Source organism: Drosophila biarmipes, unplaced genomic scaffold (assembly GCF_025231255.1).
Source record: "Drosophila biarmipes strain raj3 unplaced genomic scaffold, RU_DBia_V1.1 ptg000019l, whole genome shotgun sequence".
Classification (NCBI taxonomy): domain Eukaryota; kingdom Metazoa; phylum Arthropoda; class Insecta; order Diptera; family Drosophilidae; genus Drosophila; species Drosophila biarmipes.
The window spans coordinates 3,378,509-3,522,687 of NW_026114537.1; the positions used below are offsets into that span (position 1 = coordinate 3,378,509).

General features: G+C 37.2%; 1 protein-coding gene, 1 long non-coding RNA gene and 1 pseudogene across 12 annotated transcripts; 2 read left to right on the plus strand and 1 right to left on the minus strand.

Annotated features, from left to right (window-relative positions):
• Nucleotides 1–5,272: 5,272 nt before the first annotated feature.
• Nucleotides 5,273–92,251, minus strand: LOC108031926 (probable chitinase 10). Of its 8 annotated transcripts, none has more exons than XM_050890307.1 (9): nucleotides 92,133–92,239; nucleotides 87,151–87,207; nucleotides 42,483–42,532; nucleotides 38,866–42,414; nucleotides 38,626–38,811; nucleotides 24,994–25,273; nucleotides 10,960–12,429; nucleotides 10,779–10,901; nucleotides 5,273–6,049 (listed from the first exon to the last, which is right to left on the minus strand). In XM_050890307.1, the coding sequence occupies exons 3-8, from the start codon at nucleotides 42,522–42,524 to the stop codon at nucleotides 10,825–10,827; spliced, it is 5,604 nt and encodes a 1,867-aa protein (XP_050746264.1). In that variant the 5' UTR covers nucleotides 42,525–42,532; nucleotides 87,151–87,207; nucleotides 92,133–92,239; the 3' UTR covers nucleotides 5,273–6,049; nucleotides 10,779–10,824. The 8 variants fall into 8 exon arrangements, with proteins under 8 accessions (XP_050746264.1, XP_043950558.1, XP_050746261.1 ...); XM_044094623.2 differs by having other exon boundaries at nucleotides 42,483–42,535; XM_050890304.1 differs by having other exon boundaries at nucleotides 5,273–6,052; nucleotides 42,483–42,535.
• On the plus strand, nucleotides 27,303–28,710 carry LOC108022047 (uncharacterized). Of its 4 annotated transcripts, none has more exons than XR_001768032.3 (3): nucleotides 27,303–27,544; nucleotides 27,807–27,939; nucleotides 28,059–28,710. It is a non-coding gene; the product is annotated as an uncharacterized LOC108022047 (long non-coding RNA). The 4 variants fall into 4 exon arrangements; XR_001768030.3 differs by having other exon boundaries at nucleotides 27,807–27,934; nucleotides 28,002–28,710; XR_001768031.3 differs by having other exon boundaries at nucleotides 27,807–27,934.
• On the plus strand, nucleotides 69,507–84,363 carry LOC108031919 (probable chitinase 10; annotated as a pseudogene).
• Nucleotides 92,252–144,179: the final 51,928 nt, after the last annotated feature.

Here is a 144,179-nt window from a genome sequence, read left to right on the forward strand (position 1 = left end):
TATTGCGAAGGTGTACTCTCTCACCGACTTCGAAGACTCTGTTTTGCCTAGAAGGGTTAACCCTGTCTAGGTTGGATTGTTGTGCTTTGTCAATCTTGGTTTTAATTGCCAGCCTCATCTCATCGCTGCTGGCGTGGATGACCTCTACCGGCTTAGACCCTGTGACCGAATGTATTCTATAGTAGCCCTCAATATTAGTTCCACAGTATCCTCAATTTTTTTATCAATTTTGAGGCATCTGGCAATTTCCGCCAGGGTACTGTGAAATCTCTCAACTTGGCCATTGGAGTTACTGTGTAGCGGTGGCGCATTGACAACGTCGATGCTGTATTGGTTTTTCAGCAATGATGTGATTGTCTCCGAATTAAAGGAGGCCTCATTGTCGCAGTATATGGTCTTGGTATTAGAATAAAAATTTACTAATTGAAGAATAGGTGCTCGTACATCTATTATTGCCCTAGAAATCAAGGGCTGTACGATAGCGAATTTGGAAAATTTATCAATGCAAGTTAAAAAAATTTTTTTGTCGGTCGAAAAAATGTCAATATGCAACATTTCCCCAACGTATGATGGGATGGGCGTAGTTCCCAATTCCTGTTTCTTGGGGTGGCGGTCGTATTTGGCTTTATTGCAGACCTTGCAATTTGCGACCACTTCGCTAGCTAATTTTGACATGTTCGGGAAGTAATAATCCCGGAGAATTTGTTTTGCGTTCTCCTGGGCAGCCCTATGGGCGCGATTGTGTTCAGTATTAGTGATTTCTAATTGTTCGTTAGCGTTGGTAATGTCACTGACAAAGGTTTTACAATGCCAGAATTTTGTCGCAGGGAATTCCTGCCTCAAGGTATGTTGGATGCGCGCCAGGGTGGGGAAATCGCAGTGAATCGCGTTCACCACGTTGGCGTTGATGATCTCTTTGACAGATTCAACGAGCCAGTCCTTGTTATTAAAATTGATGATATGGCGAGTTCTGTTTCCGAAGATTATGAAATCTCGCCGAAGCGGTTGGTCCGCTTCTTCCAAAATAATTTGGTTCCTAAAGCAGTTATGAGGTTTGTCTGTGGACTCTATGGTGTAAGAGAGCGAAAGCTCACTATGCACCGTGGCCGCGTCAGACTGGGCCACGTCTTCTAAGATATTCAGGGGTTGCCTCGATAGTGCGTCAGCTACCAGGTTTTGTTTTCCGGGTGTGTAAAACACCTTCCCGTTGTTCTCGTCAATGAACGCTTTCCATCGCTTGATTTTAGCGTTGGTATTTTTGTCGGACACCGCATACGTGAGAGGTTGGTGGTCTGTGAAGATCCGTACCTCATTGTTACCGTACAGGTAATTTTGGAGTTTGCCTATTGCCCAGACTATCGCCAACAATTCTCTTTCGTTGGTGGCGTAGTTCAGCTCGCAGTCTTTCAGCGTGCGTGAAATCATGGTAATAGGTCTTTTATTCTGCGATAGTACCGCGCCTATTCCACTCGCTGGGGCGTCAGTGGTTAAGTCAAACGGTGATTTATAATCAGGGTATGTCAATATGACATCTTCGGATGCCAAAATGTTACGCAGGTGGTCGAATGCATTTCGCTGGGTTTCGTTAAACCTGACAGCTACTTTTTTCGACATATTCTTGCTAACCGTCCCGTTTTCCCCCTTGAGGATGGCGGTCAGGGGTCTAGCAATAGATGCAAAGTTTTTTACAAAGCTTCTGTAATAGCTCGCCAGGCCTAGGAAGGTCCTGAGGCTAAACAGGTTTTTTGGTTCTGGGAATTCTTTTATTGCCCTAACCTTTTCTGGGTCTGTTTTTGTTCCTCCCCTGGTGACAATGAACCCTAGAAACTCAACGCTCTCTTTAAAAAATTTAGTTTTTTCTCGTGCCACCCTCATGTTGGCATCGAGTAGGCGCTTAAGCACCGTGTCAATATGCTTGACATGTTCCGTTTCATTTTCGGAGAAGATGATAACATCGTCAACGTAGACGTAGCATATTTTGCCGATTTCTTCCCGCAGCACATCGTCGATGGCTCTTTGGAAAATACTCCCCGCGTTTTTTAGGCCGAAGGGTAGTCGGCAGAATTCGTACTTCCCACCATTGACAGAGAACGAGGTCTTCTCTCGGTCCTTTTCAGCCAGGTATATTTGGTGGTACCCTGACTTCAGGTCCAGGGTGGTAAAGAATTTGGCTTTTCCCAAGTTCGCTAGAATCATGGGTATACTCGGCATGGGATAGCGATCGGCGACTGTTCGCTCGTTCAGTTTCCTGAAGTCGATTACTAATCGCTTCTTTTTACTGCCATTATCATCAGTCCCTTTTTTGTCAACCACCCAGGCAGGGCTGTTGTATGGGGATCTGGACGGCCTGATAATGCCATTTTGCAGTAGCTCTTTGATTTCGTTGTTTACAAAGTCTGCTGCCCCCATAGGATAGGGGTATAACTTGGAGTAGACAGGTTCGTCACTCGTAGTCCGAATAGTGGCTATGACCGATGTGTTGAAGGTGAGCGCCTCGTTAGGGGTCGAAAACACCTTAATTCTTTTCAGGATAGTTTTTTTGAATTCGGCTTTAGCCGAACTTGGAACCACTATGTCATCAATTTTTGTGAAGTTGACATTTTGACAGTCAAAAAATTTGAGGTTTTCGGTGGCGTTTGCGTATTTTATTACGCCGTTACTTAGGTCCAATGCTACTCCTGCTCGCGTTAGCGAATCGAAGCCTATTATAGCATCGAACGTGCTCAATGTATCCAAGAGGAAAAATGGAACGTCTAGTCCAAAAATGCGCATTATGCACTTGTTTTTGACATTACTGGAGCCGTGAATAGAGCTCACAGTAAAGGGGGTTTCGACCGGCATTACGTTTCTTAGCTCCTTTACGGGCTTCACGTAATTTTTTGCCGCCCCGGTGTCGATGAGAATTTTTATTGATTTGCCAGCCAACTGTCGCTCGACGAACGGCAGTCGGGAGCGTTCCCTAAAAAATAGAGGAGGTCATTAAGGTCGGCGGGGTCACTATCTTCCTCGATGGTGGCAACCTCAGCCTCAGCTGTGGCGGTATAATCTGTTACTTCCTGTTGGGGTTGGGCAATATTGTTAACGCGTTGGCGTCTTTGGCCCGATTGCCGCTGGGACGAGTTCTGCCTCTTATAATTATTGTTACTTTGAGGCTTCCCCCAGTTGGTTTCTTGTCTGAATCTAGCCGTTGAAGGGTCTACCTCCATGGGTTGAACTTTATTCTGGTCTAATGGTTCAGGATCCCTGTGCTTTGGCCAGGGATTGTCCCTATGAGACTTATTTTGGTTTTGTTTAGGGACGAAGTGCGGATTTTTGTCCTCACTTCGCCATTGCTTTCCCTGACCCTTATTATTGCGTCTGTTGCCCTCGTAAAAAGGGGCCTTGTCTTCTATGGCCTTCGCGTAGGATGCCGCGAACGCACTTCTTTCGATGCTGTTCTCGGCTTCTCGCGCTAAGGCTAGTGCGGACGGAAGGTCCTTAGGTTGTGCTGGCAGCACGAGTGATTTGAGAGGTCTTTTCAGCCCTGCAATGAAGGCATGTAGGGCGTCGTCCCTAACCTCCTTGTTCAAGATCGTTGCCGTGTCCATATTATGAGACATGACTATCTTGTTGGTGACGAGGGTGAGTTTCCTCTCAACCTCGTCATAATATGCCATAAGGTCGGACTCTCCTTGCCGAACCATTTCTAGATTTTGCCGTAGCACTCTCAAGGACGTTGCATCGAAGTTTAACACCGTATTATGGGACGTGAGTAATGACCGAGCAGGTCCGCAAATTTTGTTTTTATTTATGACAACGGCCTCGTAGTGTGCCTCGCTTCCGGCGTATTTCTTGAATATTTCATAGGCATCTGATGCCGCCTGTCTCCACGAAACGTATTCGTCGTGACTTCCACTGAACGTCGGCAGAGATTTTACTATGTCTAACTTGACATCGCATCTTACTGCAGGGTCTGGTACTACTCTTTCATAGACCTCCACTTGCGGCGCTTGCACTGACAGCGCGCTAACCTGTGTTCTAACCGCTTCCAATTCTGTGGCGAAAGCGTTTCTTAAACGCCCTTCCTGCTCGTTAAGAGCGGCGCTGACCGCGTTTGCGACAAGCGCTTGGATCATTTCTGCGTTCATTTCTGGTTGATCTGTGTCCCTAACTTCGGGGCGAAACCCTACTTCTTCGCTCTCTTCACTATCGTCGCTAACAATTTCCTGTTTTACTTCTCTATACTCCCAACTCATTGGCAGTTAAGGGGCGCGGGGAGCTGCGAGGCTTTGACGATTGGGCCCAAGACAAGAGGTTTCGACGGGCCACTTTGGTAATATAAAGCCGAAAAATGTAGCGAAAATAAATGTATCGTCACCTAAAACACAAAAATGTTGGATTAATTTGTCCCAAGAACAAAATTAAAATACAGAACGGTGACAACAAGTGTAGGTCAATTTGACGGGATGTATAATTAGCACAGACACACTGGACAACTTTAGTATAAAATTCAATATAAGCACAGTGGGTAGAATTGTAGCAAACACAAGGAGAAAAACGACTGGGCCTTCTTAACACATATAGAGACCAACGTTATAGAAGAAATAAAATATTCCTTTGCATAATTAATTCGTATAAATATTGGTTGCCTTGGCACAGTGTACGTTATTTGAGACGTATGGTTTCTTTTATTTACAATGTACTTAAAAAATCTAGGTCGAACAAAATTAAATCAACACGCATGCATGGAAGTATTTTGTAATTTAATATTTGAATAATTTATTATTTTTTCTTTACGCACTCTCTAAAAATTTGAATCAAAAATTGAAGATCGAGTCACTTTTGTATATATTTACGTAAAAAAAATCCTATTGCTGGGCATAGGAAATTGTATGCGCTGGTATTTGTGTGTTGTGTATTCGTAGATTTTGGCTATTGTCGGCGCTCAGCTACTTACATAACGTACAACTTCAGGGGTGGAATTCGAATATTAGTAATAATATTAATCCGTTGGGCGACAATTATTTATTTGTCTGCGTCGGCTGGCGGAGCCTCCGTGGCAGGGGTAGAGCCGGCTGGTTGAATATCCGTGGGGGACCGGCAGTAGGATTGCTGCCGCTGGTTGGGTATTGGTGACCACCAAGGTTGGCAGCCACTGGAGAGTCGGGTGGTCGCTTCGACTCCTTACTTCTTCCGAAGATATGGTGGGAGATACTTATCTCCGTTGTTACGGCCCTTAAGGCACGATAACCCAATTTAATTATCAATATAAAGATAACGGCTAAGGCCGGAGTTTAATTATTGAGCTAGTGCTCTTTATTTCAAATCCAAATTAAAACTAAACTTAAGACTGAACAAAAGCTCATGCACAGCCGGATGCCCGTGGCACAGACCGCTGACCTTGCACATTTTGCAGAAGTCATACGATCACTGTCAGCCAATGAAAAGGAATGGCACAATGTGCCGGCTCAGCTCTATGGCCAATAAGGTGGACCCAATTTAGGGTGGACCATGCATGAGGGACAAGTATAATATTAATAATAATAATAATGATAATAATAATAAAAAGTGATTAATACTAGAGAATTACAAACATGATAAATGATTAATGTAAATAAAGGCATAAGGATTGGCCTGCTCAGCCTAGGCTGGGAGTTGGTTGTTAACTGGCACACTCTCCTCGAGGTCGTCCAGGTAAACGCCTTCCCACTCCTTCCTTTGCTTCCTGGGCCATTTGGCACAAGTCACTCGACTGTCCTTGGGTATTTTTTTTCACAACTTTAAGCACTTCTCTGCTCGCACTTCCGATCCCGTTCGCCGCGTTTTTAAGAGTGCAGCTTTGCCCCCGCGATTTGTTCAAGTTTTCGGCTGCTCTGGGTTTTTTTCCACTTCTCGAAATTTCGGTACTCCTTTTCTCTCGCTCTTCTCTTGGCACGTTCCAATTTTCGGGGGTTGTTTTCCTGCTCGATTGCATGTCCTCCCTCGCTTGCCCGTATGCGGCGCTGCTCACGCGAGCACTTTTCGTGGTGAATATTTCGTCGCTCTCCTGGGGTGTGTGTGTGTGTGGCTACTGCTGATGCGAGAACATAGGGAGAAAGATAAACAGAAGGCTTAGCTAAGATAATTATTGTGTACCAATATAACTACAAATCTTACAATTATTGGCTAAGCTTACATATTAAATGAACTGTACAATGTTTTTTTTTTACAAATTTATTCGCGAGGGTTTTGTTTTGTTAGCTGTTAGCTGTTGTTATTGTTGCGGCTGGCGATGTTGTAGCTGCTGGCTGCTGTTATTGTTGGCAACGTCTTTGGGCGTTAGGCTGGCGATGTTGTAGGTGCTGCCTGCTGTTGTTGTTGGTGCACCTATTAATTGCTTATAATAAGGAGGGGTAAACATGATCAATATTGTCACGTGGGGATGTGTGGGCGATCAGTATACTCTTTATGGACATGATCGTCACATTTTTATGACCTCGAACCCCATTAAAATCACTTAATTTATGGATTATGGTAATTGTGCCAGAACCCGCATATGCTAATGAAAGGAGGGCGGAATCCACGTTTCCTATCTACTAGTACGAGTGCCTATATCAAACAACAACAAATGGGTCCTGCTATACAGACTGACACGGAACGGAAGCTAAGCCCGCAAAATAAAATGGTTGGAAATGAACCAAAACTAAATTGCCCTAATAAGGGCAGCGAACAACCAGGGCATCTAGTAACAACAGATTCTCGGGATGTTGAAAATAATCAATACGAAGCTGGGCAGGCTGTATAAAAGAAGCCAAAGCACCCACCAATTTAAATAAGGGAACAGAACTCAAATGCCCTAGTAAGGAAAATTGTTGCACTGGTCGGGCATGGCATCTTTTATGTTACTCCTCTTGTAAAATGGAATTTTCACGAAACAAAGCTTCAAGCTAAAACTGAAGATCGATTCAGAGCTGTAATCAAATATGTATATATATATCAAATATGACGCTAAGATACCCTACTACACTTACCAGCTCAAGATTTACTAGGGCGTGCAAGTAGTGCTAAAGGCCATAGAGCCCGACGTATTTACCTATGAGATACTAGAGGCACTGAAAGAAAAAGGATTCTTCGCTTTTATTATATTTTGCACAGAGCATTAAGCTTGTGGGATCCCCGTCTGATTGCCATGTCCTGATTTTAGGGAACTGGCGTAAAAGACTCCCCCATTTGGGCCCCTAAACACCAATGGGGGAGTCTCTTACGCCAGTTCCCTAAAATCAGGACATGGCAATCAGACGGGGATCCCACAAGCTTAATGCTCTGTGCAAAATATAATAAAAGCTCAGCAAGCAATAGGACAAATACCAAACGGCATCGAAACCATGATGCTGACTTTACAACAGGGTATGATAGAATTTATGTCCCTTATGGAAGATCAAAAAATTTAAATAAATTTGCTCACATCCCAACAATCTTAACAATCGATGACTTGTCTTCGAATATCTATGTGGAATTCCAATGGCTTTTCACGGCACAAACTTGAAATAACTAATATTCCTCAACATATATAATGATCAAATTCCAAACAGATATTGTGCCGCTGGCAGAAACGCATCTCACAAGTAAATACAACTTCCAAATAGGAGGTTACACTTCATATTGCATAAATCATCCGGACGGTAAGGCCCACGGAGGAACCGGAATCTTAATCAGGGGACGCATTAATCACCACTTTCATCAGACGTTTGCAACAAATTATTTGCAGGCTACGTCTATAAAACTACAAACAGGCAACGGCAGTATCACTATAGCCGCTGTCTATTGCCCACCGCGTTTAACAATAACTGAAGACGCGCTTGGCAATCCTGCAGATCGCCCCATTCGAAGCAACTCTTTAATAAAGCCACCCGCAGACTAACCAAGAAGAAGAGCTCGAGCAAGAAAATGATCTTGCGCATCTCGAGAAACTGTCGCCGACCAGTACAAAACATCCTTCATTGAGAGCTCACCCCAATCTAAGATTTCCGATAAAACCAGTCACTCTGATCAGAAACTCCAAGGGCACTTGGGCCCGCAGCGACGAAGACAGAGCCGAAACATTTGCTTTACACCCAAGAAATGTATTTCAGCCACACGTCGCCACACACTTTTTTCAACTACCGCCACTTAGCCCTGAAATTGCCATTAACCCGATCTTGTTTCAAGTACATGAAATTGCTAATGTCATTAGGAAGCAATTAGAACCGAAAAAAGCTCCAGGGGGGCGACCTAATAATGCCTAAAATGATAAAATGAACTTCCAAGCTGCACAGTGGATGCTATATGTAAACTATTTAACGGGATCACACAACTTGGCTACTATCCCAAAAAATTGAAAATGTCTGTGGTTATAATGATACCGAAGCCTGGGAAAGACCAAACAATTCCCACATCGTACAGGCTAATAAGCTTAGTATTGTGACTGTCAAAATTACTAGAAAAATGTCTGCTCACGCGCATAATACCATTTTTAAGAGAACAAAACATAATCCCGGCATATCAACTCGGGTTTCAAGAAAGTAGCGGAACCATCGAGCAGGTAAACCGGATAACATCAGAAATTCGTACAGCCTTCGAACATTGGGAATATTGTAGTGCGATATTTCTCGACGTCTCTCAGACTTTCGACTGAGTGTGGCTTGAAGGCCTCATGCATAAAATCTTAACATTACTGCCAGAAAACACTCATAAGTTACTTAAGTCGTACCTCTAGCACAGAGTCTTCGAGGTGAATTACAATCCAACGACATTCAACGAGCACTGGGCCCTACCCTCTTTGTCCCATACACAGCAGACATCTTTACGAACGAGAGGCTCATGACGTCCACCTTTGCTGACGACACTGCAATCCTGAGCCACTCGAGATGCCAAACTAGAGCAACAGCTCAACAAGCTGATAATTTTTTTGTAGCTAAGAAGTGGCAATCAGAATGACGAAACAAAATTAATGAACAAAAGTGTAAAAATATAACGTTTATCCTTAATAGACAATCGTGCCTCCGCTAACTTTGAATAGTACGCAGATCTCCCAAGCCAGCGATAACATATCTCGGCGTCCACCTCGACAGACGCCTAACCTGGCGAAGGCACATTGAATGCAAGAAAGAACATCTCAGACTTAAAGCTAGCAGCCTAAACTAGATTATATACCCTCGATCACCCCTGTGTCTGGGCTTTTCTACAACTCCACTCTTAAGCCCATTTGGATCAAATTTAGGAAATGCAAGCAACAGCAACGTTGACATCATACAGCGCACACAATCACAAATCCTGCGAACAACCACTGGGGCACCATGGTATGCTCGGAACATTCACAGGGACATTCACAGGGACTTGGGCATACCACTGGTTAAAGATAAAATAGCAAAGCAAAAAGCGGCCTACCATAACAAGCTTACACAGCACCCAAACAATCTGGCAAGGAACCTAACACGGGTTTCTAACAAAACTCGTCTATATCGAAACGATCTGCCAGCTAAGCAATAATTATACAGTCTACATGACTGTAAGTTAAGTTATATTTTTAAGATTTGACATACTTATTGTTAGTCTCATAAAAGAAAAGATACAATAAATAAAGCATATATATTAAAAAAAAAAAAACTGAAATGTTATTTTCTCGTAAATAGTTCTTAATTGACCAAAACAAAAGATTGCCACGCCCACTTTATGGCCCACAAACGACCAAAATTCTTAAGTCTGTTTGCCTCCAACATTACCACACCTGAGTAACGTTTATCTGATAGTCGAGTCACTCGATTATAGCTTTCTGTCTTCTTTTTCAAAGTATTCTCCAGCAAGATTTATACGCTTTTGCTTGCACTTAAAACAAATGTCGAAGCACTCTCTCGACTTCGATTGATAATTTTTTTAAACATAGTTTTTTTTTACTCTTTAACAGCATTTTCTGGCGACAAAAATCCATAATCACAAATTTTTCCATTGATGTTCAAAAATAAAAAGCAGTCATTTAGTGGCCAGAAATTAAATGGCATCCCTAAAATTAAATTAAATTAAATGGCATCTGAAGAGAACATAATACTTTTACATAAGGCTGACGACATTGTAAACAAGTTTCAAAGTATTCTTCAGCGAGATTTATTCGCTTTTGATTGCACTCAAAACAAATGTCGAAGCACTCTTTCCGATTGAGACTTCTTTAAAACATCGTTTTTTTACTCTTTAGCAGCGACAAAAATAAATAACCACAAATTTATCCATTGTTGTGCGGAAATAAAAAGCAGTCATTTAGTGGACAGAAATTAATGGCAGCAGTATGCGCCTTCTGAGGCCGTCCCACTGACGGCGTTGTACACATCGCAACCCTTAGCTAAGTTTACTCTGAGATATATATTTGGCGTACATTCAATTAAAGATTACTTAAACTACAACATTTATGACATTAATTTTTTCCGATTTTAATAAAATAACTTCTATCTTGTTAGTGAACTGTCCATCTTAAGCCATTTTTATTACCACAATTAAATTTGGCGAATTTAATTTATATCCAGGAAAAAATTCGTGATTTTTTTTTGTAATATATTTTTTGGTTCTTAAATTTTAAGGGACTTACTTATTCAACTAGAAGAATAAATAATAAAGTAAAAAAGGCAGGCTTATCTTTCTTTTTATTGGCATTTCTGCGTGGGAGTTTTTTTTTTAAAAACACATTTATTTAGCAGTCAGTGTCTTCCTTAATAAATATTTTTATAAATTAGATTTATAATTATTATTTGAAGCATAACTAAACATTTCTCTAGATGTGTTTTTATACTTGCTTGGTACTCGTTGCCATCACCTCTGTAGGGCAGCTTAGTTTTCCTGTCACATTTTCTGACCAGAACCGTCTGAGTGATGAGTATCTATTTTAGATTTGATGAAAAAGGGATTGCCATTTGAAACTGCGGGGATGGAAGGGATTTAGTATACAAAGGCTTGCATTTACTAGAGATTACTTACTCGTTGTGTTCTCTCGTTGTTCGAGCACGCACTTTGGTTGGGGAACTCTAAAGCCTCTGAGCACTCGATTAATGGTTTTGAGTAAAGGATAAGATTCACATCCGCAATAATTTTTGAAGTCGTCCAGATCGAGTGCCCAGATCATAGCACCTCCAAGGCCCATTGCCTTGATGTATTCGCTTTTATGCCGAACCATGGGGGTATCGTCAAATGAGACCCACTGATCTGCCAGATAGGCGTAGGGTCCCATCCGACCTTTTGCATCCCTTACAACATTCCACCTATGCTGGCGGATATTCAAACAGATCTCATAGTATGCCAAAAACCCTCTGGCCAATGTGTCTTCGCCTGCTTTACCGCCACCGTAGGTGGGCGCATTTAGCTGGTGCTTACTTATATCAACTAGAGAGAATGACTGCCCGTACATGGGAATTCCCATTATCAGCTTGCGCCTATCGATTCCTCTGGATATCCAATGATTTATTGAAAAATTTGCGTTAAAGTTTATTGTTCCATCGGGGTGGTCGTACATTGGCGATACGTGACCAGTCCGCTTGTCCCACTGGCCGTGGTAATCATACGCCATAACAGAGATCCAGTCAAAATATCGAGATAGCTCGGGAATATCGTAGGCGGCGTTAATGACTTTTTTATTGGGGGACACGGCAGCGGAAAGGATTAACCCCTTTGGGCGGAAGGCTTGCGAAAGCTCCCTTACCAAGGCAGTGAATCCAGTCTTTTCGTCTGCAGTACCTTTTTTACAGTCAACTTGCCAGCACACAGGGTACTCCCAGTCCAGGTCTAGGCCATCAAAACTATATTGCTCGATAAAGGCAACAGCATGGCGGATAAATTTCTCTCGTGCATCTGCTTTTCTTACAAGTCGAGCATACTTATCGTCAGCAGAGTCATTCCAGCCACCTATCGCTAAGGTGACTTTCACGCCCTTTTTACGGTATTCCACAACTCGCTCATAAAATTTGTTGTCTAGGTCCGCCCATGAGTCATGAGGCTGAATTGTCAGACTATCCCGACTTAGGACAGCGAAGCCATATACTATATGGGTGCATAGATCGGAGTTAATGTCTTCTGGCATGAACTTGCCGCCTCCATGGCGGTACCATGCCCAGTTTGTAAAGTAGCAGACAACCTTAAAGTCATAAGACATCCCAGAACCATAATTAATTTCTATGTTTCCCGTATGAACGTCAGCATTAGGATCTCCTTTATTTTCTTGTGAAGTCCCTGGGGATCCTCCCTCGTTGGTGGGCTCTTTTACATGCTCTAGAACTGCTATGACATCTTCTGCTCCAGATTGCGCTACAGGTTTTTCGCCGTCATCTACGTCTTCGCTTGCAATACTATCAGTTTCTGCAACTTCATTTGTTTCCTCCAACTCTCCACCAATTTCGCCATCAACCGAAGCAATTAAAACGGATACCTCCTCCACAAGCATTAGATCGGCTTGAGCTATGTGGAAAGATAAAAAATATTATAAAAACTTAAAATTTTCTCATAATTCAATCTCTTTTCCTAGCTCTCTAATACCTATCAATACCAATTTAAATAATCTGATTCCGATTAGGGTAATGTTAGCGGTCCATTCACAGAGGAATGAAAGTGAAAGAAGACCGTCTACGCAGTTAGACTACAGCGTTCTCTCTTGTTTTTTTTTTCATAAGTCCAAAATATTTTTAATGTATTTTTTTTTTTTTTTTTAAATATTTTTTATAATTTTTTTAATATTCTTTTTTAAGTAAACAGATTCAAAAATAACTTTAAGTAGCGCCAAGCCGACAAATTTGAATATGAATATATAAATTGTTCCTTTACTCAAAAAATTATTTTTACATTTTGATTTATCTGGAGCGTTTTAAATGTGTATTATTCGGTAAAAAGTAAACACGTTTATCAGGATATGTCCAAAATACATTTATTGGTTTAATTAGAGTTTTTAATGTTTTTAAAAGCACGCAAATTTTGAGTAAGTACTTTTTGCAAATCAACAGTAAAGGCTAAACCAAAAGCACTATTGTGAAGACCATTTTTTATTTTTATACAAAATGGTAATTTTTAACATTTTTCTTTCTGTTTGTCCTAGTAGGTTATATTGGGGAGCAGGTGGCTTGATCGCTGAATATATAAAGAAGCCCTGTAAAAAATGGTACGGAAAACACGGGTGTACTTTTGGGGTTGCTGCGGGACGTGAATGTGTGTTTTTTCGTACACTTGCAAATGTGAATGACTTAAGCCTAGCTTAACTTAGCCGCTTCAGAGACGAGCGGAGACTTAAGGGAAAGATGGAGAGGAAGAGCAGAGTGCAGTGTGAGCGAGATAACTGCTGCTCCCAAAGTTAAACTCAGTTTTGGCGTGAACAGGTACGGTTAAATATTCAGAAACTAAAATAAATGGCATTACGCCTACATTGCGGTCAAGTTTCTTAACAATTAACATAAGAAAAAAAAAACTGTGCGTTAACAAAAATATCACCATGAAAAGAAAATTCGTCAGAAAGTATGTAAAAGGTAAAAGTCTTGATCAGGATCACTAGCCGAGTCGATCTAGCCTTGTCCGTCCGTCCGTATGAACGCTAAGATCTCGAAAACTATTAGAGCTAGAACAGGCATACTTGGCATGCAGATTTATGCCTTGCCCAATCTAACGCCCACAATCCGCGAACATCTGAAGCGCCTACAGTTTTTATAATAGAACCAAAAATTTAACTTAAATGTATTTGTCTCATCAATACCTATCGACTCACCAAAAAAAAGTGCCATGTCCACAAATGGCCAAAACGATTAAATGTGTCTACCGCCCATATAATATCTACTGAAATAGCCGGAAGGTGGCACCCTAAAAAAAATGCTTTGCTGCTTAGAAAAATATGCCATGACCACTCTCTAACACCCACAAACGGTTTAAACGCTTAAATCTGTCTGTCGCCCACATAACATCTACTGAAATAGCCGGTAGGTGGCGCATTAAAATATCGCTTTTCTGCTTATATATCTTCATTAGTCTTAATTTCGTCGAGGCACTCAACTATAGCGCTCTTCCTTGTTTTGATATAAAATCGTGGTAAAGTTTCCAAGAAATGTGACACTTCTTGAAGTTACTTTGGCAACACTTCCAGGAGTGAAATAATAATTTCATTTATGTCCAGATCCGCTGACATGATAAATTTAATAATAGCCATTTCTAGATTAACCGGAAACAACATTTTTTTGTTAGTTAAAAAGAATTTAAATTACAAGGAATTACCTTTTATAATTATGTGGAGAATCTTTGAATGCTTATTTCACTGCAATCACGCCAGGTAATGTGTAAATACCTTAAAGTAATCGTACAACTTTACGTAATGTCGCTCTCTTTGTTGAGTTACACATTTAAATGTGTTATAAAAAGGTTCTAAACAACAAAGCAACACACAAATTTGAAGTGACTCCGAGAAGTGTCGACGAAGTGGCATATTTCTTCCCGACGGGAGTAACTTCCGCGATCCAAATGCGATATCGCGGACGATAGTTTTCATCGGACAACTATATTTTATATCCCCCAAAGGAACTAACGGGGGAAAAATTAAAAAAATATCTTATCTTTATATTTTTATTATATCTTCGCTGTTTTTTAACATATAACCTTCTAAGCTTAAAAATATCATTTTCTTATAAGTTTTGAATTTCGAATTAAACTATATATATTATAGTCGGACGACTATATTATATAGCTGCCATAGGAACGATCGGAAAATTAGTGGTAAAATAATATGAAAAATGTATACCTTCTGTGTTTTTTAACATATACCCTCGACGCTTGAAAATAACAAATTTTAATTGGTTTTGAATTTCGAAAAATCAAAATCAGACGACTATATCATATAGCTGCCATAGAAACGTTCGGAAAATTAGTTGAAAAATATGAAAAAAATATTATTTGGAAACTTGGAAAAAACATTTTTAAATCAGTTCTGAAGTTCGAATTAAATTTGATCAAAATCGGACGACTATATCATATAGCTGTCATAGGAACTATAAGAAAATTGGTGGGAAAATAATATGAAACAAATTATAGCTTTTATATTTTTAAGAATTTCGAATTCAATTTAATAAAAATCAGACTACTTTGACATATAGATGTCAATTTTATAAAAATTGGACGACATTTAGCTGTCTTAGGAACAATCAGAAAATTTGAGGTAAAATAATACCTTGTAAGCTTGCAAATAACAATTTATATATTTTTTTGGAATTTCGAGTTCAATTTAATAAAAATTGCACTGTTCTAACATATAGATGTCAAAAAATGTTCTAAAAATAAAAAATGAAATCATTTAATATCATAAATATCATTTTAATATCACTGAAGTCAGCAACAATCTTTAAAAATTTCACATGGTGTTACTAAAGTTGCTTATCTCTTATAACTGCAAGGGTATACAAACTTCGGTTTGTCGAAGTTAACTTCCTTTGTTGTTTGTGTATCATCTATCTATCGCCCAGAAGTGTCTCAGAAGATACTTCTTCGCGATCGAAACCCTTTTTGTTTTTGTAATATGTGTGCTATCGCCTTTCTATTGTCCAGAAGTGACTTCTGGATGATAGGTGATAGAATTATCGCCCTTTTGCTTGCACGGAGAAGGCAATAAAAAGGTATTTATGTATGTGTGTGTAAAGTTGCAGAATGAGCTTCTCGGCAAAGTGAAAAGCGCTCCCGGCGCTAATAGAGGATTTTTTCTGTAAGGGGGATTCCCGTGCCTTGCATTTCCCCTCTCTCTACATTCTGACCTGCAGTCCATTCACATAAAAAGGAAAGAGAAAGACGATCGATTACGCAATGTTGAAAATTTCTAGAAGACAGTAAAAGGACCGAAAAGATGTGCACTTTATACTGACGGGCAATTTTTTTTTTTAGTATATGATTAATTCTCATATGGCGAGAACGGTGTGCCTTATGCCATTTTTGCGAATTTTTTTTTTGGTCCAATTTTAAAGTAGTCTTAACATTTTACTTATCGCTAATTAATTTTTTTAAAAGCTGACTAACTGGTATCTTGTAGTCGAGACACTTAACTATAACGTTCTCATTTTTTCCAATTCATCTTTTTATTCGGAAATTTACATTTATCAACCCACTGATATGACAGTGTAACAAGATATATATATTACTTTACTAGACCGGGTTATTTGAAATCCAACCCAAGCCTACACTACCCATATTTTTGACATGAAAACCTTAAAAGAATGTAACTGGCGTTTCCACCCCATAAATTAATGATATATATCTTTATAAAAAATCATTTTCACAAATTTAAATCAATTTCACAAATAGTTGGATATAAATCCAACTTCGGTACGCGATTGGTAGACTTACATTACTTTTAATAATAACATACATCTTAATTTAATTTATAATTTCATTTTATAATTGAGGTGTTAGAACCTGGTAATATATATTTCTAGTTACTAACTATTTTTCTAGCTCTGTTCTCTTTGTACACTATTTGTGAGCAAAGCTGTTTGAGAGCTGTAAAACTGTCTAACTGACCTGGAGTTGGTATAAGTAGTTTTATTATATAATAAGCAATTTAGATTGATGTTATCAGGTTTTAAAATATCACGTAAATTTCTTTCACTAAAACAGCTGTATTGTTAACCATAAAAAAGTAGCCATTAATTTATTCTCATTCTTTCATCTTATTATCAGTTATTACCTAAAATACAATGTGTAAAAAGAAACGAAAAGGATTTTTAACTTTGATAAGGTACACAGAGAGAATTGTTATTTTCACAGTATTCTAAAAAATAGAATGATATCTTGGAAACTGAAAATATTTTTATTTCGCTTAAGTCAACTTGAACTGGCGATATTGGTTATCTCAAAAATTAAACTGTTAGTGTATAATTATCAAAAAGTTGTTGAAAAATAACTTTTATTTTTTTAACGTTTTTAACGTTTTTTTAATAATGGATGTTTTTAGTTCTATATATAGATATATTTCTCTATCGTTGAAATTCCTTTTGTGTCAGTCCGTAAAAAAAGCAAATAATCTCATGGGGAAAGTATTTTTGATTCGCAAACCATACACCCAAAGTCAGGACAGAAACAACAACAAAAGTTTCTAAATTGCCCACAGCGCAGGTGCAAAAGTAAATATAAACGACAAAAATCCATCCAGGTGTAAGGCTTTACCCTATTACATTTTGGAATATTTTAAAAATTGACTTATACTCTAATTATTTTTCAGGTAATAAAGAAATAAAAAAAACTTATACAGATCACTATTCCATAATATTTATAAAAATGCTAGCACAGAGTGCTAGGAAGATACCTATTTTTAATAATGATGGTTGGCAAGACCGCCTCCTCCACAGCAAACCAAACAGATATCTTTTACATACTGGCCCCCTAGCTAAAGCTACTGTAGCATAACCGTTTTTTTAAATGACTGTTCCAGCTAATTGAAATGTCCATTCGATACGAATTTATCTTTTTTGTTTTAAGCAAGGAACACAATATTTAAACCTCTTTTGACCTCCCTGTTAATGGCTTCCTCTTATTTATTTTTGATATACTTCCGATATATTTTTACTGTACTTTTCTTTGTTTTTAAATTATTAATTATTGAGACATTTATCTGAAATATTAATTTGATTTAAAACAATCAGATTGGTAAAACTAATCAAGTTAATTAAACTGTTATCATTTAATGGTATTATTGATTCCGCAGACTGAGTTGAAAATATTGATTTCGGACATCTTTAGGCTTTCGAGTCGAATTTTTTGTTGTTTTTGGTTTTTATAAACTCATTAACAGGGAAAGCATGTAAAATAATTCCAAAATTAAAAAATCAGAAAGAGAAAATACGATTATTACATTATTAGGAGTTCGCGTTATTTGTTAGTGAGTTATTTTTGACTAAAAGGTGGATCAAAGATTAAAAAACCGACTTAAATTTTTTTTTGCTTCTTTAAGGTACTTTGATTTAATTGTTTTGTTATGAATTTAACGTATGAATTTTTTGCATTCATATTTATTGTGGTGGTTTGCAGGTTATCGTGATAAACCCTCTATAGGGTATGAAGATTTAATAATTTCGTTATATGTAGACATTATATTGTAAGCCAATAATTTTTGTGAATATTTGTGAGCTAAAAAATAAATAGCTTCATTTATTTAACTTAATCACAAAACTGACGTATACTTTTCTTTACGCTTACTTTTAATTTACATTTTTATTCTTGTATTGTACACTTTCAACCTTTCTTCAAGAACAAAATTAATCATTTTCTCAACTAAATACAGTCTTAATGTATATTTCCCAGTTTTGTGGTGTCACTCTAAAACTTTAAAAAGTCAAAATATTGCTTTAAACCAAGAGCGATATCAAAGAATATCAATGGTTTACTGTTTATGTTCGTTTTGAAGATTATATTCTTAGTAAATGCTCTTAGAATTTTATAATTGATCAAAATGTGTATTGTTCAAATTCACGATCTGGCCCCAAGGTGCCCATTACCTGCAGAGAATTATATCAACGGGAGCTTTCGCTACTACTGAAGAGGGAGGAAAAAAGCAAATAGAGGAATTGCAGAGTGCGGTTTTGGTCTCTTACGAGCAGGAATCGGCGTATGTTACCAAAAAATCATTCGGAATTTAAGGAGCGGTACATGGACTCCTATTGTCTTTTCGCCGAGGATCAAGAGAAGCCAGCGGAGTATAAGTCCGCGACTGTGGCCGCAGCGGTTGGACCGACTGCTGAGGTTCGCCTGACGATGTCACAAATGACTGTTCTGAAATTCTCAGATGCGGCCGTGGACTGGCCTGGTTATTTTGATGTACTTTACAGCCTTGTATTCAGCAATCCGTCGCTTACCGGGATGCAAAAGCTGCGTTAAGAAATCGCTCCCTGTTGGACGCGATAACGACGTGCGCCAAATGCAGCTCACCGACGCAAACTTTCTGGTGGCTTGGTCCCTGACGCTAATACGCGACAAGAACCCGCGCCTGGTCTTCGCTCATCAGATGAGCGCTATTTATTTTCCTGCCAAAATCGTAGAGCGTTAATGTGTGTCTCGCTCGTCAAGGCCTTCAAGCGCGTCAAGGCCTTAGAAGGGAAGGTACATCAATGACTGGCTTATCACGCGGCTTCCAGGCTCCCAAAGAAAACCCTCAACGCATGCGAACATCATCCTCAGTCCTGGGCCCGGGTCTTCATGATTAGAGTGCACAACTTACGCGACAAGTCAGAACGCCTCGGCTTAAGGTGTCATCATTGCAACGACAGTCACATTCTGCGCCATTTTCTGACTTTTCTAGCGTGGAAGCGCAAGGAGATTGTGGGTAGGGCGAAGCTGTGCCTCAAGGCAAGTAAGGCTCGTGCGCTTCCCCGCTGCACCAGCAACAAAGGGTGTCAGGTTTGCGGTCAGCGTCATCATACGCAGTTGCAGTTGCCTAGTGCAGCTCAGCCCGCCATCGCTCCGCAGGTCTCGATATTCGATATTCGGTAATAATGGTGATCAGTCTCAACGGGTAGCCGGCTCCGAATATCGATTCCATACTTTCTCATCGCCCTCTAGTAGAGTGGGCAATATACTTTTGGCTACAGCACGCATCATGGTTCAAAATCTAGTCAACGGGCTTCAAGCTGTCATCACGGCGCTCAACGGTCAGGGCTCCGAGGCGACCAGAGTATCCGAGTGGTGCAATCCCTTCATCTCAGTCGGACATTGGCGAGGTCGTCCATTGTCGTAGTAGGCCAAGGGTCTAGAAGCAAGTACATGGTTAACTTCAAGATTCTAAGCACTAATAATTGTTTCTCGTTAGACGTACGTATTGGACACGTCACTTCGCTGCTGCCCTGCACAAGCTTCTCGCCGCAACGCTAAACCCACATTCATGGGCTTTCGCTAGCAGATCCGAAGTATTACAGTTCGAAGAAGATTCACCTTATCTAGGGAGTGGACCTTATCGGGCAGATCATGCTGTCCGGTACGCGATTCGGAAGTCCTACTAGCCAATTGCTCAACAGACTCAACTGGGATGGATTCTTTCAGGTCAAGCCGCCGACTCGACCAGCTCCACCCAGATCCGTTGCCATCATGTAGTCTTCGACGCGGAGTCGGAGGACTTTTTTCGAGATCGAGACCGTACCAGAGCGGACGGCGCGCACGGAGAATCGGTGTACGAATGTGCGCTACGTGGTGCGCCTCCCTTTTAAGAGGTAACTGGATCACAACATCGTGATGAGACGGTCTCACCAAGGCGCCCGTTTTTTTCCGGCTCAATCGGCGGCTTGTGGCACACCCAATGGAAGGAAGTCGGTACACTGAGGAGATTGAGGAGTATTTCACCTTGGGGCAAATCGCTGACGCGAAAGGATGCGAAAGCAGCTTATGTGTATGCACTCCGGCCGGAATGCATTATTCATCTTGTGTGCTACACCACCATGCCGTCTACAAGGCAGAAGGTTCTGTCACGAAGCAGAGAACGTCTCGACGGCTCAGCGCAGACGAGCAACCGAAGATTCCTAAATGGTGTTCTATTCACCGGACCCCCTCTCCAAAACTACATGTTGACTACATTACTACATTAAGACATATGCGTTGTCGACTCTGACGTTCGGAACGTACATCCGTACCATACACAGTCATTAGAGTCATACCCCAGCTGGCGTTGGATGAGAAGAATTCTTTCCCAAGGGCAGCCGAGGTCTTAAAGGAGGAGATATGTGTGGATGACATATTATCCGGAGCTCACACTATGGAGGATGCAGAAGTGTGTAGGTCGTGGGAGCTATAAAATCCGCACGGATGGAATTGCGTAAATGGTAAAGTAACGATGCTGCAAAATTGGGACACAATGGACCCGGTAAAAGCGTTCGGTATCGCGCGACTTTTCGATCCGTTAGGTCTGATAGCTCCGGACATCATAATTGAAAAGCTTTTTTTTAAAGAAGTTGACTTTGGTCAAGGTGGCGAACAGCGAGAGTGTGCAGCGCTGCGCTCCGACCTCCCAGGAATCGAGGACATCGCTGACAGTGAGCCGTTGTGCAGCTGCTTGCGTTCTGCAACGGGTCGTCGTCGTCGAGCACGTCTACGTCAGTTTTTCCACGTATGGTCGAGCAGTTCGAGTGGTCGCCTACTTAAGGCGCTTTGTTTTGAACGCTTCGCACAAACCAAGCCGACGCGCAGGATTTTTGAGCATACCCGAGCTCGACGACGCTATGTTTCGCATCGTACGTATGGTTCAGAAGAAGTCGTTCAGGGCGGACCTTCGATCCGTGAGACACTCAAAGCCGCTCCCTTCCCATAGCAAACTGTTGCGGCTGTCCTCCATTCTGGTGAAGGATATTTTACGGGTAAGAGGCCGTCTTAGGTTCTCTGTGTTGCCTCCGGACTCCCACTACCTATAATTTTACCGATCTGGCTAAAACCCACCTAGCTACTCTTCACGGAGATTTGGAGCTGATCTTGGCTCATACGCACCAGCGATTTTGGAAAACGCGCCAGCCAAACCATCTCGTAGCAGCTCATGGGAGACCTACCTCTTCACAAACAAAGGCTACATTGCAGTGTTCATCTTTCTCGCAACGAAAGCAGTTTATTTGGAGCTGGTAACCGGGCTCACCACGAAGCAATTCCTTCTGGCATTGGATCGGCTTACTGGGCGTCGAGGTATGGTCCAGCATCTTTATAGCGATAACAGCACCAACTTTGTGTTAGCTGAAGGCTTTGGTGAAACAATTCCGCGATGACTATGAGACCCTCATCGCTCCGAAGTGGTCCCAGCTACGAGTCACTTGGCATTTTAGTCCGCCTCAGTCGCCTTATTTTGGTGAGTTTTGGGAGGCCAACGTCAAGTCGGTCAAGAACCATCCGTGATCGCGGATAAAAGGCTTACCTACAAGGAGATGACCACGGTGTTAGTCAGCATAGAAGCGTGCCTTAACTCAAGGCCGTTGCGCCCGCTCACATCGGACGCTGACTTAGATGTTCTCACTCCGGCCCACTTCTTAATCTGTGATTGAACCAAGTTGAGTTTGTACTTAAAATTTTGGTTAAATTGAAACTGTTCTTAAAAATTAAATTCTTATTCTTATTCTTAAATTAAATCAAATTTTTCTCAGAAATACAATAATATAAAAATAAACGGTCTAAAAATGGAACAAAAAGCGAGCTACATTTCCACATTTTCCACAAGTGGTGTTAAGGTGTCTGTCTCTGATTCTAAAGGTCCCGAATTCAAGTACGCATCGAAGCAGAGTACGCCTTAAGTATTTATTAATAATATCTAAAATTTCCTTATTATAATAACAAAACTTCATTACTTAAATAATTTCCAACTTCAAAAAAAAAAAAACACAAAGGATATAATTTGTATTTCATGTTTTCCTACTAATTTTCCAATCGTTCCTATGGCAGCTATATGATATAGTCGTCAATTTTGATAAAATTTAAATCGAAATTCAAAACCCAATAAAAAATGTTATTTCCAAGCGTAGAAGATTAAAAGTTAAAAAACACCGAAGATATAATTTTTAAATATTATTTTACCACTAATTTTCCGATTGTTCCTATGGGGGCTATATGATATAATCGTCAGAATTTGCTAAAATTTAATTCGATGTTTAGAACTAATTTACATTTTTAAATTTAAATATCCAAGCTTAGAAAGGTATATGTTAAAAAACACGAAAGATATAATTTTTTTTAATTTTTTTCCCCGATTGTTCCCATGGGACGAAATCGATACATTTTTGTTTCCGAGGGCAAAATGCTTGATTGGGTTTTGATCCCAAATTCAAATTTAAGTTCGATTCAAATATGTTCTTATATTAAGTCCAAAATTAGCTCAAAGTAGGAACATTTGTGCTTACACGGTTTTTAAGAATGAATGTTCTCAATTCCAGTTCTTGGTTTTTTCTTCTCTGTGTAGTCGTTCACGCTTATGCACATAATTTTGTTTTCTTTCTCCTTCCAGACTCTAGGCACAGGACCCTCAGGAAACTTGAAATGCTATGGGCTAGCGTTGGCGGGCGGCATGTTCAGACTCACGATCTGGCCCCACGGGAGGGAGGAAAAAAAACAGTCTGAGCTTGGCACTGCATTGCGACGCTAACGGAGCTGAGTAATTATTTTGATTGCTTGTTATACATAAGCCGTTCGAAAACCAAAAATAAATAAATAAACTATTTTGTCTAAATTTCCCAAAGCGTATTGTACGACTAAAGGAACCCGTTAATTCTATGACCCCGAGCTGCCGGCAGGAGGAGACACATCTTAGCATGAATTGTTATAGGAAATAATTAATGTTAGTAACACCATGTTAAATTTTAAAAGATTGTTGCTAGCTTCAGTGATATTAATAAAATTGTACGTCCTCATCCCCAACACCCCGTCAAGGTCACAATTCGCGTGGGTGAAATTATAATCATTTATAAAAATACAAAAAATGATATTCCTTCCTGAACACTTTCTAACGAGGTAAAAATATAGTGACGATCACATCTTTAACAAACAAAAGTTCCAATATAAACTTTTTGACGAAAATACGATCTACGGCTAAATAAATAACACCTTTTACATTTGTTACGTTCGGCACGCTTTATTAAAATCAAACACAGGGTTCATTTAGAGAAAAATGGAGCATCCGATTTTGACAGTTGAAGTGACGAGAATTTTAGGTGAGAATATAACAAGGTTTACAGCAGGCGGTAATTATCCCCACCGGCCTTGAGAGATTAAATTCTCTAAATTTTCACTTTTACACTTTCACAGCTCTTTCTACCAAACCAATTGATTTACTTAAAGTCTTGGAATGCAACACCTTTTCGTTTTTGCAATACCCTTCGATTGATATATCAGTCGAAACAATCGGATGATTACTGTAGATTTTCATTTCTTCAAGTATATATATTAGTCGCCTCTGCACAGCCTGCTGGTGCTCCTCGTCCCTACGTGGACTGCCATCCACAGTGATAATATGTCAAAAATCACCGAACCTATAATTTGTCGATCGTTCCTATGATAAAGTCGTCCGATTTTGATAAAATTAAATTCGATATTCAGAACTAATAAAAAAAATGATTTTTCCAGACGAATGTGGTTATATGTTAAATTAAGACAGGAAGATAACTTCGGCAAGCCGAAGTTTGTATACCCTTGCAGTTATAAGAAATAATCAACGTAAGTAACACCATATACAATTTTTAAGGATTGTTGCTATCTTCAGTGATATTAAAATATATATATAGTTAATTATTTCTCCGACCGTCTCATTGTCAGCTATATGTTAGAGTCGTTCGATTTTTATTAATTTTATTTTGAAAATCTAAGAAAAATAAAATGTGATTATCCCAATATTATAAAATATTATGTCAAAAAACACCGAAGCTATAATCTGTTTCATATTATTCATATTTAATTAAAAAAATGTTATTCCAAGTGTAGGAGGTTATATGTTATAAAAACACCACAGATAAAATTTAATTCAAAATTCAGAACTAATTAAAAAATGTTATTCCCAGCGAAAGATGTTATATGTTAAAAAACACCGACGATTTAATATTTTTTAATTTTTTTCCCAATAATTTCTGTTAGGGCTTTACGATATTGTTGCCCGTTCCGACTGGATCCGACTTATAAACAACGTGCCATAGAATGAAGACTTTTGGGAAAGTTTCAGCTCGATAACGTTAAAACTGAAAGACCAGTTTGCGTAGAAACGGACGGACAGACGGACATGGCTAGGTCGACTCGTCTACCTTTACATTACATCCTGTCCGACATATTTAACATACCCTTTAACTCTATAAGTATCGGGTACAAATATAAGCTAAAAAATTATATACTTATGCGTATGGGTAATTGTAAAAATAGCTTAAAAGCCTTCAAAACGGCCAGACTTTGTTGGAACTTCATTTAAACTAGATAGGATTTATTGGAAAGGCGAAAAATCGACATCCAAATGTCGTACACATAGTGTATTGATTAGGATTATTGCAACAACTACAGAAATGTGTATGCAAAACTTACTCGATGGTTTAAATAAATTTGGTGAATCTTTAAGCACTTCGTGCATTTCATGAAGCAAGGGATGCACGCCATTCCCGCACCTGTTGCGAAAGTCGTCAAGATCGAGGGCCCACACCATACCTCCGCCTAGCTCCAATGACCTCACCAGCTGTGACTTTTTTCGGATTATAGCGGCGTCATCATAGGACACCCACTGCGTTCCTTTGTATGCATACGGACCCATGCGCCCAAGTTCATCGTGAACTACTTTCCAGCCTTGGTGATTGACACGTTCACAAATCTTGAAGGAAAAATGGTACCCAAATCAATGATTATTTGTATGTTTTTGAACAAAACCATAGAAAACAATGAATTTCACCAATATCATATAACAATACTAAAAGCATAATAATCGGCCACGGGACAGCAAAAAAATAAATTCTCCTAATCGAAGCAATATGTATCTACTACATCGCTAGAGGTTTGCTTATTTGTGCTTAGTTCTCAGTTGCGTGTTTTTCGTCAAGTAATAGGAATTGGTTATCGGAGTTAAACATTAAATGCAAATTTACTAAAGCCTTTTACATTCCAAAGTTTACAGGCTTATGATACCCAGTATGGTAACCTCTTAGTTAATTATATTATTAAAAGATGCACGTTGATGCACACCAATCACGTGCTTGTTACGCGCGGGGTCCCTCTTATCAATTTGGGCAAGAAATGCGAGCTCGCGAGGAAGATACATAAAACAAATATAGACGTGACACAAATAAAAATAAAAGGCACAACTAAGAATGAAGCAAATGAGCTAAAATATTAGTTTTTAATACCGGGATAGAAGTTGAAATGCATATTAAATGAAATGGTTGTTATAGTTATCACATAGAACGCAAAAGAACTCGTGCAGACAAAAATTTTATGTACATCGTGGCAAACTTAGAGGATAATAATTTCGTGTTAGTCTAACAGGAACATAAAATGTTGGGCGGTTTAAAAGATCTGCATAATCAATGTCACCTCTTATAAGATTTTGTATAAAAATAGTATCAAGCATTGTTCTACAATTTACAAGAATAGGTAAATTATGCAATTGTAATCTACCTTGGTAGGAAGGTAGCCTTACGTTTTGATCCCAACTCAAACTACGCAGGGCAAATAAAAGAAATTATTTTGTACAGTCTCAATACGGTCAGTGTGTACTTGATATTGTGGAATCCAAGCCGACGAACAATATTCCAAAATAGGATGGACAAGGGAGGTAAATAATAATTTGGTCGTATAAGGGTCATCAAATTCTTTTGACCAACGCTTTATAAGTGGACATTATCTAGCAGTCAAATTTAAGTTTAGGGTCCAGAAGAACACCTAAATCGTTAACAAAATAGTTACGGTCAAGTGGCTTATTTTTAAAAAATTAACTTAAAACAATCAATATCAGACGTTAAGTTAAATACCGACGCTTTTAATTATATGATAAGCAAAGCCAGCCTTTTGTAAGAGCTTTTGTACATTGGCAAGTCAAGCTTTCTCATGGATTACCCCTAAAAAGAAAGCAGGATCCTAAGCCAGCCTCGAGGGCCCAATATGAAGCATTCACATATGAGTATCTCATCTAGGACACATGTCACTAGTTTCTGCTGCTAACCCCTGGTTCCGATTTTTCTTGCTCCACCATTGTGTCACAAAAGATGGTTTCTCCTCCATATCGATGAATGGGCGGCCAATTCATCTATCAATGATTTAACGCACAAAAGTTGTTGGGCAGATTAGCCATGCGTCATTTCCCCGGCTGGTTCTTTCAGTCTTTAAATACTTATATTCATGGACTTTGAAGCATAGAAGCAAGTCTCTTCTTCGTATACATAATACGCTTGCGCAGTTATAATTTTTATAGGAAACCAAGTTCCTGCCATTCAAGAGGTAATTGTTTAAGTGGAGTGACCTTACGTTCCAAATTCCTTTAAGCCTATTGTCCTCACCTCACTTTTTAGTGATGGATCGCTTTCAATTTTGCGTCGATCCTGTTGTGACCAGCCTTAATGGATAACAAAGCCTGCCTTACTTAAAGTAGATCTTTCAAATATTGTTAACTCCCCAAAAACCTAAACCCCAACGGAATTTCGTATTTTCTTAAATTTTAACACAGCTGTTAAATAAATCTTATTGGCTCTTTATCATTTTTGAATGCTAAAGTCGTCTATTGGACCCCCAATAAGATATAAAAGCGTCTTCAACCCCCTTTGCGAGGCGAGAATCTTAAGCGCACCCCATACGCGATTTCAACTACATAACATAGCTGGCGGCATTTAATCGTTAACAATTTTTTGGGTAAATGAATAGGAATTGGCCAGACCAATATATTTCAGTTAAAATTTTTATTCTAGCACTAAAACCGTAGGTGCTGTAAAGCTTAAGACTAAAGATACTGCTGATAACTTATATTGAATGACCAAGGACCATCCGATGTACCAACTACTACTCTCATTTGACGCCTTCAATTACGTAAAATCGTGACCGCCACATATTTGATCGGTTTGTAAGAGCAGCGTGGCAATCTTTTTTAAGTCAATCGGTAAATATTGATAAGGCAAATACTTTTGAGTTTAAATCAGTTTTCAAAAAATAAATTAATAAAGGTAAAGCTAAAATGTTTTTCCGCAAACAATGGCATTAGGCACACGGTCCTCGCCTACGAGAGTTAGTCATAGACTGATGGGAAAACTGCCCATTAATATTACGTGCACGAATATTTCGCCTTTTACTGACTTCTAGAGATTTTTAACACTGCGTAAACGATCTTCTTTGTCTTTCTTTCCTATGTGAATGGATTGCAGGTCAGATTGGAGAGAGACGGGAATCGCCCTCCCGCGCCCTTATAATTATTTTTAATTTCCGGGGCAACATCGATGTTTTTCCATTTCAAGATCGAAGAATTTAAAGTACATACTACTGTGCGCCAAAAGTAAGGTGAATTTGTTTGTAAAGTGAAAATTCTTTATTCTCCTGATTCAATTTTATTTCCTTCAAAGTAATCCCCTCCCGATAAAATACACTTATGCCAACGTTTTTTCACATCCCCGAAACAGGCCAAATAGTCCCTTTCCGGTACAGCCATGAGCGCCCTCGTCGATTCCATTTTTATCTCTTCAATCAACTCGAAACGCTTTCCCCCGAGTGGTCTCTTAAGTTTTGGGAAAAGCCAGAAGTCACACGGGGCCAAATCAGGAGAATGCGGTGGTTGCGGAACGATACGCGTCAAATTCTTGGCGAAATGGTCACGAAGAACGAGTGCAGTGTGTGAAAAAACCAAGAGTTGTTGGCTCATATTTCTGGTCTTTTTCGGCGAATTGCTTCACGCAAACGACGCATAACGCTCAAATAATATTCCTTATTAACAGTTTGGCCAGTTAAAAAAAATCTGGGACATGGTAGAATCACCAAAAGCCTTCCGCAACATCCTTAACGTTTCCGCAGCCGAAATTTTACTCCGCAAACAAAATTTGATGGCACTTCCTGCTCAATTAAATCAGACATTGCAAAAATCGACAAATGCACTTTTGATCGTTTGGTAAACACAAGCGTAAATATAGTACTGATAAATTACCGCCAGATGTCATCAACAGTCCTGCCAACTCAAGAAAAAAAGAACTGGTCCGCCATCTTAAGCCCGAGAATTTTAAATTGAAAATTCACATTACTTTTTACATCATTAAATTTCATTCTTAATTATTTACAGAATACTGTTATTTTAGTTGCTTTTGTTGGTAGTGCATGTGAGAGTGTGTTGGTACATAAGCATGGACAGATTTTTAAAAATAAGTACTAAATATCTGAGTACATGTTACGCATTTGTATACCCTTGCAGAAATAATCAACTTTAGTAAATAATTTTATCATATTATTTTCCTACTAATTTCCAAGCTAAGAAGATTATGTGTCAAAAAGCACCAATGCTACAATTTGTTATAATTTATTTTACAACCAATTTTCCGATCGTTCCTATGACAGCTATATGATATAGTCTTCCTATTTTGCTAAAATTTAATTCGAAATTCAGAATTAATTAAAAAATGTTCTTTCCAAGCTTAGAAGGTTATATGTTAAAAAACACCGAAAATATAATTTTTGTTCATATTATTCTAACACTAATTTTCCGATCGCTTCTATGACAGCTATATGATATGGTCTTTCGATTTTAATAAAATTTAATTCGAAATCCAGAACTAACTAAAAAATGTTATGGTGTTTGGTGTTTTTTAACATATAACCTCCTACGCTTGGAAATAACATTTTTTAATTAGGTTTAAATTTCGAATTAAATTTTATAAACATCGGACTATAGCTCATATAGCTAGGAACAATCGAAAATTAGCGGTCAAAAAAACACCAAATATGTATTTTTTAAAAATTTTTTTCCCGTTAGTTCCTATGGGAGCTAAAGATGTAGTAGTCCGATCCGGCTGGATCACACAAGAAAGAAGACTTTTGGGAAATTTTCAGCCCGATAGCTTTAAAACTGAGAGACTATTTTGCGTAGAAACGGACGGACAGACGGACGGACAGACAGACGGATAGAAGGATATGGCTAGATCGACTTTTCTAGTGACGCTGCTGATCAAGAATATATATATTTAATGGGGTCGGAAACGTTTCCTTCACTGCGTTGCAAACTTCTGACTAAAATCATTATATACATTATATACCCTCTACAAGGGTATAATTATATCTTTGGTGATTTTTAACTTACTATTCTATTATATTGGGAATAAAATTTTTTATATTTTTAAGAAATTCGAATTAAAATTAATAAAAAGCGGATGACCCTTACATATATTATAGGTTATATGTTAAAAAACACCGAAGATATAATTGTTTTGAAAGTTTTTTCCGACAGACGTACAGACGGTTAGACGGACAGACGGACATGGCTAGATCGACTAGTCTAGTGACGCTGATAATTTATGTGGTCGGAAACGTCTCCTTCACTGCGTTGCAAGCTTCTGACTGAAATTATTATAGCCCCTGCATGGGTATAAAAACGCTTATTTTTCATTTAAAACATTAATATTGAATGCACCCACATGCATAAATACCATTTCATTGCTTGGCTCCTATGTCATTGTAAAAGGGGGTAGGGCTTGTAGGCGTTAGAGTAAGCGTGGCACATCTTTTTTGGTCAATCTATAGGTATTAATGAGATAACTACATTTTAGTAACATTTTCTTTCTAGCATAAAAACTGTATTGTGGGCGTTAGAGTAGGCGTGGCACCCCGCTGAGGCAAAATTGTGATGCGCATGAAGCCCATGATTGATCTGCATGTCAAGTTTGGTTCTTTTGCTTTTGTAGTTTCCAAGATATTAGTGCTCAAACGGACAGACGGACATGGCTAAAACGACTAGTCTAGTGATGTTGAAAATATATAATTATATCTTTGGTGTTTTTTTTTACATATAACCTCCTACGCTTGGAAATAACATTTTTTTAAAAAGTTTTGGATTTCGAATTTCTTTCATAGGAAAGTTCGGAAAATGGTTGGAAAAATAATATGAAACAAATTAAAGCTTCGGTGATTTGTGACTTATATAATTGGGAATATCATTTTTTTTATTTTTAAGAATGTCGAAATTGGCGCCTGTGCTATATGTCGTTAGAAAGGTATTTTGAAATACTTTGTAACATGATTTGTATAAATACCATCGTTTAAAGATTGTGTCCGATTTTTAAAAAACTAGTTTTCTATTTCTCAAAAGCTGCATAACCGATTTCGGGCTAAGCCTTAAAGTGAGCAAGCCTTTGACATTTCAAAACGTTTGACACGTTTTCACATTTTAAAATTTAAACCTATATCATTTAAAATTTTATTAATAGTTCCCCATAAGAGATCTGTATACCAGGATTTTTGTGAAAGACTAGTGATATATAAAAAAAACACGTCTTCTCAAGGTAAAAATCTAGTGATGAATCCACATACAGCAAGCAAAGACATCAACTTTTTTGAAGAAAAAGTATCAATCTGCTAAATAAATACATTTTCTTAATTTTCTTATGAAAATAAAAATACCTTAATAAATTTCGTTATTTTTTGAAGGGAGAGATGGAAAATAAATATATCAAGAGTACGACTGTAAGAAATACACTACATTTTTTTGTTTTGTTTAGATTTTTCAACCTTTTTTGATTTTTTAAAAACGTCTCTGATAATTTCAAATAAATGTTAAGGTATACATATTCCCTTGAGATTCCTCAACTTATGGTATATGGGAAATTTTAAGAGAATGTTTATTCTCTTAAAATTTCCCGGGTCAAAGTTATTGATCAACAAAAATGGCCACATTTACCAGTTTAGATTTTTCAACCTTTTTTGATTTTTTAAAAACGGCTCTGATAATTTCAAATAAATGTTAAGGTATACATATTCCCTTGAGATTCCTCAACTTATGGTATATGGGAAATTTTAAGAGAATGTTTATTCTCTTAAAATTTCCCGGGTCAAAGTTATTGATCAACAAAAATGGCCACATTTACCAGTTCAGAGCATCTAACACTGCCTGAGCATTGACCTTTTTTTGTGCGTATCCAAACTCTATTTGAATGTCCTGGAAATTTATGATGATGTTAAGGAGCTTAATAGAAGAAACTTTGATTCTAATTTTTGATAACAGATGGATATTAATAACCAAAATTGTATCCGCACTTTTACAAATGCTTTAGTAATGGGAGAGCTTTTAAACATATGAAGCTGAATTTTACTCTACTTGCTTTACTCTACTTGCTGCGAAAATTGGGCGTTTGAAGGAGTGTCAATTCCAATTAGACAGTGGCTTAAATGTTTCAACGAAAACGCCAGTGCCTACGAGCTAACGTTAAAGAAAAAATATGTTAACGCTCGTGAAGAAATGAAACTCCACCACTCTTTCGGACTATGATACGCATTGCCGAAATACACAAGCAGCTTTGAGAGCGAAAGTAAAGCCACAACGAGAATTTTCACGAATATTTTTTGTATATGCGGAAGATAGCAGCTCTTGGAATTGTGAAGGTTGAGTCGGTGATCCGATATATCGAAGATGGATTAAAGCTTTGTGACGATCTCAAATACCTCTATATTAAGCGTTAATTTTCAAGGTGCTACGAAGCCGATTTGAAACGATGGAAATGATGACAAAATCCAATATACAGCGCAAGCAGACAGTAAATCCGACTGACCTAGGTAAAGCAGGAAATCCAGTAAGCGTTCGATTAGAATCAAAATCAGATCCAGAGGCAATGCTTCAATTGCGGCTCAACTGAGCATATAAGAGCCGAATGTCAAGAGAAGACGAAATGCTTTATATGCAACGGAGGTGGGCATACTACAAGTAATTGTCCAGGTGAAAAGCCTATTATCGGTGCAATTAGCGAGTCGAGAGAGAAATTACTAGGGATCAACAAAAAGAGTGTGGCATGCCCAGCATACTCTGGAGCCGCTTATGCGAATGAAGGTCTGCAAGAACAAGTTCGCTGAAATTCTCCTGTAAAAAATTCCCAGTTCCACGCTAGACAAGATAGAAAACGCGAAATTTATTTTAGTCTTCGATCTCAAAAATGGATTTTTCTATGTCGAAATTGACAAAGCGAGGAGAAATTTCACGGCATTCGTGACCAAATAGGATCTATTTGAATTCAAAAACTTTCCTCTAACAGGGTATTTAAGCAAGTTTGTTAACGAAAACACCCTTATTGCTAAGCCCCTAACGAAGCTGCTAAAAAGAATGCTGTTTTTAAAATAGAAGGAGAAGAGAAACAAGCCGTTGATCGATTAAAACGTTGGTGGAACGCTGCGGCAACAATATGCTGGGAAGAGATACCCCGTTTTTTATTGGAGTAAGAAAACTTCGAATTGAATTTGATCTGGTAACGGATTGTGCAGATTTCAAGCAGACAATATGAAAAAAAGTGTCCCTCGAGTAGTTACGCCGTGGTTTATGTACTTGCAAGATATTAGCTTTAACGTTGAGCATCGCGAAGGAACTAGAATGCAGCATGTCGACAGCCTTAGTCGTTTCCTTATAATGATCGTGACATCCGAATTTAACACACAGATCGAGAGAGCCCAAGAAAATGATGAACATTTAATGGCAGCCTGGGAAATTTTAAAGCATGAACTGTATGTCGACCATATAATCAAAAACAACTTGATATATAAGCAAGTAAATGAGTAAGAACTTTTAGCCGTACCAAAATGCATGGAGCAGGAGATTATAAAAAGTTCAAAAAAATTTAGACACATTGGAACGCATGGACATCGATGTTTTCGATGTTTTTATCGATGATTTTTCATCGATATTTAAAACAAAAAAATAAACGGCGTTTTTTTCTGAATTTGAACTTTATTTTAATTTGTAATGGTAAATAATATAAATCTATTTTTAATCCAAAAATGATTCGTTTTATTTTCACTTTTACTTTTTTAAATAAAGATAAAAAGAAAATCAAATAAACTTGTTATTTATATACAAGGTCCAATTCGGTAGTATATTGTACTAAAAAATTAAATTAAATATTATTCTTCATTATTTACAAGGTCCAAAAAAATTATTCTTTTCAAGGATATTGTACTATCGCTCTTTTTATTCCGTACCTTACAATCCCTATTTTCCTATTCCTAACTCTGCTTTATATATTTGCATATTATTTACATGTTAGTTTTGTTTAAAATAAGAGCTTATCGACAACGGTCGATGATACTATTATTCAACGTTAGTAACACCATGTGAAATTTTTAGGGATTGTTGCTGACTTCAGTGATATAAAAAAAAAATTATTTTATTTTTTTTTCAGACCATTTTTTTGACATCTATATATAAGAGTAGTCAAATTTTTTGTTGAATTGATTTCGAAATTCTTAAAAAATACAAATTTTATTCTCAATATATTTTATAAGACAAAAAAATTATATGTCAAAAAACAACAAAGCTATAATTTGTTTCATATTATTTTCGCACCAATTTTCCCATCGATACAATGGCACCTGTATGATGTAGTCCTCCGATTTTGATGAAATTTAATTCGAAATTTAGAACTAATTAAAAAATGCTATTTCCAAAGATATAATTTTACAGAATTGTCTTATCCGATTATTCCTATGGGAGCTGTAAGATCTAGTTGTCCGATCCGGCTGGTTCCCACCTATATACTACCTGCAAATGAAGCAAGACTTTTGGAAAAGTTTCAGGCCGATAGCTTTAAAAATGAGAGACTACTTTGCGTAGAAAGGGATGGACAGACGGGCAGACGGACGGACAGTCAGACGGATTTTGTTGATTTTAGGTTAGAGCTTAGACACGATTATATGAGCACCACAAACAATAAAGACAATATCAAGGTCAAGAACACAAGTTACATGACCCTCTGATTGGGTTCTTTGCATAGTTTTACACTTTTTGACCATTTGAACTATTAAGAATAATAGGTGATTTAGAGCTTCCACATAGTTGAAGTTAAAACAGACTGATATCTTAACAGTGATATCTTAACAGTGGTAGAGTCGTTAATTTACTTTATGTAGTTGTTCGTGAACGGTTGCATAATGCCATCACTATCCTATATATTCAATCTATGTAAAAGAAAACCGCCATATATCTATATACATATATTGTTTTTGCTTGCCCTAGAGAAACTCGACGCTAACACACGGCGCAGGTGGATTGAGCGTAGCATGGAGTCAGATTCACCCACCCTGGAGGAGTTCTTCAAATTTCTGGAACTGAGCAAGAGGGAGCTTGCGACTGGAAGCAAGACAAATACACTTCCTGAAAAGCAAAAAAGGGTCCACAATCGATGGTTGCGGTTGAAAGCAGTGGTTGCACCAAATGTAGTTCTACAGAACACACGTATGGATGTCAGCTGTTTCTGGATATGTCTGGGGTGCAGAGACGATCATTTGTGAAGGAGAAATCACTGTGCTACAATTGCTTGCGACCTGGTCATGGGGTCAACAGGTGCAAGTCAACATTCAAATGCAGGCAATGCAAAGGTAATCATAATTTTCTTCTTCATCTCCAACCAAATCCACAGGCTATTGGGAATCTTGCCCAAATAGCAGAGCAGGACGAGCAGAACATAAGCGCGTCTAACAGCAACACAGCGACACTCAGTCATCTTGCCCAAGGAGAGGACACACAAAAGATTGTATGTGCGCAAGGCACTGCAAAATCAACACATTTAACTTAATTAAAACGGAGCATATCACCAACTGCAATGGTTTATGTCAAAAACGCAAAAGGTGACTTCGTAAAATTCCGTCTTCTTTGGACACAGGATCGGAGCTGTCTTACGTATCCGAGCGTTGCATCCAAGCTCTCGGACTGACACGATCGGCATCACGCATCTTGGTTACGGGAATCTCTTCCGTAAAAGCAGACACAACAAGGGGATGCACCACGCTGCATATCAAGTCCTGCATATCCGATGATCGTTTGGTTGTCTATGCTCATGTGCTAAGCAGAATCACCTCTTCTCTGGAACGGCAAAACATCGACGCATCAACACTCGAGGTGTTTAAGGATCTGCAGTGGGCGGATACACAATTCAACACAAACACACCAGTTGATATACTATTGGGAAGCGAGCACGTATGGTCAGTGTTAACAGGACGAAAGATGTACGACAAGAAGGGTAATCTTATCGCCATTTCTTCGGTATTCGGATGGGTTATCACCTCACCTATCACATCGATCGCAAATGGTAAGGCGTTAAATGACACTCTTTTCACAGGGCCCAGTATCCAACGTGATCTCTTTGCTGTGTGCCTACGCTTTCGTATGTACAAGTACGCATTCTCAGCGGACATCGTTAAAATGTTCCGCCAAATATGGGTCAACGAAAGGCACAGAAATTACCAGAAAATCGTTTGGAGAGAAGATCCATCCGATCCGATCTAGCATTTCCAACTGTGCACTGCAACTTACGGAACATCATGTGCACCATTTCTGGCGGTACGAGTTCTGGAACAACTCGCTGTGGATCATCGGGATGAATACCCTATCGCTTCAAAAATCCTACTGGAGGATTTTTATGTCGATGACGTTCTTACTGGGTCAAACAGTGAGGATGAGCTACTTCGAAACCGAAACGAATTGATTCAGCTGATGCGCAAATCTCGAACTCGGGAAATGGGTATCCAATAGCCCTTTCATACACACAGATGATACCGACGCACAATTGTCAAGGTTCTTGGACTATACTGGTATCCAGGCAAAGACATTCTAACTTACAACGTAGGCCTAGTGGCAAATCCTGATTGCACCAAGAGGCAAGTCTTGTCCGACGTCTCGAGGATATTTGATCCTCTCGGACTCTTAGCACCCGTTGTCATCCAGCTCAAGATTATTTTCCAAAAACTTTGGCTCTTGAACTTGGATTGGGATGATCCACTCCGAACTAAACTACCGGACATCTGGCTGAAATGGAGGAAAGATCTACACACTGTACAAAAGTTCGAACTACAACCCTTCGTTGCTAACGACGCAGACAACATCGAGCTCCACGGATTTTCGGATGCTTCAACCAAGGCGTATGCTGCTGTGGTCTACAGCAGAGTAACCAACGACGATGGCTCCATCTCGGTGTCCCTGGTGGCTGCGAAAACAAGGGTGGCTCCATTGAAACAGCAATCATTGCCTCGAACTTTACGCAGCACTTCTTCTCAGCCAGCTTATTCGTTCGATTTCGTCTGGACTACGCCACAAGAACATAACAGTTTTTGCCTAGTCAGACTCATCAATCGTGCTATCCTGCTTATCGTACGCACCAGCACAACTGAAAACATTTGTTGGAAACAGAACCTCGGAAACCTTTATGGCTACGGGACAAGGAGCAGTACCTGGTAAAGTTGAACGACTCACGATTTGGCTTATCTCTTTCAGACCTACGCATTCAAGGAGAAGACAAGACCAACTGTTTGGCTACAATGGCTGATGCAACTCAGGCTCATCCCCTTGATGAGCTGATCGCACGAGTTTCCTCATGGCTCAAGCTCATTCACATTGTCGCATATGTGAAGCGCTTCATTCAACGGATACGAAATCCATCTTGCAACAAGGCCTCAACAGCACTTACATTCGATGAGGCTAAGACAGCAAGAATTATTTGTATAAAACACGCGCAACGCTGTTTTCAACAGGACTATCAGCTCCACCTGGCCAAGAAAGCTCTCAAGAACCGATCGCAGCTGGTAAAGCTAGCGCCAATGATCGACGAAAACGATTTGCTGAGGGTAGGCGGACTACTGCAACAGTCGCAACTGACACGAGAAGCAAAACACCCAGTTTTGCTACCAAAAACGCATCGAATCGCGAAGCTGATACTGGAATACGAGCACCGAGTAAACCTTCACCCTGGTGTTTCCTCCCTGTTTGTAATTGTTCGGCAAAAATTCTGGATAACTGGAGCACGTAATCTCATTCGCAAAATAACACACGACCGTTTGTCCTGCTTTCGTCAACGCTACCACACATCCCAACAGCAGATGGCTGATTTACCAAGCATTCGTGTCACTCAAGCGCATCCATTCGTAAACACTGGTTGCGATTATGCAGGCCCAATTCCTCTAAAGGATGCCAAAGTTCGGAAGCCACGTATAAGAAAGGGCTAAATTTGCGTGTTTGTTTGTATGGTCACATCCGCCGTACACCTGGAACTTGCCACAGACCTTACAACCGAAACCTTCTTGGCTGCCTTCCGTATCTTCATATCTCTGCGTGGCAAATGTAGTAAAATATACAGCGACAACGGAACCGACTTCATTGGAGCCAAACGATCTCTCGACGAAATGCAAGAATTGCTTTCATCACAAGAACACCAGGACATCGTAACATCCACCCTCCGCAGGATCACCGGCAATTCAACGATCACCTTCGAACAGATGCGCACCCTGCTTGCTCAAATCAGCGCTGTGATAAATTCACGCCCCTTATGCTATGCACCGGATACCGAAACCAACTATTTGTCACCCGCCCACTTCTTAATTGGGCGACCGTTTACCACCGTTCCAGATCCCGACTTAAGCTACATCCCTGTGGGCCGATTAGGTTATTGGCAGAGCATCCAGGCTATGCTCCAAGGATTCTGGAAGAAATGGCATCAGGAGTATCTGACTACTATGCAACAACGTCCGAAATGGACCGCTTTACACCCAACCTCTTGATCGATGATGTAGTTCTCGTCCTGGCACATCGCACGGGTTATAGAAACCTATCCAGGAAAGGACAACCTCGTTCGAGCAGTCAAATTGAAGACACCAACAGGAGAGATGACCAGACCCATCACGAAGGTTGCAGTTTTGGCCAATTCAGAAACTGTGTTTCAGAGTGGCCGGGATGTTCGTGAACGGTTGCAGTCTCTAATAACTTCAATCTATGAAAAAGAAAACTGCCATATATCTATATACATATATTGTTTTTGCCTCTGGCAATGCTGCTATGGCGTCTCTTGGTGAAATTCAACTTAGCATCAAATAGGCTTCGAAACTGGCAAGAATAAAAATTAATACAGTCCACACAACAAAATCGTATATATTTCTAACCAGTAGTCTTCTACTTATTATTGTTATACTTTTGTACCGAATATACTCGTACAAATAATTATTTAATTAAAATCAACGATTATATACCTCATAGTAAGCAAGGAATCCAGAGGCTCCTGTGAATTCTCCAGCTTCGCCTGGTCCAGAGGCCTTAGCATTTAAGCAACTATTGCTTGCACTCTCTAGAGTGAAAGATTGTCCGTATAGCGGAATACCCATTACAATTTTACGAGATGGGGCTCCCTTTTCGATCCAATAGCTAATAGAAAAGTTCTGCAAGACACCAGGATTAATTACACATACCATTATAAAGTTGTGGAAACTTACCGCGTTAAAATACTCAAATTTGTTATCGGGATGATGGTACAAAGGTGCCACATGTCCAGTTTTTTTGTCCCATTGCCCATGGAAGTCATATGTCATTACGGCGATCCAATCGAATAAGTGAGATAGCTGGGGAACGTCGTATCCTGCATCAATGATTTTTTTGCTAGGCGAGACTGCGGTAGACAGCAAAAGTCCATGAGGTTTAAACGCCGCAGAGAGCTCCCGAACCCAAGCGGTAAACCCCTCTTTTTCTTGATTAAATCCCTTATCGCAATCCGTTTGCCAGCAAACTGGGTACTCCCAGTCTAGGTCAAGACCCTCGAAGCCATATTTTTTAATGAACTCAATGGCATGGCGCACAAAACGAGCCCTCGCCGACGGACTTCGTACAAGGCGACTGTACTTGTCACCTTGCGAATCGTTCCAACCGCCGAGCGCCAAGCTCACCTTAATTCCTTTAATTTTAAGACTGCTGACCCTAGTGTAGAAGTTGTTTTCAATATCAGCCCATGAATCATGCGTGCGCAGAATAAGTTCGGAATAGTCTAGCACTGCGAACCCATAAACTACGTGAGTGCACAGGTCCGTGTTAATGTCGTCAGGAGTATAGCGGCCTAGGCCCCTGCGGTACCAAGCCCAGTTGGTGAAGTAGCAGACGATTTTATAGTAGCCGTCAAGGGGCTTAAGTCCTGGTTTTCCTATGGGGTAGGTTGGAATAGTGGAAGGTGTTTGAGTAGTGGGTGCTGGATTGCCTATCCCCGGAAACTGTGTACTAGCTTCTTCCGTGCCAATTGCAGAGTCCTGAATGCACTTTGCTGCTGCTGGCCAGTCGCATTTGGTGGTTTCCTTACTAAAGTGCAGTCCCGGCGGACAGTCACCGGCCTGAAGACGGTTCCATAAGCAGAAGAGATATTTGGAACAATTGGCCGGATAAGGTACTCGCTCCTCGCCATTGCATGGATCCTCCTCGTTAGCGCGAATTGCTTGAATGGTTTTAAAATATTTTATACTTGTAACACACTGTACGTTCCCTGGCCAGTCGCAGATTTTACTAATTGCGTCCCAGTGCAATTCTCCACCACATTCATTTGGTACCAAAGCGCCATTAACGCATATGTAAAATTTTTCGCAATTTTTATGCGTGTAATATTCTCCCTCGTTGCAACTGGCCGATGGAGGTGGACGACATTGAGGTTGGCTAATGGGGCTATTGACTTGCTGAAATACGGCAGTTTCTGTGGTTTCCCTCATAGGTTTTAAAGTTGTTGTGTTCCGTGGCGACTTTGAACTGCTTTCCTGTTCCCATTTTACTGAGCACTTTGCGGAGGACGGCCAGTCGCAACCTTTGGCTTCGCTGTTCCAGTGAAGACCGCCTGGACAGAACTGCTGCCGCAATTCCCCACCAATGATACAGCGATAATAAGCGTTGCAATTCATTAAATCTGCGTAAAACTCGCCGGTCTTACAGTTCGAAGTCTGCATCACAGGGTTGATCAGTACGGGGACGGGGATTGTAGCGTGACTCGGTAAGGAGGTAGTCCGCGTTGGCTCTGTCGGACGTCTTGTAGTAGAAATCCACCAGGAGAAAAAGCTGCTAGCAGTGGTTGTACCCTTTGCTTTTTTAGTTGTACTTGCAGGTTTTGGCTTTCTCGTAGTGCTAAGGGTGGAGCTACTGTTGGCCTCCCAACTTGGCCACGACGTAGTATGATCGTGATTAGGCCCCGGTCCCGTAGAGACATCGCTATTGATCGTTGTCATTTGGGGTGCCGCCGGCGCAACCACCGACGTTGGACGCTTACAGTTCATTAAAGTAGGCGACTTTGAATTTAAGAGTCCCAATCCCCGGTTAATAGCTCTAAGTAGGGGATAAGACTCGCTGCAACAGCCATTTTGAAAATCGTCAAGATCAACAGTCCAGGCTGCCACTCCTGAAAAGTTGTTATTGGACGCATATTGTGCTTTGGCTTGGACACTTACCGCATCCTCGTATCCCACCCACTGGTCATTCAGCATGGCATACGGACCAGAACTCATGTTTGCATCTCGATCGCTCATCCACTTTGACTTTGTTATGCGCATGCATATCTCGTAATAAGCTAGCATTCCCGGCTGTTTTGTCCATTCTCCGGCTTCCCCAGGTCCAGTGGCTGGAAAGCCTGTTCCAACAATCTGATGGTGACTCTTTTGTAACGTAAAACTCTGCCCATAGAAGGGAATGCTCAGAATTAGTTTATCCCTTCTAGCGCCCATTTCTAACAATAGCTGCATAGTATAGTCAGTATTGTAATGTGGATACTTGTCTGATGATGAACCGTAAAGAGGACTTACATGGCCTGTTTGCCGCTCCCAGGCGCCATGGTAGTCATAGGTCATCACTGTCATATAGTCTACAATGTCTGACAAAGCTGAAAATTCGTAAGCCTCCGTTATAATCTCTTTATATCCGGAGATGGCCACTCCCACTTGAAATTTCGGGCTAACACGCTGAAACTCTGTACGCAGCTCGCGAAGAAGCTTGGTCAAGTTAGGTCTGTCGCTTACAGGTCCCTTTGAGCAGTCGCTTTGCCAGCACTTCGGGTAGTTCCAGTCCAAGTGCAGGCCGCTAAATCCGTGACGTTGTAGGAAGTTGGCCGCGCTGGATGCGAAAACCTTTCGCTTGATGTTGTCGCTGGCCAAGCGTGAGTACTTGGAGCCGGTAGAGTCTGTCCAGCCCCCCAAGGCAATTAATACGGGAACTCCCAGCGATGTCACCCGACGGTAGTATTGATTATCTAAGTCAACCCAGGCATCAAACTCTCGAATCGTAAGGTGGTCGGGATCCAGGGAAGCGAACGAATAGATAATAACAGAGCAAAGCTTAGAGTCTATCTGCTCTGGCACAAAATAACCTTCTCCCCTTCGGTAAAATGCCCAGTTTGACATGTAACAAAGGACTTTAGATCCCTTTTTAAACTCCTTTCTTTTTATTGGTGGTAGACTTCCATACCACTGCTCATCTAGCAAACCGCCTTGCTCTAATCCGCTGTACGATTGATGCTCTGTATCATTTTGTTCCACCAGCTCAATATTTTCCGTCTTAATCAATTTTTGATGGGGTGAACCGGCGCGGTATGGCTGCGAATGAAAGTCATCTGAGTTTTCTTGAGTAATGAAAGCTGTGTATTTGTCGGAAATTGGCCAAGGATCTGGATCTAGAACATGGCCACTGTTATTTTTTGAAAAAAAATCCATGTAACTGAGTTTTTCCTCGTCTATTGGCGCTGACTCTACGGAATCGCGCACAAATGAGCGCATGCCAGAAGAATTACTTAGCTTAGCCTTGGTTCTTTGATTTATTGTAGGGACACTCTCCACGGCGCTACGCAGTGGTAAAAACTCGTCTCCAAACACAGGTCGCGTATTGAAATGGAATGCATGCCAGGTGTCATTATGCCATTGAATGTTTTCCACCGCAGTACGAATGAATTCCCCCTCCCCTTCTTGCTCATTTTCGTGAATTGGAATGTGGGCGTCAATTGTCAGTGCCACAAATATTATGGTTAGGGGCATCTGTTAAAAATCCCAATAAAACAAACGACTTTATAAAAAGTTTTTTTTTGGTTAAGGAGTTAACTTACCAAAAATAAATAAGTCGCATTTGGAATCATTTCGATAACCATTATCTGACCTGCTAAAATAATATGATTTTATTGCAATCAATGACCATCTTAAATAATTATAGTGTAAGCACCGATATTTATATTTTTATCTATTTTATCTATTTTACATTTTTCTCTTTTACCGAGTGACTTTTGCATCAATGACAATGTTCTTGCTTGGCTTAAGACTTTTACTTGAATCGTGCGATTTCAACACTTTACGGTAGGTATTTAAAAATGAAATAAAATTAAATGTATTATAAATTTATATTTCTTAAGATGTGGATGCCACTAACATGGGCGTTTTACGGGCAAAAACTTCTTAAATCTCCTTCCCTTAAAACAACCTCTAAGGACGGGCACATGGGAACATTCATGGACAGACCGATGTGGTTACAATCTGCATGTCTTATCCAAGTAATTCAGCTTATATAGTTTCCGAGATCACAGCGTTCATACAAACAGACGAACACGGAAACGCTTCTTTCCTTACCATATAGGCATGGGTAGATTGATTTGGTTAATGATCCCGGTCAAGAATATATATCACTGTGGACGGCAGTGAGTGTGCGAGTCCGCAAAAATAAAAATCTGCTGTGATGGTCCGATTATAACGAGTGAGCGAGAAGCACTACATGCTGAAATCAAATGTCTTGTTAAAAACAATAAATATCTTAACAACAAAGAATGGTTTGAATATATAAAAAAAACTCGATTGTAGGTGATAAACTGGCGCACATATAAAATATAAAAGCATTTCTTGTGTGGGCAAGACCTACCCTTGCAGAGGATATTATGATTTCAGTCAAAAATTTGCAACGTAGTAAATGAAAAGTATACATATTCTTGATCAGCGTCACAAGACGAGTCGATCTAGCCATGTCCATCTGTCCTTCTGACCGTCCGTCTGTCCGTCCGTTTCTACGCAAACTAGTCTCTCAGTTTTAAAGCTATCGGGCGGAAACTTTCCTATAAGTCTTCTTTCTGTTCCTATATCTTATAGCTCCCATAGGAACTGTCGGAGAAAAAATTTTAAGAAATTATAATTTCGGTCTTTTTTAACATAAAAACTTCTAGGCTTGGAAATAACATTTTTTAAATATGTCTTAATTTCGAATTAAATTTGATCAAAATTGGACGACTATATCATATAGGTGCCATAAAAACGATCGGAAAATAATTGTAAAATAATATGAAAACAAGAAAGTAAGTTAACTTCGGCAAGCCGAAGTTTGTATACCCTTATAAGAAATAATCAACTTTAGTAAAGAACTTTTTCATATTATTTTCCCACTAATTTCCAAGCTAAGAAGGTTATACTCGTATGTCAAAAAGCACCAAAGCTACAATTTGTTACATATTATTTTTCCACCCATTTTTCGATTTTGTTAATTAAAAAATGTTCTTTCCAAGCTTAGACGGTTTTATGTTAAAAACACCGAAGATATAATTTTTTCATATTATTTTACCACTAATTTTCCGATTGCTACTATGAGCGCTATATGATTAGTCGTCCGATTTTGAAAAAATTTAATGCGAATTTCAGAATTAAATAAAAAATGTTATTTCCAAGCCTAAAAGGTTATATGTTAAAAAAACACTGAAGATATAATTTTTTTATATTATTTTACCACTAATTTTCCGATCGTTCATATGGCAGCTATATGATATAGTCTTCCGATTTTGATAAAATTTAATTCAAAATTTAAAACCAATGAAAAAATGTTATTTCCAAGCTGAGAAGGTTATATGCTTAAAAACACCAAAGATATAATTTTTTTATATTTTCCAACTCATTTTCCGATCCTTTCTTTGGCAGCTATATGGTTGGGAGCTATAAAATGTAGTTTTTCGTTCCGGCTGGTTCCAACTCATATACTACCCGCAAAATAAAAAAGGCTCTTGGAAAAGTTTCAGCCCGATAGCTTTAAAACTGAGAGCCTTGTTGATCAAAAATATATAAACTTGATGGGGTCGGAAATGCCTTCTTCCCTGCGTTGCAATCTTCTGACTAAAATTATGATACCTTCTGCAATGTTATAATAAAAATAAAAAGTTGAACTGATTTTAATGAGCTTAGATGTAAAAAAAATGTGATCCTCATTATAATATTATATATATAATTAAGGTATAACTCTAGTTTAGTGCACATCGCAAAACTACGATAAGTTTAATTGGAAACGGTTCATAATTGGTGTATGTTACGTTTTAGTATATGTATGCATATATACCTGAGAAAAATTGCGAAATTAGCAACAGTTGCTTGTACATATTGAAATCAAAGTCCTTTTAAGCGAATAATGTGCTTTTTACTGTTAAAAGAAGCGCATTTTCTTGAAACCATTGCAAAATTATCAACAATTACTGCGAAACGGCTCATTTGTATTTATTTTAAAATTTATACATTTATGCACATATTCAAATTAAAATATTTGAGGTGTAGTATGCACACACATTGAATACCCACAGTCGTATAAGAGTACTTGAAGGATATACCGCAGTTACAAGACTTATGTAATTCTCCGTACCTCTTAAGTAGCTATTAAAAGCGGTTGCGGAGGTTTTTTAGGCGGTTTTAAATGTACTTTTTTTTTTTTTATTGCATTTCAACTATTTTGACCCCTCGTTATCTTCTGAGAATGAGCAGGAGAAAGTGAGCGTGCGTACCCACGAACCCGAATCTCACTCCCTACCCTCGAGTCCTTGCTCATGAATGCTTGTCCGCGAAGGTGTGAAATTTTAATTTTGTGAGTTTTTTCAAAATGTGCAGTTTTTATTTTAGAACAGAGATTATACCATTGGAAAGGGCTTGAAAAATGCTTTCCAGTACGGTCGAGTAATGGAAATATACGGGAGCGGCGGTTTTCGCAGCGGAGGTTTGGACACTGCCGAGACTGCCGCTGCGATGACCGCCACTGCGGTCTTATACTCTAGTTTTTCTTATATGTTATACGATTCCTTTTGAGGAGTGTGTCTAGGAAAAATGAGCTGAAGAATCACTTTAATGTTCAAGTTGTACAAGACTTATAGGATCACTTTTCAGGGCTGAGGATATCGAAATTGTTTGTGTCTACGATAAAGTTAGACGGGTGTGTATAGAAAAATTAGCTAGTGGGAGCACTTTAAGGTTTATGTTTTAAATTTCTTATTGGGAACACTTTTCAGGGTTTATATCTAAAGGCCACCCAATAATATTTATGTGTAGGATAAGAAGTTTAGTTTTAAGAATTTCTTAAAACGGTGCACTGAAGCGGAAAATTGTACCGAATTTCAAATTCTGCCTCCTCCCGTATATTCCCACTACTCGACTGAAAAAGGCAAAAAAAGGCAAAAAACGAAAAAAAGGCTAACGTAAATAATACTAAAAAAACAAAAAAAAAAATTGGTGTCATTGGAAAGCATTTTTCAAGCCCTTTCCAATGGTATAATTAATTATCTAATTAATTAATTCCCTGTTCTAAAATAAAAACTGCACATTTTGAAAAAAACCTCACAAAATTAAAATTTCACACCTTCGCGCACAAGCAGTCATGAGCAAGGACTCGAGGGTAGGGGGTGAGATTTGGGTTCGTGGGTAAACACGTTCACTTTCTCCTGCTCATTCTCAGAAGATAACGAGGGGTCACAATATTTGAAATGCAATATAAAGGGAGGGTTCCGTGGTATACCAAACACACTGATTCTGGGATGAGTATACGCTTGCAATTAAAAACAACTCATACAAAATACATTTAAAGCCGCCTAAAAAACCTCCGCAACCGCTTTTAATAGCTACTCTTAGCTTAAGGCTTAGGAAATTCGAATGGTTGCATCGCGACATCTTATGCCAATGCTGGCCCGACTTTAACTGACCATTTATTCATATCTTGCTTTCACAGAGATTGCCTTTCCTTAACCTATGTCGAAGTTGCACACCTTTGATATTTACCTACATCCAGACCCCTCCTACACCACGTTCACCCCCGGTAACTTGTTAAGTGAACTTGTTAAGTGAACATTCTGGACTATAAAAATGACAACACTCAAATTGCTCAGGATCAGTTCTTCAAATGCCTCAGTACTGTATTCTAATAAAATAATTAGATCCACATCGGGCATTGCAATCGCGCCTAACAATTCTAATCGTGCTTTTTACCTTTTAAACGAGTGGGTGAAAATTGGTAACAACATTATCGTGCTTTTTACCTTTATAACGAGTGGGTGAAAATTGTTAACAACATTACAACATATAACAATATATTTTTTGAATAAAAATATTAAAACCAAAACCCTAAACATGGAGTCATTCGTTGCTTGTGAATTGTGTACCAAAAATGTGGAGATGAGTGACTTTGAAACTCATTATGCTCAGTGCTCAAAGCCTCGGAATGCCTTCGAGGTTTTAATGTGTAAATCAAAAATAAGGTGTGACTTAAGCTCTACCTTAGTTCATAATTATGAATTTGACGAGCACTATTAAAATTGTAATGGACCTATAAATGCCTTCAATGTTTTAATGAATGTTGAAAAACGGCAACCACAAAACAGGAGGCCAAATCATTTGGACGATCATCCCACAACATCATCAAGTGCTCTCAAACGGATGAGAATGGATGAGGGTAGGAAGTACGCAAACAAGGAAAAAAAGCTAAGATTAGCGAAAATAAAAATGATTTAAAATTAGAACTTTTATGTGCTACTTGTGGTGATAAATATCTTGCATCAAGGGAACGACAACATATATTGACTGATAAGCATAAAACTCTCAAACTGTTTTTCTTGTTAAATCATATCGAATCAATAGTACAGTCCAAAACACTATTGATTCAAAAGATTTATATCAGCATTGCCATAAATATATAAATGAAATTATAAAGCATTGCATGATAGAATATAGAGCCATTAAATTCAACCTAAGAGTTTATGGTACCTACATTAAACAAACAGACGAAGGAGTTACTGTTGAAACAACAAAACATTTTGGGACATTATATAAATCTGTATACCAAAATGAAAGCATTATCGATGAACTTAATATGGCAGTATATAGCTTACTAGCATCGAGCAGTGAGTTTCAAGAAAAAGACTCTGGTTGGGCAATACAAAATTTCAATTATTTTGAAATTACTATAATAAAGCTAAAAAACATTCCTGCTAGCGGATAGAATCAGGCCCCAAAGAATATAAGAGCCCGAAATGCACTTATAAACGTACAGAATACTGACGTATATTGTTTCAAATGGTGCATACTGGCATTCATAGCTAACAAAACTCATGAGAGTGCTACCTTTACAACAGCAAAGCAAAAAAAAGTATTCACGAGAGAAAATGACAAAGCCCACAACTTACCACATTAATATTAATAATGAAATAATTGTATATGACGGAATAAGATTGGATTTTTCAGGAATCGAGTTTCCAATAACGAATAAAGGGATTATCCATTTCGAGAAAAATAATATAAATGTTTATGAGATCGATGCTGATGGTGATAAAATTATCGGCCCAACGTTTAGAACCAAATGTGTTCAAACTAACTACATCAATATATTGGGAATAAATAACGTAAACCAAGACAGTATGCATTACGCTTACATTACAAGTGTAAAAAGATTATGCTACTCACAGCATTCCAAGGCAAAATCAGGAGGATATTTTTGTGATAACTGTCTACAGTTTTTCACAGTTAATAATACTACTACTACAAAAAAATTGAATGCGGAAAAGTGGCCTCGTTTTACCGTGAACCTCCGTTGGTGATATATGCCGACTTTGAGGCTGTTCTTGAAAACTATAGAACATGCCTAAATTCGCCTTCAACGTCGTCAACAACAAAAGTGCAAAAGCATACTGCATGTGCCGTATCATTTTATATAGCACATAAATATAATCCGGATCTTAACGAATTGTGAACATATGAAGGTATGTAAAAGCAATAAATAATAAATTTCTTAGTATTTTAAAAATTAATTCAAATTTTGTACAATTTTATAGGCGCTGACTGCATACAAAAGTTCTGCAAATCACTAAAGGAAAAAACTACGAGCTTGTTTTACATGTACTGGTCGACCCCCAAAAACCCGATTGCTAGCACAATCCATGAACAGGAAGGAAATTGCTGTGCCTGTGAAAAGGAAATAAACGCTGACGACCTGGACAAATATTTTGATCAATTTTCTGGAAAGTACATGGGTCCCATTCATAAAAATTGTAAGCCAAAGTACAAATTAAGTGATCCCTTCTTTCCTGTAGTATTTCAAAACTTATCTAAATATGACATACATTTATTCATTACTGAATTAGAAGGAGACTTAAGCCCCATAAAGAGCTTTATATAGCGCTAAGGCAGACAATTAAAATAAATGCATCAAATAGATATATAATAAGATATATCGATTCGATTAGGTTTTTAAATTCTAGTTTAGAAAAACTATCAAGCTACATGGAGGACAAGGATTTTAAAATTCTAAGTACTAAATTTCAGGCAGAAAAATTTAAGCAAATGCGTAGGAAGGGTGTTTTACCTTACGACTATTTAGATAATTTTGAAAAATTTGAGGATACCAGAAGCTTCCTGACATTGATAGTTTTTACAATTCTCTCAGCGAAGAAAATTGTAGTATATATGATTACAATTTTGCACAAAAGGTTTGGAAAACTTTCAACTGTAATACCATAAAAGATTATATAAAACTTTATTTAGAAAGTGATGTTTTAAATTTGACCGATGTTTTTGAAAATTTTAGAAAAATTTGTCAGAAAATTTCTAAGCTTGACCCTATTAACTATGTTACAGCACCGTCAATATCTTGGGATGCTATGCTTAAGTATACTAATGTAAATTTGGAACTTATTAGTGACGAAGACATGTACAACTTTTTAAAAAGAGCGATAAGGGGTGGGTTAAGTCAATGTACCCAAAGAATTTCTATAGCTAATAATAAATATATAACTAACTTCGATTCAAGTAAACCAAATAACTACCTCAGCTATATTGATGCAAATAATTTATATGGTTGGGCAATGAGTCAACCCTTACCGCTTTCAGGATTTAAATTTTTAAGTAATGATCAATTAGAATCTTTCGATTTCAAAAATATTTCTGCGGATGGAAATGTAGGATATATATAAGAAGTGGATTTAGAATATCCTACTGATCGGCATGACTCGCATAACTACTTGCCTTTCTGTCCAGAAAACAAAGTTCCTCCAGGAGGTAACAGATCTTGCAGGACAGATCTTGCAGCGATTGAATCAACACCATCAAAAATTATGTATGATAAGCCAATATACATAGGAGTTGCTGTTTTAGAATTATCTAAATGGTTAATGTATAAATTTTATTATAATTTTCTATTACTTAAAAGTCCTTCTTCGAAAATAATTTATATGGATACAGATTCATTTATTTTATCTTCAGAGAAAGACTTTTACGAAACTATAAAAGAAAATCCTGAACGATTTGATACCTCAAATTATAAACTAGAAAACCAATTTAATATAGTTCAAGCTAATAATAGGGAACCTGGCAAAATGAAGGATGAACATGCAGGTAGGGTTATGACTTCTTTTGCTGGACTTAAGGCTAAGGCATACTCTTGTTTAGTTGAAAAGGAAGGAAACGAAAACGAATGTATAAAAAAATTAAAGGAGTTAAGAAATCAGTTATTAAAAAACTGAATCATGAAGATTATATAGAATGTATAACATATAAAAAAACATTTTATGGATCCCAGCGAGTTATTCGAAGTAGGTCGCACATCCTCTATACTAAAATTATGAGTAAAATAAGTCTTAATTATAAGGATGATAAGAAATATATTTTACCAGATAATTGTAATACATTGGCTCATGGTCATTATAATATTGAACATATATTAAGTAGTCAAAATTAAACCCGTTATTAAATAAATGTTTATATGTTTATATTATAAGAATAAAATTTGTAAATAAATATATAAAAAATTAAACTTGTTATTGTTGCGTTTTATTACTTTAGCAGGTCATTTACAGATATCCATGAGTTGTGGCTGGAATCGAAACCGCTCCATTTTACAAGCACTTGATCATTTTTACTTTTTAGTATTTTCTCTACTAGGAAAGCATTTTTGTCTTTCACTTTTTGAAGTTCCTTTTCATAAAATGACCCATTAATAGGGGTACCCATATAATCGTGTATTTCATATGTTACGGGGTATGTAGACTTGACTTTTAAAACTTTAAAAACTTCTGTGGTCCAATTAGGTTCGTATCCCTTCGAAAATGCTCCCTTGTATTTACTTATTCTAACAAAATCACCTACTAAAAATGTATGTTTTGGAAATATTTTTGGTATATTATATACCGATTTTAAAATAAACTCTTCATTTTTCGTGCAGACATCTATAGGCTTCATTTTAATTGTTCGGTGATATGAATTATTGTATTGATTTACGAGATAATTGATGTTATGAATCCACTTATATTTACCCTGCATACTAAACATTTTCCACATACGATTTTTTAATGTTCTATTAAAGCGTTTACATATAGAAGCCTTGAGATGCGTATAAGTATGATAATGATTTATATCAAATTTATCCATTAATTTCCTAAAAGTTGAATTAAAAAATTCTTTCCCTTGATCTGACTGAATATTCTTGGGTGTACTTTTACTCTTTTTAAAAACAGATTTCATTGCCTCTGCTACATCCAGGGCAGACTTTGACTTAACTGCCTTGGCGTATGCATACTTTGAGAACGTGTCAATAACGGTCAGTAAATATCTAAAACCCTTATTTTCTTTCGAAAATGGTATCATTTCAACTAAATCAATTTGCCATGTATCATTTATCCCTTTTTGAACGAACTTTCGCCGTATGAAGTTTTTTCGCGCTGCCTTATAATTTTCATCGACAACTTGTTGTTTGCTCATCTTAAGGTGTTGATTTATTAGTGTTATTTTTTATTTGATGACGATGGTTGCTTAGTCAATAATGCTTGCTTATATACAAGAACATCCCTTTTTATTTCTGAACGCATCTTTTTTGAAATTACAAAACATAATCGTGTTAAATCTATTTGCACATCCTTATCATAGGTACCTTCTAAATCAGATAGTTGAATATCAAATTTTTGTAAAGATACACACTTAGGAATAATATGATTATTGTAAAGATATATTACTTGCTGTCTTAATATGGAGTTCCAACATAAAAATGTAGTAAAAATGCCTAATCTTAGTAATGATCTCCAGGACTCAGAATCAAACTCAATTTTGTTACCATACTGATTAATTACAAAAACCTACTGATTATCTGATTTCCCAATTCTAAAGTTACATTTTATGGAGTGCAAGCACGGATGATCAATAATTGTATCAGGCATCAAGAAGTCATACTGGTCCAGTTTCTACTGAATAAATTCCTTATACGTAAGCAGTTGCATCCATTCGTCTTTGTCAAATCCAATGAAATTATTTTTACTTTGTTGCATCCAAACCATCGGCAAAAATTTTCGAGTAGTTGACAGACCACATTTCAATTTTAAGTTATGAACAACATAATACTCGAATCCAAAAAAGAACTTCGTGGTCCTAATTCTTTCGAGAAGTTTTATTTCTTTTAGTTACACACATGTCCATCAGGTAAGACTACTTTAAATAAACTGTAAATATGTTCTAGTCTTACCGGTATATAAAGGAGAAAGCCCTAGCAAGCACACCCTCAGTTGATTAAAAAATCTCAACCAATGATGAACACAGTCGATCGTAATTCAAGCATTATAGTAGATTTTCAATATGTACTTGGTAACAACAAACAAGTTTTCGTTAAGGAGCTGGCGTTTATGCCTGCTGGAACTGTTATACCTAAGTTTTTCCATTTCAAACCGCCATGTAACATAAAAGAATTGGATAATGGAGCTCTTAAGCAGCAGCTTAACCAGCAGAACATAAACGGATTGGATTGGTCAGCTGGAGATATTTCATACACAAGTCTTGAAGAAATACTCACACCACTCAATAAGTATCACACAGTTCTTGTTCGTGGTGAAATTAAAAAGAATTTTTTAATCAAGTATTTATCGACAAACACTATCGATATAGATATCGGAAGAAGTTTAACTCAACTACCCAATTTTTTTACGAAATGTAGAATACACAAGAAAAAACTTCCACTTCGATGTTCATTAAATAATTTATTTAAGCTGTTTGTATTCTTAGAAAACACCAATTATGAAATATATAGTAATGGTGACACATGTATTTAAAATTTAGTAAAAAGAAATTCATGGTCCTATCAGGTTGTCTCTTATTATGGATTCTTTTAAGAGATTTTTTGGAAATGATCTCCGTAAAAATGGATACACGCAACTTATTTATTGTAATTATTGCGGATCTGATACTCATCTCGAGAAGAACTGCTCCAAGAAGCCCGATCAAGAGAATATTAATAAAACCTAGTATAACTTAAAAACATTATATAAGCAATTAGTAATAATATAATATATTAAAATTCATTCCCAATAAACATTTTTTTTTTAATAAACATTTTTTTTTAATAAAAAATGTTTACACAATTTATACATCCTTTTACAATGCTTATTTGTGGACCCTCAGGATCGGGAAAAACAACCTTTTTAGAAAATCTAATCACCAAAAAGAATGACTTTTTTAATATTTCAATAGATCGAATTATTTGGTGTTATGCAGAGGAGAGTGCCAAGCCCTATTTCGAAAAGATTGAATATTTTAAAGGAGTCCCTGAAACAGTTGAAAATGAAACGAATGAACCAATTCTTTTAATATTGGATGACTTGATGATGGGATCCTTTAATAAAAAGGTGTCTGAGCTGTTTACAAAAGGATAACACCATAGGAATTTATCAGTAATAGTGGTAACTCAGAACATATTTCATAAATTATCGCACACCAAAGATATTTCACTAAATAACAAATACATTGTTGCTTTCAAAAATCCTCGTGATAAGCTTCAATTTCAATGTTTAGCAAGACAAATTTACCCAGAAAACCCCACGGAGCTATTTAGAATATATAAAGAAGTAACGGAGCAACCTCACGGATATTTACTTATTGATCCCTGAGTGAGGGCATTAACGATATCTTAAGATTAAGATCTGACATTTTTAATTCAGAATATTCTGTGTGCTATTCAAATAAAATGGTTTACAAAAAGAGACTAAATCGCTTAAAAGCGAACAAACATTTATTGTATGTGCTCAAAAAGGCCGACAATAGACTACGTAAGGCAATTATAAGCAATAGTAATAGTGACCTGGTTTAAAACAATAGTAGAGATTGTATTGAACACATTACAGGGAAACCATAAAGTTACTAAATCCCATCTTAATGCTCTAAAAAAGTATAAAAATGCATGCAAAGCGTACATTAAACTCTAAGCGAAAAGTCCATATTCAAAAAGGGGGATTTCTACCGATTCTAATAACTTCATTGCTTTCTGGAATTTTTGGAAAACTATTAAAAAATGATTAAGAATAAACATAATTCAAGCAAAGTAATTTTAATGCATCCTAACAGCTATCAGAAATTGATAAACAATGATAGAGGAAATGAATACCAATATTAAGTAATAACAAAATAAGTGATTTCGATAAATGGATCAAAATTCGTCAAGAATTAAGTTACTATCAAAATAAAAAACGTAATAAATCATAGAATTTTCAAAATGAACAAAAAAAAATTATAACCAAAACAATTAAATCCCAAACCACTGATTGGATTGATATAAAACCCAGCACATCAAAATCAACATCAAAGTACGATCACTCACGTCCGGAAAAATTTGAGTTTCCCGATTTACCACCTGAAAGTGATAATGAGGATTTTAGTTCAAATAAAAAAGAAAATGTTTTTTCAGATAAACGAAAAGTGAGTGATACGTCTTTTTTAGATAGTGAAACAGATAAAAAGAAAATAGGATTAGAGAAACCAGTGCTCAAAGCGAAGCTTAATGAACGACAACGCAAATTCAAAGCAAAACTACAAAAATTGAAAACGGAAACTTTACCTTATCAAAATTTTAAATATGTAACAGGACGTGAAAGGTTAATGCGATCGGTTAGAACAAAAAATCCAGTACAAACTGGTAAAAACAAATTAAATTGGATTTCGTATCATTAACTTCCATAAATATCAAATATGGGTTATTTAAATGAGATTTTTATCACATTGTTAAGTAATGACTCAATGAATGTATTTCCAAACATTGTTAACATTCCAGAAGACATGAACGATGATTGGGAAGTCGGTATTTGGTATTTCAGACATATATTTGAATAATTACATTAAATGTATATTTACAAGACTAACAAGCTCGGTTTCTTCAACGACATTTTTATCTTGGTTAGGTGTATCTAACCAAGATAAAAATGTCGTTGAAGAAACCGAGCTTGTTAGTCTTGTAAATGCTGAAACATTTAGGTATAAAAATGTATCCGTTCAAACGAATATTCCTGAAAATGGATTGATTTTTATTTACACTGACATAATAAAGCCAAGGTCAGTAGGTAGTAAAAAACCGCGTTGTCTTCGTGTAATGCATTATAATGGAAAGGAAAGAAATATTCAATTTAAAAATATTGAATATTACCCTTGTGACATATGGTCGCCAAATAAAATCTCAATACTAATTACTGATTTCAATGGATATAAGGTACCATTTGAACTTCAGCTGTTCCGATTTTCGTTACTCTTCACTTTAGAAGAAAAAGAAGGTCAGGACTATAAATAATGCATACCCAAATAATATTTATTTAAAACCAAAATAGTCATCATGGTGAAATCTTATCAGGATTATTATGTAAATCAGTGTGGTGGGGGATTTAGCAACATCGGAAGTCTTTACATATCTCCGCATATAGTGCAACAAGGACGAGGAATCGGAAATTTTCTTAGCGGTCTTTTTAATTACATAAAACCACTTTTTCTTTCGGGCATAACTGCTTTAAAAAATCAGGCTGCTGGGACTGGTAAGGCTGTAATCAATAAATTTGGGAGAAAGCCTTTAAGAAATATAATTCAAGAACAAAGTAAAATTGCTTTACAAAATCTTTCAAATAAAGCAATTGACAAAATTACCCGTTTCAAAGTGGAAGTGGAAAAAGAAATAAGAGGCTAGGTAATAGGAAAAAACAAGTTCATTATACATCTAAACGACTACGTAAACATACCCAAACGCAACATAAAAAAAAAATCAACAAGAAAATTAAATATAAAAGATATTTTTTCTAAAGCAAAATGAGTACGCATATCGAATGTATGAAAAGTGAATTATATTTGTTTGCGGCACACCCCACGCAAAGTTCTATTCTAAGAACTGCAGAAGTCTCATACAACCCAATTGCTTCTTTGAACGGTGCCTCTTCAATCGAATTTGTTTGCTTGGGAAATGGTGAAACGTATCGAGATTTATCAAGTGTTTATTTACGACTATTCTACATTCAATATTTAGATGTTCGTCAGTTTATTTAAATAATATACTGGTATACGCAAAGTGATAATAATTATCACTATAGAGCGTATTTGCAAACAATTTTAAACTATGAGCGTGACGCCTCTGAAAGTCACTTGGCCTCCCAAGGTTATTTTCCCAATTTTGGAAGAATAACAGCAGGGAAATATGTTTATCCGGACTCGAATGAAACCCTTAAAAATATGATTCAAATAGTACAAAAATGCTCTGTACCCATTCAGCAAGGTTGAAGTCAAATCATTTACAATATATCCGGGCAACAATACACTATCGATAGACAACGCAGTCATTGGTCAAATACCAAATTTTCTGGCCTTTTGTATGGTTAAGAACACCTCATTCTCAGGAAACCGAGGCTTAGACCCATTTCAATTTGAACATTTTAAAATTCAACGCTTTAACCTATTGGGTAACGGAGTTCAAGTTCCTTTCCAGGCTCTGGAGTTCGATTACTCGAACGCTGAAAAGGTTCAAAGCTCAAGAGGTTATAATATGCTTTTTAGATCATGTGGAATTAAACATTACGATCGTGGACTACAAATTACCAAGGAAATGTTTGATTCATACAGTTTTATATTAGCCCTTGACTTAACTGCTGATCAATCAAATTCAACTATATGTTCAAATTTAATCTCTCAAGGTACTATAAGAATCGAAGGAAGATTTTCGGAACCACTTGCTGAAGCAGTTACTTGCTTGGTATACTGTGAATACGATTCAATGATTGATATTGATAAGCATAGAAATATTCGTACGCTCTCTTAAAATGCATACGTTACAAATTGAACATTTTCTTTCTAAGCATTCAAAGATAAAATCTATTTTAAAAGGAGTTTTTCCTTCTGATAGGTTACCAAAAACTATTTTAAAGTACCCCGCACTAATAATTGCGAATACCGATACTTCAGATCAACCTGGAACTCATTGGATTGCATTTTATTTTGATAGTCGTAGGTCAGCAGAATTTTTCGATTCATATGGTCAATATTCCCAGAAAAAAGACATTTTAAAATTTTTAAAGTCTAACGCTTATAAATTTTGTTTTAATAAGCAACAACTGCAGGGATACTTTTCTAACACTTGCGGACATTATTGTATGCTGTTCGGTCTTTTTAAAAGTAAAAAGAAAACACTAAATTCTTTTTTAAGAAAATTCAAGAAAAACGACTATTCATTTAATGATAAATTAATAATAAAAATGTTTAAGAACCATTTTAAAAAATAAAAAACATATATATATTTAAGAAAAATTAAGTCGTTTTATTTATGGTTTTGGAGCAATACGTTTGTTTAACTTATAATATTTAATCATTAGACTGGGCTTCCTCTTTTAGTGCAGGCAGCATATGACACTGACATGTGTATGGTCCAGATGAGGCATCATCGTCGCTCCAGGGACAAAGGTTTTAATGGAATCTAAACTTCGAATGGATCAACTCTTTTTCCTCTAAATCCTCCAAAGTAGCTTTTAGGAACTCTATGCTTTGTAGGTGTTGCTCGAAAAGCATGCCTTCAAATTGCATCAACAATAGTTCTATCTGTTGAGCGTACATTTTTAAGGAAAACTATTTCTTTTTGAGACTGATTTAAGACTGTTGTTGGATTTAAAAACTCAGCTCTTTATATTGAAGAATCTTATTTACTTTACTTCTTATTTACTGATAAAAATTCAATTTGAGCACAACTAAATCTGTTCAGATCTTTTCCTTTATATACCATATGAGTTATTCCATTCTCATTTAATTTCCTAAATGGTGTCTTTGTAGAAAATTTGTTCACATAACTTTTAGGTAGAAATATCCAAACATCTTTATCGTCCTTATCAGTTAAATACCGAGCTATTTTAGTTCCATATGGTGTCTTTTTCAGCTTACATCCAGTGATCTTATACTCAAATCCAATACATCGATTTTCAATTTTTGTGTAGCCAATCACAGGCTTCACGTCATTTAAGGTCTCTAAGAAGTCCTATAAAATTCAACAGAATTAGGTGATAACGTATTTACTTTTAATTTATATGCATACCATTTTTGATCAGCGTAAGATTGGATTCGTCGTGCACTAGTACCTAACTGTTGTATACTAATTCTTTAACCAGAAATTACATGGTCTTTTATACTTGTCAAAAACTATAAATTTCTATCAATTCATGTGGAGTAAATGAGATAACAATATGTCTTCATTATATGTACCAAAATACTTATTCAAACTATGTAATACTTGAGAATAAAGTCAGAAATACATATCAGTATGTCTATCCCTTTTTATATTTATATAAATCTTTCAATAGCGTTAAAATAAAGTTAGTATATATAACGTAAGAATTTTCCCTCAAATGCTATATAAGATAAATTTTTTATAAAAAAGTCAGTTTATTTTTAAAGACATCGAAATGGTGAAGTACCATTGCGAGTTGTGTTCAGAAACAAAATCCTTTACTACTCGCAGCGGCCTAAAAGCGCATACATTAAAAATACACAACTTCGCCTATCAGAAATCTAAATCCTCCTTTTATTATTGTTATTTCTGTGCTAAAGTACGGAAAATTTGGTTGCCATACGACTTTAATATACATCGTCTATTGGTTCACAACGCAGAGCTAAAAAGTATTTGTAAGGCAAAGAAAAATTGTTCAATAAATAAAAAACAACTATAAGCCCTCAATTTTAAAATAGTTTTTACTTTATTTTTCTTTATGCATCGTGTATTTATAATTAAAAAGTTGAGAATCTAGGTCAAATAAAACATCTAGTAATGCGTCGTCATCTCCATCATCCAGCAAAGTTAAATAATGGTTAGTCGGTGGCGGTTGAGGTCCCATAAGTTCTTCAAAGATGTGGTTGTCGTTAGGAAAAACCTCATCTTCTGGCCTGGATAGGTCGTCGTCCAATTGAAATTCCTGTGCACACTGAATTACTTCTTCACCTTCTTCGTGTGTGATAAGGGATTCCAAGAAAGCCTGCGTAGTAGTCCCCAAAGACGATGCAGCCGGTTGAAATACTCTTTGTAGAAGGCGATCAACCGAACCTTCTGCTTCGGAAACCTGCACAAGTTCCAGATCCGAGTTTTCGATTATTTCAAGATCAGAATCTTGCGTGGGTGGTAATTCCATGTTGTCAATCTCAACCTCGTTTTCCGAATCGATAAATTCTACGGTTAGATCCATAGATCCATACTGAGGCATTTGAAGAACTGATCCTGAGCAATTTGAGTGGTGTCATTTTTATAGTCCAGAATGTTCACTTAACAGGCTGACATCTACAGGGAGTGCATACAGGCATGTTGTACTCCTAGAACCAATCCGATTGGTTCTCGAACATAAGGAGAAGCCCAATACCCCAGTAGAATAGATATTAGAAGGAAAACGAAAACAAGGATTGATAACAAGTTACCGGCGGTGAACGTGGTGTAGGAGGGGTCCGGATGTAGGTAAATATCGAAGGTGTGCAACTTCGACATAGGTTAAGGAAAGGCAATCTCTGTGTAAGCAAGATATGAATAAATGGTCAGTTAAGGTGAGGCCAGCATTGGCATAAGATGTCGCGATGCAACCATTCGAATTTCCTAAGCCTTAAGCTAAGAGTAGCTATTAAAAGCGGTTGCGGAGGTTTTTTAGGCGGTTTTAAATGTATTTTGTATGAGTTGTTTTTAATTGCAAGCGTATACTCATCCCATAATCAGTGTGTTTGATATTCCACGGAACCCTCCCATTTTATTGCATTTCAAATATTGTGACCCCTCGTTACCTTGTGAGAATGAGCAGGAGAAAGTGAGCGTGCGTACCCACGAACCCGAATCTCACCCCCTACCCTCGAGTCCTTGCTCATGACTGCTTGTGCGCGAAGGTGTGAAATTTTAATTTTGTGAGTTTTGTTCAAAATGTGCAGAAAATTATACCATTGGAAGGGGTTTAAAAAATGCTTTCCAATGATACCAAATTTTTTTTTCGTGGGGGGGTATACTATTTAGGGTATCGGAGGTCATCGTCGTTTTTTGCCTTTTTCAGTCGAGTAGTGGGAATATACGGGAGCGGCGGTTTTCGCAGCGGAGGTTTGGACGCTGCCGAGACTCTAGTTTTTCTTATATGTTTTTTTTTTGAGGAGTGTGTCTAGGAAAAATGAGCTGAAGAATCACTTTAATGTTCAAGTTGTATAAGACTTATAGGATAACTTTTCAGGGCTGAGGGTATCGAAATTGTTTGTGTCTACGATAAAGTTAGACGGGTGTGTATACTCGTAGAAAAATTAGCTAGTGGGATCACTTTAAGGTTTATGTTTTAAATTTCTTATTGGGAACACTTTTCAGGGTTTATATCTAAAGGCCACCCAATAATATTTATGTGTAGGATAAGAAGTTTAGTTTTAAGAATTTCTTAAAACGGTGCACTGAAGCGGAAAATTGTACCGAATTTCAAATTCTGCCTCCTCCCGTATATTCCCACTACTCGCAGTCCTGAAATCTCCGGAAGATGGACATCTGCATCCCGTTTACTATATGAGCAGGAAGACGTCACCGGCTCAAAGAGAGTATCCGAGCTATGAACTGGAAGTCCTTGCCGTTGTGCATGCTGTCTCAAAGTTCCGAGTCTATCTCTTGGGAAGGTTCTTTAAAATTTTCACAGACTGCGACGCATTTAACAAAACGATGCAAAAGAAGGACTTAAATAAAAGAATCAGTCGTTGGGTAATGGCACTTGCAGAGTACAACTGCACAGTTTTTCACCGTCCAGGTGTGCAAATGAGGCACGTGGATGTGTTAAGTCGCCATCCAGGTATGACCATAACAGAAGACAGCATCTCTCTTGCCCTTAAAACATCCCAAGGTCAAGACGAACATCTAAAAGCCGTAAAACAAATACTCGAAAACGGTGCAATATCGCACGATAATTACTTCATCAGGTCTGGAATTATCTACAAGCTCGTCAATGACATCGAATTCATCCTTGTCCCAAAGGACATGCAGCGCCAAATAATAAGCCGTGCTCATGACAGAGGTCATTTCACAATTAAGAAAACCAAAGATCTTATTTGCAAAGACTATTTTATACCGAACATCGAGTTTAAGATTGAGAAGTACATTAACTGTTGTATTCCTTGTATTCTCACAAATCGCAAACGAGGAAAACAAGAAGGATTTTTGCACCCGTTAAGCAAAGACGAAGCTCCACTGCACACCTTTTACGTAGACTTTCTTGGACCCCTTGATTCCACAAGTGAGGACTATAAACATATTTTTGCCGTTATTGACTGATTTACTAAGTTGGCTATATCCAACCAAGTCAACCTCAACGAATGACGTTATCATTTCGGATAGAGGTGCAGCCTTAACGTCCCAGGAGTTCCTAAAATACTGCGAAGAGGAAACTATAACGCCAATATAACTAAAACTGCCACAGGATTATTAGTCAAGTTGAAAGACTGAACGCTATTATAATCTCAGTCCTTTCTAAACTTAGCGTAGACAACCCGAGAAAATGGTACCAACATGTCAACAGAGTGCAGCAGGCCATAAATTCGACGTACACCAGAAGCATCGATTCCATACCATTCGAACTTATGATTGGAGTGAAAATGCGTACCAAGGAAGTTCACCAGCTACAGGAATTGCTCAGAAAGGAAACATTGCACACTTTCAAGGATGGCCGCAACGATCTTCGAGAAAAGTCAAAGCTCCAAATCTTAAAACTCCAGAACGAAAATAGGAATGAATGAAGGAAGCGAAAACGACGCATCACGACGGGAGCAAAGACGTTCGCGATTTATAAAACTTATCAAAAACTTCTAGACATTGTAATTTGAATACGCTGTAACCAATTATCTAAACCTTAATTCAATATTATATTAAACTTTAACCAAAACCCCACATAACATATTATAGCTTTGGTGTTTTTTGACATATAACCATCTTAGCTTGGAAATAACATTTTTTAATTAGTTCTGAATTGGGAACAGTCGGGCAATTTGTGGGAAAATAATTTACTAAAGTTGATTATTTCTTATAACTGCAAGGGTATTCAAACTTCGGCTTGCGAAGTTAACTACCTTTTATGTTTAACATATAATCTTCTAAGCTTGAAAATTACATTTTTTAATTGGTTCTGAATTCCAAAATACATTTTTTGGAAATCAGACGACTATATTTATAGCTGCCATAGGAACGATCGGAAATTTAGTGGTTAAATAATATGAAAAAACTATATCTTCGGTGTTTTTTAAAATATAAACTCCTACGCTTGGAAATCACATTTTGTAATTGGTTTTGAATTTCGAATTAAATTTTATTAAAATTTATATTTCAAAAAATATATTGTTATATGTTGTAATGTTGTTAACAATTTTCACCCACTCGTTTAAAAGGTAAAAAGCACGATAAGAATTGTTAGGCGCGATTGCAAGGACCGATGTGGATCTAATTATTTTATTAAAATACAGTACTGAGGCATTTGAAGAACTGATCCTGAGCAAATTGAGTGGTGTCATTTTTATGGTCCAGAATGTTCACTTAACAGGTTGACATCTACAGGGAGTGCATACAGGCATGTTGTACTCCTAGAACTAATCCGATTGGTTCTCGAACATAAGGAGCAGCCCAATACCCCAGTAGAATGGTTATTAGAAGGAAAACGAACACAAGGATTGATAACAAGTTACCGGGGTTGAACGTGGTGTAGGAGGGGTCTGGATGTAGGTAAATATCGTGTGCAACTTCGACATAGGTTAAGGAAAGGCAATCTCTGTGTAAGCAAGATATGAATAAATGGTCAGTTAAGGTGAGGCCAGCATTGGCATAAGATGTCGCGATGCAACCATTCGAATTTCCTAAGCCTTAAGCTAAGAGTAGCTATTAAAAGCGGCTGCGGAGGTTTTTTAGGCGGTTTTAAATGTATTTTGTATGAGTTGTTTTTAATTGCAAGCGTATACTCATCCCATAATCAGTGTGTTTGCTATTCCACGGAACCCTCCCATTTTATTGCATTTCAAATATTGTGACCCCTCGTTACCTTCTGAGAATGAGCAGGAGAAAGTGAGCGTGCGTACCCACGAACCCGAATCTCACCCCCTACCCTCGAGTCCTTGCTCATGACTGCTTGTGCGCGAAGGTGTGAAATTTTAATTTTGTGAGGTTTTTTTCAAAATGTGCAGTTTTTATTTTAGAACAGGGAATTAATTAATTAGATAATTAATTATACCATTGGAAAGGGCTTGAAAAATGCTTTCCAATGACACCAATTTTTTTTTTTTTTTTTTAGTGGCCTTTAGATATAAACCCTGAAAAGTGTTCCCATTAAGAAATTTAAAACATAAACCTTAAAGTGCTCCCACTAGCTAATTTTTCTATACACTAACTTTATCGTAGACACAAACAATTTCGATATCCTCAGCCCTGAAAAGTGATCCTATAAGGCTTGTACAACTTGAACATTAAAGTGATTCTTCAGCTCATTTTTCCTAGACACACTCCTCAAAAGGAATCGTATAACATATATGAAAAACTAGAGTATAAGACCGCAGCGGCGGTCATCGCAGCGGCAGTCTCGGCAGCGTCCAAGCCTCCGCTGCGAAACCTGGACTGAAAAAGGCAAAAAACGACGATGACCTCCGCTACCGTAAATAGTATACCCCCTCACTAAAAAAAAAAAAAATTGGTTTCATTGGAAAGCATTTTTCAAGTCCTTTCCAATGGTATAATTTTCTCTGAATAAAAACTGCACATTTTGAAAAAACTCACAAAATTAAAATTTCACACCTTCGCGCACAAGCAGTCATGAGCAAGGACTCGAGGGTAGGGGGTCAGATTCGGGTTCGTGGGTACGCACGCTCACTTTCTCCTGCTCATTCTCAGAAGATAACGAGGGGTCAAAATAGTTGAAATGCAATAAAATGGGAGGGTTCCATGGAATACCAAACACACTGATTCTGGGATGAGTATACGCTTGCAATTAAAAACAACTCATACAAAATACATTTAAAACCGCCTAAAAAACCTCCGCAACCGCTTTTAATAGCTACTCTCTTAAGAAGTTATTGAAAAATCAGAAACTCTTAAAACGTTGAAGCTCCAATTAAATAAATATTGAAACATCCAAATAAAATCCATGGACGTACTCGTATTATTTGGGGAATTCGGAATACACAGCAATCAACATACTAGTTATATTACGAGCGGGACAAAAGTGTAAGCCCGAGGAACTAAATGGATAGAAGAAACGCAAGGACAACACACAAAAAATTCTGACTGAGTAGATTGTAAAGCATTAAATAATAAAAGCGAATAGCGTAGTTAGGTGGTTGTTCTATCCAAACACCTCGACGCGTACGATATTCCCGAAAAATATTGCTACTTTGACTGAATCTCTGTTATTGCGTATGATTACCACGGCCATTAAGGCAAGCGGACTGGTCACGTATCGCCAATGTACGACCACCACAAAAAAACGATAAGCTTTAACGCAAATTTTTCATTAAACTATTGGATACAGAATTAATTATATCAAAATCGGACGACTATATCATATAGCTGCCATAGAAACGTTCGGAAAATTAGGTGGAAAAAATGAACAAATTATATCTTTGGTGCTTTTTAAAATATAACCTTCTAAGCTTGGAAATAACATTTTTTAAATTTTTAAGAATTTCGAATTCAATTTAATAAAAATCGGACTACTCTAACATATACATAGAAGTCAAAAAAATGGTCTAAAAAATGAAAGAATTTATTTTTAATATCCCTGAAGTCAGCAACAATCCTTAAAAATTTCACATGGTGTTACTGAAGTTGATTTTTTCTTATAACTAGAGTATACAAACTTCGGCTTGCCGAAGTTAACTTCTTGTTTGTTTCTTGTTTGAAATTATATCTTTGGTGTTTTTGAGCATATAACATCCTACGTTAAGAAATACATTTTTTTAATTAGTTCTGAATTTTGAATTACATTTTATCAAAATCGGACGATTATTTAATATAACTGCCGTAGGAACAATCAGAAAATTGGTACAAAAAAAATATAATATAACAAAAATAATATCTCTTGTTACACCCTTGCAGAATTTTGCAACGCAGTGAAGGAAAGGATCCCATAAAGTATATATATTCTTGATCAGCATCACTAGACGTTCTAGCAATGGCCGTCGGTCCGTCCGTTTCTACGCAAACTAGTCTCTTAGTTTTAAAACTATCGGCAGAAACTTTCCCAAAAGTCTTTTTTCTATTGCAGGTAGTATATATGTCGGAACCAGTCGGATCGGACAACTATATCTTATAGCTCCCAAAAGAACTATAAGGAAACAAAATTAAAAAAAAATTATATCTTTTTTAAATAACATTTTTTAATTTTCAATTCTCAAAAACAAACGGAAAATTCGTGGGAAAATAACATAAGAAAAATTAAATCTTTAATTAAAATGAATCAAAATCGACGACTCTAACAAATAGCTGCCAAAGAAACGGTCAGAGAAATAATGAAAATTTTTTTGTTTTTAATATCACTGAAGCCAGCACAATCCTTAAAAATTTCACATGGTGTTACTGAAGTTGATTTTTTCTTATAACTAGAGTATACAAACTTCGGCTTGCCGAAGTTAACTTCTTGTTTGTTTCTTGTTTGAAATTATATCTTTGGTGTTTTTGAGCATATAACATCCTACGTTTAGAAATACATTTTTTTAATTAGTTCTGAATTTTGAATTACATTTTATCAAAATCGGACGATTATTTAATATAACTGCCATAGGAACAATCAGAAAATTGGTTAAAAAAAAAAATAATATAACAAACATAATATCTCTTGTTATACCCTTGCAGAAGTTTGCAACGCAGTGAAGGAAAGGACCCCATAAAGTATATATATTCTTCTATTGTTTCTTTTTTGAAATTATATCTTTGGTGTTTTTGAGCATATAACATCCTACGTTTAGAAATACATTTTTTTAATTAGTTCTGAATTTTGAATTACATTTTATCAAAATCGGACGATTATTTAATATAACTGCCGTAGGAACAATCAGAAAATTGGTACAAAAAAAAAATAATATAACAAAAATAATATCTCTTGTTACACCCTTGCAGAATTTTGCAACGCAGTGAAGGAAAGGACCTCATAAAGTATATATATTCTTGATCAGCATCACTAGACGTTCTAGCAATGTCCGTCTGTCCGTCCGTTTCTACGCAAACTAGTCTCTTAGTTTTAAAACTATCGGTCTGAATCTTTCCCAAAAGTGTTTTTTATATTGCAGGTAGTATATATGACGGAACCAGCCGCATCGGACAACTATATCTTATAGCTCCCAAAAGAACTGTAAGGAAACAAAATTAAAAAAAAATTATATCTTTTTTTTTAACTTTTTTAATTCTCAATTCTCAAAAACAAACTTAATTTAATTGAATTAAAATGAATCAAAATCGACGACTCTAACAAATAGCTGTTAAAGAAACGGTCAGAGAAATAATGAAAAAATTTTTTTTTTAATATTACTGAAGCCAGCAAAAATCCTTAAAAATGTCACAGGGTGTTACTTATTTTTGCTTATTTTTTTTAATACTGAAGCTAGCATCAACCTTTAAAATTGAATATGTTGTTATTTACATCGATTATTTCTTATAGATCCCACGTTACGGGAAGTCGAAGTTAACTCCCTTTCCTGTTTTAAATTAATTTTTTTAAGAATTTGGAAAAAATTTGTTTTAAAAAAAATTAATTATTTATAACTATATTATTCCGAATTTGCATATTTCTTCATAAGATAATTTCGACTTAAATGGTTTATCAAAAAGATAAAACCCATTTCATCCTCATATGTGTTTTAGCAGTGATAGAGCAAAGATTTATGAAAACCCAAGTCAGATGAATACATACAAGCTTTAATCAGATCTTTAGCAATAGTTTTTGGTACATTGTTTTTTTTATAAAAAAAAATTATAAAAAAATAAAATATCAAACAGTACCTTGTAGAGTATCGTGACGAACAAACTTGGGCAGCGCAGGAATCTCTAGAATCTGCATGCCTAATCCCAGTATTGCATCTTTTATAGTTTTCGAGAACACAGATATCAGACGGAAATAGATAAATCGAATCGGCTATTGACTGATTAAGAACAGATATACTTTATAGGGTCAAAAACACTTCCTTCTTCCTTCCTACCCATATGGGTTTGGCTAAATCGACGACTACTGATGCATTACTATATATCCCTATGTACGGCTGTCAGTGTGCGATGGCAAGTAAATCATAATTCAAACAGTACCTTGTGGTGTATTGTGACGTAGTACTGTAGCGTATGAAGATTTGTTTTTGTTTTATGCTTACATAATTAGAGAACTGAAGTATAAATTTGTCAAGTATTAGCACTTATTAGTTTTTAGTGTTATATGTTACATTTCTTACCCTTTTTTAAGAGTCTATAATTTTATCAGTTCGGTGTAGGGTAACCTTTTAAAAGTAAAAAAAAAAGTTTGGTTTACACAAAAAGATGCAGTACCCCTAAATCCATCATCCATCAAGTAATATTCGGCTTTAAAGCTTATATAAAATATAAATTTGTGGAGAAGTGTGCTGCAAGCAAAAGGGCGATTATGCTATCGCTTATCATCGAGAAGTCACTTCTTATTAACTTCTGAAAAATAGAAATGCCATAGTACACACGCAAGTCACTGCTGGAAAATTAAAAGACGATTAAAACATATTTAACAAAATCAAAAAGGGTCGTGATCGCAAGGAAGTACTTTCTGACATATTTCTGGACGATAGAAAGACAATAAAAAACATTTAACAAAAATATGGCACCCCGCTGAAACAGAAATCTGCATCATGAATATATATAGCTTCCATTAGAATGATTGAGCTTTGATTTCTACGTCACAACCAAAAACCCATGATTCGTGACCAGTTATGACTCTCTGGAGAAAATTTAGGTCGTCACCGACAGAATCCAATAGCTCCAGAGAATTGTCAATGCGATGCTGTTTTTAGTCGAAACTGAGCAATTTTGGTACAAAAACCGAAGACAAGCCAAAACACGTCCACGCCCTCAGCTATTGTCAAAAACCTACTGTACATTCAAATTGTACGAAATTGTCAACATAAGTGAGAGTCATGAGTACCAACATAAGCCACCAAAAGATACAAAATCAAACATACGTAGACCGCAAAAATTCAATTCGCGATACTTTTTAAACAAATTACGAATGTGTATTACAGCAAAAGTGAATAAAACGGATATGATATCAAACAAAACAAGAAAAGAATTTAACTTCGGCAAGACGAAGCTTGTATACCCTTGCAGTTATATGAAATAATCAATCAAATCAAAGATATCATTTTTTCATAAAATGTTCTTACTCTATTTTGCGATTGTTTTTATGGCAGCTATACGTATAGTTTTCCGATTTGGTAAAATTTAATTCGAAATTCAGAACTAATTAAAAAAAGCTATTTCTAAGAATAGGAGCTTATATGTCAAAAAACACCGACACTATAATTTGTTTCATATTATTTTCCCACCAATTTTTTGATCGTTCGTATGGCAGCTATAAAAAATGCTATTGCCAAGAATAGGAGGTTATTTGGTAAGGAAAACCAAAGATATAATTTTTAAGAATTATTTTTTTCGATTATTCCTATGAGAGCTATAAGATAAAGTTGTCCGATCCGGCTGGTTCCGACTTATATACTACCTGCAATAGAAAGAAGACTTTTGGGAAAGTTTCAGGCCGCTAGCTTTAAACCTGAGAGACTAGTTTGTGTAGAAACGGACGGAAAGACGGATGGACAGAAGGACAGACGGACGGATAGACGGATACGGGTAGATGGATTCGTCTAGTGATGCTGCTCAAGAATATATATACTTTATGGGGTCCGAAACGTCTCCCTTACTTCGTTGCAAACTTCTGACTGAAATTATTATACCCTCTGCAAGGGTATAAAGGGTATAAAAAAATGTGATCCTCATTATAAGTAATTAAGGTATAACTAGTGCACATTTCCTGATAACCATTGCAAAACTACGTTTAGTTTAATTGGGAATGGTTCATAATTGGTGTATGTTACGTTTTAGTATATGAATGCACATATTGAAATCCAAATTATTATGAGCTTTTCGGTGAATGAAGCCCTACCTGAGAACAATTGCGAAATTAGCAGCAGTTGCTTGTACATTTTGAAATCAAAGTCCTTTTAAGGGAATAATGTGCTTTTTATTGTTAAAAGAAGCGCATTTTCTTGAAACCATTGCAAAATTTCAACAATTACTGCGGAACAGGTCATATTTGTATTTATTTAAATTTTATTATTATTATTATTATTATTATCTAATGCTAACTTATAGTTAAAACTTTAAGCTAACAGTGGGTTTATTCTAGAGCTATAGCAACAAAAGGCCTTAAGCTCGCTTATGGTAATTTAGTAGTGATGATTATATTTTACAATTTATTATATCTTATATAATATGTTCGAATTATTAAGAAAGAGTAAGATTTTCTGGGTATTGATTAAAGTAGGATTTGATATAATGTGGAAAGGGTTTTGGGAGTTGAACGATGCAGTTCTTTGGAGAGTAAGGGCGGGGCATGAGGTAATAATATGGGTTAGGCTTATTGGGCTGATGTTGCACAGGGGCAGAAAGAGGAAAGGTTTTTATCAATGTAATGCGCATTGGTGAACTTGGTGTGTCCAAGTCGTATTCTGTTAATAATAATTTGTTGTCTTCTATTCATTTCGTGTTTGTGTGGGAATGTTAGGGGTTTTACAAGTTGGTACCAAGGAGATGCTGTTTCCAAGGTTTTTATCAGTTCATTATCTAAGGGGGGATTGAAGGCTAAGTTTGGCAAATGAGTCAGCAGTTTCGTTGCCTTTTATTACTATGTGGCTAGGAATCCAAATAAGGCTTATTTTTGGGAAGTTTTTGATTATGATGTATCTTATTAATGTAATGTAGTAGGAGTGTTTATTAAGGGTTTTAATCGAGTTAAGGGAGGAGAGGGAGTCGGTGCAGATTGCGTGTTTTCAAGACTTTCCTTGACAAAGTTTTGTGGCTTCTAGGATGGCAATGATCTCGCTCGTATAGGAGGAAGAGTACATTGGTAGTAGACCGCATTTTAGAAGGTTATTTTCATCAGTAATACGGAATCCAGATATATTTATATATTATTTTTACTTAATTTGGCTGTAAGGAAGTTTCGTTTTTGTTCTAATGTGTTTGTTTTAGTTTCTAGTAGTAAGTTCTTTACTGGTGTGGTTGTGGTTCTTTACTGGTGGGTGTGCTCCTAAGGCTGCTCTTAGAGCTGCGTTTATTGTTGTTTTTAAGTAGTTTAATTTAGATTTGGGACAATATCCGTAGAAAGGTAGCCAATAATCGATTTTTGAATTGCGGATAGATTTAATAGTATTGATAAGAGTGGTTGTGTTACTGTTATATTTAAGGGAAGAGAGATGTTTAATAATATTTAGAGTTTTTGATAGTTCTGTTTTTAATTTTGTAATACGGGTGTTCCAGGTGTATTTGTTGTTAATAGTAAGTCCTAGTATTCTGAGGGAGTTTGTACTGGGAAGATTTGTGTCACCTGTATATAAGATCCTTATAAGATGGAAATCATCGGCGTATGCTGTTAGTTTTATTTCTTTGTGTAAGGAGATAATATGGGAGAGAGTGTTGTAAGCTAAGAGAAAAAGAATTACTGAGATTGGAGACCCCTGGGGTATGCCATTGTTAAGTGGGAAAAAGCTTGAAAGGTTGTTGCCGGATTTTATGATTATTTTTCTGTTTGTCATAAAGTTAAGGACATAATTTAATATGCGTTTGCCTATTTTCCATTCCTTCAGCTGGTTAATTACGGAGTGGATGCCTATTTTGTCAAATGCCTTGTTGAAAGCAAGAGAGATCAATGTGACGTGCTTCTTGAGGGAAAGGGATCTTGTTGCTATGTGGTCTACTAAGAGTAGACTGTCTATAACAGATCTTCCCCTTCTAAATCCAATCTGATTGCTGTTGATTAGGTTGTTATTTAAAACAAACCACCACAGTCTCTTTGCGATAATCTTATCAAGTGTTTTGGCTAGGCATGAATTTAGGGATATCGGGCGGTACGATTTGATGTCTGTTTTGGGTTTTTGGGGTTTTAGGATGGGAAGTACAAGGCTATGTTTGTAGGCTTGAGGGATTGAGGAATCTGGGATTAAGTTGAAATGGTTAAGGACTCTGTGTTTGATTGATATGGGGGAGTTGTTGATCATAATGTATGAGATGCGATCTAATCCTGGAGTTTCGCCTTTCAAGGAGTTGAGTGCGCTGCTAAATTCAATGAACGAAATGTCCTATTCTATTTCTAGTGCAGTTTTGGAGGGTTGGTAGTCTAATGTGTGGTTTAAGAGGAATTTATTAGTGCGGAAAGTTGGAGAAAAGTTACCGTCGTCGGCTTCTTTGGACCAGGCAAGTCCAAAAGAGTTAGCGATTTCACTTTGGGATGTTCTGGGGCTGGGGAAAGAAGGGTCGTTAATGCAGTGTATGTGCTTTGTGTGGTAAAGGCCGCAAAGGCGTCTGATGTTGGACCATGTTCTCGCTGGAGATGAGAAGGGACTAATATCGGATGTGAAATTAAAAATAGAGATTCGTTTGGCTTCTCTAATGGCTTTCTTTAGTTTAGCGTTGGCTCTTTTGTATTCTATTATATTATACGTAGTAATGTTACGTTTTAGTATTGACCATTTAGACGATTTGGCATTCTTCAAAACTGTTCTAGGGAATTGAAAAGTAGAGTTCTCGGGGATTGATTGGTGCGCGCTGTGGATAATAATTTTTCTTAACAAAGCTGCTTCTTTATTGACATTTTCGCTCGGTGGCTTGTCAGTAGAATTGATACGAAAAGATTTTTTGTATGCTTCCCAGTTTGCTTTCTTTAAGTTAAAGGAGGGTTTGGAGCTGTAGGATGAGGGGGAGGCATTAAGGTTCATTGAGATTAAGATAGGGAGGTGATCACTTCCGTAGAGGTCGTCTATTGTTTCCCAGAGGAATTCTGGGGCTATAGTGGATGAAGAAAAGGATAGGTCTATATGTGTGGAAGAGTTGTGAGTGGAGAAGTGGGTGGGGCTTTTGTCGTTTAATAAAATGTAATCTGAACGGTCTAGGAATTTGGCAATAATATTGCCTCTGGTATTAGGGCTAGGAGAGCCACAGTAGGGGTGCCAACTATTAAAGTCTCCGAGGACTAAAGTGGGTGTGTTGTCGAAGCAGAGGACGTTTCCTAGGTTACTTCTGTTAAAGGACTTAGTTGGTGAAATGTAGACTGATATTATGTTTAGTTTAAGTTTTGTATCTATTGAGACTCCAGTTGCTTCGAAGTCTTGGGTGATTGAGATTTGTCTTTGAGATATTGAGTTATGTATTAGTAGAGCTGCGCCCCCGTAAGAGTTGGTGCAGCATTGTTGGTAGAGTGTGTAGTTAATGGGAATGGGTAGAGAGTTAAAGTTGGTTATGTGTGTTTCTTGTAGGGCAAGAATTAGGAGGTTAAAGGTCTTGATCAGGGTTTGGAGTTCAATGTAGTTGTTCCTATATCCATGGATGTTCCATTGAATGCTTTTAAGCATTAAATGTAAAGAGAAGGTGTATTACTTAGTACTAATTTGAGTGATTAATAAATAAAGTTCCTTGGCAGTGTTGTTTGGGTTACTTGGAGTGTTTTAGATGGTTTGTATTTACTGTTTTCGATTTGTCTGCTTTGCTTTTAGCCTTTAGGGGTATAGCCAGAGGGTTGGTTTTTTCTTTGTTGTAGCTTCTGAGAGTGCGGTCTGAGGTTGTAGTATTTGTACTGGTTCTGATAGATTCTGTTGTATCAATTTCGATGTCGCCCTCGCTTGGAGTTTGTGGGGTAGGTTCCATGATGTCGTCGTATGTCGTGATCTCACGAGTATTCGATTTATCCAGAACTGGGGCGATAGAATTTGATGGGGGTTGTGCTGCAACTCGGGAGTAATGAGTGGCCTTGTGGAAGTGACGTTGGATGTATATTTTTGATGCGCTTTTGAAGTCAACATTTTCTAATGTTTTTATAGCCATTATTTCTTTTTGTTTAATAAATATTGGGCACTTATAGTCCAATGGGCTATGATGAGGGTTGTCGAGGTGTTTGCAGTTGATGCAGAATTTAGGCTTGGTGCAGTCTTCGTCGTCGGGGGAGTGAACTTCAGAGCAGTTTGAGCAAGTTTTATCGTTATTGCAGGCTTTGGTGGGGTGATTAAATTTTTGGCAGTTTCGGCATTTAAGAGGTCGAGGAATGTGTGGTCGAATTTTGACACGTTCATATACAATACTTATGGTTTCGGGTAAGGTGGTGGTGGCGAAGGTGAGAATGATGAGTCCGGTTTCTTCAAGATTGTTGTCTTTCTTTCTAAGTATTTTATTTGCTTCAGTGACGTTTTGCGCCTTGAGTTCATTGAGAATATCTTCATTGTTTATGTATCGGAGGTCATTGGAATAGATGACTCCTTTTGAAAAGTTAAGTGTTTTGTGTTCAGATGCTTCAACTTCAAAGTCGTGGAATTTGGTGAGTTTCATTAGCCATTGAGCTTGGAGTAGGTCTTTGGTTTTGACAAGAAGAGTACCTGCTTTGGTTTTTGAAACTGACGTTACTTCCCCGCAGCATTTATAGTCGATAACTTTTTTGATAATGAATGGACTAACTTTTTCAAAGGATGCGATGTTGTCTTTTCTTCTTAATGACGATGAATTTGGGTGTTTGGAAAGGTGCTTTTTCTCGCGGTGTGGTTTGGTTTATGTCTGGTGGTCGTGTCATGGTTGTTGTTGTTGGGCTGCTGCCCGATGCACTTGCACTTTAGTAACTGTTCAGATGCAGTAATTGTTTTTGCTTTAGTTGGCGAGTTTGCTTTGAGGTCTTATTTGTTTTGACAAAACTGGTAGGTAATAGTTGCAGATTACACTTGCGTGGATTTGCCTATAGCACGTCTTTACTCTTCGAAGTCTAGATTGGTACTGTTAATTTTTATACATTTATGCACATATTCAAATCAAAATATTTGAGGTGTAGTATGCACACACATTGAATACCCACACTCGTATAAGAGTACTTAAAGGGTATACTTTGTTGTATACCTTGGCCCTCACACAGAAAGTGCCAGTGTCAGCATAATTGTCACTCGCCGACCTCACTGCTATACATAAGCGCAGTTACAAGACTTATGTAATTCTCCGTACCTCTTAAGAAGTAATTGAAAAATCAGAAACTCTTAAAACGTTGAAGCTCCAATTAAATAAATATTGAAACATCCAAATAAAATCCATGGACGTAGTCGTATTATTTTGGGAATCCGGAATGCACAGCAATCAACATACTAGTTATATTGCGACCGGGACAAAAGTGTAAGCCCGAGTAAGTAAATGGATAGGTGAAACGCAAGGACAACACACAAAAAAAGTCTGAGTGAGCAGATTGTAAAGCATTAATTAATAAAAGCGAATAGCGTACTTAAGGTGGTTGTTCTATCCAAACACCTCGACGCGTACGATATTCCCGAAAAATATTGCTACTTTGACTGAATCTCTGTTATTGCGTATGATTACCACGGCCATTGGGGCAAGCGGACTGGTCACGTATCGCCAATGTACGACCACCACAAAAAAACGATAAACTTTAACGCAAATTTTTCATTAAACTATTGGATACAGAATTAATTATATCAAAATCGGACGACTATATCATATAGCTGCCATAGAAACGTTCGGAAAATTAGGTGGAAAAAATGAAAAAATTATATCTTTGGTGCTTTTTAAAATATAACCTTCTAAGCTTGGAAATAACATTTTTTAAATTTTTAAGAATTTCGAATTCAATTTAATAAAAATCGGACTACTCTAACATATACATAGAAGTAAAAAAAATGGTCTAAAAGAATGAAAGAATTTATTTTTAATATCCCTGAAGTCAGCAACAATCCTTAAAAATTTTACATGGTGTTACTGAAGTTAATTTTTTCTTATAACTGCAAGAGTATACAAACTTCGGCTTGCCGAAGTTAACTTCTTGTTTGTTTCTTGTTTGAAATTTGATGTTTTTGAGCATATAACATCCTACGTTTAGAAATACATTTTTTTAATTAGTTCTGAATTTTGAATTACATTTTATCAAAATCGGACGATTATTTAATATAACTGCCAAAGGAACAATCAGAAAATTGGTAAAAAAAAAAAAATAATATAACAAACATAATATCTCTTGTTATACCCTTGCAGAAGTTTGCAACGCAGTGAAGGAAAGGACCCCATAAAGTATATATATTCTTCTATTGTTTCTTTTTTGAAATTATATCTTTGGTGTTTTTGAGCATATAACATCCTACGTTTAGAAATACATTTTTTTAATTAGTTCTGAATTTTGAATTACATTTTATCAAAATCGGACGATTATTTAATATAACTGCCGTAGGAACAATCAGAAAATTGGTACAAAAAAAAAATAATATAACAAAAATAATATCTCTTGTTACACCCTTGCAGAATTTTGCAACGCAGTGAAGGGAAGGACCCCATAAAGTATATATATTCTTGATCAGCATCACTAGACGTTCTAGCAATGTCCGTCTGTCCGTCCGTTTCTACGCAAACTAGTCTCTTAGTTTTAAAACTAAAGGTCTGAATCTTTCCCAAAAGTCTTTTTTATATTGCAGGTAGTATATATGACGGAACCAGCCGGATCGGACAACTATATCTTATAGCTCCCAAAAGAACTGTAAGGAAACAAAATTAAAAAAAAATTATATCTTTTTTAAATAACTTTTTTTAATTCTCAATTCTCAAAAACAAACGTAATTTAATTGAATTAAAATGAATCAAAATCGACGACTCTAACAAATAGCTGTCAAAGAAACGGTCAGAGAAATAATGAAATTTTTTTTTTTTTTAATATTACTGAAGCCAGCAAAAATCCTTAAAAATGTCACAGGGTGTTACTTATTTTTGCTCCCTTTCCTGTTTTTAAATTAATTTTTTTAAGAATTTGGAAAAAATTTGTTTTAAAAAAAATTAATTATTTATAACTATATTATTCCGAATTTGAATATTTCTTCATAAGATAATTTCGACTTAAATGGCTTATCAAAAAGATAAAACCCATTTCATCCTCATATGTGTTTTAGCAGTGATAGAGCAAAGATTTATGAAAACCCAAGTCAGATGAATACATACAAGCTTTAATCAGATCTTTAGCAATAGTTTTTGGTACATTGTTTTTTTTTATAAAAAAAAATTATAAAAAAATAAAATATCAAACAGTACCTTGTAGAGTATCGTGACGAACAAACTTGGGCAGCGCAGGAATCTCTAGAATCTGCATGCCTAATCCCAGTATTGCATCTTTTATAGTTTTCGAGAACACAGATATCAGACGGAAATAGATAAATCGAATCGGCTATTGACTGATTAAGAACAGATATACTTTATAGGGTCAAAAACACTTCCTTCTTCCTTCCTACCCATATGGGTTTGGCTAAATCGACGACTACTGATGCATTACTATATATCCCTATGTACGGCTGTCAGTGTGCGATGGCAAGTAAATCATAATTCAAACAGTACCTTGTGGTGTATTGTGACGTAGTACTGTAGCGTATGAAGATTTGTTTTTGTTTTATGCTTACATAATTATAAATTTTTGTTTTATTTTTTTGAACTAGACCTAATTTGTTAAAACTAAGCAGAGAACTGAAGTATAAATTTGTCAAGTATTAGCACTTATTAGTTTTTAGTGTTATATGTTACATTTCTTACCCTTTTTTAAGAGTCTATAATTTTATCAGTTCGGTGTAGGGTAACCTTTTAAAAGTAAAAAAAAAAGTTTGGTTTACACAAAAAGATGCAGTACCCCTAAATTTTAACCATCAAGTAATATTCAGCTTTAAAGCTTATTTAAAATATAAATTTGTGGAGAAGTGTGCTGCAAGCAAAAGGGCGATTATGCTATCGCTTATCATCGAGAAGTCACTTCTTATTAACTTCTGAAAAATAGAAATGCCATAGTACACACGCAAGTCAAACTTGCGCTGCGCAGGAAGCCCAGAAATCTGCATCATGAATATATATAATTTATGGGGTCAAGAATATAAATACTTATGGGGGCCAAAAACCACGCCCCTGCAATCGAAGAAAACTATCAGCAAAACCTTCACACTAAACCAAACTTGGCGTGTTTTTTTCGGTCTTGGCTCGTGCGGCAGCTTCCATTAGAATGATTGAGCTTTGATTTCTACGTCACAACCAAAAACCCATGATTCGTGACCAGTTATGACTCTCTGGAGAAAATTTGGGTCGTCACCGACAGAATCCAATAGCTCCAGAGAATTGTCAATGCGATGCTGTTTTTAGTCGAAACTGAGCAATTTTGGTACAAAAACCGAAGACAAGCCAAAACACGCCCACGCCCTCAGCTATTGTCAAAAACCTACTGTACATTCAAATTGTACGAAATTGTCAACATAAGTGAGAGTCATGAGTACCAACATAAGCCACCAAAAGATACAAAATCAAACATACGTAGACCGCAAAAATTCAATTCGCGATACTTTTTAAACAAATTACGAATGTGTATTACAGCAAAAGTGAATAAAACGGATATGATATCAAACAAAACAAGAAAAGAATTTAACTTCGGCAAGACGAAGCTTGTATACCCTTGCAGTTATATGAAATAATCAATCAAATCAAAGATATCATTTTTTCATAAAATGTTCTTACTCTATTTTGCGATTGTTTTTATGGCAGCTATACGTATAGTTTTCCGATTTGGTAAAATTTAATTCGAAATTCAGAACTAATTAAAAAAAGCTATTTCTAAGAATAGGAGCTTATATGTCAAAAAACACCGACACTATAATTTGTTTCATATTATTTTCCCACCAATTTTTTGATCGTTCGTATGGCAGCTATAAAAAATGCTATTGCCAAGAGTAGGAGGTTACTTGGTAAGGAAAACCAAAGATATAATTTTTAAGAATTATTTTTTCCGATTATTCCTATGAGAGCTATAAGATAAAGTTGTCCGATCCGGCTGGTTCCGACTTATATACTACCTGCAATAGAAAGAAGACTTTTGGGAAAGTTTCAGGCCGCTAGCTTTAAACCTGAGAGACTAGTTTGTGTAGAAACGGACGGAAAGACGGATGGACAGAAGGACAGACGGACGGATAGACGGATACGGGTAGATGGATTCGTCTAGTGATGCTGCTCAAGAATATATATACTTTATGGGGTCCGAAACGTCTCCCTTACTTCGTTGCAAACTTCTGACTGAAATTATTATACCCTCTGCAAGGGTATAAAGGGTATAAAAAAATGTGATCCTCATTATAAGTAATTAAGGTATAACTAGTGCACATTTCCTGATAACCATTGCAAAACTACGTTTAGTTTAATTGGGAATGGTTCATAATTGGTGTATGTTACGTTTTAGTATATGAATGCACATATTGAAATCCAAATTATTATGAGCTTTTCGGTGAATGAAGCCCTACCTGAGAACAATTGCGAAATTAGCAGCAGTTGCTTGTACATTTTGAAATCAAAGTCCTTTTAAGGGAATAATGTGCTTTTTATTGTTAAAAGAAGCGCATTTTCTTGAAACCATTGCAAAATTTCAACAATTACTGCGGAACAGGTCATATTTGTATTTATTTAAATTTTATTATTATTATTATTATTATTATCTAATGCTAACTTATAGTTAAAACTTTAAGCTAACAGTGGGTTTATTCTAGAGCTATAGCAACAAAAGGCCTTAAGCTCGCTTATGGTAATTTAGTAGTGATGATTATATTTTACAATTTATTATATCTTATATAATATGTTCGAATTATTAAGAAAGAGTAAGATTTTCTGGGTATTGATTAAAGTAGGATTTGATATAATGTGGAAAGGGTTTTGGGAGTTGAACGATGCAGTTCTTTGGAGAGTAAGGGCGGGGCATGAGGTAATAATATGGGTTAGGCTTATTGGGCTGATGTTGCACAGGGGGCAGATAGAGGAAAGGTTTTTATCAATGTAATGCGCATTGGTGAACTTGGTGTGTCCAAGTCGTATTCTGGTAATAATAATTTATTGTCTTCTATTCATTTCGTGTTTGTGTGGGAATGTTAGGGGTTTTACAAGTTGGTACCAAGGAGATGCTGTTTCCAAGATTTTTATCAGTTCATTATCTAAGGGGGGATTGAAGGCTAAGTTTGGCAAATGAGTCAGCAGTTTCGTTGCCTTTTATTACTATGTGGCTAGGAATCCAAATAAGGCTTATTTTTGGGAAGTTTTTGATTATGATGTATCTTATTAATGTAATGTAGTAGGAGTGTTTATTAAGGGTTTTAATCGAGTTAAGGGAGGAGAGGGAGTCGGTGCAGATTGCGTGTTTTCAAGACTTTCCTTGACAAAGTTTTGTGGCTTCTAGGATGGCAATGATCTCGCTCGTATAGGAGGAAGAGTACATTGGTAGTAGACCGGATTTTAAAAGGTTATTTTCATCAGTAATACGGAATCCAGATATATTTATATAGTATGTTTACTTAATTTGGCTGTAAGGAAGTTTCGTTTTTGTTCTAATGTGTTTGTTTTAGTTTCTAGTAGTAAGTTGTTTACTGGTGTGGTTCGGTAGGCTCCTAAGGCTGCTCTTAGAGCTGCGTTTATTGTTGTTTTTAAGTAGTTTAATTTAGATTTGGGACAATATCCGTAGAAAGGCAGCCAATAATCGATTTTTGAATTGCGGATAGATTTAATAGTATTGATAAGAGTGGTTGTGTTACTGTTATATTTAAGGGAAGAGAGATGTTTAATAATATTTAGAGTTTTTGATAGTTCTGTTTTTAATTTTGTAATACGGGTGTTCCAGGTGTATTTGTTGTTAATAGTAAGTCCTAGTATTCTGAGGGAGTTTGTACTGGGAAGATTTGTGTCACCTGTATATAAGATCCTTATAAGATGGAAATCATCGGCGTATGCTGTTAGTTTTATTTCTTTGTGTAAGGAGATAATATGGGAGAGAGTGTTGTAAGCTAAGAGAAAAAGAATTACTGAGATTGGAGACCCCTGGGGTATGCCATTGTTAAGTGGGAAAAAGCTTGAAAGGTTGTTGCCGGATTTTATGATTATTTTTCTGTTTGTCATAAAGTTAAGGACATAATTTAATATGCGTTTGCCTATTTTCCATTCCTTCAGCTGGTTAATTACGGAGTGGATGCCTATTTTGTCAAATGCCTTGTTGAAAGCAAGAGAGATCAATGTGACGTGCTTCTTGAGGGAAAGGGATCTTGTTGCTATGTGGTCTACTAAGAGAAGACTGTCTATAACAGATCTTCCCCTTCTAAATCCAATCTGATTGCTGTTGATTAGGTTGTTATTTAAAACAAACCACCACAGTCTCTTTGCGATAATCTTATCAAGTGTTTTGGCTAGGCATGAATTTAGGGATATCGGGCGGTACGATTTGATGTCTGTTTTGGGTTTTTGGGGTTTTAGGATGGGAAGTACAAGGCTATGTTTGTAGGCTTGAGGGATTGAGGAATCTGGGATTAAGTTGAAATGGTTAAGGACTCTGTGTTTGATTGATATGGGGGAGTTGTTGATCATAATGTATGAGATGCGATCTAATCCTGGAGTTTCGCCTTTCAAGGAGTTGAGTGCGCTGCTAAATTCAATGAACGAAATGTCCTATTCTATTTCTAGTGCAGTTTTGGAGGGTTGGTAGTCTAATGTGTGGTTTAAGAGGAATTTATTAGTGCGGAAAGTTGGAGAAAAGTTACCGTCGTCGGCTTCTTTGGACCAGGCAAGTCCAAAAGAGTTAGCGATTTCACTTTGGGATGTTCTGGGGCTGGGGAAAGAAGGGTCGTTAATGCAGTGTATGTGCTTTGTGTGGTAAAGGCCGCAAAGGCGTCTGATGTTGGACCATGTTCTCGCTGGAGATGAGAAGGGACTAATATCGGATGTGAAATTAAAAATAGAGATTCGTTTGGCTTCTCTAATGGCTTTCTTTAGTTTAGTGTTGGCTCTTTTGTATTCTATTATATTATACGTAGTAATGTTACGTTTTAGTATTGACCATTTAGACGATTTGGCATTCTTCAAAACTGATAAGTTTTGATTCCACCACGGGACTGTTCTAGGGAATTGAAAAGTAGAGTTCTGGGGGATTGATTGGTGCGCGCTGTGGATAATAATTTTTCTTAACAAAGCTGCTTCTTTATTGACATTTTCGCTCGGTGGCTTGTCAGTAGAATTGATACGAAAAGATTTTTTGTATGCTTCCCAGTTTGCTTTCTTTAAGTTAAAGGAGGGTTTGGAGCTGTAGGATGAGGGGGAGGCATTAAGGTTCATTGAGATTAAGATAGGGAGGTGATCACTTCCGTAGAGGTCGTCTATTGTTTCCCAGAGGAATTCTGGGGCTATAGTGGATGAAGAAAAGGATAGGTCTATATGTGTGGAAGAGTTGTGAGTGGAGAAGTGGGTGGGGCTTTTGTCGTTTAATAAAATGTAATCTGAACGGTCTAGGAATTTGGCAATAATATTGCCTCTGGTATTAGGGCTAGGAGAGCCGCAGTAGGGGTGCCAACTATTAAAGTCTCCGAGGACTAAAGTGGGTGTGTTGTCGAAGCAGAGGACGTTTTCTAGGTTACTTCTGTTAAAGGACTTAGTTGGTGAAATGTAGACTGATATTATGTTTAGTTTAAGTTTTGTATCTATTGAGACTCCAGTTGCTTCGAAGTCTTGGGTAATTGAGATTTGTCTTTGAGATATTGAGTTATGTATTAGTAGAGCTGCGCCCCCGTAAGAGTTGGTGCAGCATTGTTGGTAGAGTGTGTAGTTAATGGGAATGGGTAGAGAGTTAAAGTTGGTTATGTGTGTTTCTTGTAGGGCAAGAATTAGGGGGTTAAAGGTCTTGATCAGGGTTTGGAGTTCAATGTAGTTGTTTCTATATCCATGGATGTTCCATTGCGGTCTGAGGTTGTAGTATTTGTACTGGTTCTGATAGATTCTGTTGTATCAATTTCGATGTCGCCCTCGCTTGGAGTTTGTGGGGTAGGTTCCATGATGTCGTCGTATGTCGTGATCTCACGAGTATTCGATTTATCCAGAACTGGGGCGATAGAATTTGATGGGGGTTGTGCTGCAACTCGGGAGTAATGAGTGGCCTTGTGGAAGTGACGTTGGATGTATATTTTTGATGCGCTTTTGAAGTCAACATTTTCTAATGTTTTTATAGCCATTATTTCTTTTTGTTTAATAAATATTGGGCACTTATAGTCCAATGGGCTATGATGAGGGTTGTCGAGGTGTTTGCAGTTGATGCAGAATTTAGGCTTGGTGCAGTCTTCGTCGTCGGGGGAGTGAACTTCAGAGCAGTTTGAGCAAGTTTTATCGTTATTGCAGGCTTTGGTGGGGTGATTAAATTTTTGGCAGTTTCGGCATTTAAGAGGTCGAGGAATGTGTGGTCGAATTTTGACACGTTCATATACAATACTTATGGTTTCGGGTAAGGTGGTGGTGGCGAAGGTGAGAATGATGAGTCCGGTTTCTTCAAGATTGTTGTCTTTCTTTCTAAGTATTTTATTTGCTTCAGTGACGTTTTGCGCCTTGAGTTCATTGAGAATATCTTCATTGTTTATGTATCGGAGGTCATTGGAATAGATGACTCCTTTTGAAAAGTTAAGTGTTTTGTGTTCAGATGCTTCAACTTCAAAGTCGTGGAATTTGGTGAGTTTCATTAGCCATTGAGCTTGGAGTAGGTCTTTGGTTTTGACAAGAAGAGTACCTGCTTTGGTTTTTGAAACTGACGTTACTTCCCCGCAGCATTTATAGTCGATAACTTTTTTGATAATGAATGGACTAACTTTTTCAAAGGATGCGATGTTGTCTTTTCTTCTTAATGACGATGAATTTGGGTGTTTGGAAAGGTGCTTTTTCTCGCGGTGTGGTTTGGTTTATGTCTGGTGGTCGTGTCATGGTTGTTGTTGTTGGGCTGCTGCCCGATGCACTTGCACTTTAGTAACTGTTCAGATGCAGTAATTGTTTTTGCTTTAGTTGGCGAGTTTGCTTTGAGGTCTTATTTGTTTTGACAAAACTGGTAGGTAATAGTTGCAGATTACACTTGCGTGGATTTGCCTATAGCACGTCTTTACTCTTCGAAGTCTAGATTGGTACTGTTAATTTTTATACATTTATGCACATATTCAAATCAAAATATTTGAGGTGTAGTATGCACACACATTGAATACCCACACTCGTATAAGAGTACTTAAAGGGTATACTTTGTTGTATACCTTGGCCCTCACACAGAAAGTGCCAGTGTCAGCATAATTGTCACTCGCCGACCTCACTGCTATACATAAGCGCAGTTACAAGACTTATGTAATTCTCCGTACCTCTTAAGAAGTAATTGAAAAATCAGAAACTCTTAAAACGTTGAAGCTCCAATTAAATAAATATTGAAACATCCAAATAAAATCCATGGACGTACTCGTATTATTTGGAGAATTCGGAATACACAGCAATCAACATACTAGTTATATTACGAGCGGGACAAAAGTGTAAGCCCGAGGAACTAAATGGATAGAAGAAGCGCAAGGACAACACACAAAAAATTCTGACTGAGTAGATTGTAAAGCATTAAATAATAAAAGCGAATAGCGTAGTTAGGTCTATCCAAACATCTCGACGCGTACGATATTCCCGAAAAATCTTGCTATTTTGACTGAATATCTGTTATTGCGTATGATTACCACGGCCATTGGGGCAAGCGGACTGGTCACGTATCTCCAATGTACGACCACCACGAAAAAATGATAAACTTTAACGCAAATTTTTCATTAAACTATTGGATATAGTGAGGAATCGATCGGCGGTAGCTGATAAAAGGAGTTCCCATGTACGGCCAGTCATTCTCTCTAGTTGATACAACTAAGCACCAGCTAAATGCGCCCACCTACGGTGGCGGTAAAGCAGGCGAAGCCACATTGGCTAGAGGGTTTTTGACATACTATGAGATCTTTTTGAATATCTGCCAGCATAGGTGGAAAGTTGTAAGGGATGCAAAAGGTCGGATGGGACTCTACGCCTACCTGGCAGATCAGTGGGTCTCATTTGACGATGCCCCCATGGTTCCGCATAAAAGCGAATACATCAAGGCAATGCGCCTTGGAGGTGCTATGATCTGGGCACTCTATCTGGACGACTTCAAAAATTGATGTGGATGTGAATCTTATCCTTTACTCAAAGCCATTAATCGAGTGCTCAGAGGCTTTAGAGCTCCCCAACCAAATAGATACTCATCTGTCAACTTATATAGCTGTAGTAGTTTTGTCGAATGTGCGCAAAATATATCTTTTAGATTCAACTTAGCTAAGGGTTGCGATGTTTAAAAGTAAGTATTATATTAGCCCTCTCCAGAAGGTGCGTACTTGGGCCGCTATTTTGTTTCTGGCCACTCAATGACTGCTTTTTATTTCCGCACATTAATGGAAAAATTTGTGATTATGGATTTTTGTCGCCAGCAAATGCTGTGAAATAGTAAATAAAATCTATATTTTAAAAAGTCAAAGTTGACATTCTTATTTGTTTTGAGTGCAAGCAAAAGCGTATATATCATGCAGGGGAATACTTTGAAAAACAAGACACAAAGCTGAAATCGAGTTACTCGACCATCGGATAAATGTTTCTCAGCTTTGGTAATGATGGAGGCAGAAAGATTTAAGAGTTTTCTTGTTTTGGCCAAACAAGAACTATTTACGAGGCAATTACATTTCAGTTTTTCAAGCATAAAAATGTGGGCCTCACAGTTTTTTCGGTTTATGACCGTTAGAGTAGGCGTGGCGAACCTTTTTAGGTCAGACATTACCAAGACAAGCAAATATTTTTAAAGTAATAATATATAGTATCACTGTAAACTCACCAGGAGAGTGCTCAAAGGCGAACACTATATATACGCGAGAAATAAAAATCTAAAGTAATCGTCCTATTCTTTTGACTGATACATCAATCGAAAGGTACTCTAAGAAAATTAATTGGTTTGGGAGAAAAAATGGCGAAAGTGTCATACCACGCCCACTCTAACATCCACTAACTGCCCGAAACTGTGACGATTGACCTAAAAAGAAGTAGTTGGAAAGTGGAACTTTACAATATCGATAATTACCAAAACTTATTTATACCCATTCCCCTTTTGATCTTTTAATCTGAGTAACGGGTATCTGATAGTCAAGACACTCTACTATAGCGTTCACCTTTGTTTTTCATAAAATTTTTCCACCAATTTAGTACGTTTCTATGCCAGCTTATGATATAGTCGTTCGATTTTAATAAAATTAATTTCAAAATTTCAGAATTAACTGAAAAATGTTATTCCTAAGCGTAAATCTAAAAAATTTGTTTTCCAGATTATTCCTTTTGTAGCTATAAGACATAATTGTCCAACATAATTGTTCCGACTTCCAGCAAAAGAAATAGGGCTTTCGGCAAAGTTTCAGCCCGATAACTATAAAACTGAGAGACTAGTTTGCGTAGAACCGGACGGACGGATGAACATGACTAGATTGACTCTAGTGATGCTGATCAAGCTGCTGTGGTCGGAAACGTCTCCTTCACTGCGTTCCAAACTTCTAACTGAAATCATAATACCTTCCGCCAGGGTATAAAAACAAAAAAGGAAGATAGCTTCTGGAGGCCAATGTTTCTATTCCCTTACAGGTTGTCAGATCTTTCCGGGATATAGTAAGCCAAAAATGATTTACTAAAATGTTAAGACAATGTAACGTTTTATTTTCCTACCAACTGTGTTTACCGAAAACAAAAAAAATCATTCCTATGGCTTTTTTTTACATTTTACTCGAAATTACGAAAAGAAGAATTTCCAAGAGTTTATGTTAATATGTATGGTCGGGAACGCATTTTTTACTGCGATGCAAACTTTTGATTAAAATCATTATACACTCTGCAAGGGTCTACAAAAGTTATTTAAAATAATTTTCAGGGTTCTAATGTCTAGATATACCTTAATAGGTTATGACGACATTTTGTAATCGCCGCTAGGGTGTAGACTATAATCTCGGAAATGTCAAATTGTTGCTTGCACACCTTGATCTCCCTTGTGATCTCTCCAAGAATTTCCGGATAACGTCAAAAGGCATATAACGTTGCCATAAACTACATTTACATATATTTTTCGATAAATAAGCAAACACATCTGTCAGGATTTGGGCGAAGATTTGGCATGCAGATTTCTGGACTTCCTGCGAAGCGCAAGTTTGATTCAGCCACGCCCAGTCTAGTGCCCACATTCCGCGAACATCTGTAGCACCCGCAGTTTTTACGATAGAAGCAAAAATTTAACTGAAATATGTTTGTCTTATCAAAACCTATCGACTGATCTATAAAAACGTGACACGTCCACTCTAACGGCCACGAACAGCTTAAACGCTTAAATCTGTCTGCCGTCCACATAACATCTACTGAAATAGCCGGTAGGTGTCCCTAAAAGCGCTTTGCTGCATATATATCTCCATTACCAATTTTTCGATCGTCCGTATAGCATCTCTATAATATAGTCTTCCGATTTTGATAAAATTTAATTCGAAATTCAAAACTATAAAAACTGTTATTTCCAAGCGTAGGAGGTTGATATGATAAAAAACACAAAAGACGGACAGACAAATATGGCTAGATCGACTCGTTTACTGACGCTGATCAAGAATATATATACTTTATATGGTCGGAAATGTCTCAAGGCACTCGACTATACCGTGTTTCCTTGCCAATTCTGCGGTCAAATGTGGCTTTCGACCACGGTGATAGTATAGGGGAGGGTAGGGTAAGGGGACTAGCGATTCGTTTTTATACCAGTTACTCGTAGAGTAACGTGGTATTCTAGATTGGTCGTAAAGTATGTAACAGTTAGAAGGAAGAGTTTCCGACCCCATAATGTATACATATTCTTGATCAGGATCACTAGCCGAGTGGATCTAGCCATGTCCGTCTGTCCGTCCGTCCGTCTATCTGTCCGTCCGTATGAACGCTGACATGTCATGCTTGAACGAATGAAAAACAAGTGACACTCCATATAGACAATTGTATGGGATGTCAGCTTTTTCCAAATGAAAATTCAAATGAACATTTTTCTATGTCATTTCGGATTTTACTTGTTTTATACTCACTGGTTGTATGGCTTGTCACCTGCAAGTGGAAATCCTGAATATTTTAATAGAGTTCACCTATAAAAATATTGAATTCAAAATACATTCATATTTATTTAATTAGTACTTTATTTTAATTAGATTGTGTTATTTAAGTTTTCTGTTAAATTAAAGTTATTGTTAGTTATCCAATTTTTTTTGGATTTGTTAAGTGTACCCGTTACTCGTAAAGTAATATAGATATGTGTATATATATTCTTAATCAGGATCACTAACCAGTCGATGTAGCCATATGGCTAACTATAAATGTTAGAGCAATCAGATTTGGCATGCAGATTCATGGGCTTCCTGCGCAGAGCAAATTCGTTTCAGCAGAGTGTCACGTCCATAATTCACAAAAATCTGTAGCGCCTACAGTTTTTATGAAAGAAAACAAATTTTAACTGAAATGTATTTTTTCATCCATACCTATCGATTGCCACGCCCACAAGCTGTCCAAAACGGTGGTGGCAACAGTTTTCATGTTTGAACAATTTTTTTTTGCTGAAACGCATTTGCCTTATCAATACCCTTTGATTGACCTTAACCTGAAACGACGCTTTGAACTGTCTGCTCTTAGTTGGCGCTTAGCAACATTGCTTTACTGCTTATATATCTCCATTTTCCTTTTGCTCCCTCAAGCTGAGTAGCGGGTATCTGACAGTCGAGGCACAAAAAAAACATGTTTTAGTTGTATACATTGCTTGTATATTTACTTTTTTCGAAATGCTTATAACACATTGCGGGTTTTCTATAGGCATAAAACATATCATCATGCCACCTTCGGGTAACGGAACCAGCATTTTCTAGGTTATGTTGTAAAACCTATAAAACACCTTAAAAAGCGACGTGCTTTAAACCTATATCAACGTACCTGACTTTATTATTCATAGATATCACTTTTATCAATAAATCAAAATGTTTTGCAGCGCACAATTTGAACAGCCTGCTGCTTCTCTTTTCATTACTAAAACAGAATGTACCAGGTCTTCTTCTCCTTTTGGTTTTTTTTTCTGAAGATCACGGAGTGGCGCTGAAAAAAGGACCAGCCAAAGGTTGTCTGTCCTAGCGCCGAGAGTGGTCAAATTATAATACACAGAAAGAGAGGAAAATCTCCGAAGATCTGCCTCTCTTTATTGCACGATCGCTTTTGTCGGCACTCTTCTACACTGTGTCGACTTCTCTGCTAAAGTCAACAGCAGCAGAGTTTTACGCAAAAAACGGAAAAACAAAAAATGTTTTTTCCGTCTGAAATGTCACCCCGCGCCTATTCAAAACTGAAGAGTTGTTTTCAAAAGTGTAAGAGAAGAAAGTTAGTTTATCTAATGAGCCTTTTTCTGTTGAAGTACAATTCAAAATTCTAACGGAGCTAAGTCCTACAGCTTTTACCATCTTTTTTATCTTTTATCTTTTTTCCACTTTCAAAAATTGTAGGGCAGGGGACCGTATAAAAGCAGAAAGTTACTGTTGAGCATATTTCCGTTAAGTTACGATTCGAAATTCCGACGGAGCTAAATAAGTTAATTTTTGTAAGAAACTTTGATTTAACTGACGGCGTATGTTTATGTAATCTGGTAATATTGTATGAAATTTTACACAAAAACAACGATAGCAATTTAAATGCCTAAAAAATAAGAAAGGAAGTTTGTATTCCCTTACAGTTATAAGAAATAATAAACTTTAGTAACACCATTTGAAATTTTTTAGGATTGTTGTTGACCTCAGTGATATTGAAAACAATTATTTAATTCTTTTTTCAGACCATTTTTTTTACATCTATATTTTAGAATACGCCGATTTTAATTAAATTGAATTCGAAATTCTTAAAAATATAAAAAATTATATTATAAGATAATACGTTAAAAAGCCCCAAAGCTAAATTTTTTGTTTCTGATATAGTGTCCGATTTTGATAATATGAAAACTCCGGATTGCCAAAGTTAACTTTTTTTCTTGTTTCATATTATTTTTCCACTAATTTTCCTATCCTTCCTATGGCAGCTATTTGATAGTAGATTTTGATAAAATATAATTCAAAATTCAAAACCAGTTAAAAAATGTTATTTTCAAGCGTAGGAGGTTAAATGTTAAAGAAGAAAGGAAGTTAACTTCGGCGAGCCAAAGTTTGTATACCCTTGCAGTTATAAGAAATAATCAACTTTAGTAACACCATGTGAAATTTTTAACGATTGTTGCTGGCTTCAAAGATAATAAAAAAAAATATTCCATTCTTTTTTTTCAGACCATTTTTATGACATCTAAATGTTAGAGTAGTCCGATTTTTATTAAATTGAAATTAAAAATATAAAAAAATATATTTCCAATATTATAACATAATATGTCAAAAACCCCCAAAGATATAATTTGTTTCATATTATTTTTCGATCGTTCCGACGACAGCTTTATGATATAGACGTCCGCTTTTGATAAAATTTAATTCGAAATTCAGAACTAATTTAAAAATGTTATTTAAAGCTTAGAATGTTATATGTTGAAAAATGCCAAAGATATAATATTTTCATTTTTTAAAATTTAATTAAATTTTAATAAAATTAAATTCGAAATTCTAAACCAATTAAAAAAATATTATTCCCAATTTTTATACCCTTGTAGACGGTAGGAAGGAGACGTTTTCGACCCCATGAAGTATATATATTCTTGAACAGCGTCACTAGACGAGTCGATCTAGTCATATCCGTCTGTCCATCCATCTGTCCGTTTCTACCCAAACTAGTCTCTCAGTTTTAAAGCTATCCCAAAAGTTTTCTTTCTGTTCCAGGTAGTATATAAGTCGGAACCAGCTGGATCGGACAAATATATCTTATAGCTCCCATAAAAACTATCAGGAAAATATGAAAAAATTATATCTTTGGTGTTTTTTAACATATAAACTTCTAAGCTTGGAAATAACATTTTTAAATCAATTCTGAATTTCGAATTAAATTTTATCAAAATCGGACGATTATATTATATAGCTGCCATAGGAACGATTGGAAAATTAGTCGGAAATCATGAAATAATTATTATATCTTTGGTGTTTTTTAGCATATAACCTTTAAAGCTTTAAAATAACAATGTTAATTAATTCTTAATTTCGAATTAAATTTTATCAGAATTGGATGACTATATCATATACTGTAGTAGGAACAATCGGAAAATTGGTGGGAAAATAATGTGAAACAAATTAATTTGGAGCTTTCATACATATTTTCTTATAATATTGGGAATATAATGTTTTATATTTTTTAAAATTTCGAATTCAATTTACGAAAAAAAAAATATTGATGTAAAAAAATTGTCTGGAAAAAAAGAATGAAAATTTTTTCATTAAAAATTGCACATGGTGTTTCAAAAGTTGATTATTTCTTATAACTGCAAGTGTATACAAACTTTGGCTTGCCGAACTTAACTTCCTTTCTTGTTTTATATTATTTTACCACTAATTGTCCGATCGTTCCTATGATAGCTATGTGATATAGTCTTCCGATTTTTATAAAATTTAATTCAAAATTCAGAACTAATTAAAAAAATTTATTTCCAAGCTTAGAAGGTTATATGTTAAAAAACACCGGCTGACTTTTTCTTCTGACTTATATACTACCTGCAACAGAAAGAATACTTTTGTGAAAGTTTTAGCCCGATAGCTTTAAAACTGAGAGACGAGTTTGCGTAGAAACGGACGGACCGACGGCCATTGCTAGATCGACTCGTCTAGTGGCTCTGATCAAGAATATATATACTCACTGCGTTGCAAACTTCTGACTGAAATCATTGTTCCCTCTGCTAGGGTATAAAAATGTGTCACTCTTAAATAGCGCAACATAAAAAATTCCCAAGTACCATAAACTGTTAATAAAGATCTCTTTTATACGTGCATATTAACCTGATTTTATTTTCAACTCATCTTTGCTCTAGCACTCTATTAAATAGGTTTGCTGATTTGAGCACCACTTTTTTAGCGAAAATGACCTAACAAACAAATTGGGTAACTTCTCTTTAATATTCCTATAAATACATTCACGACACGATAAGAGGAGTCTACTGCTTTTATTTTGAATTTTGTCGTGGGATGTTGGATCTCATATTTAGATTGCGTAGCTTTTTATGCAGTGCAAGCTTATTATCCGAATGCGCCCCACCCATTCTAAAGCCACACTTTAAAGATTTTGGAAAAGTTAAAGTGGGATTTTGTTTTGCTCATTGATATATAGAACTTGTTCAAATCGAAGCATTCCATAAACGTTTATGACCAAATAGTGCAACCGCCGCTAGTCTTCGCCCTGCAATATCGAAAACTATAGCTTTGATACTTGCGTATCTTTATTTTGCTGGTAATTGATTTTTGATAGTTGACTTTAAGACTACCAGGACCAAACAATTTGTGGGTCTTGATTTCTATTTTAGACATTGATAATTTTTTACTGCTAACTAGCAGTATGAACCGGTTCCCCTTTTGTTAAAAAAATTCTCTTTGAAACTCCAGACAACGAGCGTCAAAGACACGATAGCTAACATTGCCAATGTCAAAGATATGTTACCTAAAGAAGAGCTGGAATGTACAAAAAGAGGTTCGACAAGTTTTGAGATAAGAACCTTTGATAAAGTAAGAACCAAGTCGGGTTTTGAATTGTTGCTGGAGTTCATTGAACTCCAATAACTTTTTATTATTTTCTTTTCCTCATGCTTTTACGATGTCGCAACTGAACATGTTCACTACTGGTCCAGGTTTTTGGAATTTATTTTTAATCGAAGGAGAACCTTTTATCGCTAAATTTAAATTCTTCAAGCGTATGTACATATGTATTTGCTAAGACCTCGTGCTGCTCAGCTAGCAAATTCTGATGCACATCACGTAAGTCTTCAAAAACTCCAAAAATCAGCTTAAGTATAATTCAGTTTTTTCATGCTTTTATTCTATTGTAACAAAGAATGTGTCCAGGCCATATTTACCTGACCCACACTCACTTAGATGTTCAGTGGTAAATCCAACAACTTGCTATCTTTCTCCGCATCCGACTTCACGCGCACGCGATTCAATCAAAACTGTTGTCGGACTAACTGAGGATGACTCTATTTATACTGCAGTATGCCAATGGATAACGTAGTATGATTTTTCGGTAAAGAGTTTGCAGCTTAAGCTTAGTAATATTCATAGCCGTTATAGAAAGAAAGTAAAAAATAATTTAAAAATAATAAACAAAATCGTAATATTTATCGTTATATAGGATTTTATTTACGCACGCGACTTAAATTCAATGTAATATTTAGAGAGGAAAGAATTAACAACTAGAATAAAATGTAAACGTCTTAATGGACGTCTTATACGCCTTTTATACTAAGAATAAAATTTCGTGCCTTATATACTAAAAATTTTAAGAATAAAAATAATAAGTTTTCCTTTTACATACATGGGCCGTTCTTTTACAAACCGATCATCTTTTTTAAGTTGACTTTTTTCATTTGCCTGGAACTTTTTTTACATATACTATTCGGTAAACAGGTAAATACGTATATCAGGATTTGGCCAAAAAATTTTTTTTAGTTAGATTTTTTTTAAATTTGTAAAAAAAACTAGTTTTAAAAAGTACCCTCTGTTTGCAAGTCTATATCTCCATCTGTAGTTTTCCGATTAACTTCATGTCTTTTGCACAACATTTTCTGAAACCTCTTCTTTTTAGAAATTTAGTATAAGATATTTAATATCTTAAAAATTAAAACTAATTTTAAAAAATGTTAAAACTGTTGACACCACAAAAAAAAAAATTATTTGAAAATGTGCCCTTATATACATTTCAGAATTATCAACAGAAATACAAACGTCAAAGAGTTCTAATGGGAGAGAGCGAGAAGGCTGCTGAAAATATCAGAGGGCTTATTACATTAAATTCGATATCTTGAAAACAAAACACCGTTCCAACATATATAAAAAACGGATTGTCGGTGACAAATGAGGGCATATTTTAAAATAAAAATTAAAATAAACATTTATATATTTTCTTTAATAAAAATTTTGTGGGTTTAAAAGAATTTATTTAAAAAGGAGAGGTTTCAGACGATTTTATGCAAAAGACATGAAATTAATCGGATACCTACAGAGGAGAAACAGACTTGCAATAAGATGGTGATTTTTAAAAACTAGCTTTTTTACAAACTTTACAAAATTCTAGCCAAAATATAATTTTTTCGGCTAAAATCCTGATACACCTGTTTACTTTTCTCCGAATTCCGTAAAAAAAATTCAGCAAACCGAAAATTTGAAAATGTTTTTTGCCAAATTCGTTTGGTGAGACGAAAGAAAGTTAACTTTGGCAAGCTGAAGTTTGTATACCCTTGCAGTTATAAGAAATAATCGAAATAATTCGAAATTCAGAACTAATTAAAAAATGTTATATCCAAGCTGAGAAGGTTATATGTCAAAAAGCACCAAAGCTATAATTTGTTATATATTATTTTCCCACCAATTTTCCGATCGTTACTATGACAGCTATATGATATAGTCGTCCAATTTTGATAAAATATAATTCGAAATTTAGAAATAATTAAAAAATGTTATTTCCAAGCTTAGAAGGGTATATGTTAAAAAACACCGATGATATAATTTTGTCCTATTATTTTACGACTAATTTTCCGACCGTTACTATAGCAGCTATATGATATAGTCGTACGATTTTAATAAAATTTAATTCGAAATTCAGAACTAATTAAAAAATTTTTGTTTCTAAGCCTAGCAGGTTATATGTTAAAAAACACCAAAGATATAATTTTTTCATATTATTTTACAAATTTTCCGAACAATCGGAACAATATGGTAGCTATATGATATAATCGTCCGATTTTAATTTGATCATAATCATTTGAAATTTAGAGCTAATTTTTTATTAAATTCCAAGCTTAGAATGTAACATATTCATCGCAAAAGTTGATATCAGAACTTTTGTTTGCTTGAGTTCGATCCTTTTTACCTCGTTTAGAGGTGTTTTTGTTTGCTGTGATATACCTCATGGAAATAAGTATACGAGTATGTGCACTTTTTAATTTTATTTTATATTCTCTAAAGTTAACGGTACAGTTTTTGTAAGTACGTAGTTTTGTATTCTTATCTTTTATAAACATCTCCTAATTCAATATTTTTTAATCAGCGGAACGTAAGTAAAATAGATTATTTATCCTTGTAGAATAAAATAATTAATATTAAGTTTAATTTTACGGTAGAATGCCACGTAGTTTACATTTCTCAGAGGAAGATCGCGGCATAATCAAAGGACTGGCTGAATCTGGCCAGACCATTCCTTATATTGATGCCAGATTAAATAGACACAGGAATACAATAAGTAACATCCTTAAATATCCGGAAAATTATGGAAAAATAAAGCGAAGCGGCTGCTTACTGAAATCGACGAGCGGTGCAAGAGACAAATTCTGCTTCTAGCTGTTCATGACAACAAGTCTTGCATGGAGATAAAATGTCAACTGAATCTTGACGTATCCAAAAGACGTATAAACAAGAACGAATGGTTACATATGGTTCACGCGACGCTGTACCAAGGCTATTAAAGCGTCACATACCCGCTCGTTTACAATTTGCTAAGCAATACAAATTTTGGTCGGAGGACTTTAAAAAAGTTATCTTTACGGAAGAAGAAAAATTTAATTTAGACGGCCCTGACTCCTGTCAGGCGCTACAAAATGCAACCACGACAAATCTGCCATAAACGAAATCACGGTGAAGGATCATTAATGGTTTGGGCCGGATTTACAAAAATGGCCGCCAGTTCGACACAGTTAAAACACAGTTATTCTTATTAGGTTATTATTAAAGGTGTAGTGGGGAGTAAGGTTACGGGATGGGAAATGTGGCGTACTTGCCAAATTCTATATGTGACGCGTCAATTATTCCTAATAATTGTAGACGATGTTGGCAGCGTATAAACAATAACATTATTAGGAGTTCGCGTAACTTGGTAGTGAGTTATTTTTGACAAAACGGAGGATCAAATATTAAAAAAGCTACTCAAAAATTCTCTGTATTAAAGCAATTAATCAATTCAGATATTTATAAGATGTTTAACCAATGTTCCAAATACCTTTTATTTATATATTTTGATTTTTTTTTGTTTTTCCACTTTAACGTAAGTAGATTTAATTGTTTTCTTATGAACTTACCTTAAGAATTTTTTGAATTCATATTTCCTTTGGCAGCTTGCCAGGTATCGTGATAAACCCTTTACAGGGTATGAAGATTTAATACTTTCGTTATATGTTGACATTATGTTGTTATTATTAATTTTTTTTTCGTACAAGTCATAGCTACAAAAGCCTTTATTTTTTGTGAATATTTGTGAGCTAGATAATAAATACCTTCATTTATTCAATTTAATCCCAGAACTGACGTATACTTTTCTTTAAGTTTACATTTAATTTACATTTTTATTCTTTTACTGTACACTTTCAACCTTTCTTGAAGAACAAAATTAGTCATTTTCACAACTAAATAGGGTCTCAATGTGTATTTCCCAGTTTTGTGGCCTCAGTTTAAAAATTAAAAAGTAAAAAATATTGTTTTACACCAAGAGCGGTATTAAAGAATATTAATGGTTTACTGTTAAAGTTTGTTTTACGAGATTCTATTTTTACTAACTGCTCATAGATTTTTATATTTGATCAAAATGTGAATTGTTATAAGAATAATCAATATTAGTAATACCATGTTAAATTTTAAAAGACTGTTGCTAGTTTCAGTGATATAAAAAAAATTTTACGAACTCATCCCCAACACCACGTCAACGTCACAATTCTCGAGGTGGAAATTATTATCATTTATAAAGTCGGTATATTATTCCAATAAAATGCAAAATTCTTAAAAATACAAAAAAATTAAATTCCAAATAGTATAAGATCAATTAAAAATACTTCCTAACGAGGTAAAAATATAGTGACGATCGCACCTTCAACAAACAAAAGTTCTGATATCAACTTTTGTGACGAAAATACGATCTACTAAATAAATACACTTTCTACATTTGTTACATTCGGCACGCTTCATTAAAAGTCCTTCAAAATCTTGTTTTGTGTATTACTTTTAAAATGAGCATTCGATTTCGACAGTTGAGGTGTAATTCGACGAGAATTTTAAGTGAGAATACAACAAGGTTTATAGCGGGCGGTAATTATCCCTACCGGCCTCCACAGATTTAATGCTCTAAATGTTTTACACTTTCACCGTTTTTTCTCCCAAACCAATTGATTTACTTAATGTCTTGGTATGCAATTCTTTTAGTTTTTGCAATACCCTTCGATTGATATATCAGTCGAAAGAATCGGATGATTGCTGTAGATTTTCATTTCTTCAAGTATATATATTAGTCGCCTCTGCACAGCCTTCTGGTGCTCCTCGTCCCTACGTGGACTGCCTCCCACAATGATAATATGTCAAAAATCACCGAACCTATAACTTTCCGATCGTTCCTATGGCTGCTATTTGATAGGGTCGTCCGATTTTGATAAAATTAAATTCGATATTCAGAACTAATTAAGAATATTATTTCTTAATTCCAACCAAAGAAGGTTATATGTTAAAAAAAAGACCAAGGATATAATTTTTTTAAATTTGTTTTTTTCTTATTTCCTATGGAAGCCTATGGAAGATATAGTTGTCTGATTTGTCTTTCCAAGCGTAATTAAAAAAAAAAACAAATTTCCCCCATTTTGGGAATCTTTTGGGAATATTTTAGCCGGATAGCTTTAAAACTGACAGAACACTTTGCCTAGAAACGGAAGGACAGAAGGACGGACAAACGAACAGGCTGACGGATGGAGTCGTCGAGTGTTGCTGATCAAGAACAAATTTACTACATGGGATCGGAAACGTCCCCTTTAATGTATGTAAATTTATGATTTGAAAATGTATTTATTTAGTTGATCGTATAATACTATTCGTCAGCTGATTTCTCGCCAAAATAGCTAGTTCTTCCAAAAAGTGGTAGAACTAATGTTTCTATATTGAGCTGTTTCTTTTAGACGATGTTATCGTCTAAACTATATATATTTTTATCAGGATCACTAGCCGAGTCGATCTAGCCATGTCCGTGTGTCTGTCTGTCCGTATGAACGTTGAGATCTCGGAAACTGTAAAAGCTTGAACCGTCAGAGTTGGCATACAGATTCCTGGGGATCATGCGCAGTGCAAGTTTTTTCAGCGAGGTGCCACGCCAACTTTTACGTCCACATAACATATACCAAAATAGCCGGTAGGTGGCGCTTTAGAATATTTCTTTGCTGCTTATATATCTTTGTTCTTATTTTTCTCCCTCAAGCTGAGTAGGGGGTATCTGATAGTCGAGGCACTGGACTATAGCGTTCTACCTTGTTTTTGAGCTACAAAAGTCAATATGCTGATCGTGCATGGGCATCACTATAATTATTCTTTGCAAATAGCCCGTAAAATGGGTATTTGTGGGCCATTTTACATTATATCTACAGATTTCACATTTTATCCATATTACACTATAAACTAATTTTTATGCTCGGTATGCAGATTTAATGCAAATTGACAGATTTTAATAAATAAATCCAAAAAAATGATTTATTCGGCGAAGTCCTGACCCAGCAAAATGAACAATAGTTGTCCATTCGTGACCAAAAGAAAAGCAATTCAAATGTATGGTTCCAATCACGGTGGACTTTTCCAAAGCTGATACAAAAATCCCAATTATCGGTTCAGACTTCCTACATTTTTTTAACCTCAACCGGTATTTGTCGGAAAGCATAAAAGCCCTAAAATTATTATTAAACGTTTAGATTTAAGTCGAAAAATGTTTACCTCGACAATAGGGTTCTATCTTGCTTGTATTCCTTTTGAGTCTTGATCACTCGTTTGACTGGTATCGGGTTTCCTTTGATTTTATGAACCATTTGAACCATTGACCTGTGTCGTAAAGCTCAGGGTTTGTTTTTTTTTTTTTTTATTACAAATGACCCTTTTTTTACAAACCGAACTTTTGATTTAATTGAAACTTTTTTTTCGTATTCTATTCGGTAAAACATTTCTTGTTTGTTGTAACATATAAAATCATCTTTCGCTCTCTCTTGACAAGCCTTCAAATCAATCTCTGATTTTAACGAATTTGAAGTTGTTGCTGATAATTAGTTGACCATTAAGTCTAAATTGCATGCTTTAATCTGTGCCAATGATTGGGGTTGCTGAGATGGCTCACTATCTGCTTTTGCTGTTATTTGTTTTCCAATTAGAAAGTGATCCGGGGTAAGTACCGTTATATTATTTGGATCGCTCGATATCGGAACCAAGGGTCTCGAAATCATGATAGCTTCAATTTCCACTATCACAGTTTCTAATTCCTCATAGTTCAGATCCGCTGTAGAAACATTCTTTAGCAATAAATGTTGTGCCGATTTTACCGCCGCTTCCCAAAATCCTCCAAAATGCGCTGCTCTTGATGGGATAAGCTTAAAGTTGACGCCTTTATTATTGCAGGTCTCTACGATAGACCTCTTGGCCATTTTTGAGAAGATAGATTCTTCCAATTCCTGAAGCTTATTCCTTGCTCCAGTAAAATTCGAAGCGTTGCCGCAGTGTAGAGTCTGACATTTTCCTCGATGACTTGTGAATCGACGAAGTGCTGCCAAGAATGCTTCTATGCTTAATTAGCTGACTAATTCCAAATGCACTGCCTTAGTCGAAAAGCTACAAAAGATTACTATGTAGGCAATATGTGGGTTCCTTTCACGAATTTTGTAGTTAATCTTAAATGGTCCACAATAGTCAACTCCAGAATTAAGCAACGGTTGAGCTTGTCTGACTCTTAAGGGTGGTTACTGTCCCATTATTTGTTCCATTAATATTGGTTTAGCTCTGGTGCATTTAACACATTTATTGCCCAATGTCTTTGCCTTAATGTAGCTATTGGAGTTTGAGCACCACAATGCATATTTTCCTTGTGGATTTTTTCAAATATTAATTTGACTATATGATCATTATATGGCAATAGTACAGGATGTTTTGCATCAAATAAAAGCTTAAATGCTTCCAATCTGCCTCCAACTCGGATGAGATCCTTCTGATCCAAGAAAGGCGTTAGGGCGCTGCGATTACTGCCTCGTCCGACTTTCCGGGATTTCTTTAATTCTTTAATTTCGGCGGTAAAGTTATTGTGCTGAATTAATCGGAGAACTATCTTTCGAGATTGTTCCAGCTCTTCAAATTTCACCATTGACGTTGCGTCTGAAGATTTCCTTTTGAAGCGCATGATGTAGGCTACTATTTTAAGTTATTTATCAAATGAATTCCCAATACCATAAAGCCAATTTAGACTTTGCGTGGTAGCTACCAAGATTTCTGGGTTCTCCTGGGGAATTGCTTCTGATTTTGCCGCAACAAATGGTAATGGCGATTTTGATGATGGACCATGCAAAAACAGTGGACCATAGAAGCAAAGACTTTAATTAGTTAATTTGGTTCCACTTATTCCTCTTGACGCTATGTCTGCAGCTTTGTTTTTCGATGAAACATGGCACCATTTCCTTTGCAACGATGGTTCTTGAAAGGTGGTTATTCTAGTAGCCAAAAATGTGTCCTTTATTGTCTTTGTGCTATTTGTTTCGGAATCAATTTTGGAATCTGCCCAAAAATATGTTGAAGTTCCGGCAAACACATGACGGGGAATTTTAATGTAATTTAACGTTTTCTATCTTCCCGAAATTGCTTCCATTCCGATTGTAACTGCGTTGGCAATTCTTCCTCATATTTAAATTTTTCCTTTGTTAAGCCTTGCATGAATATTTCGGCCTTTATGACTACTGGAGAAAATAGTCCGATAGAATCGAATTTTTTGAATATTTCTGAAACCACATCGCGTCTTGTTATTTTATCTGTGGTCACCGTTTGTGTTTTTCTACAGAGTTTGTCAGTCTTAGAATTCCAAATGATTCCCAAGGTTTTAATGCTGCAGTTTTCATAGGCAGCATCTTCAAATTATATGGTAGGTATGATATCTTCCTTATCCAATCCTTGAAGGAGATATTTACTTAATAGAACGTGATTAAACTCCTTTTGAATTTGAAGGGCCTCTGGAATTCTATCAGCTCCTGTGATGCAATCGACGACGTAAAAATCTTTTTTAAGAGCAGACGATCCTATGGAATATTTTTGCATTTCCTTGGTTGCTAAATATTCCAAGCATTTTGTTGCCAGATATGTTGCAGACTTTGTGCCATAAGTGACGGTGTTCAACCGATAAAACTTAAGCTTTTCTGACGTTTCCCTCACGAATCTCCCCCAGCGCTGAAGTGTGCTCCAAAAAGGGTAACTTAACAGATAGTCTAGAGTCCTGAGCCTTCTGAACGTTCTGAAGGAAGTGATCTTTATACTGTTTTTCTTCTGGTGAATAGCATTTTATCTCTGGTTGAAAATTATCCAATTTCCAGAATTTAGCGAGTAGCTCATCAACCTTTTCTCCTTCCGTAAGAACAGCACATACTGATGATGTAGTTGCTCTCTCCGAAATTTTCCCGGCTACAATCCATCCAAGTTTGGTATTCTGAAGCTTGGAGAGTCCATTCCTTAAGGTCATGCACTCGGCTTGCATTAAATTGAAGTAATGCTCGGCTCCAAGAAAAATATCAATTTATCCAGGTTTTCCGAATTGAGGGTCAGCCAACATTATATTTTTTTTTTTGGCATTTTCCAATTATCAGTCGAAATTGTATTAGATGGTTGATCAGCGACTATGTGAGGCAAAACCATTGCTTAAGCCGTGAACTAAAATCGCCACATATACATAACACATAATTTTTGTGTTTGAACCCAGTTAAGACGTTCTACTAGGGATTTCTTTAAAAACTTATTGCATTTATATATCGTGTGATTTGGTTTCTTACAAAAAAAAAACAGTTATATTATAGTTATATATATGTATATATATATATATTACAGTTATATATTCAGCTCCAACTGATGCATATGTATTTTGTTTTTTTCTCATTTCTGATTCAATGGCTTCAAAGGCTGAATTTGACTTGTATTTTGAACGGATTGCTCATACAACAAGTGGTTTTGTCGATCAAGTTTTTTCGTTAAAAGAGAGAGTAGATGTGGATCCCATTTGCCTGTCTCTATGCCGATGTTATTGAGAGCAGATAATGTTTTCTTTACATTATCATGCAACGTTTCAATTGTTTTGGAATCATTTGCTAATATTAATTAATGCAATATTTTTTTTGTATTAAAGTATTACTTAAAACTTTTTTATTGTTGAAGGGTTCTTCAAGTGTTCTCCACACAGTTAAATAAAATGCGTGATTTAGCGATAAATAGCGAATTGGCCGCTCTGACTCTCTTAACGTTGATTCATAAATCATTTTTGTAAATATATCATCAAACTGTCGCCATTTTAAATAACTCTCATCTAATTTGCGGACCTTTGGATAAGGTAATGTATTTTGAACAGCATTTCTTGAAGAACTGTTTGTTGTCTCCTTTTTTACATACATTTATGTTTGTACCTTTATGACTACATCTTCTGCTGCCATGTAAATGCTGTCGGCATATCCAAGTTCCTTCGGGTCCTTACATTTTTTTATACATTTAGACATGAATATCTTTTATTTTATTCCAGTATTGTGTTATGGCGGGTGTGAAATTTTGTTTTGTTTTTTCAGTCATTTTATTCATGATGCGCTCTTAACTATTAGCAACAACATTTGTTCTATGAACATCGATTAAATTTCAATGTTCTCTGTTGATGCTTAAGAGAGACAACTGATTGTTGAATTCTGCCTTATAATCCCCAACCAGTTGCTTACTTTTATTAAAAAATTCATTGTTGAAATAGTCGTGCACTATTATTATTTATTATTTAATTATCTCCGGAGTTACATTTATCCACAGGGATTCTAATGTTAATAAACGTTCTCTATAGTAGGCTGGCTTAGTCTTCCTGTCGAATGAGTCCTTTTTGTAATTCCAAATGACATTTTGAACTGACTTTTTTTATATAATCCGATTAAGAGGTATTTTGTGCCTCGACTCATACCGTTGGATATATATGTAAATTGGCTTTGAATAGATCGCCAAATTGATCGCACCTAAAGTGATCGCATTTACCGTCTTTTGGTCGCCTTGTTGACCGCTGGATCAAATGGATATTGTATTTGAACGAAATATGCGGTTCAAATTTTTATAAAATTGACCTTTGGTTAATCAAATGATCGATGATGCAAGTTTGAACTGGAGTCCCAATTTGAACAATTGTTGCGGTTCAAAATCGGCGGTCACCAAATGTAGAATTTCTACCAAAATCTGATTTGCCTGAAAAGATTTTTTGCGGGCCCCAAGTACATAACCTTTGGCAATAGTCGCCGCAATAAGTACAGAACAAATTGGGCTGCAAAGAAATGAAAACGCAAAGATTTCTTTTCGTACTAATTTTTTGAGCATGGATCCGGGTTATATAAATGATCTGGGGTTACAAGGTATTTACTTAGGTCTAGTAAAGATACAAATGGACAGCATGGTTTATTATCAGATAACAGGAAAATAAATCAACAATTACATCTATCAAATGGTGTGAAGACGTGTCTAGATTCATATCGTGACATATCCATAGCACCCTATGCACATGTCCACATACACACAGTCACCCTCATGACACCCTTTAAGAAATAATAATCGAGTCACCCTCTAAGAAATAAAAATCCAAATTTAATTGTAAACAAGCAAATGGAAAATTACCAAGATATAAGCGAGCCACATCAAAATTACCATGAAACAAAAATCTCAGCTTGTAGACAAAACAATTAGAAAGATCCAGATTATCGGCACGTTCCCACAATTCAGGATACTTAGATTTCGGGACCCAAGTCTGGAGTCTAATGTCCAAAGTTAGAGAGTCACTCAATAGCAGCAAAACCCAATCACAAAAAGCTCTAAAGCTCAAAACCGAGGTTTGAGAGCGAGTTCAGTTTGAGATTTGTCAATAGCAAGTCGGTGCTCTTCAATCAAAAAATATAGTAACCAGTTTAAGAATAAGAATTAAATAAAGTTTTTTTTAACTTTAACTTATGGTGCAAGACTTTAACTGGCGCAGTCGGTAGGATCTCAAAAGACCTTATAAAGTCACCGGTACTGATCAAAAAAAGGATAATAAAATACTAGACTAGTTTATCCTGATCAGCGTAAATTCCGTGAACAAATAAAGACAATAAAGAGATCCGCATAAGAATATAAGTGAAAATCTTTCGCACGCAGAACTTAAACAAAATCCAGATCGGTCAATACGCGCTTAATCTAAAAATTAAAAAGTGCCAATATTGAAAGTAAAAATAAAAAGTTTATAAACTAAAATAAAATCCAAATCGGTCACCGCGCTTATAAATTAAAGTGCAAATATTGAAAATTAACAAAAAGCAACGACAACTAAAAATGTCAGGCCCATCAGTGCTATCACAGCTGTCCGAAATGCATTTGTATCAATTGGTTGGGCAAATCAAAGAATTGCCATACTTTGATGGAAATCCAGCAGAGCTATGCCGGTACATCACCAGGGTTGAGTTTCTCCTACAGCTATACCCTGTTCAAGATGTCCGACAAACTCACATTATATATGGAGCCATCGAAAGGACCGTTGTAAACTCAACGCAAGCAGTCATCAAGGGCTTTAAGGATCATAAGCCTTATGAAGGCATCATCCAGCATGCCCGGGACACCCCATTTCAAGGAAGCTTTAGTAAGTTCGTAAATGATCTTAAGTTTAGATCTTTAAAAGTACACAATAAATAAGAATTAGAGTCAGACCCATCAGAAGGATTACTTTACACAAGTTCATTAAATAAAACTATTAAGGATTGTATCGAGAGAAAACTTCCCGACAGATTGTATATTTGCTTCTCGAAAAAAGAAATCTAGATCAAGGTAAGGCACAAAATTTTCAGGCTTCAAGTAATTCTAATAATGCACCTGTTAAGAGACAAAGGGAAACTGGCAGTGCACAGAATAGGATTGACGTAAATTTTCAGCAAACAGTTTTTGAAACAGAAAGTGTTGACCATATGTCGGAGTAATGATTAAGGGAAAACTCATTAGAGCTATGATATTTACAGGGTCATCTATCAATTTAATGATAAAAAATTTGCAGAAAATAAAGAGGAGAAAGACAAATTAAAAGTGTATAAAAATAAATAAGTGTATAAATGGATCAATGGAAATGAGTAAAAGTGTAACATTAGAACCTTCCAAAATGTGTCCCACTAAACAGAAATTTTATTTACATAAATATTCTGACAATTACGAAATCTTGATAGTCAAAGAATATTCAAAAGAAAGTAAAGCCAAAATAAATTACGAGGAGGAAACAGTGATGTTAGGAGATACGTTCTTTTATACAAAGTATGGAGAAAATGATAAGGGAAAGGATAAGACTGCAGTAAAATGCCTTTATCCACCATCATTTGAAGAAAAGATTGAAAAGGATAAGACCGCATTATACAAACAAATAAACGAAATGATTGAACAGGAAATAATTCGTTAATCAAAATCCCCCCGTTTGTTCACCAATTTGGATAGTTCCAAAAAGGAGACTCATCAGGAAAACTGAAATTCAGATTAGCAGTAGACTACAGAAATTTAAAAAAAAATCACTATCAATGATTTTTTCCCTATACCCAGAATGGATGAAATATTAGACAAATTAGGAAGATGTTAATATTTCACTACCATTGACTTAGCCAAAGGATTTCATCAAATTCAAATGGAACTAAAATCAATAGCTAAAACAGCATTCTCAACAAAACATGGTCATTACGAATATACTCGAATGCCATTTGGCCTTAAAAATGTCCATGCTTCTTCCCAAAGGTGGATAAACAATCTATTAGAAGATTTAATATATAAAGATTGTTTAGTATATCTATTTCACTGCCATTGATTTAGCCAAAGGATTCCATTAAATTCAAATGGAACGACAATCAATAGCTAAAACAGCATTCTCAACAAAACATGGTCATTACGAATATATTCTGTCCACCCTAACACCTCTGTCTACGTTTTGACCGGTTTGCTCAGGAAGATGGGTGTGGGATTGTGCTGAGATAGACAAATAGTGTCACAGAACCAAAAGTATTAGACAGAGAGATGATAACGATAAGAATTTCAACCCAACGGTTAAGATTCGGAGAAGAAAGTGTACCTATCGAAGATGGAGGCCCAGATGGTAATAGCCTCCTTCTATACCCAACCTACCTGTGAAGTCACATCAGACTCCACCCTTAAACAACCTCTGCGCTACATTCTCAAAACCCTCATTTTTAATTCAGCAAAAACGATAAATTGGTTCATGGTTCTTAATACTAATAATCCTAACACTAGGTCTTAAGACTAAACGTTATTTACGTTCAACAACGCTCTATACGTGTGTTTTTGAATGTACGATAAAAAAAGAAAATTATAAAGGATATTTGAATTACGTTACGAAATTACGATTACATTGTATAGTCGATTAATTAATACTCTTCACCCAATACAAAGGCACTTGGGCTAGTTAAGATTAAATATTCGAAGGAAAACGATTCTTAATTAACACTCCGATATATAACAAAGATTAATTGATTGTAGATAGGTAAATATATATATATATAAGAAAATTGTGTGGGCTTAGACAAGTATTAATATGAGAGTGAACTTAAATGGTTTAAATTTTCCAACGAAGTCAGCAGGCCTGATGACGATCGATGTGCGCTGTAGAACTTTAAGTCTATGTATGGGATATATATGTCATATTATATCATAAGCACACACGAAATATTGAATGCTAAATAGAAATTGTAAAGTGAATTATAATCTTGTCTTAAATGTATTTAATATATTAACTTAATGCGATACGAAACTAGTTGTAGCTCCGGCCAACGATGAACTGGAACTGTTGGAATTGGAACTACAATTCCATTTGGACTACGGCGACCTGCTGCCGCTGTTTTGCCGACGATCGCGCAGAACAGGCGCCGCTGTGGGAACACGTTCAGGCGGGTCGATTCTGCAGCCGATTTGGGGGGTGAGATGAAACTCTGTGTGATCTGTGACATCCTGTTGCAAATTTCGAAGTAGATCCCAGCGTGGCAAGGAAATATGATCCACCTCACGGCTTACGGCCGATCGGCGTACCGTTGACGTGAATTGCAGTGCCGCTTGTGGGTTGGCGCTTTGCTGATGCGGGTTATGGCGTCGTGATGGCGCGGGTTCTGGGCGTCGCGCTGATCCAGACGTGGCAGCGATAGAAAACTAATCCGCTGAAAGCGGCACCTGCTCCTTGCTGTGCACAGAGCGAGGGTTCTGTTTTCTGGGGAATTCCAGTCAGTTAATGACAATACTTCGGGGAAATTATCTTACCACCAAGATTGTGACTGATTTTGGATAGAATAAGCACAGACTAGCAAGATTACCACACGCGGGAATGTGGATGCAATCGGATGAAACAATTTTTTTTCCAGGAGCAAACCAACCGATCTCGACAGAAGCGTGAGTCAAAGAGGCGGAAATGATGACGTCTAGAGTGAACGTATGCGTAAAATCCCTAAATGTGGTATTTACGGATATTTTGTGTAAGAGTCGGATCCTTGCTAATAGCACGGTTGCATTTTGGGGCGAATGACGTAGCTAAAATATCTTAGCTAATACCTAGGCAAAAATATACTGACTCTCACAACTCGAATGCCATTTGGCCGAAAAAATGTCCATGCTTATTTCCAAGGATGGATGAACAATCTATTAGAAGCTTTAATGTGTAAAGATTGTTAAGTATATCTATCATTGAAAAAAGTATTCCAAAAATTACGAGGTTCCAATTTAAAATTACAATTAGATAAATGTGAATTTACGAAATTTAATCCGAATTTCATAAATATTGTAAAACCAATGACTATAAAATTAAAAAAAAAATTGCAATAATTAATATTAAGGACAAACCTTACGTAGAAGCAGTTGAAAAAATGAAAGTCTTATTTACATCAGACCCGATTTTAATTTATCCCGACTTTAGCAAACCATTTTCTGTGACAACAGAAGCAACTAACATGGCGATAGGATCAGTACTATCACAAAATTATAAACCGTTTTGTTACACCAGCAGAACCCTCAATGAAAACGAAATAAATTATCTCACCATAGAAAAAGAACTTTAATGGGTTACCAAATATCTTTTGAAATATTAAGTGACCACAAACCTTAAGTTGGATTACACTATATCAAGGAACCAAATATGAAATTACAAAGATGGAAGATAAAATTAAACGAATTTGACTATCAGATATAATATTTACCAGAAAGAGAGACAATTTTAAAGGGTACATAAAAGAAGAAACGGATAGCAACGCAGACGCAGCAGCGCAAATTGAATTGATTAAAGGAAACGAAGATACGACAGAAGTGACACACTATTTTCATAAATTTAAAATTAAAATTATTTATAAAGAAATGACAGCAACTTCAGCGAATGAAATAATTAAAGAATATCTGTGTACCAAAAAGACAGGAATCTATTTCCATGACGACTCAGATATTATGATATTCCAGAAAGCCTATGTAGAAATTATAAGTGCAAATCGCTCAACGAAACTAGTGAGATGTACAATACGACTTGAAAATATTCTGACATACACAGACTTCAAAGAAAAAATTCTAAAACGGCATAAAGAACTTTTACACCCAGGAATTGAAAAAACTTCTAAATGGTTCAAGAAAAATATTATTTTCCTGATTATTAAAAAATAATTCAAAATATAACAAATGAATCAATAATAATAAAAATTCGTAATATTGCCAAAACAGAAAAAAGAAATACTAAAATGACATTTGAACTAACCACAGAAATTCGGAATATAAGAGAACAATTTCTTTTAGTTTTTATATGGTAGGCAACCAACAATTCTTATCATTGATGTTTATTCCAAATTTGCTACTCTAGTGGAAGTCACAGGTAGAGATTGGCTAGAAGTCAAAAGAGCAATCATAAAAGTATTCATTGAAATAAGAAAACCCCAAGAAGATAAGGCAGACAAAGAATCAGCATTTATGTGCGTAGCTTTACATAATTGGTTAAAATCAGATGGAGTTCAAATTCAAATAACAACTATTAAAAACGGTATTTAAGATATAGAAAGATTCAGTTAACGAAAAGATAAGATTTATAAGAAGTGAATCAGATATACTCGAACTAATTCTTTATATCTACAATCACAAAACCAATCATAATACTACAAATCAGATACCAGCTGATATTTCCAGATTACGATAAACAAATGAATAAAAGTAACAGAATCGAAAAACGAAATGAAAAACTCCATGACTATGAGTTAGACCTGAAATATAAACAAGCACCTTTAGTAAAATCTAAAACTACAAACCCATTTAAAACGATAAGTACTTTAAAGAAAGTTGACGAGAGACATTTTGAAGAAACTAACAGGGGAAGAAAAATAGTACATTATAAAACAAAATTTAAAAGGAAAAAGAAAATTAATAAAAGCAAATATGATAACAATTCCAGGTCAACGGAAGGAAAAGAACGGACCAATGAAACCAATAATTTTCTCTGTTATATTAGCAATTGTAATTCAATTGACAATCGGTCAAAGTATTGAGATAAATCCTATAAAAGCTCAGAGTGGATACCTCATATTTAAAACAGGATCAGTAGAAATCCCAAATAATTACGAATACCATTAATTACGCGTAAATATAAGGAAAACCGAACAGACATTTGAAAACCTTTTAAAACAAGTCGAAGAATTCAATGATGTCATTCAAATCCGATATTTAGTAGAGAAACTTAGAAGAGAAATTAATGGAATTACAATAGCTTAACGCAGTAAAGTAGGTTAATTTAACATTGTAGGATCTGTTTACAAATATCTGTTCGGAACTTTATATCAAGATGATAAGGATAAAATGGAACAGAAAAAAAAAATAATTTAATAGACACTAGTGCCCAGAATATTGATTTAAATATGATAGATGTTATAAACAATGGAATTCAAATAATTAACAGCCTTAAAGAAAATGGAGAAAGAGATCAACAGGTCAGCGTATTAATAATCAATTTACAACATTTCACCGAATATGTAGAAGTCATAGAACTAGGAATGCAAATGACAAGGTTAGGGGTATTCAACCCATAATTGCTATAACATGATTATTTAAAAAATATTAACCCTGAAAATTTTTTAAATATCAAAACTTCTACTTGGCTCAAAACTGACACAAACGAAATTTTGATTATTTCCCATATCCCTTCAGAGATAATCAAATCTCCTGTTTTCGAAATTATTCCCTATCTTGACGAAAATAATAATATTCTAACAGAAAATATATTTGAAAAATATTTCCTTTATGAAGACAGATTATTTAAAAAAGTAACAGAGAAATTAGTAACTGACGAATGCATAAACGGAATAAAGACAAGAAAATACCGAATATAAATTCACTAAATCTTATAAAAATTTCCAAATTAATTATGTTGAACCCAATATTTTATTGACATGGAAAATCCCTGATATTAATAAAGAAATTTTTATTGTCGGAGGTAATATCGTTAAAATCCTTAATTGTTCAATACAATTAGATGAATACACTCTTTCAATACGAGCTTAATCTAAAAAATTAAAGGTGCCTATATTGAAAACAAAAATAAACGACTGCCTTATCCATCAGGGCTACCAATGCTGTTCGAGATTCATTTAAATCAATTGATCGGGCAAATCAAAGCATTGCCATACTTTGATGGAAATCCAGCAGAGCTAAGCCGATATATCGCCAGGGCTGAGTACCTCCTACAACTATACCCAACTCAAGATGCCAGACAAACTCACATTATATATGGAGCCATCAAAAGGACCATTGTCGACTCAGCGCAAGCAGTCATCGAAGTAGAAAAATCTAACGCTTGGGTAACTACAAAAGCAGCTCTAATCAAGGCCTTCAAGGATCACAGGCCTTATGAAGACATCATCCAGCACATCCGGTACATCCCATACCAAGGAATCATTAGTAAGTTCTTAAATGAACTTAAGCTTTGATCTTTAAAAGTAGATAATAAATTAGAATTAGAGTCAGACCCAACTGAAATATTAATTTATGCAAGTTCATTAAATAAAACTATTAAGTATTGTATCGAGAGAAAACTTCCTGACAGATTGTATAATTGTTTATCCAAAAAAGATATTACAACTCTTGCCAACTTAAAAGAAGCAGCAATGATTTTAGGCCATTGGGATTAAATTATTATTATCAAAAATGTAATTCTCAATCAAGAAATTATCCAAAGTATAACAATAACAATTCAAGGGATAATAATAATTCAAATAATTCATCAAGTCCTTAAAGTTCACAAAACAAAAATCAAGGTACAAGGCATCTTTAAGTAATTGGCCTAATACACCGGTTAAGAGACAATGGGAAACTGACAGTGCACAGAATAGGATGGACGTAAATTTTCAGCAAACTGCCTTGGATACAGAAAGTGTTGCCTATATGTCAGAGTAATGATTAAGGGAAAACTCCTTAGAGCTGTGATACATACAGGGTCATTTATCAATTTATTGACAAAGAATTCTGCAGAAAATAAAGATGGAAGAAAAATTAAAAGTATATAAAATAAATGGATGAATGCAATTGAATAAAAGTGTAATATTAGATCCTTGCAAAATCTGTCCTACTAAACAGAAAATTTATTTACATCAATTTTTTGACAATTACGATATCTTGATAGGCAGAGATTAATTAAAAGAAAGTAAGGCGAAAATAAATTTTGAGGAGGAAACAGTGATGTTAAGAGACACGTTACTTTATGTAAAGTATGGAGAAAATTATATGGGAAAGGATAAGACCGCAGTAAAATGCCTTAATCCACCATCATTTTAAGAAAAAAATTTAAAATTTAATTGTCAAATGACCAATCATTTTATTTTGCCATAAATAAAAAATTAAAATAATGTATTGAATATAGGTTAAACACTTGAATGAGGAAGAAAAAGATAATTTAAAAAGGGTTTTACTTGAATTTAATGTCATCCAGTACAAGAAGGTCAAAATTTGACTTTTACAAGTACTATTAAAACATTCAATACAAACCAAGCATGAGGATATGGAAGCCATATAATACCCTCAAACTTTCCATGAAGAAGTTAACAAACAAATAAATAAAATGATTGAACAGGGAATAATTCAAAAATGAAAATCCCCCTATTGTTCACCAATTTGGATAGTTACAAGAGCGGTGATTCACGAAAACTGAAATTCAGATTAGTAGTAGACTACAGAAATTTAAACGAAATCACTATCTGTTGTGTTCTTGTTGAGTTCTATTTCAGACTGCTTTATTGTATGCGAAGCTTACAAAGTTGCCAAATTCTTAAAGTACTACATAGAAGGTGTATAGAATGGAGCAATACAAAACAGATGTGAGATTGACAATATATAAAACATCTCCTCTTTTAATTAAGAACGAATAGGATTTTTAAGTTTTCGGAAATCTATGGGCTTAAAACGATCTACTTCTAGGCAAACACGACTACTTTTGCGATCAGGTATGCCGGATGAAAGTCGTGCTGATTGTTTTTGCCTTGGTTGTTGGTTCGATGATGTGGAGTTCTCGCGTGGCTCAGGTTCAGCAGGTTCACGGTTGACGGAGTTACAGCTTCATCTTTTTGTTATTGTCGTGGTTGATTTGAAGAGGAAGGAATATCCGGGATCCAAAAAAACTTTGGTGGTTTTTCGATGGAGCTGCTTGCTGGGAACTTCGATTTTAGCTGGTTGAAATGGCGCTTGATATAATCATTTGCGGTGCGAGCCATGAAAAGCATTTTTCCAATTGGACGGTCGATAGATCCTTCAATCCACTTTGCTCCCCTTGCATAATTACGAGCGTAAACCATTTTATTTGACCCGTACTTGGTAACCGATTGCTTGGCTTCGACAGGCTGCTCGAAAAGTTGACTTAGTACGGTACGGACTGGACGACCATGGATTAACTCGGCGGGAGATTTTCCGTAGGAATTTGGAGTGAACCTGTAAGAAGCAAGGTATTTAGTAACTGCTACTTGGACTGGTATACCGTCCTAGAGGTTTTTCTTGACTGAGAATTTGAACGTCTGAACGAAATGCTCTGCTACTCCATTGGATGCTGGATGGAACGGTGCTGTGGTTATGTGTTTTATTCCATGACGTTTGCAGAATTCCTCAAAGGCGTCAGCCGTAAACTGCAGACCGTTGTCGCTGACCATGGTTTTTGGATATCCTTCAATGGCGGATATCGATGATAGTGCAGCGATCGTGTTAGCGGTTGTAGTGGACGACATTTGAACTACAAATGGGAACTGCAAGTAAGCGTCTACACAGATTAGCCACATGGTATCGAATATTGGGCCGACGAAATCGATATGGATTCGCTTCCACGCTTTTGTTGCTGCTGGCCAACTTTGGTACTCTTTTGGAGGAGCAGGATTGTTGCACTTGCATATGCTGCATAACTGAGCAAGGTTTTTAATGTCTGCGTCGATTGTAGGCCACCAAACATGTTGTCTATCTAGCTGCTTCATTCGAATAATGCCCCATTGTCCTTCGTGTAACAGATTCAGGACTCGCGACTGAAGAGTTACTGGGATTACTATACGACAGGCATCTGTGTATAGGCAAAGCAATTTTTTGTTGATTGTGAGGGCAAATTTTCTATTAAAGTATGGTGACAGTGCTTCCTCGCCTGGCTGAAGTTTTTCTGGCCATCCTACAGTGACATACCGTACATGTCATGTTTGAGAAGTTTGTCTTTTTCGATGTGGTTGCGAATGATCTCAGAATTATTCGGTGGTGACAGTTCCGTTACGATGTGGCAGGCTTCTTCTTCTCTGTCGAAATCTGGATCCATGCCCACGGGTAGGCGCGATAGGGCATCAGCATTGCCGTGAGCAGACGTTGATCGATACTGAATCTCAAAAGTAAAGGCCATGAGAATGATAGCCCAGCGCTGTAGCTTGTTTAACGTCATTAAAGGAAGATGCTTGCCTGGATTGAAAATAGTTACAAGTGGCTTGTGATCCGTTATAAGGATAAACTTTCGGCCGTACAAATATTGGTAAAAACGTTTCACTCCGAATATTATAGAAAGTCCCTCTTTTTCGATTTGGCTGTACCTAACCTGATGCTTGTCAAGCGTTTTGGATGCGAAAACAATAGGCCTCTCCTTGCCATCTTGTTGGACTAGTGGTAGGTTTTCATCGAAACGAGCTAGCTGAGTCGCGTTGATGATATGGGATTTCAGAGCTGTAAAAGCTTGTTGTTGTTGCGGTCCGAAAAGTATTCTACATTTTTTCTACGAAGTTGGTTTACAGCGGACAACTGAGAATAATTCGGTATAAAATTGCAATAGTAATTAACTTTACCCATGAATGCTTCTTATTGCTGCAGATTAGAAGGCGGACTCAACAGTTTAACAGCCTCTAAGCCTGGGCTGTCTGGAAGAATCCCTTGAGCGCTGATTCTTCGTCTAAGTACTCATTTTCGTCCTTGAAAAATAATTATTTCTCCTTTTTGCGTCTAATACCGTTCTCACAAAAAATTCTGAGAACTTGGTCGATTCGCTTTAGATGTTGCTCGCTTGTATGTGCTGAGATAATGATGTCATCTAAGTAGTTGCCACATTCTTTTAGAAGCTGCTCCAAATACATTTGGAAGATCGCTGGAGCACTGGCAATCCCGTAGGGAAGGCGCTGGTATCGAACTAGGCCAAGGGGTGTGTTGACGACCTCATCCTCATCCAGTTCCATTTGAAGATAGGCATCCTTTAAATCGATTTTGCTGAACTGCTTGCCGTGACGTATTATTAAAACAGAGACTCTTTTGTCGGTAGCGGGTACTGTTCAACATCGATCTGTGCGTTGACCGCTTGCTTAAAAGCGCCACATATGCGAATAGCGCCACCTGGTTTTGGTGCAAGAACAATTGGAGATGCCCAATTACTGAATTTGATCGGCTTCCAAATTCCGGCTTGTGTAAGTCTGTCTGCCTCAGCTCTGAATTTATCCATCTGTGCGAATGGAATTTGACGGCTCTTAAAAAACGTTGGTGTTGCTGACTGCTTTTAAAAGATACTTGCTTTGTCTTTTTGATACCCATTACTGGTTCGAACACTTCGTTGTACGTGCTGAAAATGTCACATAATTCGTCTTCGTGCACCTCTTGAACGTTTGATACTTGCATGATATCAAAGCCAAAAATGTTGAGTAAATCCATACCAAATAGATTGTTTGATTTCTCAATGTTCGCAACGATAATGACCACTTGCTTTTCTTTTTCACCACACTTTGCAATTGTGTGCAACTCCCCAAGCAATGGTATTGATGTATGACCAAACGCATGTAACACTCCTTATTCGTAATGTAATACTGAGTAATTTATGCTTATTTAACAGCGCGTATGTAGTGGTGTTGATCACGGACACTGTGGCTCCGGAATCCATTTGGAATGATTTCACTTTGCTGTGTATTTTAAGATATGTTAGAATCTTTAAGAATCTTCTTTTGCTGACACTTGACTTGACCTGTAAGACTGTTTACAGCTTCAACCGTTTCGATTTTGTTTGCTTCGGATTTTCGACTTTTTTGCATTTGCCATTTACTTTTGTCTTGCTTTGACATGCATACAACAGCTATATGTCCTTTTCTACCGCACTTCTGACATACGGCATCGCGAAACTTGCACTTCTCTCTGGCATGATTGTGTCAACAACCAGAGCATGATTTTGGCATCATCATCGAACTTTTGTTTGATTTGGCATCACTTTCACCACCACCAAGGAATGGTTTTTTTTTTCGGTGTGAACTGCGTTTATTGGGTCTTGCTTTGATACTGTTTCTTTGAGGGCTGCCACGGTTCTTGTAGTTGTCTCATAGGTTTCTGCAACTATAAGCACATATTCAAGAGTTGGCTGGGACTTCTGAAAAGCAGATGTACGGACAGCGACGTATGGTGTATGTACTTTGATTTGATCTCATTTCATTTACATATTTAGAAGAACAACCGTTGGCATTACAGACGAATTGGCATTCCAGAGCGATCCCGCGCAAATCGGAATGCTTCATCTCCCTCTTTAAAAACTCATAGCGAGCAGCAACAACGTGTCGTTTTGTAGTGAAATATTCCGTTAACTTGTCTGTGAGTTGCATGTATGTATACGTGTTCAAGTTGTTGCTCCCGAACAGATTTTTCAATAGAAAATAAGTCTTTTGCTTTATTTCTGCCCTAACCGGATACGCATTAAAATGCTGGGTTAACTGTTCAAGGTAAGACTTCCAATTTTGATTGTCTTTGTCGAATTTGTGGAATGGAGGACACGCAGATAATTCACCCATGTGGCTTGAATCACCCTGCCCTGGAGAAGCGTTTCTATCCATCATTGCTTGCATCCATTTTTGTTGCTGTTCCATAATGTCTTTTGTAAATGCTTGCTGTTGAGCAAGTATCGACTGGATCAAATCATCATCTGCCGGCATCTTGATGAAAATCGACGACTACTCTACTACTACTACTACTGTTTTTATCTTTCGACTATATATTTCACTTTTTTCCTCCTCGCCAATATGTTGTGTTCTTGTTGAGTTCTATTTTAGACTGCTTTATTGTATACGAAGCTTACAGATTTGCCAGATTGTTAAAGTGCTACATAGAAGGTGTATAGAATGGAGCAATACAAAACAGATGTGAGATTGACACTATCAATGAAAAATTCCCAATACCCAGAATGGATAAAATATTAAACAAATTAGGAAGATGTCAATATTTCACAGCCATTGATTTTGCCAAAGGATTCCATTAAATTCCAGTGGAACCAGAAGCAACAGCTAAAACACATTCTCAACAAAACATGGTCATTACGAATATACTCGAATGCCATTTGGCCTTAAAAATGTCCATGCTTCTTCTCAAAGATGGATGAACAATCTATTAGAAGATTTAATATGTAAAGATTGTTAAGTATATCTAGATGATATTATAATTTTTTCCACTTCATTGTAAAAATACATTCTATAAATGAAAAAAAGTATTCCAAAAATAACGAGATGCCAATTCAAAATTACAATTAGATAAATGTGAATTTATGAAAAAGTAAACCGAATTCCTAGGTCACGTATTGACTACTACAGGTATAAAACCAAATCCAAAGAAAATAAGTGCCATCATAAATTTTCCCATACCAAAGACCCCAAAAGAAATTTAATCATTTTTAGGACTTTACGGATTTAATCGGAAATTTATACCGAATTTCGCAAATATTTTAAAACCAATGATTATGAAATTAAAAAAAGGGTGCATCAATTAATATTAAGGCAAAACTTACGTAGAAGCAGTTGAAAAAATTAAAGTCTTAATCAGACCCGATTTTAATTTATCCTTTAGCAAACCATTTTCTTTGACAACAGACGCAAGTAACATGGCGATAGGATCAGTACTATCGCAAAATCATAAGCCGTTTTGTTACACCAGCAGAACCCTCAATGAAAACAAAATAAATTATGCCACGAAAGAAAAAGAACTTTTAGCAATCTTATGGGCTTCCAAATATTTTAGATCATATGAAATTACAAAGATAGAAGATAAAATTAAACGAATTTGACTATCAGATATAATATTTACCAGGAAAAGAGACAATTTTAAAGGGGACATAAAAGAAGAAACGGATAGCAACGCAGACGCAGCAGCACAAGTTGAACATAAATCATAAATTAAAAATTAAAATTATTTATAAGGAAATGGCAGCAACTTCAGCGAATGAAATAATTAAAGAATATCTGTGTACCAAAAAGACAGGAATCTATTTCCATGACGACTCAGATTTTATGATATTCCAGAAAGCCTATGTAGAAATTATAAGTGCAAATCGCTCAACGAAACTAGTGAGATGTACAATAAGACTTAAAAATATTCTGACAGAAAATAGAAATACTAAAATGACATTTGAACTTACCACAGAAATTCGGAATATAAGAGAACAATTTCTTTTAGTTTTTATATGGTAGGCAACCAAAAATACTTATCATTGATGTTTATTCCAAATTTGCTACTCTAGTGGAAGTCACAGGTAGAGATTGGCTAGAAGTCAAAAGAGCAATCATAAAAGTATTCATTGAAATAAGAAAACCCCAAGAAGATAAGGCAGACAAAGAATCAGCATTTATGTGCGTAGCTTTACATAATTGGTTAAAATCAGATGGAGTTCAAATTCAAATAACAACTATTAAAAACGGTATTTAAGATATAGAAAGATTCAGTTAACGAAAAGATAAGATTTATAGGAAGTGAATCAGATATACTCGAACTAATTCTTTATATCTACAATCACAAAACCAATCATAATACTACAAATCAGATACCAGCTGATATTTCCAGATTACGATAAACAAATGAATAAAAGTAACAGAATCGAAAAACGAAATGAAAAACTCCATGACTATGAGTTAGACCTGAAATATAAACAAGCACCTTTAGTAAAATCTAAAACTACAAACCCATTTAAAACGATAAGTACTTTAAAGAAAGTTGACGAGAGACATTTTGAAGAAACTAACAGGGGAAGAAAAATAGTACATTATAAAACAAAATTTAAAAGGAAAAAGAAAATTAATAAAAGCAAATATGATAACAATTCCAGGTCAACGGAAGGAAAAGAACGGACCAATGAAACCAATAATTTTCTCTGTTATATTAGCAATTGTAATTCAATTGACAATCGGTCAAAGTATTGAGATAAATCCTATAAAAGCTCAGAGTGGATACCTCATATTTAAAACAGGATCAGTAGAAATCCCAAATAATTACGAATACCATTAATTACGCGTAAATATAAGGAAAACCGAACAGACATTTGAAAACCTTTTAAAACAAGTCGAAGAATTCAATGATGTCATTCAAATCCGATATTTAGTAGAGAAACTTAGAAGAGAAATTAATGGAATTACAATAGCTTAACGCAGTAAAGTAGGTTAATTTAACATTGTAGGATCTGTTTACAAATATCTGTTCGGAACTTTATATCAAGATGATAAGGATAAAATGGAACAGAAAAAAAAAATAATTTAATAGACACTAGTGCCCAGAATATTGATTTAAATATGATAGATGTTATAAACAATGGAATTCAAATAATTAACAGCCTTAAAGAAAATGGAGAAAGAGATCAACAGGTCAGCGTATTAATAATCAATTTACAACATTTCACCGAATATGTAGAAGTCATAGAACTAGGAATGCAAATGACAAGGTTAGGGGTATTCAACCCATAATTGCTATAACATGATTATTTAAAAAATATTAACCCTGAAAATTTTTTAAATATCAAAACTTCTACTTGGCTCAAAACTGACACAAACGAAATTTTGATTATTTCCCATATCCCTTCAGAGATAATCAAATCTCCTGTTTTCGAAATTATTCCCTATCTTGACGAAAATAATAATATTCTAACAGAAAATATATTTGAAAAATATTTCCTTTATGAAGACAGATTATTTAAAAAAGTAACAGAGAAATTAGTAACTGACGAATGCATAAACGGAATAAAAAGACAAGAAAATACCGAATATAAATTCACTAAATCTTATAAAAATTTCCAAATTAATTATGTTGAACCCAATATTTTATTGACATGGAAAATCCCTGATATTAATAAAGAAATTTTTATTGTCGGAGGTAATATCGTTTAAATCCTTAATTGTTCAATACAATTAGATGAATACACTCTTTCAATACGAGCTTAATCTAAAAAATTAAAGGTGCCTATATTGAAAACAAAAATAAACGACTGCCTTATCCATCAGGGCTACCAATGCTGTTCGAGATTCATTCAAATCAATTGATCGGGCAAATCAAAGCATTGCCATACTTTGATGGAAATCCAGCAGAGCTAAGCCGATATATCGCCAGGGCTGAGTACCTCCTACAACTATACCCAACTCAAGATGCCAGACAAACTCACATTATATATGGAGCCATCAAAAGGACCATTGTCGACTCAGCGCAAGCAGTCATCGAAGTAGAAAAATCTAACGCTTGGGTAACTACAAAAGCAGCTCTAATCAAGGCCTTCAAGGATCACAGGCCTTATGAAGACATCATCCAGCACATCCGGTACATCCGATACCAAGGAATCATTAGTAAGTTCTTAAATGAACTTAAGCTTTGATCTTTAAAAGTAGATTATAAATTAGAATTAGAGTCAGACCCAACTGAAATATTAATTTATGCAAGTTCATTAAATAAAACTATTAAGTATTGTATCGAGAGAAAACTTCCTGACAGATTGTATAATTGTTTATCCAAAAAAGATATTACAACTCTTGCCAACTTAAAAGAAGCAGCAATGATTTTAGGCCATTGGGATTAAATTATTATTATCAAAAATGTAATTCTCAATCAAGAAATTATCCAAAGTATAACAATAACAATTCAAGGGATAATAATAATTCAAATAATTCATCAAGTCCTTAAAGTTCACAAAACAAAAATCAAGGTACAAGGCATCTTTAAGTAATTGACCTAATACACCGGTTAAGAGACAATGGGAAACTGACAGTGCACAGAATAGGATGGACGTAAATTTTCAGCAAACTGCCTTGGATACAGAAAGTGTTTCCTATATGTCAGAGTAATGATTAAGGGAAAACTCCTTAGAGCTGTGATACATACAGGGTCATTTATCAATTTATTGACAAAGAATTCTGCAGAAAATAAAGAAGAGGAAGAAAAATTAAAAGTATATAAAATAAATGGATGAATGCAATTGAATAAAAGTGTAATATTAGATCCTTGCAAAATCTGTCCTACTAAACAGAAAATTTATTTACATCAATTTTTTGACAATTACGATATCTTGATAGGCAGAGATTAATTAAAAGAAAGTAAGGCGAAAATAAATTTTGAGGAGGAAACAGTGATGTTAAGAGACACGTTACTTTATGTAAAGTATGGAGAAAATTATATGGGAAAGGATAAGACCGCACCACCATCATTTTAAGAAAAAAATTTAAAATTTAATTGTCAAATGACCAATCATTTTATTTTGCCATAAATAAAAAATTAAAATAATGTATTGAATATAGGTTAAACACTTGAATGAGGAAGAAAAAGATAATTTAAAAAGGGTTTTACTTGAATTTAATGTCATCCAGTACAAGAAGGTCAAAATTTGACTTTTACAAGTACTATTAAAACATTCAATACAAACCAAGCATGAGGATATGGAAGCCATATAATACCCTCAAACTTTCCATGAAGAAGTTAACAAACAAATAAATAAAATGATTGAACAGGGAATAATTCAAAAATGAAAATCCCCCTATTGTTCATTAATTTGGATAGTTACAAGAGCGGTGATTCACGAAAACTGAAATTCAGATTAGTAGTAGACTACAGAAATTTAAACGAAATCACTATCTGTTGTGTTCTTGTTGAGTTCTATTTCAGACTGTTTTATTGTATGCGAAGCTTACAAAGTTGCCAAATTCTTAAAGTACTACATAGAAGGTGTATAGAATGGAGCAATACAAAACAGATGTGAGATTGACAATATATAAAACATCTCCTCTTTTAATTAAGAACGAATAGGATTTTTAAGTTTTCGGAAATCTATGGGCTTAAAACGATCTACTTCTAGGCAAACACGACTACTTTTGCGATCAGGTATGCCGGATGAAAGTCGTGCTGATTGTTTTTGCCTTGGTTGTTGGTTCGATGATGTGGAGTTCTCGCGTGGCTCAGGTTCAGCAGGTTCACGGTTGACGGAGTTACAGCTTCATCTTTTTGTTATTGTCGTGGTTGATTTGAAGAGGAAGGAATATCCGGGATCCAAAAAAACTTTGGTGGTTTTTCGATGGAGCTGCTTGCTGGGAACTTCGATTTTAGCTGGTTGAAATGGCGCTTGATATAATCATTTGCGGTGCGAGCCATGAAAAGCATTTTTCCAATTGGACGGTCGATAGATCCTTCAATCCACTTTGCTCCCCTTGCATAATTACGAGCGTAAACCATTTTATTTGGGACGTACTTGGTAACCGATTGCTTGGCTTCGACAGGCTGCTCGAAAAGTTGACTTAGTACGGTACGGACTGGACGACCATGGATTAACTCGGCGGGAGATTTTCCGTAGGAATTTGGAGTGAACCTGTAAGAAGCAAGGTATTTAGTAACTGCTACTTGGACTTGTATACCGTCCTAGAGGTTTTTCTTGACTGAGAATTTGAACGTCTGAACGAAATGCTCTGCTACTCCATTGGATGCTGGATGGAACGGTGCTGTGGTTATGTGTTTTATTCCATGACGTTTGCAGAATTCCTCAAAGGCGTCAGCCGTAAACTGCAGACCGTTGTCGCTGACCATGGTTTTTGGATATCCTTCAATGGCGGATATCGATGATAGTGCAGCGATCGTGTTAGCGGTTGTAGTGGACGACATTTGAACTACAAATGGGAACTGCAAGTAAGCGTCTACACAGATTAGCCACATGGTATCGAATATTGGGCCGACGAAATCGATATGGATTCGCTTCCACGCTTTTGTTGCTGCTGGCCAACTTTGGTACTCTTTTGGAGGAGCAGGATTGTTGCACTTGCATATGCTGCATAACTGAGCAAGGTTTTTAATGTCTGCGTCGATTGTAGGCCACCAAACATGTTGTCTATCTAGCTGCTTCATTCGAATAATGCCCCATTGTCCTTCGTGTAACAGATTCAGGACTCGCGACTGAAGAGTTACTGGGATTACTATACGACAGGCATCTGTGTATAGGCAAAGCAATTTTTTGTTGATTGTGAGGGCAAATTTTCTATTAAAGTATGGTGACAGTGCTTCCTCGCCTGGCTGAAGTTTTTCTGGCCATCCTACAGTGACATACCGTACATGTCATGTTTGAGAAGTTTGTCTTTTTCGATGTGGTTGCGAATGATCTCAGAATTATTCGGTGGTGACAGTTCCGTTACGATGTGGCAGGCTTCTTCTTCTCTGTCGAAATCTGGATCCATGCCCACGGGTAGGCGCGATAGGGCATCAGCATTGCCGTGAGCAGACGTTGATCGATACTGAATCTCAAAAGTAAAGGCCATGAGAATGATAGCCCAGCGCTGTAGCTTGTTTAACGTCATTAAAGGAAGATGCTTGCCTGGATTGAAAATAGTTACAAGTGGCTTGTGATCCGTTATAAGGATAAACATTCGGCCGTACAAATATTGGTAAAAACGTTTCACTCCGAATATTATAGAAAGTCCCTCTTTTTCGATTTGGCTGTACCTAACCTGATGCTTGTCAAGCGTTTTGGATAAGAAAACAATAGGCCTCTCCTTGCCATCTTGTTGGACTAGTGGTAGGTTTTCATCGAAACGAGCTAGCTGAGTCGCGTTGATGATATGGGATTTCAGAGCTGTAAAAGCTTGTTGTTGTTGCGGTCCGAAAAGTATTCTACATTTTTTCTACGAAGTTGGTTTACAGCGGACAACTGAGAATAATTCGGTATAAAATTGCAATAGTAATTAACTTTACCCATGAATGCTTCTTATTGCTGCAGATTAGAAGGCGGACTCAACAGTTTAACAGCCTCTAAGCCTGGGCTGTCTGGAAGAATCCCTTGAGCGCTGATTCTTCGTCTAAGTACTCATTTTCGTCCTTGAAAAATAATTATTTCTCCTTTTTGCGTCTAATACCGTTCTCACAAAAAATTCTGAGAACTTGGTCGATTCGCTTTAGATGTTGCTCGCTTGTATGTGCTGAGATAATGATGTCATCTAAGTAGTTGCCACATTCTTTTAGAAGCTGCTCCAAATACATTTGGAAGATCGCTGGAGCACTGGCAATCCCGTAGGGAAGGCGCTGGTATCGAACTAGGCCAAGGGGTGTGTTGGCGACCTCATCCTCATCCAGTTCCATTTGAAGATAGGCATCCTTTAAATCGATTTTGCTGAACTGCTTGCCGTGACGTATTATTAAAACAGAGACTCTTTTGTCGGTAGCGGGTACTGTTCAACATCGATCTGTGCGTTGACCGCTTGCTTAAAAGCGCCACATATGCGAATAGCGCCACCTGGTTTTGGTGCAAGAACAATTGGAGATGCCCAATTACTGAATTTGATCGGCTTCCAAATTCCGGCTTGTGTAAGTCTGTCTGCCTCAGCTCTGAATTTATCCATCTGTGCGAATGGAATTTGACGGCTCTTAAAAAACGTTGGTGTTGCTGACTGCTTTTAAAAGATACTTGCTTTGTCTTTTTGATACCCATTACTGGTTCGAACACTTCGTTGTACGTGCTGAAAATGTCACATAATTCGTCTTCGTGCACCTCTTGAACGTTTGATACTTGCATGATATCAAAGCCAAAAATGTTGAGTAAATCCATACCAAATAGATTGTTTGATTTCTCAATGTTCGCAACGATAATGACCACTTGCTTTTCTTTTTCACCACACTTTGCAATTGTGTGCAACTCCCCAAGCAATGGTATTGATGTATGACCAAACGCATGTAACACTCCTTATTCGTAATGTAATACTGAGTAATTTATGCTTATTTAACAGCGCGTATGTAGTGGTGTTGATCACGGACACTGTGGCTCCGGAATCCATTTGGAATGATTTCACTTTGCTGTGTATTTTAAGATATGTTAGAATCTTTAAGAATCTTCTTTTGCTGACACTTGACTTGACCTGTAAGACTGTTTACAGCTTCAACCGTTTCGATTTTGTTTGCTTCGGATTTTCGACTTTTTTGCATTTGCCATTTACTTTTGTCTTGCTTTGACATGCATACAACAGCTATATGTCCTTTTCTACCGCACTTCTGACATACGGCATCGCGAAACTTGCACTTCTCTCTGGCATGATTGTGTCAACAACCAGAGCATGATTTTGGCATCATCATCGAACTTTTGTTTGATTTGGCATCACTTTCAGCACCACCAAGGAATGGTTTTTTTTTTTCGGTGTGAACTGCGTTTATTGGGTCTTGCTTTGATACTGTTTCTTTGAGGGCTGCCACGGTTCTTGTAGTTGTCTCATAGGTTTCTGCAACTATAAGCACATATTCAAGAGTTGGCTGGGACTTCTGAAAAGCAGATGTACGGACAGCGACGTATGGTGTATGTACTTTGATTTGATCTCATTTCATTTACATATTTAGAAGAACAACCGTTGGCATTACAGACGAATTGGCATTCCAGAGCGATCCCGCGCAAATCGGCAACCCACTCTCTGTGAATGCTTCATCTCCCTCTTAAAAAACTCATAGCGAGCAGCAACAACGTGTCGTTTTGTAGTGAAATATTCCGTTAACTTGTCTGTGAGTTGCATGTATGTATACGTGTTCAAGTTGTTGCTCCCGAACAGATTTTTCAATAGAAAATAAGTCTTTTGCTTTATTTCTGCCCTAACCGGATACGCATTAAAATGCTGGGTTAACTGTTCAAGGTAAGACTTCCAATTTTGATTGTCTTTGTCGAATTTGTGGAATGGAGGACACGCAGATAATTCACCCATGTGGCTTGAATCACCCTGCCCTGGAGAAGCGTTTCTATCCATCATTGCTTGCATCCATTTTTGTTGCTGTTCCATAATGTCTTTTGTAAATGCTTGCTGTTGAGCAAGTATCGACTGGATCAAATCATCATCTGCCGGCATCTTGATGAAAATCGACGACTACTCTACTACTACTACTACTGTTTTTATCTTTCGACTATATATTTCACTTTTTTCCTCCTCGCCAATATGTTGTGTTCTTGTTGAGTTCTATTTTAGACTGCTTTATTGTATACGAAGCTTACAGATTTGCCAGATTGTTAAAGTGCTACATAGAAGGTGTATAGAATGGAGCAATACAAAACAGATGTGAGATTGACACTATCAATGAAAAATTCCCAATACCCAGAATGGATAAAATATTAAACAAATTAGGAAGATGTCAATATTTCACAGCCATTGATTTTGCCAAAGGATTCCATTAAATTCCAGTGGAACCAGAAGCAATAGCTAAAACACATTCTCAACAAAACATGGTCATTACGAATATACTCGAATGCCATTTGGCCTTAAAAATGTCCATGCTTCTTCTCAAAGATGGATGAACAATATATTAGAAGATTTAATATGTAAAGATTGTTAAGTATATCTAGATGATATTATAATTTTTTCCACTTCATTGTAAAAATACATTCTATAAATGAAAAAAAGTATTCCAAAAATAACGAGATGCCAATTCAAAATTACAATTAGATAAATGTGAATTTATGAAAAAGTAAACCGAATTCCTAGGTCACGTATTGACTACTACAGGTATAAAACCAAATCCAAAGAAAATAAGTGACATCATAAATTTTCCCATACCAAAGACCCCAAAAGAAATTTAATCATTTTTAGGACTTTACGGATTTAATCGGAAATTTATACCGAATTTCGCAAATATTGTAAAACCAATGATTATGAAATTAAAAAAAGGGTGCATCAATTAATATTAAGGCAAAACTTACGTAGAAGCAGTTGAAAAAATTAAAGTCTTAATCAGACCCGATTTTAATTTATCCTTTAGCAAACCATTTTCTTTGACAACAGACGCAAGTAACATGGCGATAGGATCAGTACTATCGCAAAATCATAAGCCGTTTTGTTACACCAGCAGAACCCTCAATGAAAACAAAATAAATTATGCCACGAAAGAAAAAGAACTTTTAGCAATCTTATGGGCTTCCAAATATTTTAGATCATATGAAATTACAAAGATAGAAGATAAAATTAAACGAATTTGACTATCAGATATAATATTTACCAGGAAAAGAGACAATTTTAAAGGGGACATAAAAGAAGAAACGGATAGCAACGCAGACGCAGCAGCACAAGTTGAATTGATTAAAGGAAACGAAGATACGACAGAAGTGACATAAATCATAAATTAAAAATTAAAATTATTTATAAGGAAATGGCAGCAACTTCAGCGAATGAAATAATTAAAGAATATCTGTGTACCAAAAAGACAGGAATCTATTTCCATGACGACTCAGATTTTATGATATTCCAGAAAGCCTATGTAGAAATTATAAGTGCAAATCGCTCAACGAAACTAGTGAGATGTACAATAAGACTTGAAAATATTCTGACATACACAGACTTCAAAAAAAAAAATTCTAAAACGACATAAAGAACTTTTACACCCAGGAATTGAAAAAACTTTCAAATGGTTCAAAGAAAAATATTTTTTTCCTGATTATTAAAGATTAATTCAAAATACAACAAATAAATCAGAAATTCGTAATATTGCCAAAACAGAAAATAGAAATACTAAAATGACATTTGAACTTACCACAGAAATTCGGAATATAAGAGAACAATTTCTTTTAGTTTTTATATGGTAGGCAACCAAAAATACTTATCATTGATGTTTATTCCAAATTTGCTACTCTAGTGGAAGTCACAGGTGGAGATTGGCTAGAAGTCAAAAGAGCAATCATAAAAGTATTCATTGAAATAAGAAAACCCCAAGAAGATAAGGCAGACAAAGAATCAGCATTTATGTGCGTAGCTTTACATAATTGGTTAAAATCAGATGGAGTTCAAATTCAAATAACAACTATTAAAAACGGTATTTAAGATATAGAAAGATTCAGTTAACGAAAAGAAGAGATTTATAGGAAGTGAATCAGATATACTCGAACTAATTCTTTATATCTACAATCACAAAACCAATCATAATACTACAAATCAGATACCAGCTGATATTTCCAGATTACGATGAATAAAAGTAACAGAATCGAAAAACGAAATGAAAAACTCCATGACTATGAGTTAGACCTGAAATATAAACAAGCACCTTTAGTAAAATCTAAAACTACAAACCCATTTAAAACGATAAGTACTTTAAAGAAAGTTGACGAGAGACATTTTGAAGAAACTAACAGAGGAAAGAAAACCGTGCATTATATGATAATAATTCTAGGCAAACGGAAGATAGCGAACGGACCAACAAACCAATAATTTTCCCTACTATATTAGCACATGTAATTCTATTGACAATTGGACAAAGTATTAAGATAAATCCTATAAAAGCTCAAAATGGATACCTCGTATTTAAAACAGGATCAGTAGAAATCCCAACAAACTACGAATATAATTATTTAAGCGTAAATAAAACAAAAACCGAACAAACATTTAAAACCTTTTGAAAGAAGCTGAAGGAATTACCATATCTAAACGTAGTAAAAGATGTTTAGTTAATATTGTAGGTTCTGTTTACAAATACCTATTCGGAACTCTAGATGAAGATGATAAAGATGAAATGGAACAAAAAATTAATGATTTGGTAGACACTTTTGAACAAAATACTGATTTAAATATGGTCTTCGATGTTAAAAATTAACAATCTAAAAGAAAAAGGACAAATATATTCAAGTTTTCGGCAACCAAGTCTGGAGTCTAAAGTCCAAAGTTAGAGAGTCACTTAATAACAGCAAAACCCACTAGTCGTAAATGAAGTAGGAGTCAGAGAGCGAGTTCAGTTTCAGATTTTGTCAATTGCAAGTCGGTGTTCTTCACTCATAAAAATATTGTAAAAAGTTTAAGAAATAGGATTAAGTAAAGGAGTTTTTTAACTTCAACTTATGTTGCAAGAATTTAATTATGTAGTTTATGACCCTTTTATGTGCCCAAACAAAGATATCAGCCACCTATTTATTTAGTTCAAAGTAGATATCAGCAACGAACGAATTTCTGCTGAGTCGAAATCTTACAAACTACACATTAAACAAGAAATGAAAGTTAGCTTCGGCAAGTCGAAGTTTGTATACACTTACAGTTAAAAGAAATAATCAACTAGTAACACAATGTAAAATTTTTAAGGATTTTTGCTGACTTCAGTGATATACAAAATAAATTATATCATTCTTATTTTTAGACGATTTTTTTTTAAAATCTATATATTAGAGTAGTCCGATTTTTATTAAATTGAATTTGAAATTCTTACAAATATAAGAAATGTTATTTCCAAGCTTAGAAATTATATGTGAAAAACATCAAAGATATAATTTTTTCTTATTTTCCGACTAATTTTCCGATCGTTTTTATGGCAGCTATATGATAAGTCGTCCGATTTTGATAAATTTTTTTTCGAAATTCAAAACCAATTAAAAGGTTGTATTTTTTCAATATTATTTTACCACTTATTTTATCCTATAGGATTTTGATAAAATTTAATTTGAAATTCAAAACAGCGAAGATATATGTATTTTTTTAATTGTTTCCCCGATAGTTGCTATGAGAGCTATAAGATATAGTGGTCCGATCCGGTTGTTTCCGATATATATATATATATATATACTACTTGCAATAGAAAGAAGACTTTTGGACGTACAAACGGACAGACAGACGGTCAGACGGACGGACATTCGTACATGGCTAGATCGACTCGTCTAGTGACGCTTATCAAGAATATACCCGTATATACTTTATGGGGTCGGAAACGTCTGCTTCACTGCGTTACAAATTCAGACTGAAATCATTATACCCTCAGCAAGGGTAAAAAGCAAAAAATGCAAAAAGTTGTTTAGATAATTTTAAAATATGCCTGTTCGCACCCAAAGTTGCTCAACATGACCAGCACCCAACAAATCAGTACCAGGCGCTCAGCGACACCCACTGGTTATGAGAATTGCTGATCAACACAGAATATTTAACTTGAACGGAAGACTTAACGACTCACTAACTCGACGGTGCACCGTCTCGCCAAAGCGGTCAGTACATTGTTGCAGTGTCAGTCGAGCCAACTACGTTAACTGCTACCATCAGTACACTTACGTGTTCCGAGTAGTATATAAGAAGGTACCAACTTAAGAATAAACGGCTAATATTCCAGTAAGCCAAACTAGTTGAGCGATCTCTGGCAGCAGCATGTGACCTAGTTGAAGAAGTCCAGCAAGCAGCTGGCACGAACTGATTTGTTTGCTTTCTGCTCGCTACGAAATTCGTGCGGCTAGATTAGTAGATTGTGTGTGTTCGTCCTACAAAATGTATATAAACGTGACTGCCAGTAGTTCAGTGAGAAAGCACAGAATTCACGTGTTCGTAGTGGGCTTATTGCGGGTATAACTGCAGTCGACTTTATAATTTGCTTGTCTCGCTGTCTCCGACGGTATGGGTTGTCTCGATGTTCGCTCGCCTCGTTGACACTGTGCTCCAGTTCTGTCACTCCCTGAAGATCCTTGTCCGCTGCTGGTTCCTGACGCGTTTGGCCCGGTGACTGCTCGGCCACGATTCAGACTCGCTATGGGGTCAGCCCTGCGGTCTTAGGGAAGCGTCACCAATTTCAGACTAGGGTGAACAGACTGACGAGTTCTCCAGGATCGCTCCTCTCGACACAGGACCGCCTGTCCCTTGCTCTGTCCCGGATGGTCCCACGGGGGCTTCCGCTCAGATCGTGCGGACAGTCAAGGCGGCACGCCAGGAAGCTGCCTCGCTCTTCACTTCGCTGCTACGTCTCGTGTAAACGAACGTTCCACTCTATCCTCACCCTTTCGCGAACTATCCGTGCCGTTCCTGCGGGCTCGATTCTCCTTGCGTGGCTATCGCGGTGTGGTGTCCTGCTTGCTGGTGGCAGTGTCCTGCGAACTGCTCCTGACTTGGTGTCTATGCGTAGCGTGACTTCTATGTTGGGTTCGTGGGCATACGCCGATCCGGGACTTCTCTCCCTTCTGGCTCATTACTCTCGGGGTTCTGTCGCGCCGATCCGGGACTTCTCTACCTTCTGGCTCGCTACTCTCGGGGTTCGGTCGCGCCGCTCCGGGACTTCTCTCCCTTCTGGCTGATCGCGCCAGGACCTGCTCAACTCCACTTGACGCACGGGGCTCACGCCGGGACACGCCAAAGTGGTGCTTGGGGCGAGCTACACTGGGGTTTGATAGGCTTACCCCCGAGCTCACGATTTCTTGTTGCCGCGTCCAAAGTCAGTTGGCGTCCCGTTACTTCCTTTTGCACACGGCACTACTCGCTCTTCTCGACAAGTCTCCGCTCTCTCTTTCTCCATCCTTGGTCTCCAAACTCTCTTGGTCTCCAAACCCTTTTGCTCTCTAAACTTTCTTGCTCGCCAAACTCCCTTGTCTCAGAGTTTGGAGACACGTTCTCCAAACTGTCACGTTCTCCAAACTCTCACGTTCTCCAACTCTCACGTTCTCCATCTCCAAACTCTCACTCACTCACCAAAGTCTTCGCCGCGCCGTCACTACGCGAATTCGCATTTTTTGTGGCTCGGGCTCATATGGGAGCAGCGTATGTCAGCGTCGATGTGACAACGCTAACCAGTAATCTACGTCCTGGTTGCCTCGGTCCACGAGTGTTCGCCATAATTCGCGAGATTGCGGCCGCGGTTCTGCCTGCCTTGCCACTAGCGTACGCTAAATGGTCTTTGAAAGAAGGCCGGTGGTCGATCATGACCCCCAAGTATTTTAAGCTTGGGCGAGATTTTATGGTGGCTTCTCCAATTTTAGTAGTGGCCGTTTCCACTTTCTGCCTGCTACTTATCAGGACTGCTTCGGTCTTATGAGCTGCCAAGGCGAGACCTTTAGAGTCGAGCCATGCGCTTGCTCGTTTCCTAGCTTCATTGCAGATTCTTTCCGCGTCTGGGAGTTTCTTGTCCGTAACTACTATGGCTACGTCATCCGCGAAACCAATTAGTCGTGCCCCTTCGGGCATCGTGATCCTAAGGATCTCGTCGTACATGACATTCCACAACAAAGGGCCTAGGACTGATCCTTGGGGACTCCCCCGGTGACCCTGTGAGTCGATTGCCCTGATTCTGTTTCGTACAGGAGCAGGCGGCCTTCGAAGTAGCTCGCTATTACTCGCTGTATGTATACTGGGACATTAAGTTTGCTTAGTGCATTTAGTGTGTGGTGCCAGCTAGCGGAGTTGAATGCGTTTTTAACATCAATTGTTGCCGCTATGCAATACTGCTTAGTGCCGTACAACCACCTTTTTCCCTCAATGGCTTTGTCTGCGATCTCACACAGTTTACCAATGGCATCGATTGTAGATAGTCCCTTTCGAAAACCATACTGCATCTCAGAGAGGCCGTTGGTTCCGACAAGGGCGCCTTCTAGCCGGGAGTGGATTATTCTTTTCAGAATTTTACCCACCGAATCCAGCATACAGAGTGGCCTATACGAGGAAGGCTCCTCCGCTGGCTTGTCCCCCTTTGGTATGAGTACCAACCGCTGAGTTTTCCAGCGACTAGGGAACACACCTTCTGTAAGACATGGATTATACATGTCAACATACTGTTTTATGTTTGCTTTTATGACTATTTTTAGTACTTTATTCGGGATTCCATCAGGTCCCGGTGCCTTATCGTCCTTTATTGTCTTCAGAACCTCAAAGACTTCCTCAGGACTTGTGAGCTTAATGCTTCTCGTGTCTACGATCTGTGCTATACCCGCCATACCCTCTTGCTCAGGGAATAGTGTTTCTACTACCCTTTTTAGGATGACTGGGCATGTCGGCGACGGTCTACTAAATGCCCGAAGCCGTTTTTTGACATGGGAGTTTCCCCTTCCTCTGCATAGATGCATTACAGGCTACCTTGGTGTAATCTGCGATGCGGTTTGCCCTTTAGTCTGCTGCTCCGTTTGTAGAGAGGTCCTCGAATAACATCTGCACCATCTTCACGTCTAGCGTTTCTACTTTGTACCCTACCACGGTCTTTGGAACGCGTGATGGGCCATTTGTGGCCCAATTATTGCCGCATGATCACTACCCATATAGGCGTCACTAACCTCCCAGCTGGAGCCCGAAGCCAGTCCAGCGCTCACAAATGTAAGGTCAATGATGGAACTTGTTCCGGCTCTAGAGAAAGTCTGTTTTGTTCCAGATTTCAGCAGTACTAGCTCAAGTGCGGCGAAGCTCTCCAGTAGCGTCCTTCCCCTCGCATTTGTTCGGGGGGCACTCCGTAGCCCAGGCGTTGCAGTCCCCGGTAATTAAGGAAGGCTAAGGCTTGGCGGCAGGTAGCAGTTATAGAAAGCTATACCATTCACATGGGCCCTGGCGAAGCCATTTCCGCTTTTTTTCCTGCTAATCTGGCGTCTTGGGTTTCCGCAGCTCCATATTGCCGATTTTTTGCTAATATTTGCTAGCCATTCACCTGAGTTTTTATTTCTATATTGCTCGCTTATAAGTGCCATGTCTACGTTTTGCTCGATGACATTTTGCTCCAGCAACGATTGGTCAACCTCGCAGTGGTTTAGGTTGATCTGAATAATCTTCATTAGCCCTAAGCCCTTGCAAAGCCCTCCTGAAGTACGGACATTTTCCACTCATTGTTGGGTGGTCACAGTCCTTCTCCTTTTTGCGCTTGCAGAGCATACAGGAGGTTTTTGCTTTGCAGCCTCTGGCTGGGTGCTCCTTCGCGCCGCAGTTGTAGCAAGGGATCTGCAGTTCCCTGCTATATGGTTGAATTCCATACACTTAAAACACCTTTTGGGTGTTATCTTTGACCGGATTCTGCACCAGGTCCATCCCAACCTGAGTTTTCCCTTTTCCAAGAGACGCCTCCCTATGTCAGGCATAACTCTTAGTGTGGCGATTTGGGTGCCCCCGTACGCCTACCGTACTCCTACCACCGCAGATTCTGGCAGTTCCACATCAATAACATCAGTTTTGTCCGTGGTCTCGTCGATGTCCTTCACCTTGATCAGCGTTGTTTCAGTCAGCGCTCTGACGTCAACATTGCTGCCCAGGACCGCTTTCATTTTGCTCTGAAGCTCTGCGGTTTTTGGGTCAGAGACCTTGTTTAGGAGGATTAGCAGTTCCCCCTTTGCTATTTGCCTGACGGCCTTTACAGCCTGACCTAGGTCTTCCAGTTGCGGATCTGCCTTTACCTTTTTAAGGATATCCGCGTAGGACCCTCCAGTAGATGTTGCGATAACTATTGCGTTATTTCGTGACGGACGTACCTTGGGCTTCCTCGCTGATTACCGGATCGGGCTCTCCTCGCCTCGAGATCTGCCACGAGGTTCGGGTAGGCCGTGAGGTTGACCATCCTTGCCCCGGGCAAGACCTCTCGGCCAGCTGACGTGCAGCCATTGCTTATCACTCTGCTGCTCATGGTTGGGTTCTCGCTAAATGATCGTCTGCCGCCGACCGTTCCTTCCTCGACACCTCGGTTCTAAGCCTACCTCTTCGCTCGGTCCCGCTATTTCTTTTAGCCTCCCTTCTTTTACTTTCCATTTTTACGGTACAGCTCTCTGATCTGTGCCGTCTTCCCCCTTCCTTCGGCGGAGTACCGCTGGAAACTTTTCTATCAGTCATCTCCGAGCGTTTGGTCGTTCCGGTCTGATTGTTGTGTCCTTGTCGTCCTCCAGTTGTTTTTTCTGTTTTTCCTTGAGATATCCTTGTAATCCCTCCTTCGTATCCTAGAGCCTTCTTGGAGTTATACTTCGACCCTTTTATCTGGGTCCTTTGAGAGTCCTTGGAACTATCCTTTGGGTTATTCCTTGAATTCCTGAGTATTCTTGGAATTATCCTCGGGCTCTTTTTCTCGTATCCTTTGGGCATCCTTGGAGATATCCTTGTACCCTTTCCTCGTGTCCTTTGGGTATCCTTGGAGATATCCTTGTACCATTTCCCTCGTGTCCTTTGGGTATCCTTGGAGCTATCCTTGGACTCTTTTCCTCGTATCCTTTGGGTATCCTTGGAGCTATCCTTGGACCCTTTTTCTCGTGTCCTTTGGGTATCCTTGGAGCTGTCCTTGGACCCTTTTCCTCGTGTCCTTTAGGCATCCGCCTTACAATCTCGAAGATTTCCCCGAGTTTGTTGGCCTTATCCCCTGGGGTCTCAGTGGGTTGCCTTGTTCCCAAGGTCTCTCTGTCGTATAGGGCGCTCGGTAGTCTCGGTTCTCTGCCTTGAATAATAATCGACGGCGTGTATCCTGTGGATTCCGAAACACTCATATTTACTGCCAGTATGGTCTCAGGCTATTTCTCGTCCCAGTTTCTCTGATCCTGTCTGTCAGGTTCTCTTGCGGGGTATATGGAGCCGTGAACTGTTGCTTGACTCCCATCTCGGCCAGGAAACTCTTGAAGCTATCTTTAGGGACTCGGCCGTCGCGCTCTGCAGCGGCAGCAATTAAGTACACTTGGAGAACCGGTCTATCAGCACCAGCAGCATTTGGTGTCCGACGAAGTCTGCGCATACTGCAACCCATGGTTCCTTTGGCACCTGCGTTAGCATTTTCCCAGCTGCCTGTATCTGATTCGGCTTGAATCAGATACATGTCTCGCACCCTCTTACGTGGGATCGAGCGTCTCGGTGCATGCCTGGTCAGTAGTACCGGGCTGCCAGACGTGCTATTGTCCTTCTGCTTCCCACATGGCCAGCTGCCGGTGAGTCGTGGTTCTCTTTCAGCACCGCTTGTCGTAGAGCTTTCGGGACGCACATCTTCCACGTCGCGACATCCTCACTGCCTGATCTGTGTGGAATGTTCCTGTACAAGCTGTCTCCCTCCATTACGTAGTCCGGGTACTTTTATGGCTGGGTCCTAATCTTTCCGCGCATGTCCCTCGCAGTGTTATTGGTAGTGGCTGCCTTGATAATGCGTCTACCACCACATTGAGTTGTCCCTTCCTGTACGCTATTTCGAAGTCATACTGCTGCAACTCCAGGGCCCATCTGGCGATCCTTCCTGAAGGGCTCTCGATGCTGTTGAGCCACTTCAGTACCATGAGGTTGGTAACCACCTTGAAGTGGTACCCTTCCAAATATGGCTTAAGTTTCCGGATCGCCCAGACTATTTCCAAACACTCCTTCTCGGTCATGGAGTAGTTTTTCTTAGCCCCGTTGAGAATTTGCCTTGAGTTCCGTTCCTGGGTAGAAATTGCCCCAAAACCGTAATCACTCGTGTCCGTTTGCAGGACAAATGGTTTCTCAAAATCCGGGCATGCCAGTACGGGGTCTTCACCAGTCTTGCTTTTACTTCTTCGAACGCCGACTGATGTTCCAGTGTCCACACCCACTTGTTACCCTTGCGCAGCAGATCGTTAAGAGGTTTAACTATTTTTGCGAAGTAAGGTACAAATCGCCGGTACCATGATGCTACGCCCAGGTACTGTTGGAGCTCTCCAACTGTTGACGGCGGTTCTAGCTCGGCGATTGCCGCTACCTCTTCCGGATCTATGCCTATCCCGTCAATAGTCACTCTATGACCCAGATATAGCAGCTCCTTCTTGAAAAACTGACATTTTTCCGGGTTCAACCTCAGATTAGCGTCTTTCAGCCGCCAGAATACCTCTTTTAAGTTTGCCTTGTGGTCTTTTAGCGTGCGCCCGATCACTATAATATCGTCCTGGTACGCAAATGTCCAACACCGGCTGGAAGGTCGCAGATGCCGAATGGAGTCCAAACGGCATTACTCTCCACTGGAATAAGCCCTTTCCCGGCACTGTAAACGTTGTGTACTGCCTGCTGCTTTCTTTCAGCGGGATTTGCCAGTAACCGTCCTTTAGGTCCAAACTGCTTTTGTACCGTGCCTCTCTCAGCTGGTCGAGGATATAATTTATTCGAGGCATCGGGTAAGCATCCTTTATCGATTTGGCGTTGATCTGCCTGAAGTCGACGCACAGTCTCCACTTGCCCGTCTTCTTCCTAACCATCACGATGGGAGAGCTGTATGGGCTGGTTGAGTGCTCTATGCATCCCATTTGTAAAAGCTCGTCCACCTTCGCATTGATCTCCCCTTGAACTTTCGGGTTCTTGGGGTAGTAGCGCTGCTTTATTGGTTTGTCGTCCTTCATCGTTATTTAATGCTCTGCCATGTTCGACGTAACTGTTTTGAAACTGGATAGCTCTACCTCCAGGAACTGCGCTGTGTCGTCATACTCGGTTTCCTGTTGTACGACTGCTATCGAAAGCCTCTCCTCGAGCCACCCATCGTGTCGGTTCCTGGCCGGTATTATCACCTCGTGTCCAGCGCACCTTATATCGGTTCCGACTTGGGTTAGAAAGTCCCATCCTAACACCAATGAATCCACTACCCCTGGTAGTATCAACAGGTTCATGGTTAGTCGCTTGTTCCCGAATGCGATCTCCACCTCCAGCTGTTCATCGATTCCGCCGCACCTTCCGTCTGCCAACCTAACTTGTCGCCGTGTCCTCGTAATCCTCCCGAGGGCAGCCAGGTTGTCCGCTAGTTCCTTGCTTATAAAGCTCGCTGTTGCCCCGGTGTCGATCGTGGCCATGTACGTGCCTCCCCCAATCGTCACCGCTGCGGACAACTGCTGCTCCTCCTCGATTAGCTTGCCCGTTAGTTTGGAGAGGTAGCATCTTGCGACCCCCGCTCGCCTCTCTGCGGCTGAGGTCGCTGGGCATTTCCCGCCTGCTGGCAGCACTCGACGCTCCTGACACCTATTCTCCCGCACACCCAGCAGAACAGCAGGCGTTGGAGTCGACATCCTCGTGCCCAGTGTCCGTGGCCGCCGCACCTTCGGCAGGCCTCATGGGGATCTGCAATGTGTGTCGTGCCCCGCGGCCCATGTGTTGTGTTTGGTGGTCTCCACACCGTGTTCGCTGGTTGTATCTGTTGCTGCTGTGGTGGCGTCCATTGGCCTCCTCGTGGTGCTCCTGTTGCCTGCTATCGTGGGATTCGTTGCGGCGGTGAAAATTGGTTATTTCTCCGTGTCTCCTGAGTATCTGTCTCCTCGCATCTTCTGCACGTGACCTGCGTTGGTGGTGACGACTTTGCCTTTGAGAACTTGTTTTCTTGGGCGAACGCTTCCCGCTCCTTTTCCAGTTCTTCGTATTCATCGGCTAATAGCATCAACGTGTCCAGGTCCGGCACTTTGTACGCCCTTAAGAAGATCCTTAGGCTTGGGGTGCAGTTTTCCTTTATGATCTTTAAGGTGTCTTTCGCAGAATAGTTTAGTGGCCTGGACATTGTTTGCATGTCGATCATGTAGTCTTTGAATGACTCACTGAAACCCAGCTTTCGTTGCCTGACCTGATCCGACAGCCATGTGAAGAAATCTCTCCGCAGAAAGTACATATGGAAGTTCTCAATGAACTCTGCCCAGGTTTTCCATTGTTTATTGTTGGTGGCAAACCACTTTAACGCCCTTCCTTTCAGCAACTCCGGCATCGCTTGGGGGATCATGTCTAGGTCTAAGCCGTAGGTGTTGGCGGACCATTCTACTTTTACCAGAAACTCGAACGGTTTCTCCGTCCTGTCGAACCTGAATGACCACTCGTGGACTTGTTTAGCGACCCTTGCATAATCTGACTGGCTGGGTCTAGAGGTCAGCACTGTTGTCTTCCTGTCCTGGCTTGAATATCTCCTGTAAGCCTCCCTTTGCAAGTGGTCGGTGTGGGTTGTCTTGTTGCTCCTTGAAGATCCTCGACCGCTGCTTGCTCCTGACGCGATTGGCTCGGTGACTGCTCGGCCACGATTCAGACTCGCTATGGGGTCAGCCCTGCGGACTTAGGGAAACGTCACCGTTTTCAGACTAGGGTGAAGCTGCCTCGCTCTTCACTTCGCTTCTAGGCCACGTGTAAACGAACGTTCCACCGTAGCCTCACCCTTTCGCGTACTGTCCGTGCCGTTCCTGCGGGCTCGATTCTCCTTGCGTGGCTATCGCGGTGTGGTGTCCTGCTTGCTGGTGGCGGTGTCCTGCGAACTGCTCCTAACTGGGTGGCTATGCGTAGCGTAACTTCTATATTGGGTTCGTGGGCATACGCCGCTCCGGGACTTCTCTCCCTTCTGGCTCATTACTCTCGGGGTTCTGTCGCGTCGCTGACTGATCGTAATTGACTGATCGTGCTCGACTGACCGTAATCCACTGACGGATCGCTGCCGGCGCCCTGCGGGTTTATAAAGGGCCTCCGGGAACCGTTATTTCCCTTTTGCGCACGGCCCGCCGACCCTCTTGTCCTTCACGCACTGCTTCCCGCCGTCGTCCAACCTGATGCTGCCATTCCGCTGATTCCGGTGATGCATATGGCGTGCTTGTGTGCCGCTCCGCTGCCGAGATGTGGCACCTTCTCTCTCGGTCCAAAGTTCACCGCCGCGTCCAAAGTCCGGCGGCGTCCCTTTACTCCCTTTTGCACACGGCACTCTTCGGCTCTCCAATCAGGACGAACCGGCTCCGAAGAAGGCGAAGACTGTAATCCAGACCAAAATGGTCGACTTCTTTTTATTTCCAAACTTGAAAAAGTCTCTCGCTGGACAGAAATTTGCGTCGAATGAGGAGGTCGTCGCCGATACAGAGGCCTATTTTGCAGACCGCGAGAAAACGTATTTTTCGGTCGTGTTAAAGAAGCTGGAGCATCGCTGGGTCAAGTGTATCGAGCTAAAAGGAGATTATAATGGGAAATAAATCGCCACTTATCCAAAATTTTCGTTTTTCTTTTGGAGGTTAAGAACTTATCGGACCACACTCGTACTATCCTACCTAGCTACTAATTATTATTATTAATTGTGTCTTGTCTTTTTATTTTTTATTTTTTTTATGTATTTAAGCTGTACCTATTCTTTATGGTATTTTTTATGTTCGTCTATTATTATTCCCAAAAGAGAATGAGACTATAAAATCTGTAGCGCCTACAGTTTTTATATTAGAAAATAATATTAACTAAAATGTATTTGTCTCATCAATATTTATCGATTGACCTTAAAAAATTTGCCACGCCTACTACTACGCCTAAAAACACCACCCCACTCGCAATGACGCAAGAGCCAGGCAAGAAAAAGCTATTTCTGAATGTGTGTGTGTAATAGTTGCAGAATGAGCTGCTTGGCAAAGCAAAAAGCGCTTCCAGCGCTAAGTGAGGAATTTCTCTGTTTCTCCACCCCTTCTATCACCACAATACTTCTCAATACCAATTTTAATAATTTAATTCCGATTAGGTTAAAGTTAATCTTAAATTGATAACAAAAATAATATTACGGGTGCGGAAGGGGGATTTCAACTCTTTGCATAGCACCTCTTTCTCCATTCTGACCTGCAGGCCATTCACATAAAAAAAGAGAATGAAGATCGTTTACGCAGTGTTGAAAATTCACAGAAGGCAGTTAAAGGACCAAAAAGGTTGGCACTTTATAATGATGGGCAATTTTCCCATAAGTATATGACTATCTCTCGTATGGCGAGAACCGTGTGCCTTATGCCATTTTTTCGAATTTTTAAATCGTTTTCCAATTTTTAAACGGTCATCTTAAAGCTTATTAATTTTTTTAAAAGCTTAGTAATGGGTATTAAGTATCTTTTAAATTTAGAAAATTCTAAATATGCACATCTGATTTTCAATAAACGCCCACTTCAAACACTATACGAGTATACTGTTTCTGTTTATTTGTCAACTTTTACCAGCTGTTATAGTCAATTGTTAATATATATATATAAACAACAGTACAAACAAGTGGCCCAACGACACCAAGCACGTGCTTGTTACGCGCGCGGCCCTTTTATCAATTTGGGCAAAAAATGCGAGTTCGCGAGGAAGATACATACATAAAACAAATAGAGACGGGACACAAATGAAAATAAAAGGCATAACTAAGAATTAAGCAATTGAGTTAAAATAATAGTTTTTAATACCGGGATAGATGTTGAAATGCAAATTAAATGATAAAGTTTATTATAGTTATTACATAGAACGTGAAAGGGCTCGTGCAGACAAAAATTTGATGAACATCGTGGCAAATTTAGAGGATAATAATTTCGTGTTAGTCTAACGGGAACGTTGAATGTTAGGCGGTTTAAAAGTTCTGCAGAATCAATGTCACCTCTTATAAGATTTTGTATAAAAATAGTACCAAGCATTGTTCTACGATTTGCAAGTGTAGGTAAATTAAGCAATTGTAATCTACTCTCGTAGGAAGGAAGCCTTACCTTTTAATCCCAGTTCAAACTACGAAGGGCAAATAAAAAATATAAATATGAATTCTTCTTGTACCGACTCAATGCGGTCGATGTGCACTTGATATTGTGGACTCCAAACCGACGAACAATATTCGGACAAGGGAGGTAAATAATAATTTGGTCGTATAAGGGTCATCAAATTCTTTTGACCAACGCTTTATGAACCCAAGAACACTCACTGTGGCAGTCAAATTTAAGTTTAGGGTCAAGAAGAACACCTAAATAATTAACTGAATATATACGGTCAAGTGGCGTAATTTTAAGAAAGTAACTGATAAACGTAGGAGTACCCCTATAAAAAGTCATAACGTTGCATTTAAGGCAGTTCAAATTTAAAAGGTTGTACTCACACCATACATGAAAACAATCAATATCCGACTGTAAGTTAAATCCCGACGCTATATCATTATATGATAAACAAAGCTTAACATCATCAGCATACATTACACGAGAATGTGTTATGATTGAGGGAAGATCGAAAATGAACAAAGTAAACAGCAAAGGGCCCAAATGACTACCCTGATACACTCCAGATGTCACGTAGATCAATTTTGAAACAGCATTCTTGAATATAACCCTCTGAGTCCTACCATTCAAGTAACATGAAATCCAAGAGAGTAGATTACCAGGAAACCCAAGTTGATCTAATTTAAATAAAGAAGAGAGTGGTTAACGGAGTCAAAGGCCCAACTAAAATCTGTATATACAAGAAGGTTGGTGGTGGTCGATCTTCGCTTAACAAAACCATGCTGACACGGTGATATTTACTACCATTAAGTCAGCAAGCTACGATTATACTAAAAACACCACAAAATACAAGATCCTAAAAATACAATATTTTTAAAAACATTAGATTAAGAAAGCTAACTATGCACTATATTGAAGAAAATAAAAAGAAAGATAGTTGGTAAAATTGTTGAATTGAACAGCTTTTGCAAAAAACTCAATTTACAAAGATAACAAATAAGCAATGTTTTAAATAAAACCAGTTGGTTCCAGACTTCAAATTTGAAAGAGCATCATCATCGCACATTCACCTTTACTGATAAAAACAAAGATTTGAGAACTCAGCACGTTTAGCTTTAGCCCATATCGTCGATGGAGCGCCCGTTAAATCGGTGCGCCTTAACCCACCTTGTCGTCGGAGTCCCACTTAGCAATTAGCCTTAGCGTACATCTAACCTACACTACTTCGGCAAGATTCTGCAGAGCTGTGCATCCCAAATCACATCATCCTAAAGGGGCGCACATCGGCTGCGTGCCGAACCTCAGTTTCGACAGGTGTGCATCATTGGTACATCCCATTCTATATCTTGTTGCAAGAGGGTCTGTACAGCGATCCGCCTTTTACATTGCCTACGTAAATACATGAAAACTTTATCGCTATCACTTAAACTTAACTTAACCTAAAATATCACTTCCCTTCAGCTCCGAAAAAGAAAGTTTCACTTGTGAATCACCTTGTGAATTACGAGTGACATGTCAGATTGCACGAGTAAAGAATAAGTGGCATTCTATATAATCTATTGTAAGGGATCTTCGCCTTTCAACAAGTGAAAATTCGAATAAAAGTATTTTGACTGTGGATCTAGCTTGTTTCTTGTACTCATGTTTTGAATGAACCTGCAAGTGACACGTTCCAAGTGAAATCATTTTGTAAATTCTGAATATTTCTATAGATATTTCACATATCAAAATATTACCTACATTATACATTATAGTTTTTAAAAAATATAATTTTTCTATATAAATCAAAATATATCTGAGCGCGCAACTTAAACAGCACGTCTTCTTTTTCTTTTTTTGCTTTTTTTCTTAACATAAAGACTTCACGAGTGCCGAGGGTAGGCAGATTATAAGACACAGGAAGAAAAGGAAATCTCCGAAGATCTGCTACTCTTTGTTGCACAATCGCTTTTGTCAGCACATATGAAATTCCCAAATTTAGATGGCAATTACTCCGAGTTACTACGCAAATCTCCACGCTGGACCGCGCGCTAGTCGGCTTGCTGTTACTCGATGATACACGCACTGTTTTCAATATAGGCCACGATTAATGCTAAGCTACATACTTGACCCTATAATATCCCAAGTACTGGAAAAACTGCCATTTGGCAGAGTCGATTTGTTTGGTCCAATCCGATTGTTGCTAGGAGTTCGTGACAGGGCAGCTCTAAAAATTATTCAACAAAAGCAGCTCAATTAGAGCTGTAAACCTCTCTTTCACAACAGATTTGATAAGCGGTGTGGTCCTTTTCAGGTAGGAGCAACACTCGCAGCTTATTCACCAAAATCCGTATTTCCCCAACCTAACGACGACTTTTCAAACCTTAATCGCTGACCGTCAGCCAATAAACAAAGTTTTTGGAGAGACTGGACCCGTCTTTATATCAAGGAACTGCACAAAAGGGTCAAAGGAACCATTTGTCATCATCAAGTTACACAATCCCTCCTGATCTATGAGAAACATTGGGTTATCTTGTGGACGTAATAACGCACTCAAAGTGCCCTATGATACAGTCAAAAGTGGCCGCAGGTACCCTTTCACTTTGTTTGTTGGCCTGATGATGAACACAAAAGTCTTATAATATCACCATGAAAAGTATAAATAAGTATTTCAATGAATTAGAACGGCTTTATAATAATATTGACTGACTCCGAGATAATTCCGAGGTAAGCTTTTTCTTTAAGATACGAACTATATATATTAACTTTATATAAATATATATTCTTGATCAGCATCACTAGACGAGTCGACCTAGCCATATCCGTCTGTAGTCAGGTGGTATGTAGATCGGAACCAGCTGGATCGGACAACTACATTTTAAAGATCCCATAGAATTGATCGGAAAAAAGTTATCTAACAATAACCTGCTAACAAATTATAGCTTCGGTGTTTTTTGACATATTATCTTTAAATTGAGAATATAATTTGATTATATTTTAAAGAATTTCAAAAAAAAAATTTATAAAAATCGAGCGACTATAACATACAGGTGTAAAAGAAACAGACATAGAAATAATTTAGGTGAGCATATTAGTGCCCGAGTTCTGAAAATTATTTGGGCCGAGGGAGAGGCGTCCGATGTTCAGGCACCATTTTTGCCGGCATAAGCTACATCGTACTCGGGTCGTGGGATCATGGTAAGTTTCTCTTCTCTCTAACATATCGAGTATAAATATTTAAAGTTCCAGCTTAGCTGTCGCTTGATCGCAATACGATCGGGCTGTTTCGGCCATATTCCCTCACCTTCACACATTCGTGTGTCAATGGATACGATCCCTTATTGCCAAGGTCCATCGAAAGTTATGTCATGGTTCTTGACCTACTTCACTGCTTGCATCAGTAAACCCCCATGTTAAACGTCTAGCACATCATGGTTTCGAATTCTCCTTAACAATATAAATTTATTGATTAATATGTAAGTCGGCATATGCCGTTAATAAGCAATATAGTCTGGGCTAAAGCATAAGTAATAAATCTACTTGACAATTATTTTATTAGCGGACAGTATCGAATTTACCACCGGTAAGGTGCGCACATCAGCAAATGCGCCGACTATTCACGACTACAGTCCGTTTATTATTTTGTTATCCAATACTATTAATCGAGTACACTAAAGAATATCAAGTACACTAAGGAATATCGAGTACATAAAAGAACATCGAGTTTTTCTTAAAAAAAGCATGGAGTAAGAAATAGCGATGCTACCAAGAGAGCGCAGCAAGTCAAAAAGTGAAGAAGTCGTCCAGTGTGTGGTTCCGCGAAGAAGTCGGTTTTAAAGACATACATATAAGTTACATCAAGAAACAATTCGTTCATTAAAGTTTAAAGTAACATTCTGTAACTATTCCCAAAATAAACTAAATTTGTATTATCCCACATATGTATGATTTAAGAAAGGTACCGGGTTCCGACTAACTTACCCCCTCCTATGCGATTAGATCTCGACGCTCCGGATCATGGGATTTTCAAAATATTATATTGGATATCTATATAAACATAGGTACACTAAAAGACTGCTGCTCTTAAGTATACCCATTGACTTAA

Bases quoted from the DNA above. Each gene is read 5' to 3' on its own strand.
- LOC108031926 (XM_050890305.1), bottom strand. From the start codon at position 42,524: ATGGTTATCGAAATGATTCCAAATGCGACTTATTTATTTTTG. The intron at 42,415-42,482 runs GTAAGTTAACTC...GATTTTTAACAG, and splicing joins ATGCGACTTATTTATTTTTG to ATGCCCCTAACCATAATATT. The intron at 10,902-10,959 runs GTAAGTAATCTC...CCATCCCCGCAG, and splicing joins ACAACGAGAGAACACAACGA to TTTCAAATGGCAATCCCTTT.